Below are 137,879 nucleotides of genomic sequence, written 5' to 3'. Positions count from 1 at the left end.
GAATAGAAAATGCAGGAGAGTGGTCAGGTACTGTTTTCTCTCACTTGGCAAGCTGCGCACACAATCGCAGTGGTGTACAGCTTGTTTCATCACCTTTGCGAAGTTGCCGCTCTCTCCGGCTCCCGGAGACGAAGAAGCTGCTTCTTCGCGCAAAGACGATTCTGCCGCTCACAGTGCTCTGCGGTGTGCGCCTTCTGCCGAAAGAGGTCCGGGAGCTGTGCTTAGCTCTGCAGAGAACCGTACCTTCGTCTTTAGCCTCTCTTCTCGTCTACATCTTAGCAAAAAGCTTTTCCACTCTTTCTGGCAATGAGAAACTTTGTCAGCACAGAAAACATCACCCATCGTGTTCTAGAGGCTGCACGGAGGTCTGCCGAGTGTTTTGCAAGAAGAGAAAGAAAGTTGTCCAAAACTGCTTGCAATCGAATGTTCATGTGAATAGAAAAGGCAGCAGAGTGGTCAGGAACTGTTTTCTCTCAGTTGGCAAGCTGCGCACACAATCGCAGTGTTGTACAGCTTGTTTCATCACCTTTGCGAAGCTGCCGCTCTCTCCTGCTCCCGGAGCCGAAGAAGCTGCTTCTTCGCGCAAAGACGATTCTGCCGCTCACAGTGCTCTGCGGTGTGCGCCTTCTGCCGAAAGAGGTCCGGGAGCGGTGCTTAGCTCTGCAGAGCACCGTACCTTCGTCTTTAGCCTCTCTTCTCGTCTACATCTTAGCAAAAAGCTTTTCCACTCTGTCTGGCAAGGAGAAACTGTGCCAGCACAAAAAACATCTCCCATCGTGTTCTAGAGGCTGCACGGAGGTCTGCCGAGTGTTTTGCAAGAAGAGAAAGAAAGTTGTCCAAAACAGCTTGCAATCGAATGTTCATGTGAATAGAAAAGGCAGGAGAGTGGTCAGGTACTGTTTTCTCTCAGTTGGCAAGCTGCGCACACAATCGCAGTGTTGTACAGCTTGTTTCATCACCTTTGCCAAGTTGCCGCTCTCTCCGGCTCCCGGAGACGAAGAAGCTGCTTCTTCGCGCAAAGACGATTCTGCCGCTCGCAGTGCTCTGCGGTGTGCGCCTTCTGCCGAAAGACGCCCGGGAGCGGTGCTTAGCTCTGCAGAGAACCGTACCTTCGTCTTTAGCCTCTCTTCTCGTCTACATCTTAGCAAAAAGCTTTTCCACTCTGTCTGGAAAGGAGAAACAGTGCCAGCACAAAAAACATCTCCCATCGTGTTCTAGAGGCTGCACGGAGGTCTGCCGAGTGTTTTGCAAGAAGAGAAAGAAAGTTGTCCAAAACAGCTTGCAATCGAATGTTCATGTGAATAGAAAAGGCAGGAGAGTGGTCAGGTACTGTTTTCTCTCACTTGGCAAGCTGCGCACACAATCGCAGTGCTGTACAGCTTATTTCATCACCTTTGCGAAGCTGCCGCTCTCTCCGGCTCCCGGAGACGAAGAAGCTGCTTCTTCGCGCAAAGACGATTCTGCCGCTCACAGTGCTCTGCGGTGTGCGCCTTCTGCCGAAAGAGGTCCGGGAGCGGTGCTTAGCCCTGCAGAGCACCGTACCTTCGTCTTTAGCCTCTCTTCTCGTCTACATCTTAGCAAAAAGCTTTTCCACTCTGTCTGGCAAGGAGAAACTGTGCCAGCACAGAAAACATCCCCCATTGTGTTCTAGAGGCTGCACGGAGGTCTGCCGAGTGTTTTGCAAGAAGAGAAAGAAAGTTGTCCAAAACAGCTTGCAATCGAATGTTCATGTGTATAGAAAAGGGAGGAGAGTGGTCTGGTACTGTTTTCTCTCAGTTGGCAAGCTGCGCACACAATCGCAGTGTTGTACAGCTTGTTTCATCACCTTTGCCAAGTTGCCGCTCTCTCCGGCTCCCGGAGACGAAGAAGCTGCTTCTTCGCGCAAAGACGATTCTGCCGCTCGCAGTGCTCTGCGGTGTGCGCCTTCTGCCGAAAGACGCCCGGGAGCGGTGCTTAGCTCTGCAGAGCACCGTACCTTCGTCTTTAGCCTCTCTTCTCGTCTACATCTTAGCAAAAAGCTTTTCCACTCTGTCTGGCAAGGAGAAACTTTGCCAGCACAAAAAACATCTCCCATCGTGTTCTAGAGGCTGCACGGAGGTCTGCCGAGAGTTTTGCAAGAAGAGAAAGAAAGTTGTCCAAAACAGCTTCCAATCGAATGCACATGTGAATAGAAAAGGCAGGAGAGTGGTCAGGTACTGTTTTCTCTCAGTTGGCAAGCTGCGCACACAATCGCAGTGTTGTACAGCTTGTTTCATCACCTTTGCAAAGCTGCCGCTCTCTCCGGCTCCCGGAGACGAAGAAGCTGCTTCTTCGCGCAAAGACGATTCTGCCGCTCACAGTGCTCTGCGGTGTGCGCCTTCTGCCGAAAGAGGTCCGGGAGCGGTGCTTAGCTCTGCAGAGCACCGTACCTTCGTCTTTAGCCTCTCTTCTCGTCTACATCTTAGCAAAAAGCTTTTCCACTCTGTCTGGCAAGGAGAAACTGTGCCAGCACAAAAAACATCTCCCATCGTGTTCTAGAGGCTGCACGGAGGTCTGCAGAGTGTTTTGCAAGAAGAGAAAGAAAGTTGTCCAAAACAGCTTGCAATCGAATGTTCATGTGAATAGAAAAGGCAGGAGAGTGGTCAGGTACTGTTTTCTCTCAGTTGGCAAGCTGCGCACACAATCGCAGTGTTGTACAGCTTGTTTCATCACCTTTGCGAAGCTGCCGCTCTCTCCGGCTCCCGGAGACGAAGAAGCTGCTTCTTCGCGCAAAGACGATTCTGCCGCTCACAGTGCTCTGCGGTGTGCGCCTTCTGCCGAAAGAGGTCCGGGAGCGGTGCTTAGCTCTGCAGAGCACCGTACCTTCGTCTTTAGCCTCTCTTCTCCTCGACATCTTAGCAAAAAGCTTTTCCACTCTGTCTGGCAAGGAGAAACTGTGCCAGCACAAAAAACATCTCCCATCGTGTTCTAGAGGCTGCACGGAGGTCTGCAGAGTGTTTTGCAAGAAGAGAAAGAAAGTTGTCCAAAACAGCTTGCAATCGAATGTTCATGTGAATAGAAAAGGCAGGAGAGTGGTCAGGTACTGTTTTCTCTCAGTTGGCAAGCTGCGCACACAATCGCAGTGTTGTACAGCTTATTTCATCACCTTTGCGAAGCTGCCGCTCTCTCCGGCTCCCGGAGCCGAAGAAGCTGCTTCTTCGCGCAAAGACGATTCTGCCGCTCACAGTGCTCTGCGGTGTGCGCCTTCTGCCGAAAGAGGTCCGGGAGCGGTGCTTAGCTCTGCAGAGCACCGTACCTTCGTCTTTAGCCTCTCTTCTCGTCTACATCATAGCAAAAAGTTTTTCCACTCTGTCTGGCAAGGAGAAACTGTGCCAGCACAGAAAACATCTCCCATCGTGTTCTAGAGGCTGCACGGAGGTCTGCCGAGTGTTTTGCAAGAAGAGAAAGAAAGTTGTCCAAAACAGCTTGCAATCGAATGTTCATGTGAATAGAAAAGGCAGGAGAGTGCTCAGGTACTGTTTTCTCTCAGTTGGCAAGCTGCGCACACAATCGCAGTGTTGTACAGCTTGTTTCATCACCTTTGCCAAGCTGCCGCTCTCTCCGGCTCCCGGAGACGAAGAAGCTGCTTCTTCGCGCAAAGACGATTCTGCCGCTCACAGTGCTCTGCGGTGTGCGCCTTCTGCCGAAAGAGGTCCGGGAGCGGTGCTTAGCTCTGCAGAGCACCGTACCTTCGTCTTTAGCCTCTCTTCTCGTCTACATCTTAGCAAAAAGCTTTTCCACTCTGTCTGGCAAGGAGAAACTGTGCCAGCACAAAAAACATCTCCCATCGTGTTCTAGAGGCTGCACGGAGGTCTGCCGAGTGTTTTTCAAGAAGAGAAAGAAAGTTGTCCAAAACAGCTTGCAATCGAATGTTCATGTGAATAGAAAAGGCAGGAGAGTGGTCAGGTACTGTTTTCTCTCAGTTGACAAGCTGCGCACACAATCGCAGTGTTGTACAGCTTGTTTCATCACCTTTGCCAAGCTGCCGCTCTCTCCAGCTCCCGGAGACGAAGAAGCTGCTTCTTCGCGCAAAGACGATTCTGCCGCTCACAGTGCTCTGCGGTGTGCGCCTTCTGCCGAAAGACGCCCGGGAGCGGTGCTTAGCTCTGCAGAGCACCGTACCTTCGTCTTTAGCCTCTCTTCTCGTCTACATCTTAGCAAAAAGCTTTTCCACTCTGTCTGGCAAGGAGAAACTGTGCCAGCACAGAAAACATCTCCCATCGTGTTCTAGAGGCTGCACGGAGGTCTGCCGAGTGTTTTGCAAGAAGAGAAAGAAAGTTGTCCAAAACAGCTTGCAATCGAATGTTCATGTGAATAGAAAAGGCAGGAGAGTGGTCAGGTACTGTTTTCTCTCAGTTGGCAAGCTGCGCACACAATCGCAGTGTTGTACAGCTTGTTTCATCACCTTTGCGAAGCTGCCGCTCTCTCCGGCTCCCGGAGACGAAGAAGCTGCTTCTTCGCGCAAAGACGATTCTGCCGCTCACAGTGCTCTGCGGTGTGCGCCTTCTGCCGAAAGAGGTCAGGGAGTGGTGCTTAGCTCTGCAGAGCACCGTACCTTCGTCTTTAGCCTCTCTTCTCGTCTACATCTTAGCAAAAAGCTTTTCCACTCTGTCTGGCAAGGAGAAACTGTGCCAGCACAAAAAACATCTCACATCGTGTTCTAGAGGCTGCACGGAGGTCTGCCGAGTGTTTTGCAAGAAGAGAAAGAAAGTTGTCCAAAACAGCTTGCAATCGAATGTTCATGTGAATAGAAAAGGCAGGAGAGTGGTCAGGTAGTGTTTTCTCTCAGTTGGCAAGCTGCGCACACAATCGCAGTGTTGTACAGCTTGTTTCATCACCTTTGCCAAGTTGCCGCTCTCTCCGGCTCCCGGAGACGAAGAAGCTGCTTCTTCGCGCAAAGACGATTCTGCCGCTCGCAGTGCTCTGCGGTGTGCGCCTTCTGCCGAAAGACGCCCGGGAGCGGTGCTTAGCTCTGCAGAGCACCGTACCTTCGTCTTTAGCCTCTCTTCTCGTCTACATCATAGCAAAAAGCTTTTCCACTCTGTCTGGCAAGGAGAAACTTTGCCAGCACAAAAAACATCTCCCATCGTGTTCTAGAGGCTGCACGGAGGTCTGCCGAGTGTTTTGCAAGAAGAGAAAGAAAGTTGTCCAAAACAGCTTGCAATCGAATGTTCATGTGAATAGAAAAGGCAGGAGAGTGGTCAGGTACTGTTTTCTCTCAGTTGGCAAGCTGCGCACACAATCGCAGTGTTGTACAGCTTGTTTCATCACCTTTGCCAAGCTGCCGCTCTCTCCGGCTCCCGGAGACGAAGAAGCTGCTTCTTCGCGCAAAGACGATTCTGCCGCTCACAGTGCTCTCCGGTGTGCGCCTTCTGCAGAAAGAGGTCCGGGAGCGGTGCTTAGCTCTGCAGAGCACCGTACCTTCGTCTTTAGCCTCTCTTCTCGTCTACATCTTAGCAAAAAGCTTTTCCACTCTGTCTGGCAAGGAGAAACTGTGCCAGCACAAAAAACATCTCCCATCGTGTTCTAGAGGCTGCACGGAGGTCTGCAGAGTGTTTTGCAAGAAGAGAAAGAAAGTTGTCCAAAACAGCTTCCAATCGAATGTTCATGTGAATAGAAAAGGCAGGAGAGTGGTCAGGTACTGTTTTCTCTCAGTTGGCAAGCTGCGCACACAATCGCAGTGTTGTACAGCTTGTTTCATCACCTTTGCGAAGTTGCCGCTCTCTCCGGCTCCCGGAGCCGAAGAAGCTGCTTCTTCGCGCAAAGACGATTCTGCCGCTCACAGTGCTCTGCGGTGTGCGCCTTCTGCCGAAAGAGGCCCGGGAGCGGTGCTTAGATCTGCAGAGCACCGGACCTTAGTCTTTAGCCTCTCTTCTCGTCTACATCTTAGCAAAAAGCTTTTCCACTCTGTCTGGCAAGGAGAAACTGTGCCAGCACAGAAAACATCTCCCATCGTGTTCTAGAGGCTGCACGAAGGTCTGCCGGGTGTTTTGCAAGAAGAGAAAGAAAGTTGTCCAAAACAGCTTGCAATCGAATGTTCATGTGAATAGAAAATGCAGGAGAGTGGTCAGGTACTGTTTTCTCTCAGTTGGCAAGCTGCGCACACAATCGCAGTGGTGTACAGCTTGTTTCATCACCTTTGCGAAGTTGCCGCTCTCTCCGGCTCCCGGAGACGAAGAAGCTGCTTCTTCGCGCAAAGACGATTCTGCCGCTCACAGTGCTCTGCGGTGTGCGCCTTCTGCCGAAAGAGGTCCGGGAGCTGTGCTTAGCTCTGCAGAGAACCGTACCTTCGTCTTTAGCCTCTCTTCTCGTCTACATCTTAGCAAAAAGCTTTTCCACTCTGTCTGGCAAGGAGAAACTTTGCCAGCACAGAAAACATCTCCCATCGTGTTCTAGAGGCTGCACGGAGGTCTGCCGAGTGTTTTGCAAGAAGAGAAAGAAAGTTGTCCAAAACAGCTTCCAATCGAATGTTCATGTGAATAGAAAAGGCAGCAGAGTGGTCAGGAACTGTTTTCTCTCAGTTGGCAAGCTGCGCACACAATCGCAGTGTTGTACAGCTTGTTTCATCACCTTTGCCAAGTTGCCGCTCTCTCCGGCTCCCGGAGACGAAGAAGCTGCTTCTTCGCGCAAAGACGATTCTGCCGCTCACAGTGCTCTGCGGTGTGCGCCTTCTGCCGAAAGAGGTCCGGGAGCGGTGCTTAGCTCTGCAGAGCACCGTACCTTCGTCTTTAGCCTCTCTTCTCGTCTACATCTTAGCAAAAAGCTTTTCCACTCTGTCTGGAAAGGAGAAAATTTGCCAGCACAGAAAACATCTCCCATCGTGTTCTAGAGGCTGCACGGATGTCTGCCAAGTGTTTTGCAAGAAGAGAAATAAAGTTGTCCAAAACATCTTCCAATCGAATGTTCATGTGAATAGAAAAGGCAGGAGAGTGGTCAGGTACTGTTTTCTCTCAGTTGGCAAGCTGCGCACACAATCGCAGTGTTGTACAGCTTGTTTCATCACCTTTGCCAAGCTGCCGCTCTCTCCGGCTCCCGGAGACGAAGAAGCTGCTTCTTCGCGCAAAGACGATTCTGCCGCTCACAGTGCTCTGCGGTGTGCGCCTTCTGCCGAAAGAGGTCAGGGAGCGGTGCTTAGCTCTGCAGAGCACCGTACCTTCGTCTTTAGCCTCTCTTCTCGTCTACATCTTAGCAAAAAGCTTTTCCACTCTGTCTGGCAAGGAGAAACTGTGCCAGCACAAAAAACATCTCCCATCGTGTTCTAGAGGCTGCACGGAGGTCTGCCGAGTGTTTTGCAAGAAGAGAAAGAAAGTTGTCCAAAACAGCTTGCAATCGAATGTTCATGTGAATAGAAAAGGCAGGAGAGTGGTCAGGTAGTGTTTTCTCTCAGTTGGCAAGCTGCGCACACAATCGCAGTGTTGTACAGCTTGTTTCATCACCTTTGCGAAGTTGCCGCTCTCTCCGGCTCCCGGAGACGAAGAAGCTGCTTCTTCGCGCAAAGACGATTCTGCCGCTCGCAGTGCTCTGCGGTGTGCGCCTTCTGCCGAAAGACGCCCGGGAGCGGTGCTTAGCTCTGCAGAGCACCGTACCTTCGTCTTTAGCCTCTCTTCTCGTCTACATCTTAGCAAAAAGCTTTTCCACTCTGTCTGGCAAGGAGAAACAGTGCCAGCACAAAAAACATCTCCCATCGTGTTCTAGAGGCTGCACGGAGGTCTGCCGAGTGTTTTGCAAGAAGAGAAAGAAAGTTGTCCAAAACAGCTTGCAATCGAATGTTCATGTGAATAGAAAAGGCAGGAGAGTGGTCAGGTACTGTTTTCTCTCACTTGGCAAGCTGCGCACACAATCGCAGTGCTGTACAGCTTATTTCATCACCTTTGCGAAGCTGCCGCTCTCTCCGGCTCCCGGAGACGAAGAAGCTGCTTCTTCGCGCAAAGACGATTCTGCCGCTCACAGTGCTCTGCGGTGTGCGCCTTCTGCCGAAAGAGGTCCGGGAGCGGTGCTTAGCCCTGCAGAGCACCGTACCTTCGTCTTTAGCCTCTCTTCTCGTCTACATCTTAGCAAAAAGCTTTTCCACTCTGGCAAGGAGAAACTGTGCCAGCACAGAAATCATCCCCCATTGTGTTCTAGAGGCTGCACGGAGGTCTGCCGAGTGTTTTGCAAGAAGAGAAAGAAAGTTGTCCAAAACAGCTTGCAATCGAATGTTCATGTGTATAGAAAAGGGAGGAGAGTGGTCAGGTACTGTTTTCTCTCAGTTGGCAAGCTGCGCACACAATCGCAGTGTTGTACAGCTTGTTTCATCACCTTTGCCAAGTTGCCGCTCTCTCCGGCTCCCGGAGAAGAAGAAGTTGCTTCTTCGCGCAAAGACGATTCTGCCGCTCGCAGTGCTCTGCGGTGTGCGCCTTCTGCCGAAAGACGCCCGGGAGCGGTGCTTAGCTCTGCAGAGCACCGTACCTTCGTCTTTAGCCTCTCTTCTCGTCTACATCTTAGCAAAAAGCTTTTCCACTCTGTCTGGCAAGGAGAAACTTTGCCAGCACAAAAAACATCTCCCATCGTGTTCTAGAGGCTGCACGGAGGTCTGCCAAGAGTTTTGCAAGAAGAGAAAGAAAGTTGTCCAAAACAGCTTCCAATCGAATGCACATGTGAATAGAAAAGGCAGGAGAGTGGTCAGGTACTGTTTTCTCTCAGTTGGCAAGCTGCGCACACAATCGCAGTGTTGTACAGCTTGTTTCATCACCTTTGCAAAGCTGCCGCTCTCTCCGGCTCCCGGAGACGAAGAAGCTGCTTCTTCGCGCAAAGACGATTCTGCCGCTCACAGTGCTCTGCGGTGTGCGCCTTCTGCCGAAAGAGGTCCGGGAGCGGTGCTTAGCTCTGCAGAGCACCGTACCTTCGTCTTTAGCCTCTCTTCTCGTCTACATCTTAGCAAAAAGCTTTTCCACTCAGTCTGGCAAGGAGAAACTGTGCCAGCACAGAAAACATCTCCCATCGTGTTCTAGAGGCTGCACGGAGGTCTGCCGAGTGTTTTGCAAGAAGAGAAAGAAAGTTGTCCAAAACAGCTTGCAATCGAATGTTCATGTGAATAGAAAAGGCAGGAGAGTGGTCAGGTACTGTTTTCTCTCAGTTGACAAGCTGCGCACACAATCGCAGTGTTGTACAGCTTGTTTCATCACCTTTGCGAAGCTGCCGCTCTCTCCAGCTCCCGGAGACGAAGAAGCTGCTTCTTCGCGCAAAGACGATTCTGCCGCTCACAGTGCTCTGCGGTGTGCGCCTTCTGCCGAAAGACGTCCGGGAGCGGTGCTTAGCTCTGCAGAGCACCGTACCTTCGTCTTTAGCCTCTCTTCTCGTCTACATCTTAGCAAAAAGCTTTTCCACTCTGTCTGGCAAGGAGAAAGTGTGCCAGCACAGAAAACATCTCCCATCGTGTTCTAGAGGCTGCACGGAGGTCTGCCGAGTGTTTTGCAAGAAGAGAAAGAAAGTTGTCCAAAACAGCTTGCAATCGAATGTTCATGTGAATAGAAAAGGCAGGAGAGTGGTCAGGTACTGTTTTCTCTCAGTTGGCAAGCTGCGCACACAATCGCAGTGTTGTACAGCTTGTTTCATCACCTTTGCCAAGTTGCCGCTCTCTCCGGCTCCCGGAGACGAAGAAGCTGCTTCTTCGCACAAAGACGATTCTGCCGCTCACAGTGCTCTGCGGTGTGCGCCTTCTGCCGAAAGAGGTCAGGGAGCGGTGCTTAGCTCTGCAGAGCACCGTACCTTCGTCTTTAGCCTCTCTTCTCGTCTACATCTTAGCAAAAAGCTTTTCCACTCTGTCTGGCAAGGAGAAACTGTGCCAGCACAAAAAACATCTCCCATCGTGTTCTAGAGGCTGCACGGAGGTCTGCCGAGTGTTTTGCAAGAAGAGAAAGAAAGTTGTCCAAAACAGCTTGCAATCGAATGTTCATGTGAATAGAAAAGGCAGCAGAGTGGTCAGGTAGTGTTTTCTCTCAGTTGGCAAGCTGCGCACACAATCGCAGTGTTGTACAGCTTGTTTCATCACCTTTGCCAAGTTGCCGCTCTCTCCGGCTCCCGGAGACGAAGAAGCTGCTTCTTCGCGCAAAGACGATTCTGCCGCTCGCAGTGCTCTGCGGTGTGCGCCTTCTGCCGAAAGACGCCCGGGAGCGGTGCTTAGCTCTGCAGAGCACCGTACCTTCATCTTTAGCCTCTCTTCTCGTCTACATCTTAGCAAAATGCTTTTCCACTCTGTCTGGCAAGGAGAAACTTTGCCAGCACAAAAAACATCTCCCATCGTGTTCTAGAGGCTGCACGGAGGTCTGCCGATAGTTTTGCAAGAAGAGAAAGAAAGTTGTCCAAAACAGCTTGCAATCGAATGTTCATGTGAATAGAAAAGGCAGGAGAGTGGTCAGGTACTGTTTTCTCTCAGTTGACAAGCTGCGCACACAATCGCAGTGTTGTACAGCTTGTTTCATCACCTTTGCCAAGCTGCCGCTCTCTCCAGCTCCCGGAGACGAAGAAGCTGCTTCTTCGCGCAAAGACGATTCTGCCGCTCACAGTGCTCTGCGGTGTGCGCCTTCTGCCGACAGACGCCCGGGAGCGGTGCTTAGCTCTGCAGAGCACCGTACCTTCGTCTTTAGCCTCTCTTCTCGTCTACATCTTAGCAAAAAGCTTTTCCACTCTGTCTGGCAAGGAGAAACTGTGCCAGCACAGAAAACATCTCCCATCGTGTTCTAGAGGCTGCACGGAGGTCTGCCGAGTGTTTTGCAAGAAGAGAAAGAAAGTTGTCCAAAACAGCTTGCAATCGAATGTTCATGTGAATAGAAAAGGCAGGAGAGTGGTCAGGTACTGTTTTCTCTCAGTTGGCAAGCTGCGCACACAATCGCAGTGTTGTACAGCTTGTTTCATCACCTTTGCCAAGCTGCCGCTCTCTCCGGCTCCCGGAGACGAAGAAGCTGCTTCTTCGCGCAAAGACGATTCTGCCGCTCACAGTGCTCTGCGGTGTGCGCCTTCTGCCGAAAGAGGTCAGGGAGCGGTGCTTAGCTCTGCAGAGCACCGTACCTTCGTCTTTAGCCTCTCTTCTCGTCTACATCTTAGCAAAAAGCTTTTCCACTCTGTCTGGCAAGGAGGAGAAAATTTGCCAGCACAGAAAACATCTCCCATCGTGTTCTAGAGGCTGCACGGATGTCTGCCGAGTGTTTTGCAAGAAGAGAAAGAAAGTTGTCCAAAGCAGCTTGCAATCGAATGTTCATGTGAATAGAAAAGGCAGGAGAGTGGTCAGGTACTATTTTCTCTCACTTGGCAAGCTGCGCACACAATCGCAGTGCTGTACAGCTTGTTTCATCACCTTTGCGAAGCTGCCGCTCTCTCCGGCTCCCGGAGACGAAGAAGCTGCTTCTTCGCGCAAAGACGATTCTGCCGCTCACAGTGCTCTGCGGTGTGCGCCTTCTGCCGAAAGAGGTCCGGGAGCGGTGCTTATCCCTGCAGAGCACCGTACCTTCGTCTTTAGCCTCTCTTCTCGTCTACATCTTAGCAAAAAGCTTTTCCACTCTGTCTGGCAAGGAGAAACTGTGCCAGCACAGAAAACATCCCCCATTGTGTTCTAGAGGCTGCACGGAGGTCTGCCGAGTGTTTTGCAAGAAGAGAAAGAAAGTTGTCCAAAACAGCTTGCAATCGAATGTTCATGTGAATAGAAAAGGCAGGAGAGTGGTCAGGTACTGTTTTCTCTCAGTTGGCAAGCTGCGCACACAATCGCAGTGTTGTACAGCTTGTTTCATCACCTTTGCGAAGTTGCCGCTCTCTCCGGCTCCCGGAGACGAAGAAGCTGCTTCTTCGCGCAAAGACGATTCTGCCGCTCGCAGTGCTCTGCGGTGTGCGCCTTCTGCCGAAAGACGCCCGGGAGCGGTGCTTAGCTCTGCAGAGCACCGTACCTTCGTCTTTAGCCTCTCTTCTCGTCTACATCTTAGCAAAAAGCTTTTCCACTCTGTCTGGAAAGGAGAAAATTTGCCAGCACAGAAAACATCTCCCATCGTGTTCTAGAGGCTGCACGGATGTCTGCCGAGTGTTTTGCAAGAAGAGAAAGAAAGTTGTCCAAAACAGCTTGCAATCGAATGTTCATGTGAAGAGAAAAGGCAGGAGAGTGGTCAGGTACTGTTTTCTCTCAGTTGGCAAGCTGCGCACACAATCGCAGTGTTGTACAGCTTGTTTCATCACCTTTGCCAAGTTGCCGCTCTCTCCGGCTCCCGGAGACGAAGAAGCTGCTTCTTCGCGCAAAGAAGATTCTGCCGCTCACAGTGCAATGCGTTGTGCGCCTTCTGCCGAAAGAGGTCCGGGAGCGGTGCTTAGCTCTGCAGAGCACCGTACCTTCGTCTTTAGCCTCTCTTCTCGTCTACATCTTAGCAAAAAGCTTTTCCACTCTGTCTGGCAAGGAGAAACTGTGCCAGCACAGAAAACATCTCCCACCGTGTTCTAGAGGCTGCACGGAGGTCTGCAGAGTGTTTTGCAAGAAGAGAAAGAAAGTTGTCCAAAACAGCTTGCAATCGAATGTTCATGTGAATAGAAAAGGCAGGAGAGTGGTCAGGTACTGTTTTCTCTCAGTTGGCAAGCTGCGCACACAATCGCAGTGTTGTACAGCTTGTTTCATCACCTTTGCCAAGCTGCCGCTCTCTCCGGCTCCCGGAGACGAAGAAGCTGCTTCTTCGCGCAAAGACGATTCTGCCGCTCACAGTGCTCTCCGGTGTGCGCCTTCTGCCGAAAGACGCCCGGGAGCGGTGCTTAGCTCTGCAGAGCACCGTACCTTCGTCTTTAGCCTCTCTTCTCGTCTACATCTTAGCAAAAAGCTTTTCCACTCTGTCTGGCAAGGAGAAACTGTGCCAGCACACAAAACATCTCCCACCGTGTTCTAGAGGCTGCACGGAGGTCTGCCGAGTGTTTTGCAAGAAGAGAAAGAAAGTTGTCCAAAACAGCTTGCAATCGAATGTTCATGTGAATAGAAAAGGCAGGAGAGTGGTCAGGTACTGTTTTCTCTCAGTTGGCAAGCTGCGCACACAATCGCAGTGTTGTACAGCTTGTTTCATCACCTTTGCCAAGCTGCCGCTCTCTCCGGCTCCCGGAGACGAAGAAGCTGCTTCTTCGCGCAAAGACGATTCTGCCGCTCACAGTGCTCTCCGGTGTGCGCCTTCTGCCGAAAGACGCCCGGGAGCGGTGCTTAGCTCTGCAGAGCACCGTACCTTCGTCTTTAGCCTCTCTTCTCGTCTACATCTTAGCAAAAAGCTTTTCCACTCTGTCTGGCAAGGAGAAACTGTGCCAGCACAGAAAACATCTCCCATCGTGTTCTAGAGGCTGCACGGAGGTCTGCAGAGTGTTTTGCAAGAAGAGAAAGAAAGTTGTCCAAAACAGCTTTCAATCGAATGTTCATGTGAATAGAAAAGGCAGGAGAGTGGTCAGGTACTGTTTTCTCTCAGTTGGCAAGCTGCGCACACAATCGCAGTGTTGTACAGCTTGTTTCATCACCTTTGCCAAGTTGCCGCTCTCTCCGGCTCCCGGAGACGAAGAAGCTGCTTCTTCGCGCAAAGACGATTCTGCCGCTCACAGTGCTCTGCGGTGTGTGTCTTCTGCCGAAAGAGGCCCGGGAGCTGTGCTTAGCTCTGCAGAGCACCGTACCTTCGTCTTTAGCCTCTCTTCTCGTCTACATCTAAGCAAAATCTTTTCCACTCTGTCTGGCAAGGAGAAACTTTGCCAGCACAAAAAACATCTCCCATCGTGTTCTAGAGGCTGCACGGAGGTCTGCCGAGTGTTTTGCAAGAAGAGAAAGAAAGTTGTCCAAAACAGCTTGCAATCGAATGTTCATGTGAATAGAAAAGGCAGGAGAGTGGTCAGGTACTGTTTTCTCTCAGTTGGCTAGCTGCGCACACAATCGCAGTGTTGTACAGCTTGTTTCATCACCTTTGCCAAGTTGCCGCTCTCTCCGGCTCCCGGAGACGAAGAAGCTGCTTCTTCGCGCAAAGACGATTCTGCCGCTCACAGTGCTCTGCGGTGTGTGTCTTCTGCCGAAAGAGGTCCGGGAGCAGTGCTTAGCTCTGCAGAGCACCGTACCTTCGTCTTTAGCCTCTCTTCTCGTCTACATCTTAGCAAAAAGCTTTTCCACTCTATCTGGCAAGGAGAAACTGTGCCAGCACAGAAAACATCTCCCATCGTGTTCTAGAGGCTGCACGGAGGTCTGCCGAGTGTTTTGCAAGAAGAGAAAGAAAGTTGTCCAAAACAGCTTGCAATCGAATGTTCATGTGAATAGAAAAGGCAGGAGAGTGGTCAGGTACTGTTTTCTCTCAGTTGCCAAGCTGCGCACACAATCGCAGTGTTGTACAGCTTGTTTCATCACCTTTGCGAAGTTGCCGCTCTCTCCGGCTCCCGGAGACGAAGAAGCTGCTTCTTCTTTGCGCAAAGACGATTCTGCCGCTCACACTGCTCTGCAGTGTGTGTCTTCTGCCGAAAGAGGCCCGGGAGCAGTGCTTAGCTCTGCAGAGCACCGTACCTTCGTCTTTAGCCTCTCTTCTCGTCTACATCTTAGCAAAAAGCTTTTCCACTCTGTCTGGCAAGGAGAAACTGTGCCAGCACAAAAACATCTCCCATTGTGTTCTAGAGGCTGCACGGAGGTCTGCCGAGTGTTTTGCAAGAAGAGAAAGAAAGTTGTCCAAAACAGCTTGCAATCGAATGTTCATGTGAATAGAAAAGGCAGGAGAGTGGTCAGGTACTGTTTTCTCTCAGTTGGCAAGCTGCGCACACAATCGCAGTGTTGTACAGCTTGTTTCATCACCTTTGCGAAGTTGCCGCTCTCTCCGGCTCCCGGAGACGAAGAAGCTGCTTCTTCGCGCAAAGACGATTCTGCCGCTCACAGTGCTCTGCGGTGTGTGTCTTCTGCCGAAAGAGGCCCGGGAGCTGTGCTTAGCTCTGCAGAGCACCGTACCTTCGTCTTTAGCCTCTCTTCTCGTCTACATCTAAGCAAAAAGCTTTTCCACTCTGTCTGGCAAGGAGAAACTTTGCCAGCACAAAAAACATCTCCCATCGTGTTCTAGAGGCTGCACGGAGGTCTGCCGAGTGTTTTGCAAGAAGAGAAAGAAAGTTGTCCAAAACAGCTTGCAATCGAATGTTCATGTGAATAGAAAAGGCAGGAGAGTGGTCAGGTACTGTTTTCTCTCAGTTGGCAAGCTGCGCACACAATCGCAGTGTTGTACAGCTTGTTTCATCACCTTTGCCAAGTTGCCGCTCTCTCCGGCTCCCGGAGACGAAGAAGCTGCTTCTTCGCGCAAAGACGATTCTGCCGCTCACAGTGCTCTGCGGTGTGTGTCTTCTGCCGAAAAAGACTCGGGAGCTGTGCTTAGCTCTGCAGAGCACCGTACCTTCGTCTTTAGCCTCTCTTCTCGTCTACATCTTAGCAAAAAGCTTTTCCACTCTGTCTGGCAAGGAGAAACTGTGCCAGCACAGAAAACATCTCCCATCGTGTTCTAGAGGCTGCACGGAGGTCTGCCGAGTCTTTTGCAAGAAGAGAAAGAAAGTTGTCCAAAACAGCTTGCAATCGAATGTTCATGTGATTAGAAAAGGAAGGAGAGTGGTCAGGTACTGTTTTCTCTCAGTTGGCAAGCTGCGCACACAATCGCAGTGTTGTACAGCTTGTTTCATCACCTTTGCGAAGTTGCCGCTCTCTCCGGCTCCCGGAGACGAAGAAGCTGCTTCTTCTTTGCGCAAAGACGATTCTGCCGCTCACAGTGCTCTGCGGTGTGCGGCTTCTGCCGAAAGAGGCCCGGGAGCTGTGCTTAGCTCTGCAGAGCACCGTACCTTCGTCTTTAGCCTCTCTTCTCGTCTACATCTTAGCAAAAAGCTTTTCCACTCTGTCTGGCAAGGAGAAACTGTGCCAGCACAAAAAACATCTCCCATCGTGTTCTAGAGGCTGCACGGAGGTCTGCCGAGTGTTTTGCAAGAAGAGAAAGAAAGTTGTCCAAAACAGCTTTCAATCGAATGTTCATGTGAATAGAAAAGGCATGAGAGTGGTTAGGTATTGTTTTCTCTCAGTTGGCAAGCTGCGCACACAATCGCAGTGTTGTACAGCTTGTTTCATCACCTTTGCCAAGTTGCCGCTCTCTCCGGCTCCCGGAGACGAAGAAGCTGCTTCTTCTTTGCGCAAAGACGATTCTGCCGCTCACAGTGCTCTGCAGTGTGTGTCTTCTGCCGAAAGAGGCCCGGGAGCTGTGATTAGCTCTGCAGAGCACCGTACCTTCGTCTTTAGCCTCTCTTCTCGTCTACATCTTAGCAAAAAGCTTTTCCACTCTGTCTGGCAAGGAGAAACTGTGCCAGCACAAAAAACATCTCCCATCGTGTTCTAGAGGCTGCACGGAGGTCTGCCGAGTGTTTTGCAAGAAGAGAAAGAAAGTTGTCCAAAACAGCTTGCCATCGAATGTTCATGAGATTAGAAAAGGCAGGAGAGTGGTCAGGTACTGTTTTCTCTCAGTTGGCAAGCTGCGCACACAATCGCAGTGTTGTACAGCTTGTTTCATCACCTTTGCGAAGTTGCCGCTCTCTCCGGCTCCCGGAGACGAAGAAGCTGCTTCTTCGCGCAAAGAATATTTTGCCGCTCACACTGCTCTGCAGTGTGTGTCTTCTGCCGAAAGAGGCCCGGGAGCAGTGCTTAGCTCTGCAGAGCACCGTACCTTCGTCTTTAGCCTCTCTTTTCGTCTACATCTTAGCAAAAAGCTTTTCCACTCTGTCTGGCAAGGAGAAACTTTGCCAGCACAAAAAACATCTCCCATCGTGTTCTAGAGGCTGCACGGAGGTCTGCCGAGTGTTTTGCAAGAAGAGAAAGAAAGTTGTCCAAAACAGCTTGCAATCGAATGTTCATGTGAATAGAAAAGGCAGGAGAGTGGTCAGGTACTGTTTTCTCTCAGTTGGCAAGCTGCGCACACAATCGCAGTGTTGTACAGCTTGTTTCATCACCTTTGCGAAGTTGCCGCTCTCTCCGGCTCCCGGAGACGAAGAAGCTGCTTCTTCTTTGCGCAAAGACGATTCTGCCACTCACAGTGCTCTGCAGTGTGTGTCTTCTGCCGAAAGAGGCCCGGGAGCAGTGCTTAGCTCTGCAGAGCACCGTACCTTCGTCTTTAGCCTCTCTTCTCGTCTACATCTTAGCAAAAAGCTTTTCCACTCTGTCTGGCAAGGAGAAACTTTGCCAGCACAAAAAACATCTCCCATCGTGTTCTAGAGGCTGCACGGAGGTCTGCCGAGTGTTTTGCAAGAAGAGAAAGAAAGTTGTCCAAAACAGCTTGCAATCGAATGTTCATGTGATTAGAAAAGGCAGGAGAGTGGTCAGGTACTGTTTTCTCTCAGTTGGCAAGCTGCGCACACAATCGCAGTGTTGTACAGCTTGTTTCATCACCTTTGCCAAGTTGCCGCTCTCTCCGGCTCCCGGAGACGAAGAAGCTGCTTCTTCGCACAAAGACGATTCTGCCGCTCACAGTGCTCTGCAGTGTGTGGCTTCTGCCGAAAGAGGCCCGGGAGCTGTGCTTAGCTCTGCAGAGCACCGTACCTTCGTCTTTAGCCTCTCTTCTCGTCTACATCTTAGCAAAAAGCTTTTCCACTCTGTCTGGCAAGGAGAAACTGTGCCAGCACAGAAAACATCTCCCATCGTGTTCTAGAGGCTGCACGGAGGTCTGCCGAGTGTTTTGCAAGAAGAGAAAGAAAGTTGTCCAAAACAGCTTGCAATCGAATGTTCATGTGAATAGAAAAGGCAGGAGAGTGGTCAGGTACTGTTTTCTCTCAGTTGGCAAGCTGCGCACACAATCGCAGTGTTGTACAGCTTGTTTCATCACCTTTGCCAAGTTGCCGCTCTCTCCGGCTCCCGGAGACGAAGAAGCTGCTTCTTCTTTGCGCAAAGACGATTCTGCCGCTCACAGTGCTCTGCAGTGTGTGTCTTCTGCCGAAAGAGGCCCGGGAGCTGTGCTTAGCTCTGCAGAGCACCGTAACTTCGTCTTTAGCCTCTCTTCTCGTCTACATCTTAGCAAAAAGCTTTTCCACTCTGTCTGGCAAGGAGAAATTGTGCCAGCACAGAAAACATCTCCCATCGTGTTCCAGAGGCTGCACGGAGGTCTGCCAAGTGTTTTGCAAGAAGAGAAAGAAAGTTGTCCAAAACAGCTTGCAATCGAATGTTCATGTGATTAGAAAAGGCAGGAGAGTGGTCAGGTACTGTTTTCTCTCAGTTGGCAAGCTGCGCACACAATCGCAGTGTTGTACAGCTTGTTTCATCACCTTTGTGAAGTTGCCGCTCTCTCCGGCTCCCGGAGACGAAGAAGCTGCTTCTTCTTTGCGCAAAGACGATTCTGCCGCTCACAGTGCTCTGCAGTGTGTGTCTTCTGCCGAAAGAGCCCCGGGAGCTGTGCTTAGCTCGGCAGAGCACCGTACCTTCGTCTTCAGCCTCTCTTCTGGTCTACATCTTAGCATAAAGCTTTTCCACTCTGTCTGGCAAGGAGAAACTGTGCCAGCACAAAAAACATCTCCCATCGTGTTCTAGAGGCTGCACGGAGGTCTGCCGAGTGTTTTGCAAGAAGAGAAAGAAAGTTGTCCAAAACAGCTTGCAATCGAATGTTCATGCGAATAGAAAAGGCAGGAGAGTGGTCAGGTACTGTTTTCTCTCAGTTGGCAAGCTGCGCACACAATCGCAGTGTTGTACAGCTTGTTTCATCACCTTTGCGAAGTTGCCGCTCTCTCCGGCTCCCGGAGACGAAGAAGCTGCTTCTTCGCGCAAAGACGATTCTGCCGCTCACAGTGATCTGCAGTGTGTGTCTTCTGCCGAAAGAGCCCTGGGAGCTGTGCTTAGCTCTGCAGAGCACCGTACCTTCGTCTTTAGCCTCTCTTCTCGTCTACATCTTAGCAAAAAGCTTTTCCACTCTGTCTGGCAAGGAGAAACTGTGCCAGCACAGAAAACATCTCCCATCGTGTTCTAGAGGCTGCACGCAGGTCTGCCGAGTGTTTTGCAAGAAGAGAAAGAAAGTTGTCCAAAACAGCTTGCAATCGAATGTTCATGTGATTAGAAAAGGAAGGAGAGTGGTCAGGTACTGTTTTCTCTCAGTTGGCAAGCTGCGCACACAATCGCAGTGTTGTACAGCTTGTTTCATCACCTTTGCGAAGTTGCCGCTCTCTCCGGCTCCCGGAGACGAAGAAGCTGCTTCTTCTTTGCGCAAAGACGATTCTGCCGCTCACAGTGCTCTGCAGTGTGTATCTTCTGCTGAAAGAGGCCCGGGATCTGTGCTTAGCTCTGCAGAGCACCGTACCTTCGTCTTTAGCCTCTCTTCTCGTCTACATCTTAGCAAAAAGCTTTTCCACACTGTCTGGCAAGGAGAAACTCTGAAAGCACAAAAAACATCTCCCATCGTGTTCTAGAGGCTGCACGGAGGTCTGCCGAGTGTTTTGCAAGAAGAGAAAGAAAGTTGTCCAAAACAGCTTGCAATCGAATGTTCATGTGAATAGAAAAGGCAGGAGAGTGGTCAGGTACTGTTTTCTCTCAGTTGGCAAGCTGCGCACACAATCGCAGTGTTGTACAGCTTGTTTCATCACCTTTGCGAAGTTGCCGCTCTCTCCGGCTCCCGGAGACGAAGAAGCTGCTTCTTCTTTGCGCAAAGACGATTCTGCCACTCACAGTGCTCTGCAGTGTGTGTCTTCTGCCGAAAGAGGCCCGGGAGCAGTGCTTAGCTCTGCAGAGCACCGTACCTTCGTCTTTAGCCTCTCTTCTCGTCTACATCTTAGCAAAAAGCTTTTCCACTCTGTCTGGCAAGGAGAAACTTTGCCAGCACAAAAAACATCTCCCATCGTGTTCTAGAGGCTGCACGGAGGTCTGCCGAGTGTTTTGCAAGAAGAGAAAGAAAGTTGTCCAAAACAGCTTGCAATCGAATGTTCATGTGATTAGAAAAGGCAGGAGAGTGGTCAGGTACTGTTTTCTCTCAGTTGGCAAGCTGCGCACACAATCGCAGTGTTGTACAGCTTGTTTCATCACCTTTGCCAAGTTGCCGCTCTCTCCGGCTCCCGGAGACGAAGAAGCTGCTTCTTCGCGCAAAGACGATTCTGCCGCTCACAGTGATCTGCAGTGTGTGTCTTCTGCCGAAAGAGCCCTGGGAGCTGTGCTTAGCTCTGCAGAGCACCGTACCTTCGTCTTTAGCCTCTCTTCTCGTCTACATCTTAGCAAAAAGCTTTTCCACTCTGTCTGGCAAGGAGAAACTGTGCCAGCACAGAAAACATCTCCCATCGTGTTCTAGAGGCTGCACGCAGGTCTGCCGAGTGTTTTGCAAGAAGAGAAAGAAAGTTGTCCAAAACAGCTTGCAATCGAATGTTCATGTGATTAGAAAAGGAAGGAGAGTGGTCAGGTACTGTTTTCTCTCAGTTGGCAAGCTGCGCACACAATCGCAGTGTTGTACAGCTTGTTTCATCACCTTTGCGAAGTTGCCGCTCTCTCCGGCTCCCGGAGACGAAGAAGCTGCTTCTTCTTTGCGCAAAGACGATTCTGCCGCTCACAGTGCTCTGCAGTGTGTATCTTCTGCTGAAAGAGGCCCGGGAGCTGTGCTTAGCTCTGCAGAGCACCGTACCTTCGTCTTTAGCCTCTCTTCTCGTCTACATCTTAGCAAAAAGCTTTTCCACACTGTCTGGCAAGGAGAAACTCTGAAAGCACAAAAAACATCTCCCATCGTGTTCTAGAGGCTGCACGGAGGTCTGCCGAGTGTTTTGCAAGAAGAGAAAGAAAGTTGTCCAAAACAGCTTGCAATCGAATGTTCATGTGAATAGAAAAGGCAGGAGAGTGGTCAGGTACTGTTTTCTCTCAGTTGGCAAGCTGCGCACACAATCGCAGTGTTGTACAGCTTGTTTCATCACCTTTGCCAAGTTGCCGCTCTCTCCGGCTCCCGGAGACGAAGAAGCTGCTTCTTCGCGCAAAGACGATTCTGCCGCTCACAGTGCTCTGCGGTGTGTGTCTTCTGCCGAAAAAGACTCGGGAGCTGTGCTTAGCTCTGCAGAGCACCGTACCTTCGTCTTTAGCCTCTCTTCTCGTCTACATCTTAGCAAAAAGCTTTTCCACTCTGTCTGGCAAGGAGAAACTGTGCCAGCACAGAAAACATCTCCCATCGTGTTCTAGAGGCTGCACGGAGGTCTGCCGAGTGTTTTGCAAGAAGAGAAAGAAAGTTGTCCAAAACAGCTTGCAATCGAATGTTCATGTGATTAGAAAAGGAAGGAGAGTGGTCAGGTACTGTTTTCTCTCAGTTGGCAAGCTGCGCACACAATCGCAGTGTTGTACAGCTTGTTTCATCACCTTTGCGAAGTTGCCGCTCTCTCCGGCTCCCGGAGACGAAGAAGCTGCTTCTTCTTTGCGCAAAGACGATTCTGCCGCTCACAGTGCTCTGCAGTGTGCGGCTTCTGCCGAAAGAGGCCCGGGAGCTGTGCTTAGCTCTGCAGAGCACCGTACCTTCGTCTTTAGCCTCTCTTCTCGTCTACATCTTAGCAAAAAGCTTTTCCACTCTGTCTGGCAAGGAGAAACTGTGCCAGCACAAAAAACATCTCCCATCGTGTTCTAGAGGCTGCACGGAGGTCTGCCGAGTGTTTTGCAAGAAGAGAAAGAAAGTTGTCCAAAACAGCTTGCAATCGAATGTTCATGTGAATAGAAAAGGCAGGAGAGTGGTCAGGTACTGTTTTCTCTCAGTTGGCAAGCTGCGCACACAATCGCAGTGTTGTACAGCTTGTTTCATCACCTTTGCGAAGTTGCCGCTCTCTCCGGCTCCCGGAGACGAAGAAGCTGCTTCTTCTTTGCGCAAAGACAATTCTGCCGCTCACAGTGCTCTGCAGTGTGTGTCTTCTGCCGAAAGAGGCCCGGGAGCTGTGCTTAGCTCTGCAGAGCACCGTACCTTCGTCTTTAGCCTCTCTTCTCGTCTACATCTTAGCAAAAAGCTTTTCCACTCTGTCTGGCAAGGAGAAACTGTGCCAGCACAAAAAATATCTCCCATCGTGTTCTAGAGGCTGCACGGAGGTCTGCCGAGTGTTTTGCAAGAAGAGAAAGAAAGTTGTCCAAAACAGCTTGCCATCGAATGTTCATGAGATTAGAAAAGGCAGGAGAGTGGTCAGGTACTGTTTTCTCTCAGTTGGCAAGCTGCGCACACAATCGCAGTGTTGTACAGCTTGTTTCATCACCTTTGCGAAGTTGCCGCTCTCTCCGGCTCCCGGAGACGAAGAAGCTGCTTCTTCGCGCAAAGACGATTCTGCCGCTCACACTGCTCTGCAGTGTGTGTCTTCTGCCGAAAGAGGCCCGGGAGCAGTGCTTAGCTCTGCAGAGCACCGTACCTTCGTCTTTAGCCTCTCTTCTCGTCTACATCTTAGCAAAAAGCTTTTCCACTCTGTCTGGCAAGGAGAAACTGTGCCAGCACAAAAACATCTCCCATCGTGTTCTAGAGGCTGCACGGATGTCTGCCGAGTGTTTTGCAAGAAGAGAAAGAAAGTTGTCCAAAACAGCTTTCAATCGAATGTTCATGTGAATAGAAAAGGCAGGAGAGTGGTCAGGTACTGTTTTCTCTCAGTTGGCAAGCTGCGCACACAATCGCAGTGTTGTACAGCTTGTTTCATCACCTTTGCCAAGTTGCCGCTCTCTCCGGCTCCCGGAGACGAAGAAGCTGCTTCTTCGCGCAAAGACGATTCTGCCGCTCACAGTGCTCTGCGGTGTGTGTCTTCTGCCGAAAGAGGCCCGGGAGCTGTGCTTAGCTCTGCAGAGCACCGTACCTTCGTCTTTAGCCTCTCTTCTCGTCTACATCTAAGCAAAATCTTTTCCACTCTGTCTGGCAAGGAGAAACTTTGCCAGCACAAAAAACATCTCCCATCGTGTTCTAGAGGCTGCACGGAGGTCTGCCGAGTGTTTTGCAAGAAGAGAAAGAAAGTTGTCCATAACAGCTTGCAATCGAATGTTCATGTGAATAGAAAAGGCAGGAGAGTGGTCAGGTACTGTTTTCTCTCAGTTGGCAAGCTGCGCACACAATCGCAGTGTTGTACAGCTTGTTTCATCACCTTTGCGAAGTTGCCGCTCTCTCCGGCTCCCGGAGACGAAGAAGCTGCTTCTTCGCGCAAAGACGATTCTGCCGCTCACAGTGCTCTGCGGTGTGTGTCTTCTGCCGAAAGAGGTCCGGGAGCAGTGCTTAGCTCTGCAGAGCACCGTACCTTCGTCTTTAGCCTCTCTTCTCGTCTACATCTTAGCAAAAAGCTTTTCCACTCTATCTGGCAAGGAGAAACTGTGCCAGCACAGAAAACATCTCCCATCGTGTTCTAGAGGCTGCACGGAGGTCTGCCGAGTGTTTTGCAAGAAGAGAAAGAAAGTTGTCCAAAACAGCTTGCAATCGAATGTTCATGTGAATAGAAAAGGCAGGAGAGTGGTCAGGTACTGTTTTCTCTCAGTTGCCAAGCTGCGCACACAATCGCAGTGTTGTACAGCTTGTTTCATCACCTTTGCGAAGTTGCCGCTCTCTCCGGCTCCCGGAGACGAAGAAGCTGCTTCTTCTTTGCGCAAAGACGATTCTGCCGCTCACACTGCTCTGCAGTGTGTGTCTTCTGCCGAAAGAGGCCCGGGAGCAGTGCTTAGCTCTGCAGAGCACCGTACCTTCGTCTTTAGCCTCTCTTCTCGTCTACATCTTAGCAAAAAGCTTTTCCACTCTGTCTGGCAAGGAGAAACTGTGCCAGCACAAAAACATCTCCCATCGTGTTCTAGAGGCTGCACGGAGGTCTGCCGAGTGTTTTGCAAGAAGAGAAAGAAAGTTGTCCAAAACAGCTTGCAATCGAATATTCATGTGAATAGAAAAGGCAGGAGAGTGGTCAGGTACTGTTTTCTCTCAGTTGGCAAGCTGCGCACACAATCGCAGTGTTGTACAGCTTGTTTCATCACCTTTGCCAAGTTGCCGCTCTCTCCGGCTCCCGGAGACGAAGAAGCTGCTTCTTCGCGCAAAGACGATTCTGCCGCTCACAGTGCTCTGCGGTGTGTGTCTTCTGCCGAAAGAGGCCCGGGAGCTGTGCTTAGCTCTGCAGAGCACCGTACCTTCGTCTTTAGCCTCTCTTCTCGTCTACATCTAAGCAAAACCTTTTCCACTCTGTCTGGCAAGGAGAAACTTTGCCAGCACAAAAAACATCTCCCATCGTGTTCTAGAGGCTGCACGGAGGTCTGCCGAGTGTTTTGCAAGAAGAGAAAGAAAGTTGTCCAAAACAGCTTGCAATCGAATGTTCATGTGAATAGAAAAGGCAGGAGAGTGGTCAGGTACTGTTTTCTCTCAGTTGGCAAGCTGCGCACACAATCGCAGTGTTGTACAGCTTGTTTCATCACCTTTGCCAAGTTGCCGCTCTCTCCGGCTCCCGGAGACGAAGAAGCTGCTTCTTCTTTGCGCAAAGACGATTCTGCCGCTCACAGTGCTCTGCAGTGTGTGTCTTCTGCCGAAAGAGGCCCGGGAGCAGTGCTTAGCTCTGCAGAGCACCGTACCTTCGTCTTTAGCCTCTCTTCTCGTCTACATCTTAGCAAAAAGCTTTTCCACTCTGTCTGGCAAGGAGAAACTGTGCCAGCACAAAAAACATCTCCCATCGTGTTCTAGAGGCTGCACGGAGGTCTGCCGAGTGTTTTGCAAGAAGAGAAAGAAAGTTGTCCAAAACAGCTTGCAATTGAATGTTCATGTGATTAGAAAATGCAGGAGAGTGGTCAGGTACTGTTTTCTCTCAGTTGGCAAGCTGCGCACACAATCGCAGTGTTGTACAGCTTGTTTCATCACCTTTGCGAAGTTGCCGCTCTCTCCGGCTCCCGGAGACGAAGAAGCTGCTTCTTCTTTGCGCAAAGACGATTCTGCCGCTCACAGTGCTCTGCAGTGTGTGTCTTCTGCCGAAAGAGGCCCGGGAGCTGTGCTTAGCTCTGCAGAGCACCGTACCTTCGTCTTTAGCCTCTCTTCTCGTCTACATCTTAGCAAAAAGCTTTTCCACTCTGTCTGGCAAGGAGAAACTGTGCCAGCACAAAAAACATTTCCCATCGTGTTCTAGAGGCTGCACGGAGGTCTGCCGAGTGTTTTGCAACAAGAGAAAGAAAGTTGTCCAAAACAGCTTGCAATCGAATGTTCATGTGAATAGAAAAGGCAGGAGAGTGGTCAGGTACTGTTTTCTCTCAGTTGGCAAGCTGCGCACACAATCGCAGTGTTGTACAGCTTGTTTCATCACCTTTGCCAAGTTGCCGCTCTCTCCGGCTCCCGGAGACGAAGAAGCTGCTTCTTCGCGCAAAGACGATTCTGCCGCTCACAGTGCTCTGCGGTGTGCGGCTTCTGCCGAAAGAGGCCCGGGAGCTGTGCTTAGCTCTGCAGAGCACCGTACCTTCGTCTTTAGCCTCTCTTCTCGTCTACATCTTAGCAAAAAGCTTTTCCACTCTGTCTGGCAAGGAGAAACTTTGCCAGCACAAAAAACATCTCCCATCGTGTTCTAGAGGCTGCACGGAGGTCTGCCGAGTGTTTTGCAGAAAGAGAAAGAAAGTTGTCCAAAACAGCTTGCAATCGAATGTTCATGTGATTAGAAAAGGCAGGAGAGTGGTCAGGTACTGTTTTCTCTCAGTTGGCAAGCTGCGCACACAATCGCAGTGTTGTACAGCTTGTTTCATCACCTTTGCCAAGTTGCCGCTCTCTCCGGCTCCCGGAGACGAAGAAGCTGCTTCTTCGCGCAAAGACGATTCTGCCGCTCACAGTGCTCTGCAGTGTGTGTCTTCTGCCGAAAGAGGCCCGGGAGCTGTGCTTAGCTCTGCAGAGCACCGTACCTTCGTCTTTAGCCTCTCTTCTCGTCTACATCTTAGCAAAAAGCTTTTCCACTCTGTCTGGCAAGGAGAAACTGTGCCAGCACAGAAAACATCTCCCATCGTGTTCTAGAGGCTGCACGGAGGTCTGCCGAGTGTTTTGCAAGAAGAGAAAGAAAGTTGTCCAAAACAGCTTGCAATCGAATGTTCATGTGAATAGAAAAGGCAGGAGAGTGGTCAGGTACTGTTTTCTCTCAGTTGGCAAGCTGCGCACACAATCGCAGTGTTGTACAGCTTGTTTCATCACCTTTGCCAAGTTGCCGCTCTCTCCGGCTCCCGGAGACGAAGAAGCTGCTTCTTCTTTGCGCAAAGACGATTCTGCCGCTCACAGTGCTCTGCAGTGTGTGTCTTCTGCCGAAAGAGGCCCGGGAGCTGTGCTTAGCTCTGCAGAGCACCGTACCTTCGTCTTCAGCCTCTCTTCTGGTCTACATCTTAGCAAAAAGCTTTTCAACTCTGTCTGGCAAGGAGAAACTTTGCCAGCACAAAAAACATCTCCCATCGTGTTCTAGAGGCTGCACGGAGGTCTGCCGAGTGTTTTGCAAGAAGAGAAAGAAAGTTGTCCAAAACAGCTTGCCATCGAATGTTCATGCGAATAGAAAAGGCAGGAGAGTGGTCAGGTACTGTTTTCTCTCAGTTGGCAAGCTGCGCACACAATCGCAGTGTTGTACAGCTTGTTTCATCACCTTTGCGAAGTTGCCGCTCTCTCCGGCTCCCGGAGACGAAGAAGCTGCTTCTTCTTCGCGCAAAGACGATTCTGCCGCTCACAGTGCTCTGCAGTGTGTGTCTTCTGCCGAAAGAGGCCCGGGAGCTGTGCTTAGCTCTGCAGAGCACCGTACCTTCGTCTTTAGCCTCTCTTCTCGTCTACATCTTAGCAAAAAGCTTTTCCACTCTGTCTGGCAAGGAGAAACTGTGCCAGCACAAAAAACATTTCCCATCGTGTTCTAGAGGCTGCACGGAGGTCTGCCGAGTGTTTTGCAACAAGAGAAAGAAAGTTGTCCAAAACAGCTTGCAATCGAATGTTCATGTGAATAGAAAAGGCAGGAGAGTGGTCAGGTACTGCTTTCCCTCAGTTGGCAAGCTGCGCACACAATCGCAGTGTTGTACAGCTTGTTTCATCACCTTTGCCAAGTTGCCGCTCTCTCCGGCTCCCGGAGACGAAGAAGCTGCTTCTTCTTTGCGCAAAGACGATTCTGCCGCTCACAGTGCTCTGCAGTGTGTATCTTCTGCTGAAAGAGGCCCGGGAGCTGTGCTTAGCTCTGCAGAGCACCGTACCTTCGTCTTTAGCCTCTCTTCTTGTCTACATCTTAGCAAAAAGCTTTTCCACACTGTCTGGCAAGGAGAAACTTTGCCAGCACAAAAAACATCTCCCATCGTGTTCTAGAGGCTGCACGGAGGTCTGCCGAGTCTTTTGCAAGAAGAGAAAGAAAGTTGTCCAAAACAGCTTGCAATCGAATGTTCATGTGAATAGAAAAGGCAGGAGAGTGGTCAGGTACTGTTTTCTCTCAGTTGGCAAGCTGCGCACACAATCGCAGTGTTGTACAGCTTGTTTCATCACCTTTGCCAAGTTGCCGCTCTCTCCGGCTCCCGGAGACGAAGAAGCTGCTTCTTCGCGCAAAGACGATTCTGCCGCTCACAGTGCTCTGCGGTGTGCGGCTTCTGCCGAAAGAGGCCCGGGAGCTGTGCTTAGCTCTGCAGAGCACCGTACCTTCGTCTTTAGCCTCTCTTCTCGTCTACATCTTAGCAAAAACCTTTTCCACTCTGTCTGGCAAGGAGAAACTTTGCCAGCACAAAAAACATCTCCCATCGTGTTCTAGAGGCTGCACGGAGGTCTGCCGAGTGTTTTGCAGAAAGAGAAAGAAAGTTGTCCAAAACAGCTTGCAATCGAATGTTCATGTGATTAGAAAAGGCAGGAGAGTGGTCAGGTACTGTTTTCTCTCAGTTGGCAAGCTGCGCACACAATCGCAGTGTTGTACAGCTTGTTTCATCACCTTTGCCAAGTTGCCGCTCTCTCCGGCTCCCGGAGACGAAGAAGCTGCTTCTTCGCGCAAATACGATTCTGCCGCTCACAGTGATCTGCAGTGTGTGTCTTCTGCCGAAAGAGCCCTGGGATCTGTGCTTAGCTCTGCAGAGCACCGTACCTTCGTCTTTAGCCTCTCTTCTTGTCTACATTTTAGCAAAAAGCTTTTCCACTCTGTCTGGCAAGGAGAAACTCTGCCAGCACAGAAAACATCTCCCATCGTGTTCTAGAGGCTGCACGGAGGTCTGCCGAGTGTTTTGCAACAAGAGAAAGAAAGTTGTCCAAAACAGCTTGCAATCGAATGTTCATGTGAATAGAAAAGGCAGGAGAGTGGTCAGGTACTGTTTTCTCTCAGTTGGCAAGCTGCGCACACAATCGCAGTGTTGTACAGCTTGTTTCATCACCTTTGCCAAGCTGCCGCTCTCTCCGGCTCCCGGAGAGGAAGAAGCTGCTTCTTCTTTGCGCAAAGACGATTCTGCCGCTCACACTGCTCTGCAGTGTGTGTCTTCTGCCGAAAGAGGCCCGGGAGCTTGACTTAGCTCTGCAGAGCACCGTACCTTCGTCTTTAGCCTCTCTTCTCGTCTACACCTTAGCAAAAAGCTTTTCCACTCTGTCTGGCAAAGAGAATCTGTGCCAGCAAAGACAACATCTCCCATTGTGTTCTAGAGGCTGCACGGAGGTCTGCCGAGTGTTTTGCAAGAAGAAAAAGAAAGTTGTCCAAAACAGCTTGCAATCGAATGTTCATGTGTATAGAAAAGGCAGGAGAGTGGTCAGGTACTGTTTTCTCTCAGTTGGCAAGCTGCGCACACAATCGCAGTGTTGTACAGCTTGTTTCATCACCTTTGCGAAGTTGCCGCTCTCTCCGGCTCCCGGAGACGAAGAAGCTGCTTCTTCTTTGCGCAAAGACAATTCTGAGCTCACAGTGCTCTGCAGTGTGTGTCTTCTGCCGAAAGAGGCCCGGGAGCTGTGCTTAGCTCTGCAGAGCACCGTACCTTCGTCTTTAGCCTCTCTTCTCGTCTACATCTTAGCAAAAAGCTTTTCCACTCTGTCTGGCAAGGAGAAACTATGCCAGCACAGAACACATCTCCCATCGTGTTCTAGAGGCTGCACGGAGGTCTGCCGAGTGTTTTGCAACAAGAGAAAGAAAGTTGTCCAAAACAGCTTGCAATCGAATGTTCATGTGAATAGAAAAGGCAGGAGAGTGGTCAGGTACTGTTTTCTCTCAGTTGGCAAGCTGCGCACACAATCGCAGTGTTGTACAGCTTGTTTCATCACCTTTGCCAAGTTGCCGCTCTCTCCGGCTCCCGGAGACGAACAAGCTGCTTCTTCGCGCAAAGACGATTCTGCCGCTCACAGTGCTCTGCGGTGTGCGGCTTCTGCCGAAAGAGGCCCGGGAGCTGTGCTTAGCTCTGCAGAGCACCGTACCTTCGTCTTTAGCCTCTCTTCTCGTCTACATCTTAGCAAAAAGCTTTTCCACTCTGTCTGGCAAGGAGAAACTGTGCCAGCACAGAAAACATCTCCCATCGTGTTCTAGAGGCTGCACGGAGGTCTGCCGAGTGTTTTGCAAGAAGAGAAAGAAAGTTGTCCAAAACAGCTTGCAATCGAATGTTCATGTGAATAGAAAAGGCAGGAGAGTGCTCAGGTACTGTTTTCTCTCAGTTGGCAAGCTGCGCACACAATCGCAGTGTTGTACAGCTTGTTTCATCACCTTTGCCAAGTTGCCGCTCTCTCCGGCTCCCGGAGACGAAGAAGCTGCTTCTTCGCGCAAAGACGATTCTGCCGCTCACAGTGCTCTGCGGTGTGCGGCTTCTGCCGAAAGAGGCCCAGGAGCTGTGCTTAGCTCTGCAGAGCACCGTACCTTCGTCTTTAGCCTCTCTTCTCGTCTACATCTTAGCAAAAAGCTTTTCCACTCTGTCTGGCAAGGACAAACTGTGCCAGCACAGAAAACATCTCCCATCGTGTTCTAGAGGCTGCACGGAGGTCTGCCGAATGTTTTGCAACAAGAGAAAGAAAGTTGTCCAAAACAGCTTGCAATCGAATGTTCATGTGAATAGAAAAGGCAGGAGAGTGGTCAGGTACTGTTTTCTCTCAGTTGGCAAGCTGTGCACACAATCGCAGTGTTGTACAGCTTGTTTCATCACCTTTGCGAAGTTGCCGCTCTCTCCGGCTCCCGGAGACGAAGAAGCTGCTTCTTCGCGCAAAGACGATTCTGCCGCTCACAGTGCTCTGCGGTGTGCGCCTTCTGCCGAAAGAGGCCCGGGAGCAGTGCTTGGCTCTGCAGAGCACCGTACCTTCGTCTTTAGCCTCTCTTCTCGTCTACATCTTAGCAAAAAGCTTTTCCACTCTGTCTGGCAAGGAGAAACTGTGCCAGCACAGAAAACATCTCCCATCGTGTTCTAGAGGCTGCACGGAGGTCTGCCGAGTGCTTTGCAAGAAGAGAAAGAAAGTTGTCCAAAACAGCTTGCAATCGAATGTTCATGTGATTAGAAAAGGCAGGAGAGTGGTCAGGTACTGTTTTCTCTCAGTTGGCAAGCTGCGCACACAATCGCAGTGTTGTACAGCTTGTTTCATCACCTTTGTCAAGTTGCCGCTCTCTCCGGCTCCCGGAGACGAAGAAGCTGCTTCTTCTTTGCGCAAAGACGATTCTGCCGCTCACAGTGCTCTGCAGTGTGCGGCTTCTGCCGAAAGAGGCCCGGGAGCTTGACTTAGCTCTGCAGAGCACCGTACCTTCGTCTTTAGCCTCTCTTCTCGTCTACATCTTAGCAAAAAGCTTTTCCACTCTGTCTGGCAAAGAGAATCTGTGCCAGCATAGAAAACATCTCCCATCGTGTTCTAGAGGCTGCACGGAGGTCTGCCGAGTGTTTTGCAAGAAGAGAAAGAAAGTTGTCCAAAACAGCTTGCAATCGAATGTTCATGTGTGTAGAAAAGGCAGGAGAGTGTTCAGGTACTGTTTTCTCTCAGTTGGCAAGCTGCGCACACAATCGCAGTGTTGTACAGCTTGTTTCATCACCTTTGCGAAGTTGCCGCTCTCTCCGGCTCCCGGAGACGAAGAAGCTGCTTCTTCTTTGCGCAAAGACGATTCTGCCGCTCACAGTGCTCTGCAGTGTGTGTCTTCTGCCGAAAGAGGCCCGGGAGCTGTGCTTAGCTCTGCAGAGCACCGTACCTTCGTCTTTAGCCTCTCTTCTCGTCTACATCTTAGCAAAAAGCTTTTCCACTCTGTCTGGCAAGGAGAAACTATGCCAGCACAGAAAACATCTCCCATCGTGTTCTAGAGGCTGCACGGAGGTCTGCCGAGTGTTTTGCAACAAGAGAAAGAAAGTTGTCCAAAACAGCTTGCAATCGAATGTTCATGTGAATAGAAAAGGCAGGAGAGTGCTCAGGTACTGTTTTCTCTCAGTTGGCAAGCTGCGCACACAATCGCAGTGTTGTACAGCTTGTTTCATCACCTTTGCCAAGTTGCCGCTCTCTCCGGCTCCCGGAGACGAAGAAGCTGCTTCTTCGCGCAAAGACGATTCTGCCGCTCACAGTGCTCTGCGGTGTGCGGCTTCTGCCGAAAGAGGCCCAGGAGCTGTGCTTAGCTCTGCAGAGCACCGTACCTTCGTCTTTAGCCTCTCTTCTCGTCTACATCTTAGCAAAAAGCTTTTCCACTCTCTCTGGCAAGGAGAAACTGTGCCAGCACAGAAAACATCTCCCATCGTGTTCTAGAGGCTGCACGGAGGTCTGCCGAGTATTTTGCAACAAGAGAAAGAAAGTTGTCCAAAACAGCTTCCAATCGAATGTTCATGTGAATTGAAAAGGCAGGAGAGTGGTCAGGTACTGTTTTCTCTCAGTTGGCAAGCTGCGCACACAATCGCAGTGTTGTACAGCTTGTTTCATCACCTTTGCGAAGTTGCCGCTCTCTCCGGCTCCCGGAGACGAAGAAGCTGCTTCTTCTTTGCGCAAAGACGATTCTGCCGCTCACAGTGCTCTGCAGTGTGTGTCTTCTGCCGAAAGAGGCCCGGGAGCTGTGCTTAGCTCTGCAGAGCACCGTATCTTCGTCTTTAGCGTCTGTTCTCGTCTACATCTTAGCAAAAAGCTTTTCCACTCTGTCTGGCAAGGAGAAACTTTGCCAGGACAAAAAACATCTCCCATCGTGTTCTAGAGGCTGCACGGAGGTCTGCCGAGTGTTTTGCAGGAAGAGAAAGAAAGTTGTCAAAAACAGCTTGCAATCGAATGTTCATGTGAATAGAAAAGGCAGGAGAGTGGTCAGGTACTCTTTTCTCTCACTTGGCTAGCTGCGCACATAATTGCAGTGTTGTACAGCTTATTTCATCACCTTTGCCAAGTTGCAGCTCTCTCCGGCTCCCGGAGACGAAGAAGCTGCTTCTTCTTTGCGCAAAGACGATTCTGCCGCTCTCAGTGCTCTGCAGTGTGCGTCTTCTGCCGAAAGAGGCCCGGGAGCGGTGCTTAGCTGTGCAGAGCACCGTACCTTCATCTTTAGCCTCTCTTCTCGTCTACATCTTAGCAAAAAGCTTTTCCACTCTGTCTGGCAAGGAGAATCTGTGCCAGCACAGAAAACATCTCCCATCGTGTTCTAGAGGCTGCACGGAGGTCTGCCGAGTGTTTTGCAAGAAGAGAAAGAAAGTTGTCCAAAACAGCTTGCAATCGAATGTTCATGTGAATAGAAAAGGCAGGAGAGTGGTCAGGTACTGTTTTCTCTCAGTTGGCAAGCTGCGCACACAATCGCAGTGTTGTACAGCTTGTTTCATCACCTTTGCCAAGTTGCCGCTCTCTCCGGCTCCCAGAGACGAAGAAGCTGCTTCTTCTTTACGCAAAGACGATTCTGCCGCTCACAGTGCTCTGCAGTGTGTGTCTTCTGCCGAAAGAGGCCCGGGAGCTGTGCTTAGCTCTGCAGAGCACCGTACCTTCGTCTTTAGCCTCTCTTCTCGTCTACATCTTAGCAAAAAGCTTTTCCACTCTGTCTGGCAAGGACAAACTGTGCCAGCACAGAAAACATCTCCCATCGTGTTCTAGAGGCTGCACGGAGGTCTGCCGAATGTTTTGCAACAAGAGAAAGAAAGTTGTCCAAAACAGCTTGCAATCGAATGTTCATGTGAATAGAAAAGGCAGGAGAGTGCTCAGGTACTGTTTTCTCTCAGTTGGCAAGCTGCGCACACAATCGCAGTGTTGTACAGCTTGTTTCATCACCTTTGCCAAGTTGCCGCTCTCTCCGGCTCCCGGAGACGAAGAAGCTGCTTCTTCGCGCAAAGACGATTCTGCCGCTCACAGTGCTCTGCGGTGTGCGGCTTCTGCCGAAAGAGCCCCGGGAGCTGTGCTTAGCTCTGCAGAGCACCGTACCTTCGTCTTTAGCCTCTCTTCTCGTCTACATCTTAGCAAAAAGCTTTTCCACTCTGTCTGGCAAGGAGAAACTGTGCCAGCACAGAAAACATCTCCCATCGTGTTCTAGAGGCTGCACGGAGGTCTGCCGAGTGTTTTGCAAGAAGAGAAAGAAAGTTGTCCAAAACAGCTTGCAATCGAATGTTCATGTGAATAGAAAAGGCAGGAGAGTGGTCAGGTACTGTTTTCTCTCAGTTGGCAAGCTGCGCACACAATCGCAGTGTTGTACAGCTTGTTTCATCACCTTTGCCAAGTTGCCGCTCTCTCCGGCTCCCGGAGACGAAGAAGCTGCTTCTTCACGCAAAGACGATTCTGCCGCTCACAGTGCTCTGCAGTGTGTGTCTTCTGCCGAAAGAGGCCCGGGAGCACTGCTTAGCTCTGCAGAGCACCGTACCATCGTCTTTCGCCTCTCTTCTCGTCTACATCTTTGCAAAAAGCTTTTCCACTCTGTCTGGCAAGGAGAAACTGTGCCAGCACAAAAAACATCTCCCATCGTGTTCTAGAGGCTGCACGGAGGTCTGCCGAGTGTTTTGCAGGAAGAGAAATAAAGTTGTCAAAAACAGCTTGCAATCGAATGTTCATGTGATTAGAAAAGGCAGGAGAGTGGTCAGGTACTGTTTTCTCTCACTTGGCTAGCTGCGCACATAATTGCAGTGTTGTACAGCTTATTTCATCACCTTTGCCAAGTTGCCGCTCTCTCCGGCTCCCGGAGACGATGAAGCTGCTTCTTCTTTGCGCAAAGACGATTCTGCCGCTCACAGTGCTCTGCAGTGTGCGTCTTCTGCCGAAAGAGGCCCGGGAGCTGTGCTTAGCTCTGCAGAGCACCGTACCTTCGTCTTTAGCCTCTCTTCTCGTCTACATCTTAGCAAAAAGCTTTTCCACTCTGTCTGGCAAGGAGAATCTGTGCCAGCACAGAAAACATCTCCCATCGTGTTCTAGAGGCTGCACGGAGGTCTGCCGAGTGTTTTGCAAGAAGAAAAAGAAAGTTGTCCAAAACAGCTTGCAATCGAATGTTCATGTGAATAGAAAAGGCAAGAGAGTGGTCAGGTACTGTTTTCTCTCAGTTGGCAAGCTGCGCACACAATCGCAGTGTTGTACAGCTTGTTTCATCACCTTTGCCAAGTTGCCGCTCTCTCTGGCTCCCAGAGACGAAGAAGCTGCTTCTTCTTTATGCAAAGACGATTCTGCCGCTCACAGTGCTCTGCAGTGTGTGTCTTCTGCCGAAAGAGGCCCGGGAGCTGTGCTTAGCTCTGCAGAGCACCGTACCTTCGTCTTTAGCCTCTCTTCTCGTCTACATCTTAGCAAAAAGCTTTTCCACTCTGTCTGGCAAGGAGAAACTGTGCCAGCACAGAAAACATCTCCCATCGTGTTCTAGAGGCTGCACGGAGGTCTGCCGAATGTTTTGCAACAAGAGAAATAAAGTTGTCCAAAACAGCTTGCAATCGAATGTTCATGTGAATAGAAAAGGCAGGAGAGTGGTCAGGTACTGTTTTCTCTCAGTTGGCAAGCTGCGCACACAATCGCAGTGTTGTACAGCTTGTTTCATCACCTTTGCCAAGTTGCCGCTCTCTCCGGCTCCCGGAGACGAAGAAGCAGCTTCTTCTTTGCGCAAAGACGATTCTGCCGCTCACAGTGCTCTGCAGTGTGTGTCTTCTGCCGAAAGAGGCCCGGGAGCTGTGCTTAGCTCTGCAGAGCACCGTACCTTCGTCTTTAGCCTCTCTTCTCGTCTACATCTTAGCAAAAAGCTTTTCCACTCTGTCTGGCAAGGAGAAACTGTGCCAGCCCAGAAAACATCTCCCATCGTGTTCTAGAGGATGCACGGAGGTCTGCAGAGTGTTTTGCAAGAAGAGAAAGAAAGTTGTCCAAAACAGCTTGCAATCGAATGTTCATGTGAATAGAAAAGGCAGGAGAGTGGTCAGGTACTGTTTTCTCTCAGTTGGCAAGCTGCGCACACAATCGCAGTGTTGTACAGCTTGTTTCATCACCTTTGCGAAGTTGCCGATCTCTCCGGCTCCCGGAGACGAAGAAGCTGCTTCTTCTTTGCGCAAAGACGATTCTGCCGCTCACAGTGCTCTGCAGTGTTTGTCTTCTGCCGAAAGAGCCCCGGGAGCTGTGCTTAGCTCTGCAGAGCACCGTACCTTCGTCTTTAGCCTCTCTTCTCGTCTACATCTTAGCAAAAAGCTTTTCCACTCTGTCTGGCTAGGAGAAACTTTGCCAGGACAAAAAACATCTCCCATCGTGTTCTAGAGGCTGCACGGAGGTCTGCCGAGTGTTTTGCAGGAAGAGAAATAAAGTTGTCAAAAACAGCTTGCAATCGAATGTTCATGTGAATAGAAAAGGCAGGAGAGTGGTCAGGTACTGTTTTCTCTCACTTGGCTAGCTGCGCACATAATTGCAGTGTTGTACAGCTTATTTCATCACCTTTGCCAAATTGCCGCTCTCTCCGGCTCCCGGAGACGAAGAAGCTGCTTCTTCTTTGCGCAAAGACGATTCTGCCGCTCACAGTGCTCTGCAGTGTGTGTCTTCTGCCGAAAGAGGCCCGGGAGCTGTGCTTAGCTCTGCAGAGCACCGTACCTTCGTCTTTAGCCTCTCTTCTCTTCTACAACTTATCAAAAAGCTTTTCCACTCTGTCTGGCAAGGAGAAACTTTGCCAGCCCAAAAAACATCTCCCATCGTGTTCTAGAGTCTGCACGGAGGTCTGCCGAGTGTTTTGCAAGAAGAGAAAGAAAGTTGTCCAAAACAGCTTGCAATCGAATGTTCATGTGTATAGAAAGGCAGGAGAGTGGTCAGGTACTGTTTTCTCTCAGTTGGCAAGCTGCGCACACAATCGCAGTGTTGTACAGCTTGTTTCATCACCTTTGCGAAGTTGCCGCTCTCTCCGGCTCCCGGAGACGAAGAAGCTGCTTCTTCGCGCAAAGACGATTCTGCCGCTCACAGTGCTCTGCAGGGTGTGTCTTCTGCCGAAAGAGGCCCGGGAGCTGTGCTTAGCTCTGCAGAGCACCGTACCTTCGTCTTTAGCCTCTCTTCTCGTCTACATCTTAGCAAAAAGCTTTTCCACTCTGTCTGGCAAGGAGAAACTGTGCCAGCACAGAAAACATCTCCCATCGTGTTCTAGAGGCTGCACGGAGGTCTGCCGAGTGTTTTGCAGGAAGAGAAAGAAAGTTGTCAAAAACAGCTTGCAATCGAATGTTCATGTGAATAGAAAAGGCAGGAGAGTGGTCAGGTACTCTTTTCTCTCACTTGGCTAGCTGCGCACATAATTGCAGTGTTGTACAGCTTATTTCATCACCTTTGCCAAGTTGCAGCTCTCTCCGGCTCCCGGAGACGAAGAAGCTGCTTCTTCTTTGCGCAAAGACGATTCTGCCGCTCTCAGTGCTCTGCAGTGTGCGTCTTCTGCCGAAAGAGGCCCGGGAGCGGTGCTTAGCTGTGCAGAGCACCGTACCTTCATCTTTAGCCTCTCTTCTCGTCTACATCTTAGCAAAAAGCTTTTCCACTCTGTCTGGCAAGGAGAATCTGTGCCAGCACAGAAAACATCTCCCATCGTGTTCTAGAGGCTGCACGGAGGTCTGCCGAGTGTTTTGCAAGAAGAGAAAGAAAGTTGTCCAAAACAGCTTGCAATCGAATGTTCATGTGAATAGAAAAGGCAGGAGAGTGGTCAGGTACTGTTTTCTCTCAGTTGGCAAGCTGCGCACACAATCGCAGTGTTGTACAGCTTGTTTCATCACCTTTGCCAAGTTGCCGCTCTCTCCGGCTCCCAGAGACGAAGAAGCTGCTTCTTCTTTACGCAAAGACGATTCTGCCGCTCACAGTGCTCTGCAGTGTGTGTCTTCTGCCGAAAGAGGCCCGGGAGCTGTGCTTAGCTCTGCAGAGCACCGTACCTTCGTCTTTAGCCTCTCTTCTCGTCTACATCTTAGCAAAAAGCTTTTCCACTCTGTCTGGCAAGGACAAACTGTGCCAGCACAGAAAACATCTCCCATCGTGTTCTAGAGGCTGCACGGAGGTCTGCCGAATGTTTTGCAACAAGAGAAAGAAAGTTGTCCAAAACAGCTTGCAATCGAATGTTCATGTGAATAGAAAAGGCAGGAGAGTGGTCAGGTACTGTTTTCTCTCAGTTGGCAAGCTGTGCACACAATCGCAGTGTTGTACAGCTTGTTTCATCACCTTTGCGAAGTTGCCGCTCTCTCCGGCTCCCGGAGACGAAGAAGCTGCTTCTTCGCGCAAAGACGATTCTGCCGCTCACAGTGCTCTGCGGTGTGCGCCTTCTGCCGAAAGAGGCCCGGGAGCAGTGCTTGGCTCTGCAGAGCACCGTACCTTCGTCTTTAGCCTCTCTTCTCGTCTACATCTTAGCAAAAAGCTTTTCCACTCTGTCTGGCAAGGAGAAACTGTGCCAGCACAGAAAATTTCTCCCATCGTGTTCTAGAGGCTGCACGGAGGTCTGCCGAGTGCTTTGCAAGAAGAGAAAGAAAGTTGTCCAAAACAGCTTGCAATCGAATGTTCATGTGATTAGAAAAGGCAGGAGAGTGGTCAGGTACTGTTTTCTCTCAGTTGGCAAGCTGCGCACACAATCGCAGTGTTGTACAGCTTGTTTCATCACCTTTGCCAAGCTGCCGCTCTCTCCGGCTCCCGGAGACGAAGAAGCTGCTTCTTCTTTGCGCAAAGACGATTCTGCCGCTCACAGTGCTCTGCAGTGTGCGGCTTCTGCCGAAAGAGGCCCGGGAGCTTGACTTAGCTCTGCAGAGCACCGTACCTTCGTCTTTAGCCTCTCTTCTCGTCTACATCTTAGCAAAATGCTTTTCCACTCTGTCTGGCAAAGAGAATCTGTGCCAGCATAGAAAACATCTCCCATCGTGTTCTAGAGGCTGCACGGAGGTCTGCCGAGTGTTTTGCAAGAAGAGAAAGAAAGTTGTCCAAAACAGCTTGCAATCGAATGTTCATGTGTGTAGAAAAGGCAGGAGAGTGTTCAGGTACTGTTTTCTCTCAGTTGGCAAGCTGCGCACACAATCGCAGTGTTGTACAGCTTGTTTCATCACCTTTGCGAAGTTGCCGCTCTCTCCGGCTCCCGGAGACGAAGAAGCTGCTTCTTCTTTGCGCAAAGACGATTCTGCCGCTCACAGTGCTCTGCAGTGTGTGTCTTCTGCCGAAAGAGGCCCGGGAGCTGTGCTTAGCTCTGCAGAGCACCGTACCTTCGTCTTTAGCCTCTCTTCTCGTCTACATCTTAGCAAAAAGCTTTTCCACTCTGTCTGGCAAGGAGAAACTATGCCAGCACAGAAAACATCTCCCATCGTGTTCTAGAGGCTGCACGGAGGTCTGCCGAGTGTTTTGCAACAAGAGAAAGAAAGTTGTCCAAAACAGCTTGCAATCGAATGTTCATGTGAATAGAAAAGGCAGGAGAGTGCTCAGGTACTGTTTTCTCTCAGTTGGCAAGCTGCGCACACAATCGCAGTGTTGTACAGCTTGTTTCATCACCTTTGCCAAGTTGCCGCTCTCTCCGGCTCCCGGAGACGAAGAAGCTGCTTCTTCGCGCAAAGACGATTCTGCCGCTCACAGTGCTCTGCGGTGTGCGGCTTCTGCCGAAAGAGCCCCGGGAGCTGTGCTTAGCTCTGCAGAGCACCGTACCTTCGTCTTTAGCCTCTCTTCTCGTCTACATCTTAGCAAAAAGCTTTTCCACTCTGTCTGGCAAGGAGAAACTGTGCCAGCACAGAAAACATCTCCCATCGTGTTCTAGAGGCTGCACGGAGGTCTGCCGAGTGTTTTGCAAGAAGAGAAAGAAAGTTGTCCAAAACAGCTTGCAATCGAATGTTCATGTGAATAGAAAAGGCAGGAGAGTGGTCAGGTACTGTTTTCTCTCAGTTGGCAAGCTGCGCACACAATCGCAGTGTTGTACAGCTTGTTTCATCACCTTTGCCAAGTTGCCGCTCTCTCCGGCTCCCGGAGACGAAGAAGCTGCTTCTTCACGCAAAGACGATTCTGCCGCTCACAGTGCTCTGCAGTGTGTGTCTTCTGCCGAAAGAGGCCCGGGAGCACTGCTTAGCTCTGCAGAGCACCGTACCATCGTCTTTCGCCTCTCTTCTCGTCTACATCTTTGCAAAAAGCTTTTCCACTCTGTCTGGCAAGGAGAAACTGTGCCAGCACAAAAAACATCTCCCATCGTGTTCTAGAGGCTGCACGGAGGTCTGCCGAGTGTTTTGCAGGAAGAGAAATAAAGTTGTCAAAAACAGCTTGCAATCGAATGTTCATGTGATTAGAAAAGGCAGGAGAGTGGTCAGGTACTGTTTTCTCTCACTTGGCTAGCTGCGCACATAATTGCAGTGTTGTACAGCTTATTTCATCACCTTTGCCAAGTTGCCGCTCTCTCCGGCTCCCGGAGACGATGAAGCTGCTTCTTCTTTGCGCAAAGACGATTCTGCCGCTCACAGTGCTCTGCAGTGTGCGTCTTCTGCCGAAAGAGGCCCGGGAGCTGTGCTTAGCTCTGCAGAGCACCGTACCTTCGTCTTTAGCCTCTCTTCTCGTCTACATCTTAGCAAAAAGCTTTTCCACTCTGTCTGGCAAGGAGAATCTGTGCCAGCACAGAAAACATCTCCCATCGTGTTCTAGAGGCTGCACGGAGGTCTGCCGAGTGTTTTGCAAGAAGAAAAAGAAAGTTGTCCAAAACAGCTTGCAATCGAATGTTCATGTGAATAGAAAAGGCAAGAGAGTGGTCAGGTACTGTTTTCTCTCAGTTGGCAAGCTGCGCACACAATCGCAGTGTTGTACAGCTTGTTTCATCACCTTTGCCAAGTTGCCGCTCTCTCTGGCTCCCAGAGACGAAGAAGCTGCTTCTTCTTTATGCAAAGACGATTCTGCCGCTCACAGTGCTCTGCAGTGTGTGTCTTCTGCCGAAAGAGGCCCGGGAGCTGTGCTTAGCTCTGCAGAGCACCGTACCTTCGTCTTTAGCCTCTCTTCTCGTCTACATCTTAGCAAAAAGCTTTTCCACTCTGTCTGGCAAGGAGAAACTGTGCCAGCACAGAAAACATCTCCCATCGTGTTCTAGAGGCTGCACGGAGGTCTGCCGAATGTTTTGCAACAAGAGAAATAAAGTTGTCCAAAACAGCTTGCAATCGAATGTTCATGTGAATAGAAAAGGCAGGAGAGTGGTCAGGTACTGTTTTCTCTCAGTTGGCAAGCTGCGCACACAATCGCAGTGTTGTACAGCTTGTTTCATCACCTTTGCCAAGTTGCCGCTCTCTCCGGCTCCCGGAGACGAAGAAGCAGCTTCTTCTTTGCGCAAAGACGATTCTGCCGCTCACAGTGCTCTGCAGTGTGTGTCTTCTGCCGAAAGAGGCCCGGGAGCTGTGCTTAGCTCTGCAGAGCACCGTACCTTCGTCTTTAGCCTCTCTTCTCGTCTACATCTTAGCAAAAAGCTTTTCCACTCTGTCTGGCAAGGAGAAACTGTGCCAGCCCAGAAAACATCTCCCATCGTGTTCTAGAGGATGCACGGAGGTCTGCAGAGTGTTTTGCAAGAAGAGAAAGAAAGTTGTCCAAAACAGCTTGCAATCGAATGTTCATGTGAATAGAAAAGGCAGGAGAGTGGTCAGGTACTGTTTTCTCTCAGTTGGCAAGCTGCGCACACAATCGCAGTGTTGTACAGCTTGTTTCATCACCTTTGCGAAGTTGCCGATCTCTCCGGCTCCCGGAGACGAAGAAGCTGCTTCTTCTTTGCGCAAAGACGATTCTGCCGCTCACAGTGCTCTGCAGTGTTTGTCTTCTGCCGAAAGAGCCCCGGGAGCTGTGCTTAGCTCTGCAGAGCACCGTACCTTCGTCTTTAGCCTCTCTTCTCGTCTACATCTTAGCAAAAAGCTTTTCCACTCTGTCTGGCTAGGAGAAACTTTGCCAGGACAAAAAACATCTCCCATCGTGTTCTAGAGGCTGCACGGAGGTCTGCCGAGTGTTTTGCAGGAAGAGAAATAAAGTTGTCAAAAACAGCTTGCAATCGAATGTTCATGTGAATAGAAAAGGCAGGAGAGTGGTCAGGTACTGTTTTCTCTCACTTGGCTAGCTGCGCACATAATTGCAGTGTTGTACAGCTTATTTCATCACCTTTGCCAAATTGCCGCTCTCTCCGGCTCCCGGAGACGAAGAAGCTGCTTCTTCTTTGCGCAAAGACGATTCTGCCGCTCACAGTGCTCTGCAGTGTGTGTCTTCTGCCGAAAGAGGCCCGGGAGCTGTGCTTAGCTCTGCAGAGCACCGTACCTTCGTCTTTAGCCTCTCTTCTCTTCTACAACTTATCAAAAAGCTTTTCCACTCTGTCTGGCAAGGAGAAACTTTGCCAGCCCAAAAAACATCTCCCATCGTGTTCTAGAGTCTGCACGGAGGTCTGCCGAGTGTTTTGCAAGAAGAGAAAGAAAGTTGTCCAAAACAGCTTGCAATCGAATGTTCATGTGTATAGAAAGGCAGGAGAGTGGTCAGGTACTGTTTTCTCTCAGTTGGCAAGCTGCGCACACAATCGCAGTGTTGTACAGCTTGTTTCATCACCTTTGCGAAGTTGCCGCTCTCTCCGGCTCCCGGAGACGAAGAAGCTGCTTCTTCGCGCAAAGACGATTCTGCCGCTCACAGTGCTCTGCAGGGTGTGTCTTCTGCCGAAAGAGGCCCGGGAGCTGTGCTTAGCTCTGCAGAGCACCGTACCTTCGTCTTTAGCCTCTCTTCTCGTCTACATCTTAGCAAAAAGCTTTTCCACTCTGTCTGGCAAGGAGAAACTGTGCCAGCACAGAAAACATCTCCCATCGTGTTCTAGAGGCTGCACGGAGGTCTGCCGAATGTTTTGCAACAAGAGAAATAAAGTTGTCCAAAACAGCTTGCAATCGAATGTTCATGTGAATAGAAAAGGCAGGAGAGTGGTCAGGTACTGTTTTCTCTCAGTTGGCAAGCTGCGCACACAATCGCAGTGTTGTACAGCTTGTTTCATCACCTTTGCCAAGTTGCCGCTCTCTCCGGCTCCCGGAGACGAAGAAGCAGCTTCTTCTTTGCGCAAAGACGATTCTGCCGCTCACAGTGCTCTGCAGTGTGTGTCTTCTGCCGAAAGAGGCCCGGGAGCTGTGCTTAGCTCTGCAGAGCACCGTACCTTCGTCTTTAGCCTCTCTTCTCGTCTACATCTTAGCAAAAAGCTTTTCCACTCTGTCTGGCAAGGAGAAACTGTGCCAGCCCAGAAAACATCTCCCATCGTGTTCTAGAGGATGCACGGAGGTCTGCAGAGTGTTTTGCAAGAAGAGAAAGAAAGTTGTCCAAAACAGCTTGCAATCGAATGTTCATGTGAATAGAAAAGGCAGGAGAGTGGTCAGGTACTGTTTTCTCTCAGTTGGCAAGCTGCGCACACAATCGCAGTGTTGTACAGCTTGTTTCATCACCTTTGCGAAGTTGCCGATCTCTCCGGCTCCCGGAGACGAAGAAGCTGCTTCTTCTTTGCGCAAAGACGATTCTGCCGCTCACAGTGCTCTGCAGTGTTTGTCTTCTGCCGAAAGAGCCCCGGGAGCTGTGCTTAGCTCTGCAGAGCACCGTACCTTCGTCTTTAGCCTCTCTTCTCGTCTACATCTTAGCAAAAAGCTTTTCCACTCTGTCTGGCTAGGAGAAACTTTGCCAGGACAAAAAACATCTCCCATCGTGTTCTAGAGGCTGCACGGAGGTCTGCCGAGTGTTTTGCAGGAAGAGAAATAAAGTTGTCAAAAACAGCTTGCAATCGAATGTTCATGTGAATAGAAAAGGCAGGAGAGTGGTCAGGTACTGTTTTCTCTCACTTGGCTAGCTGCGCACATAATTGCAGTGTTGTACAGCTTATTTCATCACCTTTGCCAAGTTGCCGCTCTCTCCGGCTCCCGGAGACGAAGAAGCTGCTTCTTCTTTGCGCAAAGACGATTCTGCCGCTCACAGTGCTCTGCAGTGTGTGTCTTCTGCCGAAAGAGGCCCGGGAGCTGTGCTTAGCTCTGCAGAGCACCGTACCTTCGTCTTTAGCCTCTCTTCTCTTCTACATCTTATCAAAAAGCTTTTCCACTCTGTCTGGCAAGGAGAAACTTTGCCAGCCCAAAAAACATCTCCCATCGTGTTCTAGAGTCTGCACGGAGGTCTGCCGAGTGTTTTGCAAGAAGAGAAAGAAAGTTGTCCAAAACAGCTTGCAATCGAATGTTCATGTGTATAGAAAGGCAGGAGAGTGGTCAGGTACTGTTTTCTCTCAGTTGGCAAGCTGCGCACACAATCGCAGTGTTGTACAGCTTGTTTCATCACCTTTGCGAAGTTGCCGCTCTCTCCGGCTCCCGGAGACGAAGAAGCTGCTTCTTCGCGCAAAGACGATTCTGCCGCTCACAGTGCTCTGCAGGGTGTGTCTTCTGCCGAAAGACGCCCGGGAGCAGTGCTTAGCTCTGCAGAGCACCGTATCTTCGTCTTTAGCCTCTCTTCTCGTCTACATCTTTGCAAAAAGCTTTTCCACTCTGTCTGGCAAGGAGAAACTGTGCCAGCACAAAAAACATCTCCCATCGTGTTCTAGAGGCTGCACGGAGGTCTGCCGAGTGTTTTGCAAGAAGAGAAAGAAAGTTGTCCAAAACAGCTTGCAATCGAATGTTCATGTGAATAGAAAAGGCAGGAGAGTGGTCAGGTACTGTTTTCTCTCAGTTGGCAAGCTGCGCACACAATCGCAGTGTTGTACAGCTTGTTTCATCACCTTTGCCAAGTTGCCGCTCTCTCCGGCTCCCGGAGACGAAGAAGCTGCTTCTTCTTTGCGCAAAGACGATTCTGCCGCTCACAGTGCTCTGCAGTGTGTGTCTTCTGCCGAAAGAGGCCCGGGAGCTGTGCTTAGGTCTGCAGAGCACCGTAACTTCGTCTTTAGCCTCTCTTCTCGTCTACATCTTAGCAAAAAGCTTTTCCACTCTGTCTGGCAAGGAGAAACTGTGCCAGCACAGAAAACATCTCCCATCGTGTTCTAGAGGCTGCACGGAGGTCTGCCGAGTGTTTTGCAAGAAGAGAAAGAAAGTTGTCCAAAACAGCTTGCAATCGAATGTTCATGTGAATAGAAAAGGCAGGAGAGTGCTCAGGTACTGTTTTCTCTCAGTTGGCAAGCTGCGCACACAATCGCAGTGTTGTACAGCTTGTTTCATCACCTTTGCCAAGTTGCCGCTCTCTCCGGCTCCTGGAGACGAAGAAGCTGCTTCTTCTTCGCGCAAAGACGATTCTGCCGCTCACAGTGCTCTGCAGTGTGTGTCTTCTGCCGAAAGAGGCCCGGGAGCTGTGCTTAGCTCTGCAGAGCACCGTACCTTCGTCTTTAGCCTCTCTTCTGGTCTACATCTTAGCAAAAAGCTTTTCCACTCTGTCTGGCAAGGAGAAACTGTGCCAGCACAGAAAACATCTCCCATCGTGTTCTAGAGGCTGCACGGAGGTCTGCCGAGTGTTTTGCAAGAAGAGAAAGAAAGTTGTCCAAAACAGCTTGCAATCGAATGTTCATGTGAATAGAAAAGGCAGGAGAGTGGTCAGGTACTGTTTTCTCTCAGTTGGCAAGCTGCGCACACAATCGCAGTGTTGTACAACTTGTTTCATCACCTTTGCGAAGTTGCCGCTCTCTCCAGCTCCCGGAGACGAAGAAGCTGCTTCTTCTTTGCGCAAAGACGATTCTGCCGCTCACAGTGCTCTGCAGTGTGTGTCTTCTGCCGAAAGAGGCCCGGGAGCTGTGCTTAGCTCTGCAGAGCACCGTACCTTCGTCTTTAGCCTCTCTTCTCGTCTACATCTTAGCAAAAAGCTTTTCCACTCTGTCTGGCAAGGAGAAACTGTGCCAGCACAAAACACATCTCCCATCGTGTTCTAGAGGCTGCACGGAGGTCTGCCGAGTGTTTTGCAAGAAGAGAAAGAAAGTTGTCCAAAACAGCTTGCAATCGAATGTTCATGTGAATAGAAAAGGCAGGAGAGTGGTCAGGTACTGTTTTCTCTCCGTTGGCAAGCTGCGCACACAATCGCAGTGTTGTACAGCTTGTTTCATCACCTTTGCCAAGTTGCCGCTCTCTCCGGCTCCCGGAGACGAAGAAGCTGCTTCTTCTTTGCGCAAAGACGATTCTGCCGCTCACAGTGCTCTGCAGTGTGTGTCTTCTGCCGAAAGAGCCCCGGGAGCAGTGCTTAGCTCTGCAGAGCACCGTACCTTCGTCTTTAGCCTCTCTTCTCGTCTACATCTTAGCAAAAAACTTTTCCACTCTGTCTGGCAAGGAGAAACTGTGCCAGCACAAAAAACATCTCCCATCGTGTTCTAGAGGCTGCACGGAGGTCTGCCGAGTGTTTTGCAAGAAGAGAAAGAAAGTTGTCCAAAACAGCTTGCAATCGAATGTTCATGTGAATTGAAAAGGCAGGAGAGTGGTCAGGTACTGTTTTCTCTCAGTTGGCAAGCTGCGCACACAATCGCAGTGTTGTACAGCTTGTTTCATCACCTTTGCGAAGTTGCCGCTCTCTCCGGCTCCCGGAGACGAAGAAGCTGCTTCTTCGCGCAAAGACGATTTCACCGCTCACAGTGCTCTGCAGTGTGTGTCTTCTGCCGAAAAAGGCTCGGGAGCTGTGCTTAGCTCTGCAGAGCACCGTACCTTCGTCTTTAGCCTCTCTTCTCGTCTACATCTTAGCAAAAAGCTTTTCCACTCTGTCTGGCAAGGAGAAACTGTGCCAGCACAGAAAACATCTCCCATCGTGTTCTAGAGGCTGCACGGAGGTCTGCCGAGTGTTTTGCAAGAAGAGAAAGAAAGTTGTCCAAAACAGCTTGCAATCGAATGTTCATGTGATTAGAAAAGGCAGGAGAGTGGTCAGGTACTGTTTTCTCTCAGTTGGCAAGCTGCGCACACAATCGCAGTGTTGTACAGCTTGTTTCATCACCTTTGCGAAGTTGCCACTCTCTCCGGCTCCCGGAGACGAAGAAGCTGCTTCTTCGCGCAAAGACGATTCTGCCGCTCACAGTGCTCTGCAGTGTGTGTCTTCTGCCGAAAGAGGCCCGGGAGCTGTGCTTAGCTCTGCAGAGCACCGTACCTTCGTCTTTAGGCTCTCTTCTCGTCTACATCTTAGCAAAAAGCTTTTCCACTCTGTCTGGCAAGGAGAAACTGTGCCAGCACAAAAAACATCTCCCATCGTGTTCTAGAGGCTGCACGGAGGTCTGCCGAGTGTTTTGCAAGAAGAGAAAGAAAGTTGTCCAAAACAGCTTGCAATCGAATGTTCATGTGAATAGAAAAGGCAGGAGAGTGGTCAGGTACTGTTTTCTCTCAGTTGGCAAGCTGCGCACACAATCGCAGTGTTGTACAGCTTGTTTCATCACCTTTGCCAAGTTGCCGCTCTCTCCGGCTCCCGGAGACGAAGAAGCTGCTTCTTCACGCAAAGACGATTCTGCCGCTCACAGTGCTCTGCAGTGTGTGTCTTCTGCCGAAAGAGGCCCGGGAGCAGTGCTTAGCTCTGCAGAGCACCGTACCATCGTCTTTCGCCTCTCTTCTCGTCTACATCTTTGCAAAAAGCTTTTCCACTCTGTCTGGCAAGGAGAAACTGTGCCAGCACAAAAAACATCTCCCATCGTGTTCTAGAGGCTGCACGGAGGTCTGCCGAGTGTTTTGCAAGAAGAGAAAGAAAGTTGTCCAAAACAGCTTGCAATCGAATGTTCATGTGAATAGAAAAGGCAGGAGAGTGGTCAGGTACTGTTTTCTCTCAGTTGGCAAGCTGCGCACACAATCGCAGTGTTGTACAGCTTGTTTCATCACCTTTGCGAAGTTGCCGCTCTCTCCGGCTCCCGGAGACGAAGAAGCTGCTTCTTCTTTGCGCAAAGACGATTCTGCCGCTCACAGTGCTCTGCAGTGTTTGTCTTCTGCCGAAAGAGGCCCGGGAGCTGTGCTTAGCTCTGCAGAGCACCGTACCTTCGTCTTTAGCCTCTCTTCTCGTCTACATCTTAGCAAAAAGCTTTTCCACTCTGTCTGGCAAGGAGAAACTTTGCCAGGACAAAAAACATCTCCCATCGTGTTCTAGAGGCTGCACGGAGGTCTGCCGAGTGTTTTGCAGGAAGAGAAAGAAAGTTGTCAAATACAGCTTGCAATCGAATGTTCATGTGAATAGAAAAGGCAGGAGAGTGGTCAGGTACTGTTTTCTCTCACTTGGCTAGCTGCGCACATAATTGCAGTGTTGTACAGCTTATTTCATCACCTTTGCCAAGTTGCCGCTCTCTCCGGCTCCCGGAGACGAAGAAGCTGCTTCTTCTTTGCGCAAAGACGATTCTGCCGCTCACAGTGCTCTGCAGTGTGTGTCTTCTGCCGAAAGAGGCCCGGGAGCTGGGCTTAGCTCTGCAGAGCACCGTACCTTCGTCTTTAGCCTCTCTTCTCGTCTACATCTTAGCAAAAAGCTTTTCCACTCTGTCTGGCAAGGAGAAACTGTGCCAGCACAAAAAACATCTCCCATCGTGTTCTAGAGGCTGCACGGAGGTCTGCCGAGTGTTTTGCAAGAAGAGAAAGAAAGTTGTCCAAAACAGCTTGCAATCGAATGTTCATGTGAATAGAAAAGGCAGGAGAGTGGTCAGGTACTGTTTTCTCTCAGTTGGCAAGCTGCGCACACAATCGCAGTGTTGTACAGCTTGTTTCATCACCTTTGCGAAGTTGCCGCTCTCTCCGGCTCCCAGCGACGAAGAAGCTGCTTCTTCGCGCAAAGACGATTCTGCCGCTCACAGTGCTCTGCAGTGTGTGTCTTCTGCCGAAAGAGGCCCGGGAGCTGTGCTTAGCTCTGCAGAGCACCGTACCTTCGTCTTTAGCCTCTCTTCTCGTCTACATCTTAGCAAAAAGCTTTTCCACTCTGTCTGGCAAGGAGAAACTTTGCCAGCACAAAAAACATCTCCCATCGTGTTCTAGAGGCTGCACGGAGGTCTGCCGAGTGTTTTGCAAGAAGAGAAAGAAAGTTGTCCAAAACAGCTTGCAATCGAATGTTCATGTGTATAGAAAAGGCAGGAGAGTGGTCAGGTACTGTTTTCTCTCAGTTGGCAAGCTGCGCACACAATCGCAGTGTTGTACAGCTTGTTTCATCACCTTTGCCAAGTTGCCGCTCTCTCCGGCTCCCGGAGACGAAGAAGCAGCTTCTTCTTTGCGCAAAGACGATTCTGCCGCTCACAGTGCTCTGCAGTGTGTGTCTTCTGCCGAAAGAGGCCCGGGAGCTGTGCTTAGCTCTGCAGAGCACCGTACCTTCGTCTTTAGCCTCTCTTCTCGTCTACATCTTAGCAAAAAGCTTTTCCACTCTGTCTGGCAAGGAGAAACTGTGCCAGCACAGAAAACATCTCCCATCGTGTTCTAGAGGCTGCACGGAGGTCTGCCGAGTGTTTTGCAAGAAGAGAAAGAAAGTTGTCCAAAACAGCTTGCAATCGAATGTTCATGTGAATAGAAAAGGCAGGAGAGTGGTCAGGTACTGTTTTCTCTCAGTTGGCAAGCTGCGCACACAATCGCAGTGTTGTACAGCTTGTTTCATCACCTTTGCCAAGTTGCCGCTCTCTCCGGCTCCCGGAGACGAAGAAGCTGCTTCTTCGCGCAAAGACGATTCTGCCGCTCACAGTGCTCTGCAGTGTGTGTCTTCTGCCGAAAGAGCCCCGGGAGCTGTGCTTAGCTCTGCAGAGCACCGTACCTTCGTCTTTAGCCTCTCTTCTCGTCTACATCTTAGCAAAAAGCTTTTCCACTCTGTCTGGCAAGGAGAAACTGTGCCAGCACAGAAAACATCTCCCATCGTGTTCTAGAGGCTGCACGGAGGTCTGCCGAGTGTTTTGCAAGAAGAGAAAGAAAGTTGTCCAAAACAGCTTGCAATCGAATGTTCATATGAATAGAAAAGGCAGGAGAGTGCTCAGGTACTGTTTTCTCTCAGTTGGCAAGCTGCGCACACAATCGCAGTGTTGTACAGCTTGTTTCATCACCTTTGCCAAGTTGCCGCTCTCTCCGGCTCCTGGAGACGAAGAAGCTGCTTCTTCTTCGCGCAAAGACGATTCTGCCGCTCACAGTGCTCTGCAGTGTGTGTCTTCTGCCGAAAGAGGCCCGGGAGCTGTGCTTAGCTCTGCAGAGCACCGTACCTTCGTCTTTAGCCTCTCTTCTCGTCTACATCTTAGCAAAAAGCTTTTCCACTCTGTCTGGCAAGGAGAAACTGTGCCAGCACAGAAAACATCTCCCATCGTGTTCTAGAGGCTGCACGGAGGTCTGCCGAGTGTTTTGCAAGAAGAGAAAGAAAGTTGTCCAAAACAGCTTGCAATCGAATGTTCATGTGAATAGAAAAGGCAGGAGAGTGGTCAGGTACTGTTTTCTCTCAGTTGGCAAGCTGCGCACACAATCGCAGTGTTGTACAGCTTGTTTCATCACCTTTGCGAAGTTGCCGCTCTCTACGGCTCCCGGAGACGAAGAAGCTGCTTCTTCTTTGCGCAAAGACGATTCTGCCGCTCACAGTGCTCTGCAGTGTGTGTCTTCTGCCGAAAGAGGCCCGGGAGCTGTGCTTAGCTCTGCAGAGCACCGTACCTTCGTCTTTAGCCTCTCTTCTCGTCTACATCTTAGCAAAAAGCTTTTCCACTCTGTCTGGCAAGGAGAAACTGTGCCAGCACAAAACACATCTCCCATCGTGTTCTAGAGGCTGCACGGAGGTCTGCCGAGTGTTTTGCAAGAAGAGAAAGAAAGTTGTCCAAAACAGCTTGCAATCGAATGTTCATGTGAATAGAAAAGGCAGGAGAGTGGTCAGGTACTGTTTTCTCTCCGTTGGCAAGCTGCGCACACAATCGCAGTGTTGTACAGCTTGTTTCATCACCTTTGCCAAGTTGCCGCTCTCTCCGGCTCCCGGAGACGAAGAAGCTGCTTCTTCTTTGCGCAAAGACGATTCTACCGCTCACAGTGCTCTGCAGTGTGTGTCTTCTGCCGAAAGAGGCCCGGGAGCAGTGCTTAGCTCTGCAGAGCACCGTACCTTCGTCTTTAGCCTCTCTTCTCGTCTACATCTTAGCAAAAAGCTTTTCCACTCTGTCTGGCAAGGAGAAACTGTGCCAGCACAAAAAACATCTCCCATCGTGTTCTAGAGGCTGCACGGAGGTCTGCCGAGTGTTTTGCAAGAAGAGAAAGAAAGTTGTCCAAAACAGCTTGCAATCGAATGTTCATGTGAATTGAAAAGGCAGGAGAGTGGTCAGGTACTGTTTTCTCTCAGTTGGCAAGCTGCGCACACAATCGCAGTGTTGTACAGCTTGTTTCATCACCTTTGCCAAGTTGCCGCTCTCTCCGGCTCCCGGAGACGAAGAAGCTGCTTCTTCGCGCAAAGACGATTTCACCGCTCACAGTGCTCTGCAGTGTGTGTCTTCTGCCGAAAAAGGCTCGGGAGCTGTGCTTAGCTCTGCAGAGCACCGTACCTTCGTCTTTAGCCTCTCTTCTCGTCTACATCTTAGCAAAAAGCTTTTCCACTCTGTCTGGCAAGGAGAAACTGTGCCAGCACAGAAAACATCTCCCATCGTGTTCTAGAGGCTGCACGGAGGTCTGCCGAGTGTTTTGCAAGAAGAGAAAGAAAGTTGTCCAAAACAGCTTGCAATCGAATGTTCATGTGATTAGAAAAGGCAGGAGAGTGGTCAGGTACTGTTTTCTCTCAGTTGGCAAGCTGCGCACACAATCGCAGTGTTGTACAGCTTGTTTCATCACCTTTGCGAAGTTGCCACTCTCTCCGGCTCCCGGAGACGAAGAAGCTGCTTCTTCGCGCAAAGACGATTCTGCCGCTCACAGTGCTCTGCAGTGTGTGTCTTCTGCCGAAAGAGGCCCGGGAGCTGTGCTTAGCTCTGCAGAGCACCGTACCTTCGTCTTTAGGCTCTCTTCTCGTCTACATCTTAGCAAAAAGCTTTTCCACTCTGTCTGGCAAGGAGAAACTGTGCCAGCACAAAAAACATCGCCCATCGTGTTCTAGAGGCTGCACGGAGGTCTGCCGAGTGTTTTGCAAGAAGAGAAAGAAAGTTGTCCAAAACAGCTTGCAATCGAAAGTTCATGTGATTAGAAAAGGCAGGAGAGTGGTCAGGTACTGTTTTCTCTCAGTTGGCAAGCTGCGCACACAATCGCCATGTTGTACAGCTTGTTTCATCACCTTTGCCAAGTTGCCGCTCTCTCCGGCTCCCGGAGACGAAGAAGCTGCTTCTTCTTCTCGGAAAGACAATTCTGCCGCTCACAGTGCTCTGCAGTGTGTGTCTTCTGCCGAAAGAGCCCCGGGAGCTGTGCTTAGCTCTGCAGAGCACCGTACCTTCGTCTTTAGCCTCTCTTCTCGTCTACATCTTAGCAAAAAGCTTTTCCACTCTGTCTGGCAAGGAGAAACTGTGCCAGCACAGAAAACATCTCCCATCGTGTTCTAGAGGCTGCACGGAGGTCTGCCGAGTGTTTTGCAACAAGAGAAAGAAAGTTGTCCAAAACAGCTTGCAATCGAATGTTCATGTGAATAGAAAAGGCAGGAGAGTGCTCAGGTACTGTTTTCTCTCAGTTGGCAAGCTGCGCACACAATCGCAGTGTTGTACAGCTTGTTTCATCACCTTTGCCAAGTTGCCGCTCTCTCCGGCTCCTGGAGACGAAGAAGCTGCTTCTTCTTCGCGCAAAGACGATTCTGCCGCTCACAGTGCTCTGCAGTGTGTGTCTTCTGCCGAAAGAGCCCCGGGAGCTGTGCTTAGCTCTGCAGAGCACCGTACCTTCGTCTTTAGCCTCTCTTCTCGTCTACATCTTAGCAAAAAGCTTTTCCACTCTGTCTGGCAAGGAGAAACTGTGCCAGCACAAAAAACATCTCCCATCGTGTTCTAGAGGCTGCACGGAAGTCTGCCGAGTGTTTTGCAAGAAGAGAAAGAAAGTTGTCCAAAACAGCTTGCAATCGAATGTTCATGTGATTAGAAAAGGCAGGAGAGTGGTCAGGTACTGTTTTCTCTCAGTTGGCAAGCTGCGCACACAATCGCAGTGTTGTACAGCTTGTTTCATCACCTTTGCCAAGTTGCCGCTCTCTCCGGCTCCCGGAGACGAAGAAGCTGCTTCTTCTTCTCGGAAAGACAATTCTGCCGCTCACAGTGCTCTGCAGTGTGTGTCTTCTGCCGAAAGAGGCCCGGGAGCTGTGCTTAGCTCTGCAGAGCACCGTACCTTCGTCTTTAGGCTCTCTTCTCGTCTACATCTTAGCAAAAAGCTTTTCCACTCTGTCTGGCAAGGAGAAACTGTGCCAGCACAGAAAACATCTCCCATCGTGTTCTAGAGGCTGCACGGAGGTCTGCCGAGTGTTTTGCAAGAAGAGAAAGAAAGTTGTCCAAAACAGCTTGCAATCGAATGTTCATGTGAATAGAAAACGCAGGAGAGTGCTCAGGTACTGTTTTCTCTCAGTTGGCAAGCTGCGCACACAATCGCAGTGTTGTACAGCTTGTTTCATCACCTTTGCGAAGTTGCCGCTCTCTCCGGCTCCCGGAGACGAAGAAGCTGCTTCTTCTTTGCGCAATGACGATTTCACCGCTCGCAGTGCTCTGCAGTGTGTGTCTTCTGCCGAAAGAGGCCCGGGAGCAGTGCTTAGCTCTGCAGAGCACCGTACCTTCGTCTTTAGCCTCTCTTCTCGTCTACATCTTAGCAAAAAGCTTTTCCACTCTGTCTGGCAAGGAGAAACTGTGCCAGCACAAAAAACATCTCCCATCATGTTCTAGAGGCTGCACGGAGGTCTGCCGAGTGTTTTGCAAGAAGAGAAAGAAAGTTGTCCAAAACAGCTTGCAATCGAATGTTCATGTGAATAGAAAAGGCAGGAGAGTGGTCAGGTACTGTTTTCTCTCAGTTGGCAAGCTGCGCACACAATCGCAGTGTTGTACAGCTTGTTTCATCACCTTTGCCAAGTTGCCGCTCTCTCCGGCTCCCGGAGACGAAGAAGCTGCTTCTTCTTTGCGCAAAGACGATTCTGCCGCTCACAGTGCTCTGCAGTGTGTGTCTTCTGCCGAAAGAGGCCCGGGAGCGGTGCTTAGCTCTGCAGAGCACCGTACCTTCGTCTTTAGCCTCTCTTCTCGTCTACATCTTAGCAAAAAGCTTTTCCACTCTGTCTGGCAAGGAGAAACTGTGCCAGCACAGAAAACATCTCCCATCGTGTTCTAGAGGCTGCACGGAGGTCTGCCGAGTGTTTTGCAACAAGAGAAAGAAAGTTGTCCAAAACAGCTTGCAATCGAATTTTCATGTGAATAGAAAAGGCAGGAGAGTGGTCAGGTACTGTTTTCTCTCAGTTGGCAAGCTGCGCACACAATCGCAGTGTTGTACAGCTTGTTTCATCACCTTTGCCAAGTTGCCGCTCTCTCCGGCTCCCGGAGACGAAGAAGCTGCTTCTTCGCGCAAAGACGTTTTCACCGCTCACAGTGCTCTGCAGTGTGTGTCTTCTGCCGAAAAAGGCTCGGGAGCTGTGCTTAGCTCTGCAGAGCACCGTACCTTCGTCTTTAGCCTCTCTTCTCGTCTACATCTTAGCAAAAAGCTTTTCCACTCTGTCTGGCAAGGAGAAACTGTGCCAGCACAGAAAACATCTCCCATCGTGTTCTAGAGGCTGCACGGAGGTCTGCCGAGTGTTTTGCAAGAAGAGAAAGAAAGTTGTCCAAAACAGCTTGCAATCGAATGTTCATGTGAATAGAAAACGCAGGAGAGTGCTCAGGTACTGTTTTCTCTCAGTTGGCAAGCTGCGCACACAATCGCAGTGTTGTACAGCTTGTTTCATCACCTTTGCGAAGTTGCCGCTCTCTCCGGCTCCCGGAGACGAAGAAGCTGCTTCTTCGCGCAAAGACGATTCTGCCGCTCACAGTGCCCTGCGGTGTGCGGCTTCTGCCGAAAGAGGCCCGGGAGCAGTGCTTAGCTCTGCAGAGCACCGTACCTTCGTCTTTAGCCTCTCTTCTCGTCTACATTTTAGCAAAAAGCTTTTCCACTCTGTCTGGCAAGGAGAAACTGTGCCAGCACAAAAAACATCTCCCATCGTGTTCTAGAGGATGCACGGAGGTCTGCCGAGTGTTTTGCAAGAAGAGAAAGAAAGTTGTCCAAAACAGCTTGCAATCGAAAGTTCATGTGAATGGAAAAGGCAGGAGAGTGGTCAGGTATTGTTTTCTCTCAGTTGGCAAGCTGCGCACACAATCGCAGTGTTGTACAGCTTGTTTCATCACCTTTGCGAAGTTGCCGCTCTCTCCGGCTCCCGGAGACGAAGAAGCTGCTTCTTCGCGCATACACGATTCTGCCGCTCACAGTGCTCTGCAGTGTGTGTCTTCTGCCGAAAGAGGCCCGGGAGCTGTGCTTAGCTCTGCAGAGCACCGTACCTTCGTCTTTAGCCTCTCTTCTCGTCTACATCTTAGCAAAAAGCTTTTCCACTCTGTCTGGCAAGGAGAAACTGTGCCAGCACAAAAAACATCTCCCATCGTGTTCTAGAGGCTGCACGGAGGTCTGCCGAGTGTTTTGCAAGAAGAGAAAGAAAGTTGTCCAAAACAGCTTGCAATCGAATGTTCATGTGAAGAGAAAAGGCAGGAGAGTGGTCAGGTACTGTTTTCTCTCAGTTGGCAAGCTGCGCACACAATCGCAGTGTTGTACAGCTTGTTTCATCACCTTTGCGAAGTTGCCGCTCTCTCCGGCTCCCGGAGACGAAGAAGCTGCTTCTTCGCGCAAAGACGATTCTGCCGCTCACAGTGCTCTGCAGTGTGTGTCTTCTGCCGAAAGAGCCCCGGGAGCTGTGCTTAGCTCTGCAGAGCACCGTACCTTCATCTTTAGCCTCTCTTCTTGTCTACATCTTAGCAAAAAGCTTTTCCACTCTGTCTGGCAAAGAGAAACTGTGCCAGCACAGAAAACATCTCCCATCGTGTTCTAGAGGCTGCACGGAGGTCTGCCGAGTGTTTTGCAAGAAGAGAAAGAAAGTTGTCCAAAACAGCTTGCAATCGAATGTTCATGTGATTAGAAAAGGCAGGAGAGTGGTCAGGTACTGTTTTCTCTCAGTTGGCAAGCTGCGCACACAATCGCAGTGTTGTACAGCTTGTTTCATCACCTTTGCCAAGTTGCCGCTCTCTCCGGCTCCCGGAGACGAAGAAGCTGCTTCTTCTTCTCGGAAAGACAATTCTGCCGCTCACAGTGCTCTGCAGTGTGTGTCTTCTGCCGAAAGAGGCCCGGGAGCTGTGCTTAGCTCTGCAGAGCACCGTACCTTCGTCTTTAGCCTCTCTTCTCTTCTACGTCTTAGCAAAAAGCTTTACCACTCTGTCTGGCAAGGAGAAACTGTGCCAGCACAGAAAACATCTCCCATCGTGTTCTAGAGGCTGCACGGAAGTCTGCCGAGTGTTTTGCAAGAAGAGAAAGAAAGTTGTCCAAAACAGCTTGCAATCGAATGTTCATGTGAATAGAAAAGGCAGGAGAGTGGTCAGGTACTGTTTTCTCTCAGTTGGCAAGCTGCGCACACAATCGCAGTGTTGTACAGCTTGTTTCATCACCTTTGCCAAGTTGCCGCTCTCTCCGGCTCCCGGAGACGAAGAAGCTGCTTCTTCTTTGCGCAAAGACGATTCTGCCGCTCACAGTGCTCTGCAGTGTGTGTCTTCTGCCGAAAGAGCCCCGGGAGCTGTGCTTAGCTCTGCAGAGCACAGTACCTTCGTCTTTAGCCTCTCTTCTGGTCTACATCTTAGCAAAAAGCTTTTCCACTCTGTCTGGCAAGGAGAAACTGTGCCAGCACAAAAAACATCTCCCATCGTGTTCTAGAGGCTGCACGGAGGTCTGCCGAGTGTTTTGCAAGAAGAGAAAGAAAGTTGTCCAACACAGCTTGCAATCGAATGTTCATGTGAAGAGAAAAGGCAGGAGAGTGGTCAGGTACTGTTTTCTCTCAGTTGGCAAGCTGCGCACACAATCGCAGTGTTGTACAGCTTGTTTCATCACCTTTGCGAAGTTGCCGCTCTCTCCGGCTCCCGGAGACGAAGAAGCTGCTTCTTCGCGCAAAGACGATTCTGCCGCTCACAGTGCTCTGCAGTGTGTGTCTTCTGCCGAAAGAGCCCCGGGAGCTGTGCTTAGCTCTGCAGAGCACCGTAACTTCATCTTTAGCCTCTCTTCTCGTCTACATCTTAGCAAAAAGCTTTTCCACTCTGTCTGGCAAGGAGAAACTGTGCCAGCACAAAAAACATCTCCCATCGTGTTCTAGAGGCTGCACGGGGGTCTGCCGAGTGTTTTGCAAGAAGAGAAAGAAAGTTGTCCAAAACAGCTTGCAATCGAATGTTCATGTGAATTGAAAAGGCAGGAGAGTGGTCAGGTACTGTTTTCTCTCAGTTGGCAAGCTGCGCACACAATCGCAGTGTTGTACAGCTTGTTTCATCACCTTTGCGAAGTTGCCGCTCTCTCCGGCTCCCGGAGACGAAGAAGCTGCTTCTTCTTTGCGCAAAGACGATTCTGCCGCTCACAGTGCTCTGCAGTGTGTGTCTTCTGCCGAAAGAGGCCCGGGAGCAGTGCTTAGCTCTGCAGAGCACCGTACCTTCGTCTTTAGCCTCTCTTCTCGTCTACATCTTAGCAAAAAGCTTTTCCACTCTGTCTGGCAAGGAGAAACTGTGCCAGCACAAAAAACATCTCCCATCGTGTTCTAGAGGCTGCACGGAGGTCTGCCGAGTGTTTTGCAACAAGAGAAAGAAAGTTGTCCAAAACAGCTTGCAATCGAATGTTCATGTGATTAGAAAAGGCAGGAGAGTGGTCAGGTACTGTTTTCTCTCAGTTGGCAAGCTGCGCACACAATCGCAGTGTTGTACAGCTTGTTTCATCACATTTGCGAAGTTGCCGCTCTCTCCGGCTCCCGGAGACGAAGAAGCTGCTTCTTCTTCGCGGAAAGATGATTCTGCCGCTCACAGTGCTCTGCAGTGTGTATCTTCTGCCGAAAGAGCCCCGGGAGCTGTGCTTAGCTCTGCAGAGCACCGTACCTTCGTCTTTAGCCTCTCTTCTCGTCTACATCTTAGCAAAAAGCTTTTCCACTCTGTCTGGCAAGGAGAAACTGTGCCAGCACAGAAAACATCTCCCATCATGTTCTAGAGGCTGCACGGAGGTCTGCCGAGTGTTTTGCAAGAAGAGAAAGAAAGTTGTCCAAAACAGCTTGCAATCGAATGTTCATGTGAATAGAAAAGGCAGGAGAGTGGTCAGGTACTGTTTTCTCAAAGTTGGCAAGTTGCGCACACAATCGCAGTGTTGTACAGCTTGTTTCATCACCTTTGCGAAGTTGCCGCTCTCTCCGGCTCCTGGAGACGAAGAAGCTGCACCTTTGCGCAAAGACGATTCTGCCGCTCACAGTGCTCTGCAGTGTGTGTCTTCTGCCGAAAGAGGCCCGGGAGCTGTGCTTAGCTCTGCAGAGCACCGTACCTTCGTCTTTAGCCTCTCTTCTCGTCTACATCTTAGCAAAAAGCTTTTCCACTCTGTCTGGCAAGGAGAAACTGTGCCAGCACAAGAAACATCTCCCATCGTGTTCTAGAGGCTGCACGGAGGTCTGCCGAGTGTTTTGCAAGAAGAGAAAGAAAGTTGTCCAAAACAGCTTGCAATCGAATGTTCACGTGAATAGAAAAGGCAGGAGAGTGGTCAGGTACTGTTTTCTCTCAGTTGGCAAGCTGCGCACACAATCGCAGTGTTGTACAGCTTGTTTCATCACCTTTGCCAAGTTGCCGCTCTCCCCGGCTCCCGGAGACGAAGAAGCTGCTTCTTCGCGCAAAGACGATTCTGCCGCTCACAGTTCTCTGCGGTGTGTGTCTTCTGCCGAAAGAGGCCCGGGAGCTGTGCTTAGCTCTGCAGAGCACCGTACCTTCGTCTTTAGCCTCTCTTCTCGTCTACATCTTAGCAAAAAGCTTTTCCACTCTGTCTGGCAAGGAGAAACTTTGCCAGCACAAAAAACATCTCCCATCGTGTTCTAGAGGCTGCACGGAGGTCTGCCGAGTGTTTTGCAAGAAGAGAAAGAAAGTTGTCCAAAACAGCTTGGAATCGAATGTTCATGTGAATAGAAAAGGCAGGAGAGTGGTCAGGTACTGTTTTCTCTCAGTTGGCAAGCTGCGCACACAATCGCAGTGTTGTACAGCTTGTTTCATCACCTTTGCCAAGTTGCCGCTCTCTCCGGCTCCCGGAGACAAAGAAGCTGCTTCTTTGCGCAAAGACGATTCTGCCGCTCACAGTGCTCTGCAGTGTGTGTCTTCTGCCGAAAGAGCCCCGGCAGCTGTGCTTAGCTCTGCAGAGCACAGTACCTTCGTCTTTAGCCTCTCTTCTCGTCTACATCTTAGCAAAAAGCTTTTCCACTCTGTCTTGCAAGGAGAAACTGAGCCAGCACAAAAAACATCTCCCATCGTGTTCTAGAGGCTGCACGGAGGTCTGCCGATTGTTTTGCAAGAAGAGAAAGAAAGTTGTCCAAAACAGCTTGCAATCGAATGTTCACGTGAATAGAAAAGGCAAGAGAGTGGTCAGGTACTGTTTTCTCTCAGTTGGCAAGCTGTGCACACAATCGCAGTGTTGTACAGCTTGTTTCATCACCTTTGCGAAGTTGCCGCTCTCTCCGGCTCCCGGAGACGAAGAAGCTGCTTCTTCTTTGCGCAAAGACGATTCTGCCACTCACAGTGCTCTGCAGTGTGTGTCTTCTGCCGAAAGAGGCCCGGGAGCAGTGCTTAGCTCTGCAGAGCACCGTACCTTCGTCTTTAGCCTCTCTTCTCGTCTACATCTTAGCAAAAAGCTTTTCCACTCTGTCTGGCAAGGAGAAACTGTGCCAGCACAAAAAACATCTCCCATCGTGTTCTAGAGGCTGCACTGAGGTCTGCCGAGTGTTTTGCAAGAAGAGAAAGAAAGTTGTCCAAAACAGCTTGCCATCGAATGTTCATGTGAATAGAAAAGGCAGGAGAGTGGTCAGGTACTGTTTTCTCTCAGTTGGCAAGCTGCGCACACAATCGCAGTGTTGTACAGCTTGTTTCATCACCTTTGCGAAGTTGCCGCTCTCTCCGGCTCCCGGGGACGAAGAAGCTGCTTCTTCGCGCAAAGACGATTCTGCCGCTCACAGTGCTCTGCAGTGTGTGTCTTCTGCCGAAAGAGGCCCGGGAGCAGTGCTTAGCTCTGCAGAGCACCGTACCTTCGTCTTTAGCCTCTCTTCTCGTCTACATCTTAGCAAAAAGCTTTTCCACTCTGTCTGGCAAGGAGAAACTGTGCCAGCACAAAAAACATCTCCCATCGTGTTCTAGAGGCTGCACGGAGGTCTGCCGAGTGTTTTGCAAGAAGAGAAAGAAAGTTGTCCAAAACAGCTTGCAATCGAATGTTCATGTGATTAGAAAAGGCAGGAGAGTGGTCAGGTACTGTTTTCTCTCAGTTGGCAAGCTGCGCACACAATCGCAGTGTTGTACAGCTTGTTTCATCACCTTTGCGAAGTTGCCGCTCTCTCCGGCTCCCGGAGACGAAGAAGCTGCTTCTTCTTCGCGGAAAGATGATTCTGCCGCTCACAGTGCTCTGCAGTGTGTGTCTTCTGCCGAAAGAGGCCCGGGAGCTGTGCTTAGCTCTGCAGAGCACCGTACCTTCGTCTTTAGCCTCTCTTCTCGTCTACATCTTAGCAAAAAGCTTTTCCACTCTGTCTGGCAAGGAGAAACTGTGCCAGCACAGAAAACATCTCCCATCATGTTCTAGAGGCTGCACGGAGGTCTGCCGAGTGTTTTGCAAGAAGAGAAAGAAAGTTGTCCAAAACAGCTTGCAATCGAATGTTCATGTGAATAGAAAAGGCAGGAGAGTGGTCAGGTACTGTTTTCTCTCAGTTGGCAAGTTGCGCACACAATCGCAGTGTTGTACAGCTTGTTTCATCACCTTTGCCAAGTTGCCGCTCTCTCCGGCTCCCGGAGACGAAGAAGCTGCTTCTTCGCGCAAAGACGATTCTGCCGCTCACAGTGCTCTGCAGTGTGTGTCTTCTGCCGAAAGAGGCCCGGGAGCTGTGCTTAGCTCTGCAGAGCACCGTACCTTCGTCTTTAGCCTCTCTTCTCGTCTACATCTTAGCAAAAAGCTTTTCCACTCTGTCTGGCAAGGAGAAACGGTGCCAGCACAAAAAACATCTCCCATCGTGTTCTAGAGGCTGCACGGAGGTCTGCCGAGTGTTTTGCAAGAAGAGAAAGAAAGTTGTCCAAAACAGCTTGCAATCGAATGTTCACGTGAATAGAAAAGGCAGGAGAGTGGTCAGGTACTGTTTTCTCTCAGTTGGCAAGCTGCGCACACAATCGCAGAGTTGTAGAGCTTGTTTCATCACCTTTGCCAAGTTGCCGCACTCCCCGGCTCCCGGAGACGAAGAAGCTGCTTCTTCTTTGCGCAAAGACGATTCTGCCGCTCACAGTGCTCGGCAGTGTGTGTCTTCTGCCGAAAGAGGCCCGGGAGCTGTGCTTAGCTCTGCAGAGCACCGTACCTTCGTCTTTAGCCTCTCTTCTCGTCTACATCTTAGCAAAAAGCTTTTCCACTCTGTCTGGCAAGGAGAAACTTTGCCAGCACAAAAAACATCTCCCATCGTGTTCTAGAGGCTGCACGGAGGTCTGCCGAGTGTTTTGCAAGAAGTGGAAGAAAGTTGTCCAAAACAGCTTGCAATCGAATGTTCATGTGAATAGAAAAGGCAGGAGAGTGGTCAGGTACTGTTTTCTCTCAGTTGGCAAGCTGCGCACACAAACGCAGTGTTGTACAGCTTGTTTCATCACCTTTGCCAAGTTGCCGCTCTCTCCGGCTCCCGGAGACGAAGAAGCTGCTTCTTCGCGCAAAGACGATTCTGCCGCTCACAGTGCTCTGCGGTGTGTGTCTTCTGCCGAAAGAGGCCCGGGAGCAGTGCTTAGCTCTGCAGAGCACCGTACCTTCGTCTTTAGCCTCTCTTCTCGTCTACATCTTAGCAAAAAGCTTTTCCACTCTGTCTGGCAAGGAGAAACTGTGCCAGCACAGAAAACATCTCCCATCGTGTTCTAGAGGCTGCACGGAGGTCTGCCAAGTGTTTTGCAAGAAGAGAAAGAAAGTTGTCCAAAACAGCTTGCAATCGAATGTTCATGTGATTAGAAAAGGCAGGAGAGTGGTCAGGTACTGTTTTCTCTCAGTTGGCAAGCTGCGCACACAATCGCAGTGTTGTACAGCTTGTTTCATCACCTTTGCGAAGTTGCCGCTCTCTCCGGCTCCCGGAGACGAAGAAGCTGCTTCTTCTTCGCGGAAAGATGATTCTGCCGCTCACAGTGCTCTGCAGTGTGTGTCTTCTGCCGAAAGAGGCCCGGGAGCTGTGCTTAGCTCTGCAGAGCACCGTACCTTCGTCTTTAGCCTCTCTTCTCGTCTACATCTTAGCAAAAAGCTTTTCCACTCTGTCTGGCAAGGAGAAACTGTGCCAGCACAGAAAACATCTCCCATCATGTTCTAGAGGCTGCACGGAGGTCTGCCGAGTGTTTTGCAAGAAGAGAAAGAAAGTTGTCCAAAACAGCTTGCAATCGAATGTTCATGTGAATAGAAAAGGCAGGAGAGTGGTCAGGTACTGCTTTCTCTCAGTTGGCAAGTTGCGCACACAATCGCAGTGTTGTACAGCTTGTTTCATCACCTTTGCGAAGTTGCCGCTCTCTCCGGCTCCCGGAGACGAAGAAGCTGCTTCTTCGCGCAAAGACGATTCTGCCGCTCACAGTGCTCTGCAGTGTGTGTCTTCTGCCGAAAGAGGCCCGGGAGCTGTGCTTAGCTCTGCAGAGCTCCGTACCTTCGTCTTTAGCCTCTCTTCTCGTCTACATCTTAGCAAAAATCTTTTCCACTCTGTCTGGCAAGGAGAAACTGTGCCAGCACAAAAAACATCTCCCATCGTGTTCTAGAGGCTGCACGGAGGTCTGCCGAGTGTTTTGCAAGAAGAGAAAGAAAGTTGTCCAAAACAGCTTGCAATCGAATGTTCACGTGAATAGAAAAGGCAGGAGAGTTGTCAGGTACTGTTTTCTCTCAGTTGGCAAGCTGCGCACACAATCGCAGTGGTGTACAGCTTGTTTCATCACCTTTGCGAAGTTGCCGCTCTCTCCGGCTCCCGGAGACGAAGAAGCTGCTTCTTCTTCGCGCAAAGATGATTCTGCCGCTCACAGTGCTCTGCAGTGTGTGTCTTCTGCCGAAAGAGGCCCGGGAGCTGTGCTTATCTCTGCAGAGCACCGTACCTTCGTCTTTAGCCTCTCTTCTCGTCTACATCTTAGCAAAAACCTTTTCCACTCTGTCTGGCAAGGAGAAACTGTGCCAGCACAAAAAACATCTCCCATCGTGTTCTAGAGGCTGCACGGAGGTCTGCCGAGTGTTTTGCAAGAAGTGAAAGAAAGTTGTCCAAAACAGCTTGCAATCGAATGTTCATGTGAATAGAAAATGCAGGAGAGTGGTCAGGTACTGTTTTCTCTCAGTTGGCAAGCTGCGCACACAAACGCAGTGTTGTACAGCTTGTTTCATCACCTTTGCCAAGTTGCCGCTCTCTCCGGCTCCCGGAGACGAAGAAGCTGCTTCTTCGCGCAAAGACGATTCTGCCGCTCACAGTGCTCTGCGGTGTGTGTCTTCTGCCGAAAGAGGCCCGGGAGCAGTGCTTAGCTCTGCAGAGCACCGTACCTTCGTCTTTAGCCTCTCTTCTCGTCTACATCTTAGCAAAAAGCTTTTCCACTCTGTCTGGCAAGGAGAAACTGTGCCAGTACAAAAAACATCTCCCATCGTGTTCTAGAGGCTGCACGGAGGTCTGCCAAGTGTTTTGCAAGAAGAGAAAGAAAGTTGTCCAAAACAGCTTGCAATCGAATGTTCATGTGATTAGAAAAGGCAGGAGAGTGGTCAGGTACTGTTTTCTCTCAGTTGGCAAGCTGCGCACACAATCGCAGTGTTGTACAGCTTCTTTCATCACCTTTGCGAAGTTGCCGCTCTCTCCGGCTCCCGGAGACGAAGAAGCTGCTTCTTCTTCGCGGAAAGATGATTCTGCCGCTCACAGTGCTCTGCAGTGTGTGTCTTCTGCCGAAAGAGGCCCGGGAGCTGTGCTTAGCTCTGCAGAGCACCGTACCTTCGTCTTTAGCCTCTCTTCTCGTCTACATCTTAGCAAAAAGCTTTTCCACTCCTTCTGGCAAGGAGAAACTGTGCCAGCACAGAAAACATCTCCCATCATGTTCTAGAGGCTGCACGGAGGTCTGCCGAGTGTTTTGCAAGAAGAGAAAGAAAGTTGTCCAAAACAGCTTGCAATCGAATGTTCATGTGAATAGAAAAGGCAGGAGAGTGGTCAGGTACTGCTTTCTCTCAGTTGGCAAGTTGCGCACACAATCGCAGTGTTGTACAGCTTGTTTCATCACCTTTGCGAAGTTGCCGCTCTCTCCGGCTCCCGGAGACGAAGAAGCTGCTTCTTCGCGCAAAGACGATTCTGCCGCTCACAGTGCTCTGCAGTGTGTGTCTTCTGCCGAAAGAGGCCCGGGAGCTGTGCTTAGCTCTGCAGAGCACCGTACCTTCGTCTTTAGCCTCTCTTCTCGTCTACATCTTAGCAAAAAGCTTTTCCACTCTGTCTGGCAAGGAGAAACTGTGCCAGCACAAAAAACATCTCCCATCGTGTTCTAGAGGCTGCACGGAGGTCTGCCGAGTGTTTTGCAAGAAGAGAAAGAAAGTTGTCCAAAACAGCTTGCAATCGAATGTTCACGTGAATAGAAAAGGCAGGAGAGTGGTCAGGTACTGTTTTCTCTCAGTTGGCAAGCTGCGCACACAATCGCAGTGTTGTACAGCTTGTTTCATCACCTTTGCGAAGTTGCCGCTCTCTCCGGCTCCCGGAGACGAAGAAGATGCTTCTTCTTTGCGCAAAGACGATTCTGCCGCTCACAGTGCTCTGCAGTGTGTGTCTTCTGCCGAAAGAGGCCCGGGAGCTGTGCTTAGCTCTGCAGAGCACCGTACCTTCGTCTTTAGCCTCTCTTCTTGTCTACATCTTAGCAAAAAGCTTTTCCACTCTGTCTGGCAAGGAGAAACTGTGCCAGCACAAAAAACATCTCCCATCGTGTTCTAGAGGCTGCACGGAGGTCTGCCGAGTGTTTTGCAAGAAGAGAAAGAAAGTTGTCCAAAACAGCTTGCAATCGAATGTTCATGTGAATAGAAAAGGCAGGAGAGTGGTCAGGTACTGTTTTCTCTCAGTTGGCAAGCTGCGCACACAATCGCAGTGGTGTACAGCTTGTTTCATCACCTTTGCGAAGTTGCCGCTCTCTCCGGCTCCCGGAGACGAAGAAGCTGCTTCTTCTTTGCGCAAAGACGATTCTGCCGCTCACAGTGCTCTGCAGTGTGTGTCTTCTGCCGAAAGAGGCCCGGGAGCTGTGCTTATCTCTGCAGAGCACCGTACATTCGTCTTTAGCCTCTCTTCTCGTCTACATCTTAGCAAAAAGCTTTTCCACTCTGTCTGGCAAGCAGAAACTGTGCCAGCACAAAAAACATCTCCCATCGTGTTCTAGAGGCTGCACGGAGGTCTGCCGAGTGTTTTGCAAGAAGAGAAAGAAAGTTGTCCAAAACAGCTTGCAATCGAATGTTCATGTGAATAGAAAAGGCAGGAGAGTGGTCAGGTACTGTTTTCTCTCAGTTGGCAAGCTGCGCACACAATCGCAGTGTTGTACAGCTTGTTTCATCACCTTTGCCAAGTTGCCGCTCTCTCCGGCTCCCGGAGACGAAGAAGCTGCTTCTTCGCGCAAAGACGATTCTGCCGCTCACAGTGCTCTGCAGTGTGTGTCTTCTGCCGAAAGAGGCCCGGGAGCTGTGCTTAGCTCTGCAGAGCACCGTACCTTCGTCTTTAGCCTCTCTTCTCGTCTACATCTTAGCAAAAAGCTTTTCCACTCTGTCTGGCAAGGAGAAACTGTGCCAGCACAGAAAACATCTCCCATCGTGTTCTAGAGGCTGCACGGAGGTCTGCCGAGTGTTTTGCAAGAAGAGAAAGAAAGTTGTCCAAAACAGCTTGCAATCGAATGTTCATGTGAATAGAAAAGGCAGGAGAGTGCTCAGGTACTGTTTTCTCTCAGTTGGCAAGCTGCGCACACAATCGCAGTGTTGTACAGCTTGTTTCATCACCTTTGCGAAGTTGCCGCTCTCTCCGGCTCCCGGAGACGAAGAAGCTGCTTCTTCTTCGCGCAAAGACGATTCTGCCGCTCACAGAGCTCTGCAGTGTGTGTCTTCTGCCGAAAGAGGCCCGGGAGCTGTGCTTAGCTCTGCAGAGCACCGTACCTTCGTCTTTAGCCTCTCTTCTCGTCTACATCTTAGCAAAAAGCTTTTCCACTCTGTCTGGCAAGGAGAAACTGTGCCAGCACAAAAAACATCTCCCATCGTGTTCTAGAGGCTGCACGGAGGTCTGCCGAGTGTTTTGCAAGAAGAGAAAGAAAGTTGTCCAAAACAGCTTGCAATCGAATGTTCATGTGAATAGAAAAGGCAGGAGAGTGGTCAGGTACTGTTTTCTCTCAGTTGGCAAGCTGCGCACACAATCGCAGTGTTGTACAGCTTGTTTCATCACCTTTGCGAAGTTGCCGCTCTCTCCGGCTCCCGGAGACGAAGAAGCTGCTTCTTCTTTGCGCAAAGACGATTCTGCCGCTCACAGTGCTCTGCAGTGTGTGTCTTCTGCCGAAAGAGGCCCGGGAGCTGTGCTTAGCTCTGCAGAGCACCGTACCTTCGTCTTTAGCCTCTCTTCTCGTCTACATCTTAGCAAAAAGCTTTTCCACTCTGTCTGGCAAGGAGAAACTGTGCCAGCACAGAAAACATCTCCCATCGTGTTCCTGAGGCTGCACGGAGGTCTGCCGAGTGTTTTGCAAGAAGAGAAAGAAAGTTGTCCAAAACAGCTTGCAATCGAATGTTCATGTGATTAGAAAAGGCAGGAGAGTGGTCAGGTACTGTTTTCTCTCAGTTGGCAAGCTGCGCACACAATCGCAGTGTTGTACAGCTTGTTTAATCACCTTTGCGAAGTTGCCGCTCTCTCCGGCTCCCAGCGACGAAGAAGCTGCTCCTTCGCGCAAAGACGATTCTGCCGCTCACAGTGCTCTGCAGTGTGTGTCTTCTGCCGAAAGAGCCCCGGGAGCTGTGCTTAGCTCTGCAGAGCACCGTACCTTCGTCTTTAGCCTCTCTTCTGGTCTACATCTTAGCAAAAAGCTTTTCCACTCTGTCTGGCAAGGAGAAACTGTGCCAGCACAAAAAACATCTCCCATCGTGTTCTAGAGGCTGCACGGAGGTCTGCCGAGTGTTTTGCAACAAGAGAAAGAAAGTTGTCCAAAACAGCTTGCAATCGAATGTTCATGTGAATAGAAAAGGCAGGAGAGTGGTCAGGTACTGTTTTCTCTCAGTTGGCAAGCTGCGCACACAATCGCAGTGTTGTACAGCTTGTTTCATCACCTTTGCCAAGTTGCCACTCTCTCCGGCTCCCGGAGACGAAGAAGCTGCTTCTTCTTTGCGCAAAGACGATTCTGCCGCTCACAGTGCTCTGCAGTGTGTGTCTTCTGCCGAAAGAGCCCCGGGAGCTGTGCTTAGCTCTGCAGAGCACCGTACCTTCGTCTTTAGCCTCTCTTCTCGTCTACATCTTAGCAAAAAGCTTTTCCACTCTGTCTGGCAAGGAGAAACTGTGCCAGCACAGAAAACATCTCCCATCGTGTTCTAGAGGCTGCACGGAGGTCTGCCGAGTGTTTTGCAAGAAGAGAAAGAAAGTTGTCCAAAACAGCTTGCAATCGAATGTTCATGTGATTAGAAAAGGCAGGAGAGTGGTCAGGTACTGTTTTCTCTCAGTTGGCAAGCTGCGCACACAATCGCAGTGTTGTACAGCTTGTTTCATCACCTTTGCCAAGTTGCCGCTCTCTCCGGCTCCCGGAGACGAAGAAGCTGCTTCTTCTTTGCGCAAAGACGATTCTGCCGCTCACAGTGCTCTGCAGTGTGTGTCTTCTGCCGAAAGAGGCCCGGGAGCTGTGCTTAGCTCTGCAGAGCACCGTACCTTCGTCTTTAGCCTCTCTTCTTGTCTACATCTTAGCAAAAAGCTTTTCCGCTCTGTCTGGCAAGGAGAAACTGTGCCAGCACAGAAAACATCTCCCATCGTGTTCTAGAGGCTGCACGGAGGTCTGCCGAGTGTTTTGCAAGAAGAGAAAGAAAGTTGTCCAAAACAGCTTGCAATCGAATGTTCATGTGAATAGAAAAGGCAGGAGAGTGGTCAGGTACTGTTTTCTCTCAGTTGGCAAGCTGCGCACACAATCGCAGTGTTGTACAGCTTGTTTCATCACCTTTGCGAAGTTGCCGCTCTCTCCGGCTCCCGGAGACGAAGAAGCTGCTTCTTCTTTGCGCAAAGACGATTCTGCCGCTCACAGTGCTCTGCAGTGTGTGTCTTCTGCCGTAAGAGGCCCGGGAGCTGTGCTTATCTCTGCAGAGCACCGTACCTTCGTCTTTAGCCTCTCTTCTCGTCTACATCTTAGCAAAAAGCTTTTCCACTCTGTCTGGCAAGGAGAAACTGTGCCAGCACAAAAAACATCTCCCATCGTGTTCTAGAGGCTGCACGGAGGTCTGCCGAGTGTTTTGCAAGAAGAGAAAGAAAGTTGTCCAAAACAGCTTGCAATCGAATATTCATGTGAATAGAAAAGGCAGGAGAGTGCTCAGGTACTGTTTTCTCTCAGTTGGCAAGCTGCGCACACAATCGCAGTGTTGTACAGCTTGTTTCATCACCTTTGCGAAGTTGCCGCTCTCTCCGTCTCCCGGAGACGAAGAAGCTGCTTCTTCGCGCAAAGACGATTCTGCCCCTCACAGTGCTCTGCAGTGTGTGTCTTCTGCCGAAAGAGGCCCGGGAGCTGTGCTTAGCTCTGCAGAGCACCGTACCTTCGTCTTTAGCCTCTCTTCTCGTCTACATCTTAGCAAAAAGCTTTTCCACTCTGTCTGGCAAGGAGAAACTGTGCCAGCACAAAAAACATCTCCCATCGTGTTCTAGAGGCTGCACGGAGGTCTGCCGAGTGTTTTGCAAGAAGAGAAAGAAAGTTGTCCAAAACAGCTTGCCATCGAATGTTCATGTGAATAGAAAAGGCAGGAGAGTGGTCAGGTACTGTTTTCTCTCAGTTGGCAAGCTGCGCACACAATCGCAGTGTTGTACAGCTTGTTTCATCACCTTTGCCAAGTTGCCGCTCTCTCCGGCTCCCGGAGACGAAGAAGCTGCTTCTTCTTTGCGCAAAGACGATTCTGCTGCTCACAGTGCTCTGCGGTGTGCGGATTCTGCCGAAAGAGGCCTGGGAGCTGTGCTTAGCTCTGCAGAGCACCGTACCTTCGTCTTTAGCCTCTCTTCTCGTCTACATCTTAGCAAAAAGCTTTTCCACTCTGTCTGGCAAGGAGAAACTGTGCCAGCACAAAAAACATCTCCCGTCATGTTATAGAGGCTGCACGGAGGTCTGCCGAGTGTTTTGCAATAAGAGAATAAAGTTGTCCAAAACAGCTTTCAATCGAATGTTCATGTGAATAGAAAAGGCAGGAGAGTGGTCAGGTAGTGTTTTCTCTCAGTTGGCAAGCTGCGCACACAATCGCAGTGTTGTACAGCTTGTTTCATCACCTTTGTGAAGTTGCCGCTCTCTCCGGCTCCCGGAGACGAAGAAGCTGCTTCTTCGCGCAAAGACGATTCTGCCGCTCACAGTGCTCTGCAGTGTGTGTCTTCTGCCGAAAGAGGTCCGGGAGCTGTGCTTAGCTCTGCAGAGCACCGTACCTTCGTCTTTAGCCTCTCTTCTCGTCTACATCTTAGCAAAAAGCTTTTCCACTCTGTCTGGCAAGGAGAAACTGTGCCAGCACAGAAAACATCTCCCATCGTGTTCTAGAGGCTGTACGGAGGTCTGCCGAGTGTTTTGAAAGAAGAGAAAGAAAGTTGTCCAAAACAGCTTGCAATCGAATGTTCATGTGAATAGAAAAGGCAGGAGAGTGGTCAGGTACTGTTTTCTCTCAGTTGGCAAGCTGCGCACACAATCGCAGTGTTGTACAGCTTGTTTCATCACCTTTGCGAAGTTGCCGCTCTCTCCGGCTCCCGGAGACGAAGAAGCTGCTTCTTCGCGCAAAGACGATTTCACCGCTCACAGTGCTCTGCAGTGTGTGTCTTCTGCCGAAAAAGGCTCGGGAGCTGTGCTTAGCTCTGCAGAGCACCGTACCTTCGTCTTTAGCCTCTCTTCTCGTCTACATCTTAGCAAAAAGCTTTTCCACTCTGTCTGGCAAGGAGAAACTGTGCCAGCACAGAAAACATCTCCCATCGTGTTCTAGAGGCTGCACGGAGGTCTGCCGAGTGTTTTGCAAGAAGAGAAAGAAAGTTGTCCAAAACAGCTTGCAATCGAATGTTCATGTGATTAGAAAAGGCAGGAGAGTGGTCAGGTACTGTTTTCTCTCAGTTGGCAAGCTGCGCACACAATCGCAGTGTTGTACAGCTTGTTTCATCACCTTTGCCAAGTTGCCGCTCTCTCCGGCTCTCGGAGACGAAGAAGATGCTTCTTCGCGCAAAGACGATTCTGCCGCTCACAGTGCTCTGCAGTGTGTGTCTTCTGCCGAAAGAGGCCCGGGAGCTGTGCTTAGCTCTGCAGAGCACCGTACCTTCGTCTTTAGCCTCTCTTCTCGTCTACATCTTAGCAAAAAGCTTTTCCACTCTGTCTGGCAAGGAGAAACTGTGCCAGCACAAAAAACATCTCCCATCGTGTTCTAGAGGCTGCACGGAGGTCTGCCGAGTGTTTTGCAAGAAGAGAAAGAAAGTTGTCCAAAACAGCTTGCAATCGAATGTTCATGTGAATAGAAAAGGCAGGAGAGTGGTCAGGTACTGTTTTCTCTCAGTTGGCAAGCTGCGCACACAATCGCAGTGTTGTACAGCTTGTTTCATCACCTTTGCGAAGTTGCCGCTCTCTCCGGCTCCCGGAGACGAAGAAGCTGCTTCTTCGCGCAAAGACGATTCTGCCGCTCACAGTGCTCTGCAGTGTGTGTCTTCTGCCGAAATAGGCCCGGGAGCAGTGCTTAGCTCTGCAGAGCACCGTACCTTCGTCTTTAGCCTCTCTTCTCGTCTACATCTTAGCAAAAAGCTTTTCCACTCTGTCTGGCAAGGAGAAACTGTGCCAGCACAAAAAACATCTCCCATCGTGTTCTAGAGGCTGCACGGAGGTCTGCCGAGTGTTTTGCAAGAAGAGAAAGAAAGTTGTCCAAAACAGCTTGCCATCGAATGTTCATGTGAATAGAAAAGGCAGGAGAGTGGTCAGGTACTGTTTTCTCTCAGTTGGCAAGCTGCGCACACAATCGCAGTGTTGTACAGCTTGTTTCATCACCTTTGCCAAGTTGCCGCTCTCTCCGGCTCCCAGAGACGAAGAAGCTGCTTCTTCGCGCAAAGACGATTCTGCCGCTCACAGTGCTCTGCGGTGTGCGTCTTCTGCCGAAAGAGGCCCGGGAGCTGTGCTTAGCTCTGCAGAGCACCGTACCTTCGTCTTTAGCCTCTCTTCTCGTCTACATCTTAGCAAAAACTTTTCCACTCTGTCTGGCAAGGAGAAAGTTTGCCAGCACAAAAAACATCTCCCGTCATGTTCTAGAGGCTGCACGGAGGTCTGCCGAGTGTTTTGCAAGAAGAGAAAGAAAGTTGTCCAAAACAGCTTTCAATTGAATGTTCATGTGATTAGAAAAGGCAGGAGAGTGGTCAGGTACTGTTTTCTCTCAGTTGGCAAGCTGCGCACACAATCGCATTGTTGTACAGCTTGTTTCATCACCTTTGCGAAGTTGCCGCTCTCTCCGGCTCCCGGAGACGAAGAAGCTGCTTCTTCTTTGCGCAAAGACGATTCTGCCGCTCACAGTGCTCTGCAGTGTGTGTCTTCTGCCGAAAGAGGTCCGGGAGCTGTGCTTAGCTCTGCAGAGCACCGTACCTTCGTCTTTAGCCTCTCTTCTCGTCTACATCTTAGCAAAAAGCTTTTCCACTCTGTCTGGCAAGGAGAAACTGTGCCAGCACAGAAAACATCTCCCATCGTGTTCTAGAGGCTGCACGGAGGTCTGCCGAGTGTTTTGCAAGAAGAGAAAGAAAGTTGTCCAAAACAGCTTGCAATCGAATGTTCATGTGAATAGAAAAGGCAGGAGAGTGGTCAGGTACTGTTTTCTCTCAGTTGGCAAGCTGCGCACACAATCGCAGTGTTGTACAGCTTGTTTCATCACCTTTGCCAAGTTGCCGCTCTCTCCGGCTCCCGGAGACGAAGAAGCTGCTTCTTCGCGCAAAGACGATTCTGCCGCTCACAGTGCTCTGCAGTGTGTGTCTTCTGCCGAAAGACGCCCGGGAGCTGTGCTTAGCTCTGCAGAGCACCGTACCTTCGTCTTTAGCCTCTCTTCTCGTCTACATCTTAGCAAAAAGCTTTTCCACTCTGTCTGGCAAAGAGAAGGTGTGCCAGCATAGAAAACATCTCCCATCGTGTTCTAGAGGCTGCACGGAGGTCTGCCGAGTGTTTTGCAAGAAGAAAAAGAAAGTTGTCCAAAACAGCTTGCCATCGAATGTTCATGTGAATAGAAAAGGCAGGAGAGTGGTCAGGTACTGTTTTCTCTCAGTTGGCAAGCTGCGCACACAATCGCAGTGTTGTACAGCTTGTTTCATCACCTTTGCGAAGTTGCCGCTCTCTCCGGCTCCCGGAGACGAAGAAGCTGCTTCTTCGCGCAAAGACGATTTCACCGCTCACAGTGCTCTGCAGTGTGTGTCTTCTGCCGAAAGAGCCCCGGGAGCTGTGCTTAGCTCTGCAGAGCACCGTACCTTCGTCTTTAGCCTCTCTTCTGGTCTACATCTTAGCAAAAAGCTTTTCCACTCTGTCTGGCAAGGAGAAACTGTGCCAGCACAAAAAACATCTCCCATCGTGTTCTAGAGGCTGCACGGAGGTCTGCCGAGTGTTTTGCAACAAGAGAAAGAAAGTTGTCCAAAACAGCTTGCAATCGAATGTTCATGTGAATAGAAAAGGCAGGAGAGTGGTCAGGTACTGTTTTCTCTCAGTTGGCAAGCTGCGCACACAATCGCAGTGTTGTACAGCTTGTTTCATCACCTTTGCGAAGTTGCCACTCTCTCCGGCTCCCGGAGACGAAGAAGCTGCTTCTTCTTTGCGCAAAGACGATTCTGCCGCTCACAGTGCTCTGCAGTGTGTGTCTTCTGCCGAAAGAGCCCCGGGAGCTGTGCTTAGCTCTGCAGAGCACCGTACCTTCGTCTTTAGCCTCTCTTCTCGTCTACATCTTAGCAAAAAGCTTTTCCACTCTGTCTGGCAAGGAGAAACTGTGCCAGCACAGAAAACATCTCCCATCGTGTTCTAGAGGCTGCACGGAGGTCTGCCGAGTGTTTTGCAAGAAGAGAAAGAAAGTTGTCCAAAACAGCTTGCAATCGAATGTTCATGTGATTAGAAAAGGCAGGAGAGTGGTCAGGTACTGTTTTCTCTCAGTTGGCAAGCTGCGCACACAATCGCAGTGTTGTACAGCTTGTTTCATCACCTTTGCCAAGTTGCCGCTCTCTCCGGCTCCCGGAGACGAAGAAGCTGCTTCTTCTTTGCGCAAAGACGATTCTGCCGCTCACAGTGCTCTGCAGTGTGTGTCTTCTGCCGAAAGAGGCCCGGGAGCTGTGCTTAGCTCTGCAGAGCACCGTACCTTCGTCTTTAGCCTCTCTTCTTGTCTACATCTTAGCAAAAAGCTTTTCCGCTCTGTCTGGCAAGGAGAAACTGTGCCAGCACAGAAAACATCTCCCATCGTGTTCTAGAGGCTGCACGGAGGTCTGCCGAGTGTTTTGCAAGAAGAGAAAGAAAGTTGTCCAAAACAGCTTGCAATCGAATGTTCATGTGAATAGAAAAGGCAGGAGAGTGGTCAGGTACTGTTTTCTCTCAGTTGGCAAGCTGCGCACACAATCGCAGTGTTGTACAGCTTGTTTCATCACCTTTGCGAAGTTGCCGCTCTCTCCGGCTCCCGGAGACGAAGAAGCTGCTTCTTCTTTGCGCAAAGACGATTCTGCCGCTCACAGTGCTCTGCAGTGTGTGTCTTCTGCCGTAAGAGGCCCGGGAGCTGTGCTTATCTCTGCAGAGCACCGTACCTTCGTCTTTAGCCTCTCTTCTCGTCTACATCTTAGCAAAAAGCTTTTCCACTCTGTCTGGCAAGGAGAAACTGTGCCAGCACAAAAAACATCTCCCATCGTGTTCTAGAGGCTGCACGGAGGTCTGCCGAGTGTTTTGCAAGAAGAGAAAGAAAGTTGTCCAAAACAGCTTGCAATCGAATATTCATGTGAATAGAAAAGGCAGGAGAGTGCTCAGGTACTGTTTTCTCTCAGTTGGCAAGCTGCGCACCACAATCGCAGTGTTGTACAGCTTGTTTCATCACCTTTGCGAAGTTGCCGCTCTCTCCGTCTCCCGGAGACGAAGAAGCTGCTTCTTCGCGCAAAGACGATTCTGCCCCTCACAGTGCTCTGCAGTGTGTGTCTTCTGCCGAAAGAGGCCCGGGAGCTGTGCTTAGCTCTGCAGAGCACCGTACCTTCGTCTTTAGCCTCTCTTCTCGTCTACATCTTAGCAAAAAGCTTTTCCACTCTGTCTGGCAAGGAGAAACTGTGCCAGCACAAAAAACATCTCCCATCGTGTTCTAGAGGCTGCACGGAGGTCTGCCGAGTGTTTTGCAAGAAGAGAAAGAAAGTTGTCCAAAACAGCTTGCCATCGAATGTTCATGTGAATAGAAAAGGCAGGAGAGTGGTCAGGTACTGTTTTCTCTCAGTTGGCAAGCTGCGCACACAATCGCAGTGTTGTACAGCTTGTTTCATCACCTTTGCCAAGTTGCCGCTCTCTCCGGCTCCCGGAGACGAAGAAGCTGCTTCTTCTTTGCGCAAAGACGATTCTGCTGCTCACAGTGCTCTGCGGTGTGCGGCTTCTGCCGAAAGAGGCCTGGGAGCTGTGCTTAGCTCTGCAGAGCACCGTACCTTCGTCTTTAGCCTCTCTTCTCGTCTACATCTTAGCAAAAAGCTTTTCCACTCTGTCTGGCAAGGAGAAACTGTGCCAGCACAAAAAACATCTCCCGTCATGTTATAGAGGCTGCACGGAGGTCTGCCGAGTGTTTTGCAATAAGAGAATAAAGTTGTCCAAAACAGCTTTCAATCGAATGTTCATGTGAATAGAAAAGGCAGGAGAGTGGTCAGGTACTGTTTTCTCTCAGTTGGCAAGCTGCGCACACAATCGCAGTGTTGTACAGCTTGTTTCATCACCTTTGTGAAGTTGCCGCTCTCTCCGGCTCCCGGAGACGAAGAAGCTGCTTCTTCGCGCAAAGACGATTCTGCCGCTCACAGTGCTCTGCAGTGTGTGTCTTCTGCCGAAAGAGGTCCGGGAGCTGTGCTTAGCTCTGCAGAGCACCGTACCTTCGTCTTTAGCCTCTCTTCTCGTCTACATCTTAGCAAAAAGCTTTTCCACTCTGTCTGGCAAGGAGAAACTGTGCCAGCACAGAAAACATCTCCCATCGTGTTCTAGAGGCTGTACGGAAGTCTGCCGAGTGTTTTGAAAGAAGAGAAAGAAAGTTGTCCAAAACAGCTTGCAATCGAATGTTCATGTGAATAGAAAAGGCAGGAGAGTGGTCAGGTACTGTTTTCTCTCAGTTGGCAAGCTGCGCACACAATCGCAGTGTTGTACAGCTTGTTTCATCACCTTTGCGAAGTTGCCGCTCTCTCCGGCTCCCGGAGACGAAGAAGCTGCTTCTTCGCGCAAAGACGATTTCACCGCTCACAGTGCTCTGCAGTGTGTGTCTTCTGCCGAAAAAGGCTCGGGAGCTGTGCTTAGCTCTGCAGAGCACCGTACCTTCGTCTTTAGCCTCTCTTCTCGTCTACATCTTAGCAAAAAGCTTTTCCACTCTGTCTGGCAAGGAGAAACTGTGCCAGCACAGAAAACATCTCCCATCGTGTTCTAGAGGCTGCACGGAGGTCTGCCGAGTGTTTTGCAAGAAGAGAAAGAAAGTTGTCCAAAACAGCTTGCAATCGAATGTTCATGTGATTAGAAAAGGCAGGAGAGTGGTCAGGTACTGTTTTCTCTCAGTTGGCAAGCTGCGCACACAATCGCAGTGTTGTACAGCTTGTTTCATCACCTTTGCCAAGTTGCCGCTCTCTCCGGCTCTCGGAGACGAAGAAGATGCTTCTTCGCGCAAAGACGATTCTGCCGCTCACAGTGCTCTGCAGTGTGTGTCTTCTGCCGAAAGAGGCCCGGGAGCTGTGCTTAGCTCTGCAGAGCACCGTACCTTCGTCTTTAGCCTCTCTTCTCGTCTACATCTTAGCAAAAAGCTTTTCCACTCTGTCTGGCAAGGAGAAACTGTGCCAGCACAAAAAACATCTCCCATCGTGTTCTAGAGGCTGCACGGAGGTCTGCCGAGTGTTTTGCAAGAAGAGAAAGAAAGTTGTCCAAAACAGCTTGCAATCGAATGTTCATGTGAATAGAAAAGGCAGGAGAGTGGTCAGGTACTGTTTTCTCTCAGTTGGCAAGCTGCGCACACAATCGCAGTGTTGTACAGCTTGTTTCATCACCTTTGCGAAGTTGCCGCTCTCTCCGGCTCCCGGAGACGAAGAAGCTGCTTCTTCGCGCAAAGACGATTCTGCCGCTCACAGTGCTCTGCAGTGTGTGTCTTCTGCCGAAATAGGCCCGGGAGCAGTGCTTAGCTCTGCAGAGCACCGTACCTTCGTCTTTAGCCTCTCTTCTCGTCTACATCTTAGCAAAAAGCTTTTCCACTCTGTCTGGCAAGGAGAAACTGTGCCAGCACAAAAAACATCTCCCATCGTGTTCTAGAGGCTGCACGGAGGTCTGCCGAGTGTTTTGCAAGAAGAGAAAGAAAGTTGTCCAAAACAGCTTGCCATCGAATGTTCATGTGAATAGAAAAGGCAGGAGAGTGGTCAGGTACTGTTTTCTCTCAGTTGGCAAGCTGCGCACACAATCGCAGTGTTGTACAGCTTGTTTCATCACCTTTGCCAAGTTGCCGCTCTCTCCGGCTCCCAGAGACGAAGAAGCTGCTTCTTCGCGCAAAGACGATTCTGCCGCTCACAGTGCTCTGCGGTGTGCGTCTTCTGCCGAAAGAGGCCCGGGAGCTGTGCTTAGCTCTGCAGAGCACCGTACCTTCGTCTTTAGCCTCTCTTCTCGTCTACATCTTAGCAAAAACTTTTCCACTCTGTCTGGCAAGGAGAAAGTTTGCCAGCACAAAAAACATCTCCCGTCATGTTCTAGAGGCTGCACGGAGGTCTGCCGAGTGTTTTGCAAGAAGAGAAAGAAAGTTGTCCAAAACAGCTTTCAATTGAATGTTCATGTGATTAGAAAAGGCAGGAGAGTGGTCAGGTACTCTTTTCTCTCAGTTGGCAAGCTGCGCACACAATCGCATTGTTGTACAGCTTGTTTCATCACCTTTGCGAAGTTGCCGCTCTCTCCGGCTCCCGGAGACGAAGAAGCTGCTTCTTCTTTGCGCAAAGACGATTCTGCCGCTCACAGTGCTCTGCAGTGTGTGTCTTCTGCCGAAAGAGGTCCGGGAGCTGTGCTTAGCTCTGCAGAGCACCGTACCTTCGTCTTTAGCCTCTCTTCTCGTCTACATCTTAGCAAAAAGCTTTTCCACTCTGTCTGGCAAGGAGAAACTGTGCCAGCACAGAAAACATCTCCCATCGTGTTCTAGAGGCTGCACGGAGGTCTGCCGAGTGTTTTGCAAGAAGAGAAAGAAAGTTGTCCAAAACAGCTTGCAATCGAATGTTCATGTGAATAGAAAAGGCAGGAGAGTGGTCAGGTACTGTTTTCTCTCAGTTGGCAAGCTGCGCACACAATCGCAGTGTTGTACAGCTTGTTTCATCACCTTTGCCAAGTTGCCGCTCTCTCCGGCTCCCGGAGACGAAGAAGCTGCTTCTTCGCGCAAAGACGATTCTGCCGCTCACAGTGCTCTGCAGTGTGTGTCTTCTGCCGAAAGACGCCCGGGAGCTGTGCTTAGCTCTGCAGAGCACCGTACCTTCGTCTTTAGCCTCTCTTCTCGTCTACATCTTAGCAAAAAGCTTTTCCACTCTGTCTGGCAAAGAGAAGGTGTGCCAGCATAGAAAACATCTCCCATCGTGTTCTAGAGGCTGCACGGAGGTCTGCCGAGTGTTTTGCAAGAAGAAAAAGAAAGTTGTCCAAAACAGCTTGCCATCGAATGTTCATGTGAATAGAAAAGGCAGGAGAGTGGTCAGGTACTGTTTTCTCTCAGTTGGCAAGCTGCGCACACAATCGCAGTGTTGTACAGCTTGTTTCATCACCTTTGCGAAGTTGCCGCTCTCTCCGGCTCCCGGAGACGAAGAAGCTGCTTCTTCGCGCAAAGACGATTTCACCGCTCACAGTGCTCTGCAGTGTGTGTCTTCTGCCGAAAAAGGCTCGGGAGCTGTGCTTAGCTCTGCAGAGCACCGTACCTTCGTCTTTAGCCTCTCTTCTCGTCTACATCTGAGCAAAAAGCTTTTCCACTCTGTCTGGCAAGGAGAAACTGTGCCAGCACAGAAAACATCTCCCATCGTGTTCTAGAGGCTGCACGGAGGTCTGCAGAGTGTTTTGCAAGAAGAGAAAGAAAGTTGTCCAAAACAGCTTGCAATCGAATGTTCATGTGATTAGAAAAGGCAGGAGAGTGGTCAGGTACTGTTTTCTCTCAGTTGGCAAGCTGCGCACACAATCGCAGTGTTGTACAGCTTGTTTCATCACCTTTGCGAAGTTGCCGCTCTCTCCGGCTCCCGGAGACGAAGAAGCTGCTTCTTCGCGCAAAGACGATTCTGCCGCTCACACTGCTCTGCGGTGTGCGGGTTCTGCCGAAAGAGGCCCGGGAGCTGTGCTTAGCTCTGCAGAGCACCGTACCTTCGTCTTTAGCCTCTCTTCTCGTCTACATCTTAGCAAAAAGCTTTTCCACTCTGTCTGGCAAGGAGAAATTTTGCCAGCACAGAAAACATCTCCCATCGTGTTCTAGAGGCTGCACAGAGGTCTGCTGAGTGTTTTGCAAGAAGAGAAAGAAAGTTGTCCAAAACAGCTTGCAATCGAATGTTCATGTGATTAGAAAAGGCAGGAGAGTGGTCAGGTACTGTTTTCTCTCAGTTGGCAAGCTGCGCACACAATCGCAGTGTTGTATAGCTTGTTTCATCACCTTTGCGAAGTTGCCGCTCTCTCCGGCTCCCGGAGACGAAGAAGCTGCTTCTTCTTTGCGCAAAGACGATTCTGCCGCTCACAGTGCTCTGCAGTGTGTGTCTTCTGCCGAAAGAGGCCCGGGAGCTGTGCTTAGCTCTGCAGAGCACCGTACCTTCGTCTTTAGCCTCTCTTCTCGTCTACATCTTAGCAAAAAGCTTTTCCACTCTGTCTGGCAAGGAGAAACTGTGCCAGCACAAAAAACATCTCCCATCGTGTTCTAGAGGCTGCACGCAGGTCTGCCGAGTGTTTTGCAAGAAGAGAAAGAAAGTTGTCCAAAACAGCTTTCAATCGAATGTTCATGTGAATAGAAAAGGCAGGAGAGTGGTCAGGTACTGTTTTCTCTCAGTTGGCAAGCTGCGCACACAATCGCAGTGTTGTACAGCTTGTTTCATCACCTTTGCCAAGTTGCCGCTCTCTCCGGCTCCCGGAGACGAAGAAGCTGCTTCTTCGCGCAAAGACGATTTCACCGCTCACAGTGCTCTGCAGTGTGTGTCTTCTGCCGAAAAAGGCTCGGGAGCTGTGCTTAGCTCTGCAGAGCACCGTACCTTCGTCTTTAGCCTCTCTTCTCGTCTACATCTTAGCAAAAAGCTTTTCCACTCTGTCTGGCAAGGAGAAACTGTGCCAGCACAAAAAACATCTCCCATCGTGTTCTAGAGGCTGCACGGAGGTCTGCCGAGTGTTTTGCAAGAAGAGAAAGAAAGTTGTCCAAAACAGATTCCAATCGAATGTTCATGTGAATAGAAAAGGCAGGAGAGTGGTCAGGTACTGTTTTCTCTCAGTTGGCAAGCTGCGCACACAATCGCAGTGTTGTACAGCTTGTTTCATCACCTTTGCGAAGTTGCCGCTCTCTCCGGCTCCCGGAGACGAAGAAGCTGCTTCTTCGCGCAAAGACGATTCTGCCGCTCACAGTGCTCTGCAGTGTGTGTCTTCTGCCGAAAGAGCCCCGGGAGCTGTGCTTAGCTCTGCAGAGCACCGTACCTTCGTCTTTTGCCTCTCTTCTCGTCTACATCTTAGCAAAAAGCTTTTCAACTCTGTCTGGCAAAGAGAAGCTGTGCCAGCATAGAAAACATCTCCCATCGTGTTCCAGAGGCTGCACGGAGGTCTGCCGAGTGTTTTGCAAGAAGAAAAAGAAAGTTGTCCAAAACAGCTTGCCATCGAATGTTCATGTGAATAGAAAAGGCAGGAGAGTGGTCAGGTACTGTTTTCTCTCAGTTGGCAAGCTGCGCACACAATCGCAGTGTTGTACAGCTTGTTTCATCACCTTTGCGAAGTTGCCGCTCTCTCCGGCTCCCGGAGACGAAGAAGCTGCTTCTTCTTTGCGCAAAGACGATTTCACAGCTCACAGTGCTCTGCAGTGTGTGTCTTCTGCCGAAAAAGGCTCGGGAGCTGTGCTTAGCTCTGCAGAGCACCGTACCTTCGTCTTTAGCCTCTCTTCTCGTCTACATCTTAGCAAAAAGCTTTTCCACTCTGTCTGGCAAGGAGAAACTTTGCCAGCACAAAAAACATCTCCCATCGTGTTCTAGAGGCTGCACGGAGGTCTGCCGAGTGTTTTGCAAGAAGAGAAAGAAAGTTGTCCAAAACAGCTTGCAATCGAATGTTCATGTGAATAGAAAAGGCAGGAGAGTGGTCAGGTACTGTTTTCTCTCAGTTGGCAAGCTGCGCACACAATCGCAGTGTTGTACAGCTTGTTTCATCACCTTTGCGAAGTTGCCGCTCTCTCCGGCTCCCGGAGACGAAGAAGCTGCTTCTTCTTTGCGCAAAGACGATTCTGCCGCTCACAGTGCTCTGCAGTGTGTGTCTTCTGCCGAAAGAGGCCCGGGAGCTGTGCTTAGCTCTGCAGAGCACCGTACCTTCGTCTTTAGCCTCTCTTCTCGTCTACATCTTAGCAAAAAGCTTTTCCACTCTGTCTGGCAAGGAGAAACTGTGCCAGCACAAAAAACATCTCCCATCGTGTTCTAGAGGCTGCACGCAGGTCTGCCGAGTGTTTTGCAAGAAGAGAAAGAAAGTTGTCCAAAACAGCTTTCAATCGAATGTTCATGTGAATAGAAAAGGCAGGAGAGTGGTCAGGTACTGTTTTCTCTCAGTTGGCAAGCTGCGCACACAATCGCAGTGTTGTACAGCTTGTTTCATCACCTTTGCCAAGTTGCCGCTCTCTCCGGCTCCCGGAGACGAAGAAGCTGCTTCTTCGCGCAAAGACGATTTCACCGCTCACAGTGCTCTGCAGTGTGTGTCTTCTGCCGAAAAAGGCTCGGGAGCTGTGCTTAGCTCTGCAGAGCACCGTACCTTCGTCTTTAGCCTCTCTTCTCGTCTACATCTTAGCAAAAAGCTTTTCCACTCTGTCTGGCAAGGAGAAACTGTGCCAGCACAAAAAACATCTCCCATCGTGTTCTAGAGGCTGCACGGAGGTCTGCCGAGTGTTTTGCAAGAAGAGAAAGAAAGTTGTCCAAAACAGATTCCAATCGAATGTTCATGTGAATAGAAAAGGCAGGAGAGTGGTCAGGTACTGTTTTCTCTCAGTTGGCAAGCTGCGCACACAATCGCAGTGTTGTACAGCTTGTTTCATCACCTTTGCGAAGTTGCCGCTCTCTCCGGCTCCCGGAGACGAAGAAGCTGCTTCTTCGCGCAAAGACGATTCTGCCGCTCACAGTGCTCTGCAGTGTGTGTCTTCTGCCGAAAGAGGCCCGGGAGCTGTGCTTAGCTCTGCAGAGCACCGTACCTTCGTCTTTTGCCTCTCTTCTCGTCTACATCTTAGCAAAAAGCTTTTCAACTCTGTCTGGCAAAGAGAAGCTGTGCCAGCATAGAAAACATCTCCCATCGTGTTCCAGAGGCTGCACGGAGGTCTGCCGAGTGTTTTGCAAGAAGAAAAAGAAAGTTGTCCAAAACAGCTTGCCATCGAATGTTCATGTGAATAGAAAAGGCAGGAGAGTGGTCAGGTACTGTTTTCTCTCAGTTGGCAAGCTGCGCACACAATCGCAGTGTTGTACAGCTTGTTTCATCACCTTTGCCAAGTTGCCGCTCTCTCCGGCTCCCGGAGACGAAGAAGCTGCTTCTTCTTTGCGCAAAGACGATTTCACAGCTCACAGTGCTCTGCAGTGTGTGTCTTCTGCCGAAAAAGGCTCGGGAGCTGTGCTTAGCTCTGCAGAGCACCGTACCTTCGTCTTTAGCCTCTCTTCTCGTCTACATCTTAGCAAAAAGCTTTTCCACTCTGTCTGGCAAGGAGAAACTGTGCCAGCACAAAAAACATCTCCCATCGTGTTCTAGAGGCTGCACGGAGGTCTGCCGAGTGTTTTGCAAGAAGAGAAAGAAAGTTGTCCAAAACAGCTTGCAATCGAATGTTCATGTGAATAGAAAAGGCAGGAGAGTGTTCAGGTATTGTTTTCTCTCAGTTGGCAAGCTGCGCACACAATCGCAGTGTTGTACAGCTTGTTTCATCACCTTTGCCAAGTTGCCGCTCTCTCCGGCTCCCGGAGACGAAGAAGCTGCTTCTTCTTTGCGCAAAGACGATTCTGCCGCTCACAGTGCTCTGCAGTGTGTGTCTTCTGCCGAAAGAGGCCCGGGGGCTGTGCTTAGCTCTGCAGAGCACGGTACCTTCGTCTTTAGCCTCTCTTCTCGTCTACATCTTAGCAAAAAGCTTTTCCACTCTGTCTGGCAAGAAGAAACTGTGCCAGCACAAAAAACATCTCCCATCGTGTTCTAGAGGCTGCACGGACGTCTGCCGAGTGTTTTGCAAGAAGAGAAAGAAAGTTGTCCAAAACAGCTTGCAATCGAATGTTCATGTGAATAGAAAAGGCAGGAGAGTGGTCAGGTACTGTTTTCTCTCAGTTGGCAAGCTGCGCACACAATCGCAGTGTTGTACAGCTTGTTTCATCACCTTTGCCAAGTTGCCGCTCTCTCCGGCTCCCGGAGACGAAGAAGCTGCTTCTTCTTTGCGCAAAGACGATTCTGCCGCTCACAGTGCTCTGCAGTGTGTGTCTTCTGCCGAAAGAGGCCCGGGAGCTGTGCTTAGCTCTGCAGAGCACCGTACCTTCGTCTTTAGCCTCTCTTCTGGTCTACATCTTAGCAAAAAGCTTTTCCACTCTGTCTGGCAAGGAGAAACTGTGCCAGCACAAAAAACATCTCCCATCGTGTTCTAGAGGCTGCACGGAGGTCTGCACAGTGTTTTGCAAGAAGAGAAAGAAAGTTGTCCAAAACAGCTTGCAATCGAATGTTCATGTGAATAGAAAAGGCAGGAGAGTGGTCAGGTACTGTTTTCTCTCAGTTGGCAAGCTGCGCACACAATCGCAGTGTGGTACAGCGTGTTTCATCACCTTTGCGAAGTTGCCGCTCTCTCCGGCTCCCGGAGACGAAGAAGCTGCTTCTTCGCGCAAAGACGATTTCACAGCTCACAGTGCTCTGCAGTGTGTGTCTTCTGCCGAAAAAGGCTCGGGAGCTGTGCTTAGCTCTGCAGAGCACCGTACCTTCGTCTTTAGCCTCTCTTCTCGTCTACATCTTAGCAAAAAGCTTTTCCACTCTGTCTGGCAAGGAGAAACTGTGCCAGCACAAAAAACATCTCCCATCGTGTTCTAGAGGCTGCACGGAGGTCTGCCGAGTGTTTTGCAAGAAGAGAAAGAACGTTGTCCAAAACAGCTTGCAATCGAATGTTCATATGAATAGAAAAGGCAGGAGAGTGGTCAGGTATTGTTTTCTCTCAGTTGGCAAGCTGCGCACACAATCGCAGTGTTGTACAGCTTGTTTCATCACCTTTGCGAAGTTGCCGCTCTCTCCGGCTCCCGGAGACGAAGAAGCTGCTTCTTCTTTGCGCAAAGACGATTCTGCCGCTCACAGTGCTCTGCAGTGTGTGTCTTCTGCCGAAAGAGGCCCGGGAGCTGTGCTTAGCTCTGCAGAGCACCGTACCTTCGTCTTTAGCCTCTCTTCTCGTCTACATCTTAGCAAAAAGCTTTTCCACTCTGTCTGGCAAGAAGAAACTGTGCCAGCACAAAAAACATCTCCCATCGTGTTCTAGAGGCTGCACGGAGGTCTGCCGAGTGTTTTGCAAGAAGAGAAAGAAAGTTGTCCAAAACAGCTTGCAATCGAATGTTCATGTGAATAGAAAAGGCAGGAGAGTGGTCAGGTACTGTTTTCTCTCAGTTGGCAAGCTGCGCACACAATCGCAGTGTTGTACAGCTTGTTTCATCACCTTTGCGAAGTTGCCGCTCTCTCCGGCTCCCGGAGACGAAGAAGCTGCTTCTTCTTTGCGCAAAGACGATTCTGCCGCTCACAGTGCTCTGCAGTGTGTGTCTTCTGCCGAAAGAGGCCCGGGAGCTGTGCTTAGCTCTGCAGAGCACCGTACCTTCGTCTTTAGCCTCTCTTCTCGTCTACATCTTAGCAAAAAGCTTTTCCATTCTGTCTGGCAAGGAGAAACTGTGCCAGCACAAAAAACATCTCCCATCGTGTTCTAGAGGCTGCACGGAGGTCTGCCGAGTGTTTTGCAAGAAGAGAAAGAAAGTTGTCCAAAACAGCTTGCAATCGAATGTTCATGTGAATAGAAAAGGCAGGAGAGTGGTCAGGTACTGTTTTCTCTCAGTTGGCAAGCTGCGCACACAATCGCAGTGTTGTACAGCTTGTTTCATCACCTTTGCGAAGTTGCCGCTCTCTCCGGCTCCCGGAGACGAAGAAGCTGCTTCTTCGCGCAAAGACGATTCTGCCGCTCACAGTGCTCTGCGGTGTGCGGCTTCTGCTGAAAGAGGCCCGGGAGCTGTGCTTAGCTCTGCAGAGCACCGTACCTTCGTCTTTAGCCTCTCTTCTCGTCTACATCTTAGCAAAAAGCTTTTCCACTCTGTCTGGCAAAGAGAAGCTGTGGCAGCATAGAAAACATCTCCCATCGTGTTCTAGAGGCTGCACGGAGGTCTGCCGAGTGTTTTGCAAGAAGAAAAAAAAGTTGTCCAAAACAGCTTGCCATCGAATGTTCATGTGAATAGAAAAGGCAGGAGAGTGGTCAGGTACTGTTTTCTCTCAGTTGGCAAGCTGCGCACACAATCGCAGTGTTGTACAGCTTGTTTCATCACCTTTGCGAAGTTGCCGCTCTCTCCGGCTCCCGGAGACGAAGAAGCTGCTTCTTCGCGCAAAGACGATTTCACCGCTCACAGTGCTCTGCAGTGTGTGTCTTCTGCCGAAAAAGGCTCGGGAGCTGTGCTTAGCTCTGCAGAGCACAGTACCTTCGTCTTTAGCCTCTCTTCTCGTCTACATCTTAGCAAAAAGCTTTTCCACTCTGTCTGGCAAGGAGAAACTGTGCCAGCACAGAAAACATCTCCCATCGTGTTCTAGAGGCTGCACGGAGGTCTGCCGAGTGTTTTGCAAGAAGAGAAAGAAAGTTGTCCAAAACAGCTTGCAATCGAATGTTCATGTGATTAGAAAAGGCAGGAGAGTGGTCAGGTACTGTTTTCTCTCAGTTGGCAAGCTGCGCACACAATCGCAGTGTTGTACAGCTTGTTTCATCACCTTTGCGAAGTTGCCGCTCTCTCCGGCTCCCGGAGACGAAGAAGCTGCTTCTTCTTTGCGCAAAGACGATTCTGCCGCTCACAGTGCTCTGCAGTGTGTGTCTTCTGCCGAAAGAGGCCCGGGAGCTGTGCTTAGCTCTGCAGAGCACCGTACCTTCGTCTTTAGCCTCTCTTCTGGTCTACATCTTAGCAAAAAGCTTTTCCACTCTGTCTGGCAAGGAGAAACTGTGCCAGCACAAAAAACATCTCCCATCGTGTTCTAGAGGCTGCACGGAGGTCTGCCGAGTGTTTTGCAAGAAGAGAAAGAAAGTTGTCCAAAACAGCTTGCAATCGAATGTTCATGTGAATAGAAAAGGCAGGAGAGTGGTCAGGTACTGTTTTCTCTCAGTTGGCAAGCTGCGCACACAATCGCAGTGTTGTACAGCTTGTTTCATCACCTTTGCCAAGTTGCCGCTCTCTCCGGCTCCCGGAGACGAAGAAGCTGCTTCTTCGCGCAAAGACGATTCTGCCGCTCACAGTGCTCTGCAGTGTGTGTCTTCTGCCGAAAGAGCCCCGGGAGCTGTGCTTAGCTCTGCAGAGCACCGTACCTTCGTCTTTCGCCTCTCTTCTCGTCTACATCTTAGCAAAAAGCTTTTCCACTCTGTCTGGCAAAGAGAAGCTGTGCCAGCATAGAAAACATCTCCCATCGTGTTCCAGAGGCTGCACGGAGGTCTGCCGAGTGTTTTGCAAGAAGAAAAAGAAAGTTGTCCAAAACAGCTTGCCATCGAATGTTCATGTGAATAGAAAAGGCAGGAGAGTGGTCAGGTACTGTTTTCTCTCAGTTGGCAAGCTGCGCACACAATCGCAGTGTTGTACAGCTTGTTTCATCACCTTTGCGAAGTTGCCGCTCTCTCCGGCTCCCGGAGACGAAGAAGCTGCTTCTTCGCGCAAAGACGATTTCACAGCTCACAGTGCTCTGCAGTGTGTGTCTTCTGCCGAAAAAGGCTCGGGAGCTGTGCTTAGCTCTGCAGAGCACCGTACCTTCGTCTTTAGCCTCTCTTCTCGTCTACATCTTAGCAAAAAGCTTTTCCACTCTGTCTGGCAAGGAGAAACTGTGCCAGCACAGAAAACATCTCCCATCGTGTTCTAGAGGCTGCACGGATGTCTGCCGAGTGTTTTGCAAGAAGAGAAAGAAAGTTGTCCAAAACAGCTTGCAATCGAATGTTCATGTGAATAGAAAAGGCAGGAGAGTGGTCAGGTATTGTTTTCTCTCAGTTGGCAAGCTGCGCACACAATCGCAGTGTTGTACAGCTTGTTTCATCACCTTTGCGAAGTTGCCGCTCTCTCCGGCTCCCGGAGACGAAGAAGCTGCTTCTTCTTTGCGCAAAGACGATTCTGCCGCTCACAGTGCTCTGCAGTGTGTGTCTTCTGCCGAAAGAGGCCCGGGAGCTGTGCTTAGCTCTGCAGAGCACCGTACCTTCGTCTTTAGCCTCTCTTCTCGTCTACATCTTAGCAAAAAGCTTTTCCACTCTGTCTGGCAAGAAGAAACTGTGCCAGCACAAAAAACATCTCCCATCGTGTTCTAGAGGCTGCACGGATGTCTGCCGAGTGTTTTGCAAGAAGAGAAAGAAAGTTGTCCAAAACAGCTTGCAATCGAATGTTCATGTGAATAGAAAAGGCAGGAGAGTGGTCAGGTACTGTTTTCTCTCAGTTGGCAAGCTGCGCACACAATCGCAGTGTTGTACAGCTTGTTTCATCACCTTTGCGAAGTTGCCGCTCTCTCCGGCTCCCGGAGACGAAGAAGCTGCTTCTTCTTTGCGCAAAGACGATTCTGCCGCTCACAGTGCTCTGCAGTGTGTGTCTTCTGCCGAAAGAGGCCCGGGAGCTGTGCTTAGCTCTGCAGAGCACCGTACCTTCGTCTTTAGCCTCTCTTCTCGTCTACATCTTAGCAAAAAGCTTTTCCACTCTGTCTGGCAAGGAGAAACTGTGCCAGCACAAAAAACATCTCCCATCGTGTTCTAGAGGCTGCACGGAGGTCTGCCGAGTGTTTTGCAAGAAGAGAAAGAAAGTTGTCCAAAACAGCTTGCAATCGAATGTTCATGTGAATAGAAAAGGCAGGAGAGTGGTCAGGTACTGTTTTCTCTCAGTTGGCAAGCTGCGCACACAATCGCAGTGTTGTACAGCGTGTTTCATCACTTTTGCGAAGTTGCCGCTCTCTCTGGCTCCCGGAGACGAAGAAGCTGCTTCTTCGCGCAAAGACGATTCTGCCGCTCACACTGCTCTGCAGTGTGTGTCTTCTGCCGAAAGAGGCCCGGGAGCTGTGCTTAGCTCTGCAGAGCACCGTACCTTCGTCTTTAGCCTCTCTTCTCGTCTACACCTTAGCAAAAAGCTTTTCCACTCTCTCTGGCAAAGAGAAGCTGTGCCAGCATAGAAAACATCTCCCATCGTGTTCTAGAGGCTGCACGGAGGTCTGCCGAGTGTTTTGCAAGATGAAAAAAAAGTTGTCCAAAACAGCTTGCCATCGAATGTTCATGTGAATAGAAAAGGCAGGAGAGTGGTCAGGTACTGTTTTCTCTCAGTTGGCAAGCTGCGCACACAATCGCAGTGTTGTACAGCTTGTTTCATCACCTTTGCGAAGTTGCCGCTCTCTCCGGCTCCCGGAGACGAAGAAGCTGCTTCTTCGCGCAAAGACAATTTCACCACTCACAGTGCTCTGCAGTGTGTGTCTTCTGCCGAAAAAGGCTCGGGAGCTGTGCTTAGCTCTGCAGAGCACCGTACCTTCGTCTTTAGCCTCTCTTCTCGTCTACATCTTAGCAAAAAGCTTTTCCACTCTCTCTGGCAAGGAGAAACTGTGCCAGCACAGAAAACATCTCCCATCGTGTTCTAGAGGCTGCACGGAGGTCTGCCGAGTGTTTTGCAAGAAGAGAAAGAAAGTTGTCCAAAACAGCTTGCAATCGAATGTTCATGTGATTAGAAAAGGCAGGAGAATGGTCAGGTACTGTTTTCTCTCAGTTGGCAAGCTGCGCACACAATCGCAGTGTTGTACAGCTTGTTTCATCACCTTTGCGAAGTTGCCGCTCTCTCCGGCTCCCGGAGACGAAGAAGCTGCTTCTTCGCGCAAAGACGATTCTGCCGCTCACAGTTCTCTGCGGTGTGCGGCTTCTGCTGAAAGAGGCCCGGGAGCTGTGCTTAGCTCTGCAGAGCACCGTACCTTCGTCTTTAGCCTCTCTTCTCGTCTACATCTTAGCAAAAATCTTTTCCACTCTGTCTGGCAAAGAGAAGCTGTGCCAGCATAGAAAACATCTCCCATCGTGTTCCAGAGGCTGCACGGAGGTCTGCCGAGTGTTTTGCAAGAAGAAAAGAAAGTTGTCCAAAACAGCTTGCCATCGAATGTTCATGTGAATAGAAAAGGCAGGAGAGTGGTCAGGTACTGTTTTCTGTCAGTTGGCAAGCTGCGCACACAATCGCAGTGTTGTACAGCTTGTTTCATCACCTTTGCGAAGTTGCCGCTCTCTCCGGCTCCCGGAGATGAAGAAGCTGCTTCTTCGCGCAAAGACGATTTCACAGCTCACAGTGCTCTGCAGTGTGTGTCTTCTGCCGAAAAAGGCTCGGGAGCTGTGCTTAGCTCTGCAGAGCACCGTACCTTCGTCTTTAGCCTCTCTTCTCGTCTACATCTTAGCAAAAAGCTTTTCCACTCTGTCTGGCAAGGAGAAACTGTGCCAGCACAGAAAACATCTCCCATCGTGTTCTAGAGGCTGCACGGAGGTCTGCCGAGTGTTTTGCAAGAAGAGACAGAAAGTTGTCCAAAACAGCTTGCAATCGAATGTTCATGTGAATAGAAAAGGCAGGAGAGTGGTCAGGTATTGTTTTCTCTCAGTTGGCAAGCTGCGCACACAATCGCAGTGTTGTACAGCTTGTTTCATCACCTTTGCGAAGTTGCCGCTCTCTCCGGCTCCCGGAGACGAAGAAGCTGCTTCTTCTTTGCGCAAAGACGATTCTGCCGCTCACAGTGCTCTGCAGTGTGTGTCTTCTGCCGAAAGAGGCCCGGGAGCTGTGCTTAGCTCTGCAGAGCACCGTACCTTCGTCTTTAGCCTCTCTTCTCGTCTACATCTTAGCAAAAAGCTTTTCCACTCTGTCTGGCAAGAAGAAACTGTGCCAGCACAAAAAACATCTCCCATCGTGTTCTAGAGGCTGCACGGAGGTCTGCCGAGTGTTTTGCAAGAAGAGAAAGAAAGTTGTCCAAAACAGATTGCCATCGAATGCTCATGTGAATAGAAAAGGCAGGAGAGTGGTCAGGTACTGTTTTCTCTCAGTTGGCAAGCTGCGCACACAATCGCAGTGTTGTACAGCTTGTTTCATCACCTTTGCCAAGTTGCCGCTCTCTCCGGCTCCCGGAGACGAAGAAGCTGCTTCTTCGCGCAAAGACAATTTCACCACTCACAGTGCTCTGCAGTGTGTGTCTTCTGCCGAAAAAGGCTCGGGAGCTGTGCTTAGCTCTGCAGAGCACCGTACCTTCGTCTTTAGCCTCTCTTCTCGTCTACATCTTAGCAAAAAGCTTTTCCACTCTCTCTGGCAAGGAGAAACTGTGCCAGCACAGAAAACATCTCCCATCGTGTTCTAGAGGCTGCACGGAGGTCTGCCGAGTGTTTTGCAAGAAGAGAAAGAAAGTTGTCCAAAACAGCTTGCAATTGAATGTTCATGTGATTAGAAAAGGCAGGAGAATGGTCAGGTACTGTTTTCTCTCAGTTGGCAAGCTGCGCACACAATCGCAGTGTTGTACAGCTTGTTTCATCACCTTTGCGAAGTTGCCGCTCTCTCCGGCTCCCGGAGACGAAGAAGCTGCTTCTTCGCGCAAAGACGATTCTGCCGCTCACAGTGCTCTGCGGTGTGCGGCTTCTGCTGAAAGAGGCCCGGGAGCTGTGCTTAGCTCTGCAGAGCACCGTACCTTCGTCTTTAGCCTCTCTTCTCGTCTACATCTTAGCAAAAAGCTTTTCCACTCTGTCTGGCAAAGAGAAGCTGTGGCAGCATAGAAAACATCTCCCATCGTGTTCTAGAGGCTGCACGGAGGTCTGCCGAGTGTTTTGCAAGAAGAAAAAAAAGTTGTCCAAAACAGCTTGCCATCGAAGGTTCATGTGAATAGAAAAGGCAGGAGAGTGGTCAGGTACTGTTTTCTCTCAGTTGGCAAGCTGCGCACACAATCGCAGTGTTGTACAGCTTGTTTCATCACCTTTGCCAAGTTGCCGCTCTCTCCGGCTCCCGGAGACGAAGAAGCTGCTTCTTCGCGCAAAGACGATTCTGCCGCTCACAGTGCTCTGCAGTGTGTGTCTTCTGCCGAAAGAGCCCCGGGAGCTGTGCTTAGCTCTGCAGAGCACCGTACCTTCGTCTTTCGCCTCTCTTCTCGTCTACATCTTAGCAAAAAGCTTTTCCACTCTGTCTGGCAAAGAGAAGCTGTGCCAGCATAGAAAACATCTCCCATCGTGTTCCAGAGGCTGCACGGAGGTCTGCCGAGTGTTTTGCAAGAAGAAAAAGAAAGTTGTCCAAAACAGCTTGCCATCGAATGTTCATGTGAATAGAAAAGGCAGGAGAGTGGTCAGGTACTGTTTTCTCTCAGTTGGCAAGCTGCGCACACAATCGCAGTGTTGTACAGCTTGTTTCATCACCTTTGCCAAGTTGCCGCTCTCTCCGGCTCCCGGAGACGAAGAAGCTGCTTCTTCTTTGCGCAAAGACGATTCTGCCGCTCACAGTGCTCTGCAGTGTGTGTCTTCTGCCGAAAGAGGCCCGGGAGCTGTGCTTAGCTCTGCAGAGCACCGTACCTTCGTCTTTAGCCTCTCTTCTCGTCTACATCTTAGCAAAAAGCTTTTCCACTCTGTCTGGCAAGAAGAAACTGTGCCAGCACAAAAAACATCTCCCATCGTGTTCTAGAGGCTGCACGGAGGTCTGCCGAGTGTTTTGCAAGAAGAGAAAGAAAGTTGTCCAAAACAGCTTGCCATCGAATGCTCATGTGAATAGAAAAGGCAGGAGAGTGGTCAGGTACTGCTTTCTCTCAGTTGGCAAGCTGCGCACACAATCGCAGTGTTGTAAAGCTTGTTTCATCACCTTTGCCAAGTTGCCGCTCTCTCCGGCTCCCGGAGACGAAGAAGCTGCTTCTTCTTTGCGCAAAGACGATTCTGCCGCTCACAGTGCTCTGCGGTGTGCGGCTTCTGCCGAAAGAGGCCAGGGAGCTTTGCTTAGCTCTGCAGAGCACCGTGCCTTCGTCTTTAGCCTCTCTTCTCGTCTACATCTTAGCAAAAAGCTTTTCCACTCTGTCTGGCAAGGAGAAACTGTGCCAGCACAGAAAACATCAACCATCGTGTTCTAGAGGCTGCACGGAGGTCTGCCGAGTGTTTTGCAAGAAGAGAAAGAAAGTTGTCCAAAACAGCTTGCAATCGAATGTTCATGTGAATAGAAAAGGCAGGAGAGTGGTCAGGTACTGTTTTCTCTCAGTTGGCAAGCTGCGCACACAATCGCAGTGTTGTACAGCTTGTTTCATCACCTTTGCCAAGTTGCCGCTCTCTCCGGCTCCCGGAGACGAAGAAGCTGCTTCTTCTTTGCGCAAAGACGATTCTGCCGCTCACAGTGCTCTGCAGTGTGTGTCTTCTGCCGAAAGAGCCCCGGGAGCTGTGCTTAGCTCTGCAGAGCACCGTACCTTCGTCTTTAGCCTCTCTTCTCGTCTACATCTTAGCAAAAAGCTTTTCCACTCTGTCTGGCAAGGAGAAACTGTGCCAGCACAAAAAACATCTCCCATCGTGTTCTAGAGGCTGCACGGAGGTCTGCCGAGTGTTTTGCAAGAAGAGAAAGAAAGTTGTCCAAAACAGCTTGCAATCGAATGTTCATGTGAATTGAAAAGGCAGCAGAGTGGTCAGGTACTGCTTTCTCTCAGTTGGCAAGCTGCGCACACAATCGCAGTGTTGTACAGCTTGTTTCATCACCTTTGCGAAGTTGCCGCTCTCTCCGGCTCCCGGAGACGAAGAAGCTGCTTCTTCTTTGCGCAAAGACGATTCTGCCGCTCACAGTGCTCTGCAGTGTGTGTCTTCTGCCGAAAGAGGCCCGGGAGCAGTGCTTAGCTCTGCAGAGCACCGTACCTTCGTCTTTAGCCTCTCTTCTCGTCTACATCTTAGCAAAAAGCTTTTCCACTCTGTCTGGCAAGGAGAAACTGTGCCAGCACAGAAAACATCTCCCATCGTGTTCTAGAGGCTGCACGGAGGTCTGCCGAGTGTTTTGCAAGAAGAGAAAGAAAGTTGTCCAAAACAGCTTGCAATCGAATGTTCATGTGAATAGAAAAGGCAGGAGAGTGGTCAGGTACTGTTTTCTCTCAGTTGGCAAGCTGCGCACACAATCGCAGTGTTGTACAGCTTGTTTCATCTCCTTTGCGAAGTTGCCGCTCTCTCCGGCTCCCGGAGACGAAGAAGCTGCTTCTTCTTTGCGCAAAGACGATTCTGCCGCTCACAGTGCTCTGCAGTGTGTGTCTTCTGCCGAAAGAGGCCCGGGAGCTGTGCTTAGCTCTGCAGAGCACCGTACCTTCGTCTTTAGCCTCTCTTCTCGTCTACATCTTAGCAAAAAGCTTTTCCACTCTGTCTGGCAAGGAGAAACTTTGCCAGCATAAAAAACATCTCCCATCGTGTTCTAGAGGCTGCACGGAGGTCTGCCAAGTGTTTTGCAAGAAGAGAAAGAAAGTTGTCCAAAACAGCTTGCCATCGAATGTTCATGTGAATAGAAAAGGCAGGAGAGTGGTCAGGTACTGTTTTCTCTCAGTTGGCAAGCTGCGCACACAATCGCAGTGTTGTACAGCTTGTTTCATCACCTTTGCGAAGTTGCCGCTCTCTCCGGCTCCCGGAGACGAAGAAGCTGCTTCTTCTTTGCGCAAAGACGATTCTGCCGCTCACAGTGCTCTGCAGTGTGTGTCTTCTGCCGAAAGAGGCCCGGGAGCTGTGCTTAGCTCTGCAGAGCACCGTACCTTCGTCTTTAGCCTCTCTTCTCGTCTACATCTTAGCAAAAAGCTTTTCCACTCTGTCTGGCAAGGAGAAACTGTGCCAGCACAAAAAACATCTCCCATCGTGTTCTAGAGGCTGCACGGAGGTCTGCCGAGTGTTTTGCAAGAAGAGAAAGAAAGTTGTCCAAAACAGCTTCCAATCGAATGTTCATGTGAATAGAAAAGGCAGGAGAGTGGTCAGGTACTGTTTTCTCTCAGTTGGCAAGCTGCGCACACAATCGCAGTGTTGTACAGCTTGTTTCATCACCTTTGCGAAGTTGCCGCTCTCTCCGGCTCCCGGAGACGAAGAAGCTGCTTCTTCGCGCAAAGACAATTTCACCGCTCACAGTGCTCTGCAGTGTGTGTCTTCTGCCGAAAAATGCTCGGGAGCTGTGCTTAGCTCTGCAGAGCACCGTACCTTCGTCTTTAGCCTCTCTTCTCGTCTACATCTTAGCAAAAAGCTTTTCCACTCTCTCTGGCAAGGAGAAACTGTGCCAGCACAGAAAACATCTCCCATCGTGTTCTAGAGGCTGCACGGAGGTCTGCCGAGTGTTTTGCAAGAAGAGAAAGAAAGTTGTCCAAAACAGCTTGCAATTGAATGTTCATGTGATTAGAAAAGGCAGGAGAATGGTCAGGTACTGTTTTCTCTCAGTTGGCAAGCTGCGCACACAATCGCAGTGTTGTACAGCTTGTTTCATCACCTTTGCGAAGTTGCCGCTCTCTCCGGCTCCCGGAGACGAAGAAGCTGCTTCTTCGCGCAAAGACGATTCTGCCGCTCACAGTGCTCTGCGGTGTGCGGCTTCTGCTGAAAGAGGCCCGGGAGCTGTGCTTAGCTCTGCAGAGCACCGTACCTTCGTCTTTAGCCTCTCTTCTCGTCTACATCTTAGCAAAAAGCTTTTCCACTCTGTCTGGCAAAGAGAAGCTGTGGCAGCATAGAAAACATCTCCCATCGTGTTCTAGAGGCTGCACGGAGGTCTGCCGAGTGTTTTGCAAGAAGAAAAAAAAGTTGTCCAAAACAGCTTGCCATCGAAGTTTCATGTGAATAGAAAAGGCAGGAGAGTGGTCAGGTACTGTTTTCTCTCAGTTGGCAAGCTGCGCACACAATCGCAGTGTTGTACAGCTTGTTTCATCACCTTTGCCAAGTTGCCGCTCTCTCCGGCTCCCGGAGACGAAGAAGCTGCTTCTTCGCGCAAAGACGATTTCACCGCTCACAGTGCTCTGCAGTGTGTGTCTTCTGCCGAAAAAGGCTCGGGAGCTGTGCTTAGCTCTGCAGAGCACCGTACCTTCGTCTTTAGCCTCTCTTCTCGTCTACATCTTAGCAAAAAGCTTTTCCACTCTGTCTGGCAAGGAGAAACTGTGCCAGCACAGAAAACATCTCCCATCGTGTTCTAGAGGCTGCACGGAGGTCTGCCGAGTGTTTTGCAAGAAGAGAAAGAAAGTTGTCCAAAACAGCTTGCAATCGAATGTTCATGTGATTAGAAAAGGCAGGAGAGTGGTCAGGTACTGTTTTCTCTCAGTTGGCAAGCTGCGCACACAATCGCAGTGTTGTACAGCTTGTTTCATCACCTTTGCCAAGTTGCCGCTCTCTCCGGCTCCCGGAGACGAAGAAGCTGCTTCTTCGCGCAAAGACGATTCTGCCGCTCACAGTGCTCTGCAGTGTGTGTCTTCTGCCGAAAGAGCCCCGGGAGCTGTGCTTAGCTCTGCAGAGCACCGTACCTTCGTCTTTCGCCTCTCTTCTCGTCTACATCTTAGCAAAAAGCTTTTCCACTCTGTCTGGCAAAGAGAAGCTGTGCCAGCATAGAAAACATCTCCCATCTTGTTCCAGAGGCTGCACGGAGGTCTGCCGAGTGTTTTGCAAGAAGAAAAAGAAAGTTGTCCAAAACAGCTTGCCATCGAATGTTCATGTGAATAGAAAAGGCAGGAGAGTGGTCAGGTACTGTTTTCTCTCAGTTGGCAAGCTGCGCACACAATCGCAGTGTTGTACAGCTTGTTTCATCACCTTTGCCAAGTTGCCGCTCTCTCCGGCTCCCGGAGACGAAGAAGCTGCTTCTTCGCGCAAAGACGATTTCACAGCTCACAGTGCTCTGCAGTGTGTGTCTTCTGCCGAAAAAGGCTCGGGAGCTGTGCTTAGCTCTGCAGAGCACCGTACCTTCGTCTTTAGCCTCTCTTCTCGTCTACATCTTAGCAAAAAGCTTTTCCACTCTGTCTGGCAAGGAGAAACTGTGCCAGCACAGAAAACATCTCCCATCGTGTTCTAGAGGCTGCACGGAGGTCTGCCGAGTGTTTTGCAAGAAGAGACAGAAAGTTGTCCAAAACAGCTTGCAATCGAATGTTCATGTGAATAGAAAAGGCAGGAGAGTGGTCAGGTATTGTTTTCTCTCAGTTGGCAAGCTGCGCACACAATCGCAGTGTTGTACAGCTTGTTTCATCACCTTTGCGAAGTTGCCGCTCTCTCCGGCTCCCGGAGACGAAGAAGCTGCTTCTTCTTTGCGCAAAGACGATTCTGCCGCTCACAGTGCTCTGCAGTGTGTGTCTTCTGCCGAAAGAGGCCCGGGAGCTGTGCTTAGCTCTGCAGAGCACCGTACCTTCGTCTTTAGCCTCTCTTCTCGTCTACATCTTAGCAAAAAGCTTTTCCACTCTGTCTGGCAAGAAGAAACTGTGCCAGCACAAAAAACATCTCCCATCGTGTTCTAGAGGCTGCACGGAGGTCTGCCGAGTGTTTTGCAAGAAGAGAAAGAAAGTTGTCCAAAACAGCTTGCCATCGAATGCTCATGTGAATAGAAAAGGCAGGAGAGTGGTCAGGTACTGCTTTCTCTCAGTTGGCAAGCTGCGCACACAATCGCAGTGTTGTACAGCTTGTTTCATCACCTTTGCCAAGTTGCCGCTCTCTCCGGCTCCCGGAGACGAAGAAGCTGCTTCTTCTTTGCGCAAAGACGATTCTGCCGCTCACAGTGCTCTGCGGTGTGCGGCTTCTGCCGAAAGAGGCCAGGGAGCTTTGCTTAGCTCTGCAGAGCACCGTACCTTCGTCTTTAGCCTCTCTTCTCGTCTACATCTTAGCAAAAAGCTTTTCCACTCTGTCTGGCAAGGAGAAACTGTGCCAGCACAGAAAACATCAACCATCGTGTTCTAGAGGCTGCACGGAGGTCTGCCGAGTGTTTTGCAAGAAGAGAAAGAAAGTTGTCCAAAACAGCTTGCAATCGAATGTTCATGTGAATAGAAAAGGCAGGAGAGTGGTCAGGTACTGTTTTCTCTCAGTTGGCAAGCTGCGCACACAATCGCAGTGTTGTACAGCTTGTTTCATCACCTTTGCCAAGTTGCCGCTCTCTCCGGCTCCCGGAGACGAAGAAGCTGCTTCTTCTTTGCGCAAAGACGATTCTGCCGCTCACAGTGCTCTGCAGTGTGTGTCTTCTGCCGAAAGAGCCCCGGGAGCTGTGCTTAGCTCTGCAGAGCACCGTACCTTCGTCTTTAGCCTCTCTTCTCGTCTACATCTTAGCAAAAAGCTTTTCCACTCTGTCTGGCAAGGAGAAACTGTGCCAGCACAAAAAACATCTCCCATCGTGTTCTAGAGGCTGCACGGAGGTCTGCCGAGTGTTTTGCAAGAAGAGAAAGAAAGTTGTCCAAAACAGCTTGCAATCGAATGTTCATGTGAATTGAAAAGGCAGCAGAGTGGTCAGGTACTGCTTTCTCTCAGTTGGCAAGCTGCGCACACAATCGCAGTGTTGTACAGCTTGTTTCATCACCTTTGCGAAGTTGCCGCTCTCTCCGGCTCCCGGAGACGAAGAAGCTGCTTCTTCTTTGCGCAAAGACGATTCTGCCGCTCACAGTGCTCTGCAGTGTGTGTCTTCTGCCGAAAGAGGCCCGGGAGCAGTGCTTAGCTCTGCAGAGCACCGTACCTTCGTCTTTAGCCTCTCTTCTCGTCTACATCTTAGCAAAAAGCTTTTCCACTCTGTCTGGCAAGGAGAAACTGTGCCAGCACAGAAAACATCTCCCATCGTGTTCTAGAGGCTGCACGGAGGTCTGCCGAGTGTTTTGCAAGAAGAGAAAGAAAGTTGTCCAAAACAGCTTGCAATCGAATGTTCATGTGAATAGAAAAGGCAGGAGAGTGGTCAGGTACTGTTTTCTCTCAGTTGGCAAGCTGCGCACACAATCGCAGTGTTGTACAGCTTGTTTCATCACCTTTGCGAAGTTGCCGCTCTCTCCGGCTCCCGGAGACGAAGAAGCTGCTTCTTCTTTGCGCAAAGACGATTCTGCCGCTCACAGTGCTCTGCAGTGTGTGTCTTCTGCCGAAAGAGGCCCGGGAGCTGTGCTTAGCTCTGCAGAGCACCGTACCTTCGTCTTTAGCCTCTCTTCTCGTCTACATCTTAGCAAAAAGCTTTTCCACTCTGTCTGGCAAGGAGAAACTTTGCCAGCATAAAAAACATCTCCCATCGTGTTCTAGAGGCTGCACGGAGGTCTGCCAAGTGTTTTGCAAGAAGAGAAAGAAAGTTGTCCAAAACAGCTTGCCATCGAATGTTCATGTGAATAGAAAAGGCAGGAGAGTGGTCAGGTACTGTTTTCTCTCAGTTGGCAAGCTGCGCACACAATCGCAGTGTTGTACAGCTTGTTTCATCACCTTTGCGAAGTTGCCGCTCTCTCCGGCTCCCGGAGACGAAGAAGCTGCTTCTTCTTTGCGCAAAGACGATTCTGCCGCTCACAGTGCTCTGCAGTGTGTGTCTTCTGCCGAAAGAGGCCCGGGAGCTGTGCTTAGCTCTGCAGAGCACCGTACCTTCGTCTTTAGCCTCTCTTCTCGTCTACATCTTAGCAAAAAGCTTTTCCACTCTGTCTGGCAAGGAGAAACTGTGCCAGCACAAAAAACATCTCCCATCGTGTTCTAGAGGCTGCACGGAGGTCTGCCGAGTGTTTTGCAAGAAGAGAAAGAAAGTTGTCCAAAACAGCTTCCAATCGAATGTTCATGTGAATAGAAAAGGCAGGAGAGTGGTCAGGTACTGTTTTCTCTCAGTTGGCAAGCTGCGCACACAATCGCAGTGTTGTACAGCTTGTTTCATCACCTTTGCGAAGTTGCCGCTCTCTCCGGCTCCCGGAGACGAAGAAGCTGCTTCTTCGCGCAAAGACAATTTCACCGCTCACAGTGCTCTGCAGTGTGTGTCTTCTGCCGAAAAATGCTCGGGAGCTGTGCTTAGCTCTGCAGAGCACCGTACCTTCGTCTTTAGCCTCTCTTCTCGTCTACATCTTAGCAAAAAGCTTTTCCACTCTCTCTGGCAAGGAGAAACTGTGCCAGCACAGAAAACATCTCCCATCGTGTTCTAGAGGCTGCACGGAGGTCTGCCGAGTGTTTTGCAAGAAGAGAAAGAAAGTTGTCCAAAACAGCTTGCAATTGAATGTTCATGTGATTAGAAAAGGCAGGAGAATGGTCAGGTACTGTTTTCTCTCAGTTGGCAAGCTGCGCACACAATCGCAGTGTTGTACAGCTTGTTTCATCACCTTTGCGAAGTTGCCGCTCTCTCCGGCTCCCGGAGACGAAGAAGCTGCTTCTTCGCGCAAAGACGATTCTGCCGCTCACAGTGCTCTGCGGTGTGCGGCTTCTGCTGAAAGAGGCCCGGGAGCTGTGCTTAGCTCTGCAGAGCACCGTACCTTCGTCTTTAGCCTCTCTTCTCGTCTACATCTTAGCAAAAAGCTTTTCCACTCTGTCTGGCAAAGAGAAGCTGTGGCAGCATAGAAAACATCTCCCATCGTGTTCTAGAGGCTGCACGGAGGTCTGCCGAGTGTTTTGCAAGAAGAAAAAAAAGTTGTCCAAAACAGCTTGCCATCGATGTTTCATGTGAATAGAAAAGGCAGGAGAGTGGTCAGGTACTGTTTTCTCTCAGTTGGCAAGCTGCGCACACAATCGCAGTGTTGTACAGCTTGTTTCATCACCTTTGCCAAGTTGCCGCTCTCTCCGGCTCCCGGAGACGAAGAAGCTGCTTCTTCGCGCAAAGACGATTTCACCGCTCACAGTGCTCTGCAGTGTGTGTCTTCTGCCGAAAAAGGCTCGGGAGCTGTGCTTAGCTCTGCAGAGCACCGTACCTTCGTCTTTAGCCTCTCTTCTCGTCTACATCTGAGCAAAAAGCTTTTCCACTCTGTCTGGCAAGGAGAAACTGTGCCAGCACAGAAAACATCTCCCATCGTGTTCTAGAGGCTGCACGGAGGTCTGCCGAGTGTTTTGCAAGAAGAGAAAGAAAGTTGTCCAAAACAGCTTGCAATCGAATGTTCATGTGATTAGAAAAGGCAGGAGAGTGGTCAGGTACTGTTTTCTCTCAGTTGGCAAGCTGCGCACACAATCGCAGTGTTGTACAGCTTGTTTCATCACCTTTGCGAAGTTGCCGCTCTCTCCGGCTCCCGGAGACGAAGAAGCTGCTTCTTCGCGCAAAGACGATTCTGCCGCTCACAGTGCTCTGCAGTGTGTGTCTTCTGCCGAAAGAGCCCCGGGAGCTGTGCTTAGCTCTGCAGAGCACCGTACCTTCGTCTTTCGCCTCTCTTCTCGTCTACATCTTAGCAAAAAGCTTTTCCACTCTGTCTGGCAAAGAGAAGCTGTGCCAGCATAGAAAACATCTCCCATCTTGTTCCAGAGGCTGCACGGAGGTCTGCCGAGTGTTTTGCAAGAAGAAAAAGAAAGTTGTCCAAAACAGCTTGCCATCGAATGTTCATGTGAATAGAAAAGGCAGGAGAGTGGTCAGGTACTGTTTTCTCTCAGTTGGCAAGCTGCGCACACAATCGCAGTGTTGTACAGCTTGTTTCATCACCTTTGCCAAGTTGCCGCTCTCTCCGGCTCCCGGAGACGAAGAAGCTGCTTCTTCGCGCAAAGACGATTTCACAGCTCACAGTGCTCTGCAGTGTGTGTCTTCTGCCGAAAAAGGCTCGGGAGCTGTGCTTAGCTCTGCAGAGCACCGTACCTTCGTCTTTAGCCTCTCTTCTCGTCTACATCTTAGCAAAAAGCTTTTCCACTCTGTCTGGCAAGGAGAAACTGTGCCAGCACAGAAAACATCTCCCATCGTGTTCTAGAGGCTGCACGGAGGTCTGCCGAGTGTTTTGCAAGAAGAGACAGAAAGTTGTCCAAAACAGCTTGCAATCGAATGTTCATGTGAATAGAAAAGGCAGGAGAGTGGTCAGGTATTGTTTTCTCTCAGTTGGCAAGCTGCGCACACAATCGCAGTGTTGTACAGCTTGTTTCATCACCTTTGCGAAGTTGCCGCTCTCTCCGGCTCCCGGAGACGAAGAAGCTGCTTCTTCTTTGCGCAAAGACGATTCTGCCGCTCACAGTGCTCTGCAGTGTGTGTCTTCTGCCGAAAGAGGCCCGGGAGCTGTGCTTAGCTCTGCAGAGCACCGTACCTTCGTCTTTAGCCTCTCTTCTCGTCTACATCTTAGCAAAAAGCTTTTCCACTCTGTCTGGCAAGAAGAAACTGTGCCAGCACAAAAAACATCTCCCATCGTGTTCTAGAGGCTGCACGGAGGTCTGCCGAGTGTTTTGCAAGAAGAGAAAGAAAGTTGTCCAAAACAGCTTGCCATCGAATGCTCATGTGAATAGAAAAGGCAGGAGAGTGGTCAGGTACTGCTTTCTCTCAGTTGGCAAGCTGCGCACACAATCGCAGTGTTGTACAGCTTGTTTCATCACCTTTGCCAAGTTGCCGCTCTCTCCGGCTCCCGGAGACGAAGAAGCTGCTTCTTCTTTGCGCAAAGACGATTCTGCCGCTCACAGTGCTCTGCGGTGTGCGGCTTCTGCCGAAAGAGGCCAGGGAGCTTTGCTTAGCTCTGCAGAGCACCGTACCTTCGTCTTTAGCCTCTCTTCTCGTCTACATCTTAGCAAAAAGCTTTTCCACTCTGTCTGGCAAGGAGAAACTGTGCCAGCACAGAAAACATCAACCATCGTGTTCTAGAGGCTGCACGGAGGTCTGCCGAGTGTTTTGCAAGAAGAGAAAGAAAGTTGTCCAAAACAGCTTGCAATCGAATGTTCATGTGAATAGAAAAGGCAGGAGAGTGGTCAGGTACTGTTTTCTCTCAGTTGGCAAGCTGCGCACACAATCGCAGTGTTGTACAGCTTGTTTCATCACCTTTGCCAAGTTGCCGCTCTCTCCGGCTCCCGGAGACGAAGAAGCTGCTTCTTCTTTGCGCAAAGACGATTCTGCCGCTCACAGTGCTCTGCAGTGTGTGTCTTCTGCCGAAAGATCCCCGGGAGCTGTGCTTAGCTCTGCAGAGCACCGTACCTTCGTCTTTAGCCTCTCTTCTCGTCTACATCTTAGCAAAAAGCTTTTCCACTCTGTCTGGCAAGGAGAAACTGTGCCAGCACAAAAAACATCTCCCATCGTGTTCTAGAGGCTGGACGGAGGTCTGCCGAGTGTTTTGCAAGAAGAGAAAGAAAGTTGTCCAAAACAGCTTGCAATCGAATGTTCATGTGAATTGAAAAGGCAGGAGAGTGGTCAGGTACTGTTTTCTCTCAGTTGGCAAGCTGCGCACACCATCGCAGTGTTGTACAGCTTGTTTCATCACCTTTGCGAAGTTGCCGCTCTCTCCGGCTCCCGGAGACGAAGAAGCTGCTTCTTCTTTGCGCAAAGACGATTCTGCCGCTCACAGTGCTCTGCAGTGTGTGTCTTCTGCCGAAAGAGGCCCGGGAGCAGTGCTTAGCTCTGCAGAGCACCGTACCTTCGTCTTTAGCCTCTCTTCTCGTCTACATCTTAGCAAAAAGCTTTTCCACTCTGTCTGGCAAGGAGAAACTGTGCCAGCACAAAAAACATCTCCCATCGTGTTCTAGAGGCTGCACGGAGGTCTGCCGAGTGTTTTGCAAGAAGAGAAAGAAAGTTGTCCAAAACAGCTTGCAATCGAATGTTCATGTGAATAGAAAAGGCAGGAGAGTGGTCAGGTACTGTTTTCTCTCAGTTGGAAAGCTGCGCACACAATCGCAGTGTTGTACAGCTTGTTTCATCACCTTTGCGAAGTTGCCGCTCTCTCCGGCTCCCGGAGACGAAGAAGCTGCTTCTTCTTTGCGCAAAGACGATTCTGCCGCTCACAGTGCTCTGCAGTGTGTGTCTTCTGCCGAAAGAGGCCCGGGAGCTGTGCTTAGCTCTGCAGAGCACCGTACCTTCGTCTTTAGCCTCTCTTCTCGTCTACATCTTAGCAAAAAGCTTTTCCACTCTGTCTGGCAAGGACAAACTGTGCCAGCACAGAAAACATCTCCCATCGTGTTCTAGAGGCTGCACGGAGGTCTGCCGAGTGTTTTGCAAGAAGAGAAAGAAAGTTGTCCAAAACAGCTTGCCATCGAATGTTCATGTGAATAGAAAAGGCAGGAGAGTGGTCAGGTACTGTTTTCTCTCAGTTGGCAAGCTGCGCACACAATCGCAGTGTTGTACAGCTTGTTTCATCACCTTTGCCAAGTTGCCGCTCTCTCCGGCTCCCGGAGACGAAGAAGCTGCTTCTTCGCGCAAAGACGATTCTGCCGCTCACAGTGCTCTGCAGTGTGTGTCTTCTGCCGAAAGAGGCCCGGGAGCTGTGCTTAGCTCTGCAGAGCACCGTACCTTCGTCTTTAGCCTCTCTTCTCGTCTACATCTTAGCAAAAAGCTTTTCCACTCTGTCTGGCAAGGAGAAACTGTGCCAGCACAAAAAACATCTCCCATCGTGTGCTAGAGGCTGCACGGAGGTCTGCCGAGTGTTTTGCAAGAAGAGAAAGAAAGTTGTCCAAAACAGCTTGCAATCGAATGTTCATGTGAATAGAAAAGGCAGGAGAGTGGTCAGGTACTGTTTTCTCTCAGTTGGCAAGCTGCGCACACAATCGCAGTGTTGTACAGCTTGTTTCATCACCTTTGCCAAGTTGCCGCTCTCTCCGGCTCCCGGAGACGAAGAAGCTGCTTCTTCGCGCAAAGACGATTCTGCCGCTCACAGTGCTCTGCGGTGTGCGGCTTCTGCCGAAAGAGGCCCGGGAGCTGTGCTTAGCTCTGCAGAGCACCGTACCTTCGTCTTTAGCCTCTCTTCTCGTCTACATCTTAGCAAAAAGCTTTTCCACTCTGTCTGGCAAGGAGAAACTGTGCCAGCACAAAAAACATCTCCCATCGTGTTCTAGAGGCTGCACGGAGGTCTGCCGAGTGTTTTGCAAGAAGAGAAAGAAAGTTGTCCAAAACAGCTTGCAATCGAATGTTCATGTGAATAGAAAAGGCAGGAGAGTGGTCAGGTACTGTTTTCTCTCAGTTGGCAAGCTGCGCACACAATCGCAGTGTTGTACAGCTTGTTTCATCACCTTTGCCAAGTTGCCGCTCTCTCCGGCTCCCGGAGACGAAGAAGCTGCTTCTTCTTGCGCAAAGACGATTCTGCCGCTCACAGTGCTCTGCAGTGTGTGTCTTCTGCCGAAAGAGGCCCGGGAGCTGTGCTTAGCTCTGCAGAGCACCGTACCTTCGTCTTTAGCCTCTCTTCTCGTCTACATCTTAGCAAAAAGCTTTTCCACTCTGTCTGGCAAGAAGAAACTGTGCCAGCACAAAAAACATCTCCCATCGTGTTCTAGAGCCTGCACGGAGGTCTGCCGAGTGTTTTGCAAGAAGAGAAAGAAAGTTGTCCAAAACAGCTTGCCATCGAATGTTCATGTGAATAGAAAAGGCAGGAGAGTGGTCAGGTACTGTTTTCTCTCAGTTGGCAAGCTGCGCACACAATCGCAGTGTTGTACAGCTTGTTTCTTCACCTTTGCCAAGTTGCCGCTCTCTCCGGCTCCCGGAGACGAAGAAGCTGCTTCTTCTTTGCGCAAAGACGATTCTGCCGCTCACAGTGCTCTGCGGTGTGCGGCTTCTGCCGAAAGAGGCCAGGGAGCTTTGCTTAGCTCTGCAGAGCACCGTGCCTTCGTCTTTAGCCTCTCTTCTCGTCTACATCTTAGCAAAAAGCTTTTCCACTCTGTCTGGCAAGGAGAAACTGTGCCAGCACAGAAAACATCAACCATCGTGTTGTAGAGGCTGCACGGAGGTCTGCCGAGTGTTTTGCAAGAAGAGAAAGAAAGTTGTCCAAAACAGCTTGCAATCGAATGTTCATGTGAATAGAAAAGGCAGGAGAGTGGTCAGGTACTGTTTTCTCTCAGTTGGCAAGCTGCGCACACAATCGCAGTGTTGTACAGATTGTTTCATCACCTTTGCCAAGTTGCCGCTCTCTCCGGCTCCCGGAGACGAAGAAGCTGCTTCTTCTTTGCGCAAAGACGATTCTGCCGCTCACAGTGCTCTGCAGTGTGTGTCTTCTGCCGAAAGAGCCCCGGGAGCTGTGCTTAGCTCTGCAGAGCACCGTACCTTCGTCTTTAGCCTCTCTTCTCGTCTACATCTTAGCAAAAAGCTTTTCCACTCTGTCTGGCAAGGAGAAACTTTGCCAGCACAAAAAACATCTCCCATCGTGTTCTAGAGGCTGCACGGAGGTCTGCCGAGTGTTTTGCAAGAAGAGAAAGAAAGTTGTCCAAAACAGCTTGCAATCGAATGTTCATGTGAATTGAAAAGGCAGGAGAGTGGTCAGGTACTGTTTTCTCTCAGTTGGCAAGCTGCGCACACAATCGCAGTGTTGTACAGCTTGTTTCATCACCTTTGCGAAGTTGCCGCTCTCTCCGGCTCCCGGAGACGAAGAAGCTGCTTCTTCTTTGCGCAAAGACGATTCTGCCGCTCACAGTGCTCTGCAGTGTGTGTCTTCTGCCGAAAGAGGCCCGGGAGCAGTGCTTAGCTCTGCAGAGCACCGTACCTTCGTCTTTAGCCTCTCTTCTCGTCTACATCTTAGCAAAAAGCTTTTCCACTCTGTCTGGAGAGGAGAAACTGTGCCAGCACAAAAAACATCTCCCATCGTGTTCTAGAGGCTGCACGGAGGTCTGCCGAGTGTTTTGCAAGAAGAGAAAGAAAGTTGTCCAAAACAGCTTGCAATCGAATGTTCATGTGAATAGAAAAGGCAGGAGAGTGGTCAGGTACTGTTTTCTCTCAGTTGGCAAGCTGCGCACACAATCGCAGTGTTGTACAGCTTGTTTCATCACCTTTGCGAAGTTGCCGCTCTCTCCGGCTCCCGGAGACGAAGAAGCTGCTTCTTCTTTGCGCAAAGACGATTCTGCCGCTCACAGTGCTCTGCAGTGTGTGTCTTCTGCCGAAAGAGGCCCGGGAGCTGTGCTTAGCTCTGCAGAGCACCGTACCTTCGTCTTTAGCCTCTCTTCTCGTCTACATCTTAGCAAAAAGCGTTTCCACTCTCTCTGGCAAAGAGAAACTGTGCCAGCATAGAAAACATCTCCCATCGTGTTCTAGAGGCTGCACGGAGGTCTGCCGAGTGTTTTGCAAGAAGAAAAAGAAAGTTGTCCAAAACAGCTTGCCATCGAATGTTCATGTGAATAGAAAAGGCAGGAGAGTGGTCAGGTACTGTTTTCTCTCAGTTGGCAAGCTGCGCACACAATCGCAGTGTTGTACAGCTTGTTTCATCACCTTTGCGAAGTTGCCGCTCTCTCCGGCTCCCGGAGACGAAGAAGCTGCTTCTTCGCGCAAAGACGATTTCACCGCTCACAGTGCTCTGCAGTGTGTGTCTTCTGCCGAAAGAGGCCCGGGAGCTGTGCTTAGCTCTGCAGAGCACCGTACCTTCGTCTTTAGCCTCTCTTCTCGTCTACATCTTAGCAAAAAGCTTTTCCACTCTGTCTGGCAAGGAGAAACTGTGCCAGCACAGAAAACATCGCCCATCGTGTTCTAGAGGCTGCACGGAGGTCTGCCGAGTGTTTTGCAAGAAGAGAAAGAAAGTTGTCCAAAACAGCTTGCAATCGAATGTTCATGTGAATAGAAAAGGCAGGAGAGTGGTCAGGTACTGTTTTCTCTCAGTTGGCAAGCTGCGCACACAATCGCAGTGTTGTACAGCTTGTTTCATCACCTTTGCGAAGTTGCCGCTCTCTCCGGCTCCCGGAGACGAAGAAGCTGCTTCTTCGCGCAAAGACGATTCTGCCGCTCACAGTGCTCTGCGGTGTGCGGCTTCTGCCGAAAGAGGCCCGGGAGCAGTGCTTAGCTCTGCAGAGCACCGTACCTTCGTCTTTAGCCTCTCTTCTCGTCTACATCTTAGCAAAAAGATTTTCCACTCTGTCTGGCAAGGAGAAACTGTGCCAGCACAGAAAAAATCTCCCATCGTGTTCTAGAGGCTGCACGGAGGTCTGCCGAGTGTTTTGCAAGAAGAGAAAGAAAGTTGTCCAAAACAGCTTGCAATCGAATGTTCATGTGAATAGAAAAGGCAGGAGAGTGGTCAGGTATTGTTTTCTCTCAGTTGGCAAGCTGCGCACACAATCGCAGTGTTGTACAGCTTGTTTCATCACCTTTGCGAAGTTGCCGCTCTCTCCGGCTCCCGGAGACGAAGAAGCTGCTTCTTCTTTCCGCAAAGACGATTCTGCCGCTCACAGTGCTCTGCAGTGTGTGTCTTCTGCCGAAAGAGGCCCGGGAGCTGTGCTTAGCTCTGCAGAGCACCGTACCTTCGTCTTTAGCCTCTCTTCTCGTCTACATTTAGGAAAAAGCTTTTCCACTCTCTCTGGCAAGAAGAAATTGTGCCAGCACACAAAACATCTCCCATCGTGTTCTAGAGGCTGCACGGAGGTCTGCCGAGTGTTTTGCAAGAAGAGAAAGAAAGTTGTCCAAAACAGCTTTCAATCGAATGTTCATGTGAATAGAAAAGGCAGGAGAGTGGTCAGGTACTGTTTTCTCTCACTTGGAAATCTGCGCACACAATCGCAGTGTTGTACAGCTTGTTTCATCACCTTTGCCAAGTTGCCGCTCTCTCCGGCTCCCGGAGACGAAGAAGCTGCTTCTTCTTTGCGCAAAGACGATTCTGCCGCTCACAGTGCTCTGCAGTGTGTGTCTTCTGCCGAAAGAGGCCCGGGAGCTGTGCTTAGCTCTGCAGAGCACCGTACCTTCGTCTTTAGCCTCTCTTCTCGTCTACATCTTAGCAAAAAGCTTTTCCACTCTGTCTGGCAATGAGAAACTGTGCCAGCACAGAAAACATCTCCCATCGTGTTCTAGAGGCTGCACGGAGGTCTGCCGAGTGTTTTGCAAGAAGAGAAAGAAAGTTGTCCAAAACAGCTTGCAATCGAATGTTCATGTGAATAGAAAAGGCAGGAGAGTGGTCAGGTACTGTTTTCTCTCAGTTGGCAAGCTGCGCACACAATCGCAGTGTTGTACAGCTTGTTTCATCACCTTTGCCAAGTTGCCGCTCTCTCCGGCTCCCGGAGACGAAGAAGCTGCTTCTTCTTTGCGCAAAGACGATTCTGCCGCTCACAGTGCTCTGCAGTGTGTGTCTTCTGCCGAAAGAGGCCCGGGAGCTGTGCTTAGCTCTGCAGAGCACCGTACCTTCGTCTTTAGCCTCTCTTCTCGTCTACATCTTAGCAAAAAGCTTTTCCACTCTGTCTGGCAAGGAGAAACTGTGCCAGCACAAAAAACATCTCCCATCGTGTTCTAGAGGCTGCACGGAGGTCTGCCGAGTGTTTTGCAAGAAGAGAAAGAAAGTTGTCCAAAACAGCTTGCAATCGAATGTTCATGTGATTAGAAAAGGCAGGATAGTGGTCAGGTACTGCTTTCTCTCAGTTGGCAAGCTGCGCACACAATCGCAGTGTTGTACAGCTTGTTTCATCACCTTTGCGAAGTTGCCGCTCTCTCCGGCTCCCGGAGACGAAGAAGCTGCTTCTTCGCGCAAAGACGATTCTGCCGCTCACAGTGCTCTGCAGTGTGTGTCTTCTGCCGAAAGAGGCCCGGGAGCTGTGCTTAGCTCTGCAGAGCACCGTACCTTCGTCTTTAGCCTCTCTTCTCGTCTACATCTTAGCAAAAAGCTTTTCCACTCTGTCTGGCAAGGAGAAACTGTGCCAGCACAGAAAACATCTCCCATCGTGTTCTAGAGGCTGCACGGAGGTCTGCCGAGTGTTTTGCAAGAAGAGAAAGAAAGTTGTCCAAAACAGCTTGCAATCGAATGTTCATGTGATTAGAAAAGGCAGGAGAGTGGTCAGGTACTGTTTTCTCTCAGTTGGCAAGCTGCGCACACAATCGCAGTGTTGTACAGGTTGTTTCATCACCTTTGCCAAGTTGCCGCTCTCTCCGGCTCCCGGAGACGAAGAAGCTGCTTCTTCGCGCAAAGACGATTCTGCCGCTCACAGTGCTCTGCAGTGTGTGTCTTCTGCCGAAAGAGGCCCGGGAGCTGTGCTTAGCTCTGCAGAGCACCGTACCTTCGTCTTTAGCCTCTCTTCTCGTCTACATCTTAGCAAAAAGCTTTTCCACTCTGTCTGGCAAGGAGAAACTGTGCCAGCACAAAAAACATCTCCCATTGTGTTCTAGAGGCTGCACGGAGGTCTGCCGAGTGTTTTGCAAGAAGAGAAAGAAAGTTGTCCAAAACAGCTTGCAATCGAATATTCATGTGATTAGAAAAGCAGGAGAGTGCTCAGGTACTGTTTTCTCTCAGTTGGCAAGCTGCGCACACAATCGCAGTGTTGTACAGCTTGTTTCATCACCTTTGCCAAGTTGCCGCTCTCTCCGGCTCCCGGAGACGAAGAAGCTGCTTCTTCGCGCAAAGACGATTCTGCCGCTCACAGTGCTCTGCAGTGTGTGTCTTCTGCCGAAAGAGGCCCGGGAGCTGTGCTTAGCTCTGCAGAGCACCGTACCTTCGTCTTTAGCCTCTCTTCTCGTCTACATCTTAGGAAAAAGCTTTTCCACTCTGTCTGGCAAGGAGAAACTGTGCCAGCACAAAAAACATCTCCCATCGTGTTCTAGAGGCTGCACGGAGGTCTGCCGAGTGTTTTGCAAGAAGAGAAAGAAAGTTTTCCAAAACGGCTTGCAATCGAATGTTCATGTGAATTGAAAAGGCAGGAGAGTGGTCAGGTACTGTTTTCTCTCAGTTGGCAAGCTGCGCACACAATCGCAGTGTTGTACAGCTTGTTTCATCACCTTTGCCAAGTTGCCGCTCTCTCCGGCTCCCGGAGACGAAGAAGCTGCTTCTTCTTTGCGCAAAGACGATTCTGCCGCTCACAGTGCTCTGCAGTGTGTGTCTTCTGCCGAAAGAGGCCCGGGAGCTGTCCTTAGCTCTGCAGAGCACCGTACCTTCGTCTTTAGCCTCTCTTCTCGTCTACATCTTAGCAAAAAGCTTTTCCACTCTGTCTGGCAAGGAGAAACTGTGCCAGCACAAAAAACATCTCCCATCGTGTTCTAGAGGCTGCACGGAGGTCTGCCGAGTCTTTTGCAAGAAGAGAAAGAAAGTTGTCCAAAACAGCTTGCAATCGAATGTTCATGTGATTAGAAAAGGCAGGAGAGTGGTCAGGTACTGTTTTCTCTCAGTTGGCAAGCTGCGCACACAATCGCAGTGTTGTACAGCTTGTTTCATCACCTTTGCCAAGTTGCCGCTCTCTCCGGCTCCCGGAGACGAAGAAGCTGATTCTTCTTTGCGCAAAGACGATTCTGCCGCTCACAGTGCTCTGCAGTGTGTGTCTTCTGCCGAAAGAGGCCCGGGAGCTATGCTTAGCTCTGCAGAGCACCGTACCTTCGTCTTTAGCCTCTCTTCTCGTCTACATCTTAGCAAAAAGCTTTTCCACTCTGTCTGGCAAGGAGAAACTTTGCCAGCACAAAAAACATCTCCCATCGTGTTCTAGAGGCTGCACGGAGGTCTGCCGAGTGTTTTGCAAGAAGAGAAAGAAAGTTGTCCAAAACAGCTTGCAATCGAATGTTCATGTGAATAGAAAAGGCAGGAGAGTGGTCAGGTACTGTTTTCTCTCAGTTGGCAAGCTGCGCACACAATCGCAGTGTTGTACAGCTTGTTTCATCACCTTTACGAGGTTGCCGCTGTCTCCGGCTCCCGGAGACGAAGAAGCTGCTTCTTCGCGCAAAGACGATTCTGCCGCTCACAGTGCTCTGCAGTGTGTGTCTTCTGCCGAAAGAGGCCCGGGAGCTGTGCTTAGCTCTGCAGAGCACCGTACCTTCGTCTTTAGCCTCTCTTCTCGTCTACATCTTAGCAAAAAGATTTTCCACTCTGTCTGGCAAGGAGAAACTGTGCCAGCACAAAAAACATCTCCCATCGTGTTCTAGAGGCTGCACGCAGGTCTGCCGAGTGTTTTGCAAGAAGAGAAAGAAAGTTGTCCAAAACAGCTTGCAATCGAATGTTCATGTGAATAGAAAAGGCAGGAGAGTGGTCAGGTACTGTTTTCTCTCAGTTGCCAAGCTGCGCACACAATCGCAGTGTTGTACAGCTTGTTTCATCACCTTTGCGAAGTTGCCGCTCTCTCCGGCTCCCGGAGACGAAGAAGCTGCTTCTTCGCGCAAAGACGATTCTGCCGCTCACAGTGCTCTGCAGTGTGTGTCTTCTGCCGAAAGAGGCCCGGGAGCCGTGCTTAGCTCTGCAGAGCACCGTACCTTCGTCTTTAGCCTCTCTTCTGGTCTACATCTTAGCAAAAAGCTTTTCCACTCTGTCTGGCAAGGAGAAACTGTGCCAGCACAAAAAACATTTCCCATCGTGTTCTAGAGGCTGCACGGAGGTCTGCCGAGTGTTTTGCAAGAAGAGAAAGAAAGTTGTCCAAAACAGCTTGCAATCGAATGTTCATGTGATTAGAAAAGGCAGGAGAGTGGTCAGGTACTGTTTTCTCTCAGTTGGCAAGCTGCGCACACAATCGCAGTGTTGTACAGCTTGTTTCATCACCTTTGCCAAGTTGCCGCTCTCTCCGGCTCCCGGAGACGAAGAAGCTGCTTCTTCGCGCAAAGACGATTCTGCCGCTCACAGTGCTCTGCAGTGTGTGTCTTCTGCCGAAAGAGGCCCGGGAGCAGTGCTTAGCTCTGCAGAGCACCGTACCTTCGTCTTTAGCCTCTCTTCTCGTCTACATCTTAGCAAAAAGCTTTTCCAATCTGTCTGGCAAGGAAAAACTGTGCCAGCACAGAAAACATCTCCCATCGTGTTCTAGAGGCTGCATGGAGGTCTGCCGAGTGTTTTGCAAGAAGAGAAAGAAAGTTGTCCAAAACAGCTTGCAATCGAATGTTCATGTGATTAGAAAAGGCAGGAGAGTGCTCAGGTACTGTTTTCTCTCAGTTGGCAAGCTGCGCACACAATCGCAGTGTTGTACAGCTTGTTTCATCACCTTTGCCAAGTTGCCGCTCTCTCCGGCTCCCGGAGACGAAGAAGCTGCTTCTTCGCGCAAAGACGATTCTGCCGCTCACAGTGCTCTGCAGTGTGTGTCTTCTGCCGAAAGAGGCCCGGGAGCTGTGCTTAGCTCTGCAGAGCACCGTACCTTCGTCTTTAGCCTCTCTTCTCGTCTACATCTTAGCAAAAAGCTTTTCCACTCTGTCTGGCAAGGAGAAACTGTGCCAGCACAAAAAACATCTCCCATCGTGTTCTAGAGGCTGCACGGAAGTCTGCCGAGTGTTTTGCAAGAACAGAAAAAAAGTTGTCCAAAACGGCTTGCAATCGAATGTTCATGTGAATAGAAAAGGCAGGAGAGTGCTCAGGTACTGTTTTCTCTCAGTTGGCAAGCTGCGCACACAATCGCAGTGTTGTACAGCTTGTTTCATCACCTTTGCGAAGTTGCCGCTCTCTCCGGCTCCCGGAGACGAAGAAGCTGCTTCTTCTTTGCGCAAAGACGATTCTGCCGCTCACAGTGCTCTGCAGTGTGTGTCTTCTGCCGAAAGAGGCCCGGGAGCTGTGCTTAGCTCTGCAGAGCACCGTACCTTCGTCTTTAGCCTCTCTTCTCGTCTACATCTTAGCAAAAAGCTTTTCCACTCTGTCTGGCAAGGAGAAACTGTGCCAGCACAAAAAACATCTCCCATCGTGTTCTAGAGGCTGCACGGAGGTCTGCCGAGTGTTTTGCAAGAAGAGAAAGAAAGTTGTCCAAAACAGCTTGCAATCGAATGTTCATGTGATTAGAAAAGGCAGGAGAGTGGTCAGGTACTGTTTTCTCTCAGTTGGCAAGCTGCGCACACAATCGCAGTGTTGTACAGCTTGTTTCATCACCTTTGCCAAGTTGCCACTCTCTCCGGCTCCCGGAGACGAAGAAGCTGCTTCTTCTTTGCGCAAAGACGATTCTGCCGCTCACAGTGCTCTGCAGTGTGTGTCTTCTGCCGAAAGAGGCCCGGGAGCTGTGCTTAGCTCTGCAGAGCACCGTACCTTCGTCTTTAGCCTCTCTTCTCGTCTACATCTTAGCAAAAAGCTTTTCCACTCTGTCTGGCAAGGAGAAACTGTGCCAGCACAAAAAACATCTCCCATCGTGTTCTAGAGGCTGCACGGAAGTCTGCCGAGTGTTTTGCAAGAACAGAAAGAAAGTTGTCCAAACGGCTTGCAATCGAATGTTCATGTGAATAGAAAAGGCAGGAGAGTGCTCAGGTACTGTTTTCTCTCAGTTGGCAAGCTGCGCACACAATCGCAGTGTTGTACAGCTTGTTTCATCACCTTTGCCAAGTTGCCGCTCTCTCCGGCTCCCGGAGACGAAGAAGCTGCTTCTTCTTTGCGCAAAGACGATTCTGCCGCTCACAGTGCTCTGCAGTGTGTGTCTTCTGCCGAAAGAGGCCCGGGAGCTGTGCTTAGCTCTGCAGAGCACCGTACCTTCGTCTTTAGCCTCTCTTCTCGTCTACATCTTAGCAAAAAGCTTTTCCACTCTGTCTGGCAAGGAGAAACTGTGCCAGCACAAAAAACATCTCCCATCGTGTTCTAGAGGCTGCACGGAGGTCTGCCGAGTGTTTTGCAAGAAGAGAAAGAAAGTTGTCCAAAACAGCTTGCAATCGAATGTTCATGTGATTAGAAAAGGCAGGAGAGTGGTCAGGTACTGTTTTCTCTCAGTTGGCAAGCTGCACACACAATCGCAGTGGTGTACAGCTTGTTTCATCACCTTTGCCAAGTTGCCGCTCTCTCCGGCTCCCGGAGACGAAGAAGCTGCTTCTTCGCGCAAAGACGATTCTGCCGCTCACAGTGCTCTGCGGTGTGTGTCTTCTGCCGAAAGAGGCCCGGGAGCTGTGCTTAGCTCTGCAGAGCACCGTACCTTCGTCTTTAGCCTCTCTTCTCGTCTACATCTTAGCAAAAAGCTTTTCCACTCTGTCTGGCAAGGAGAAACTGTGCCAGCACAGAAATCATCTCCCATCGTGTTCTAGAGGCTGCACGGAGGTCTGCCGAGTGTTTTGCAAGAAGAGAAAGAAAGTTGTCCAAAACAGCTTGCAATCGAATGTTCATGTGATTAGAAAAGGGAGGAGAGTGGTCAGGTACTGTTTTCTCTCAGTTGGCAAGCTGCGCACACAATCGCAGTGTTGTACAGCTTGTTTCATCACCTTTGCCAAGTTGCCGCTCTCTCCGGCTCCCGGAGACGAAGAAGCTGCTTCTTCTTTGCGCAAAGACGATTCTGCCGCTCACAGTGCTCTGCATTGTGTGTCTTCTGCCGAAAGAGGCCCGGGAGCTGTGCTTAGCTCTGCAGAGCACCGTACCTTCGTCTTTAGCCTCTCTTCTCGTCTACATCTTAGCAAAAAGCTTTTCCACTCTGTCTGGCAAGGAGAAACTGTGCCAGCACAAAAAACATCTCCCATCGTGTTCTAGAGGCTGCACGGAGGTCTGCCGAGTGTTTTGCAAGAAGAGAAAGAAAGTTGTCCAAAACAGCTTGCAATCGAATGTTCATGTGATTAGAAAAGGCAGGAGAGTGGTCAGGTACTGTTTTCTCTCTGTTGGCAAGCTGCGCACACAATCGCAGTGTTGTACAGCTTGTTTCATCACCTTTGCCAAGTTGCCGCTCTCTCCGGCTGCCGGAGACGAAGAAGCTGCTTCTTCGCGCAAAGACGATTCTGCCACTCACAGTGCTCTGCAGTGTGTGTCTTCTGCCGAAAGAGGCCCGGGAGCAGTGCTTAGCTCTGCAGAGCACCGTACCTTCGTCTTTAGCCTCTCTTCTCGTCTACATCTTAGCAAAAAGCTTTTCCACTCTGTCTGGCAAGGAGAAACTGTGCCAGCACAAAAAACATCTCCCATCGTGTTCTAGAGGCTGCACGGAGGTCTGCCGAGTGTTTTGCAAGAAGAGAAAGAAAGTTGTCCAAAACAGCTTGCAATCGAATGTTCATGTGAATAGAAAAGGCAGCAGAGTGGTCAGGTACTGTTTTCTCTCAGTTGGCAAGCTGCGCACACAATCGCAGTGTTGTACAGCTTGTTTCATCACCTTTGCGAAGTTGCCGCTCTCTCCGGCTCCCGGAGACGAAGAAGCTGCTTCTTCGCGCAAAGACGATTCTGCCGCTCACAGTGCTCTGCGGTGTGCGGCTTCTGCCGAAAGAGGCCCGGGAGCTGTGCTTAGCTCTGCAGAGCACCGTACCTTCGTCTTTAGCCTCTCTTCTCGTCTACATCTTAGCAAAAAGCTTTTCCACTCTGTCTGGCAAGGAGAAACTGTGCCAGCACAAAAAACATCTCCCATCGTGTTCTAGAGGCTGCACGGAGGTCTGCCGAGTGTTTTGCAAGAAGGGAAAAAAGTTGTCCAAAACAGATTGCAATCGAATGTTCATGTGAATAGAAAAGGCAGGAGAGTGTTCAGGTACTGCTTTCTCTCAGTTGGCAAGCTGCGCACACAATCGCAGTGTTGTACAGCTTGTTTCATCACCTTTGCCAAGTTGCCGCTCTCTCCGGCTCCCGGAGACGAAGAAGCTGCTTCTTCGCGCAAAGACGATTCTGCCGCTCACAGTGCTCTGCAGTGTGTGTCTTCTGCCGAAATAGGCCCGGGAGCTGTGCTTAGCTCTGCAGAGCACCGTACCTTCGTCTTTAGCCTCTCTTCTCGTCTACATCTTAGCAAAAAGCTTTTCCACTCTGTCTGGCAAGGAGAAACTGTGCCAGCACAAAAAACATCTCCCATCGTGTTCTAGAGGCTGCACGGAGGTCTGCCGAGTGTTTTGCAAGAAGAGAAAGAAAGTTGTCCAAAACAGCTTGCAATCGAATGTTCATGTGATTAGAAAAGGCAGGAGAGTGGTCAGGTACTGTTTTCTCTCAGTTGGCAAGCTGCGCACACAATCGCAGTGTTGTACAGCTTGTTTCATCACGTTGCCAAGTTGCCGCTCTCTCCGGCTCCCGGAGACGAAGAAGCTGCTTCTTCTTTGCGCAAAGACGATTCTGCCGCTCACAGTGCTCTGCAGTGTGTGTCTTCTGCCGAAAGAGGCCCGGGAGCTGTGCTTAGCTCTGCAGAGCACCGTACCTTCGTCTTTAGCCTCTCTTCTCGTCTACATCTTAGCAAAAAGCTTTTCCACTCTTTCTGGCAAGGAGAAACTGTGCCAGCACAAAAAACATCTCCCATCGTGTTCTAGAGGCTGCACGGAGGTCTGCCGAGTGTTTTGCAAGAAGAGAAAGAAAGTTGTCCAAAACAGCTTGCAATCGAATGTTCATGTGATTAGAAAAGGCAGGAGAGTGGTCAGGTACTGCTTTCTCTCAGTTGGCAAGCTGCGCACACAATCGCAGTGTTGTACAGCTTGTTTCATCACCTTTGCGAAGCTGCCGCTCTCTCCGGCTCCCGGAGACGAAGAAGCTGCTTCTTCGCGCAAAGACGATTCTGCCGCTCACAGTGCTCTGCAGTGTGTGTCTTCTGCCGAAAGAGGCCCGGGAGCTGTGCTTAGCTCTGCAGAGCACCGTACCTTCGTCTTTAGCCTCTCTTCTCGTCTACATCTTAGCAAAAAGCTTTTCCACTCTGTCTGGCAAGGAGAAACTGTGCCAGCACAGAAATCATCTCCCATCGTGTTCTAGAGGCTGCACGGAGGTCTGCCGAGTGTTTTGCAAGAAGAGAAAGAAAGTTGTCCAAAACAGCTTGCAATCGAATGTTCATGTGATTAGAAAAGGGAGGAGAGTGGTCAGGTACTGTTTTCTCTCAGTTGGCAAGCTGCGCACACAATCGCAGTGTTGTACAGCTTGTTTCATCACCTTTGCCAAGTTGCCGCTCTCTCCGGCTCCCGGAGACGAAGAAGCTGCTTGTTTGCGCAAAGACGATTCTGCCGCTCACAGTGCTCTGCATTGTGTGTCTTCTGCCGAAAGAGGCCCGGGAGCTGTGCTTAGCTCTGCAGAGCACCGTACCTTCGTCTTTAGCCTCTCTTCTCGTCTACATCTTAGCAAAAAGCTTTTCCACTCTGTCTGGCAAGGAGAAACTGTGCCAGCACAAAAAACATCTCCCATCGTGTTCTAGAGGCTGCACGGAGGTCTGCCGAGTGTTTTGCAAGAAGAGAAAGAAAGTTGTCCAAAACAGCTTGCAATCGAATGTTCATGTGATTAGAAAAGGCAGGAGAGTGGTCAGGTACTGTTTTCTCTCTGTTGGCAAGCTGCGCACACAATCGCAGTGTTGTACAGCTTGTTTCATCACCTTTGCCAAGTTGCCGCTCTCTCCGGCTGCCGGAGACGAAGAAGCTGCTTCTTCGCGCAAAGACGATTCTGCCACTCACAGTGCTCTGCAGTGTGTGTCTTCTGCCGAAAGAGGCCCGGGAGCAGTGCTTAGCTCTGCAGAGCACCGTACCTTCGTCTTTAGCCTCTCTTCTCGTCTACATCTTAGCAAAAAGCTTTTCCACTCTGTCTGGCAAGGAGAAACTGTGCCAGCACAAAAAACATCTCCCATCGTGTTCTAGAGGCTGCACGGAGGTCTGCCGAGTGTTTTGCAAGAAGAGAAAGAAAGTTGTCCAAAACAGCTTGCAATCGAATGTTCATGTGAATAGAAAAGGCAGGAGAGTGGTCAGGTACTGTTTTCTCTCAGTTGGCAAGCTGCGCACACAATCGCAGTGTTGTACAGCTTGTTTCATCACCTTTGCGAAGTTGCCGCTCTCTCCGGCTCCCGGAGACGAAGAAGCTGCTTCTTCGCGCAAAGACGATTCTGCCGCTCACAGTGCTCTGCGGTGTGCGGCTTCTGCCGAAAGAGGCCCGGGAGCTGTGCTTAGCTCTGCAGAGCACCGTACCTTCGTCTTTAGCCTCTCTTCTCGTCTACATCTTAGCAAAAAGCTTTTCCACTCTGTCTGGCAAGGAGAAACTGTGCCAGCACAAAAAACATCTCCCATCGTGTTCTAGAGGCTGCACGGAGGTCTGCCGAGTGTTTTGCAAGAAGGGAAAAAAGTTGTCCAAAACAGATTGCAATCGAATGTTCATGTGAATAGAAAAGGCAGGAGAGTGTTCTGGTACTGCTTTCTCTCAGTTGGCAAGCTGCGCACACAATCGCAGTGTTGTACAGCTTGTTTCATCACCTTTGCCAAGTTGCCGCTCTCTCCGGCTCCCGGAGACGAAGAAGCTGCTTCTTCGCGCAAAGACGATTCTGCCGCTCACAGTGCTCTGCAGTGTGTGTCTTCTGCCGAAAGAGGCCCGGGAGCTGTGCTTAGCTCTGCAGAGCACCGTACCTTCGTCTTTAGCCTCTCTTCTCGTCTACATCTTAGCAAAAAGCTTTTCCACTCTGTCTGGCAAGGAGAAACTGTGCCAGCACAAAAAACATCTCCCATCGTGTTCTAGAGGCTGCACGGAGGTCTGCCGAGTGTTTTGCAAGAAGAGAAAGAAAGTTGTCCAAAACAGCTTGCAATCGAATGTTCATGTGATTAGAAAAGGCAGGAGAGTGCTCAGGAACTGTTTTCTCTCAGTTGGCAAGCTGCGCACACAATCGCAGTGTTGTACAGCTTGTTTCATCACCTTTGCCAAGTTGCCGCTCTCTCCGGCTCCCGGAGACGAAGAAGCTGCTTCTTCTTTGCGCAAAGACGATTCTGCCGCTCACAGTGCTCTGCAGTGTGTGTCTTCTGCCGAAAGAGGCCCGGGAGCTGTGCTTAGCTCTGCAGAGCACCGTACCTTCGTCTTTAGCCTCTCTTCTCGTCTACATCTTAGCAAAAATCTTTTCCACTCTGTCTGGCAAGGAGAAACTGTGCCAGCACAGAAAACATCTCCCATCGTGTTCTAGAGGCTGCACGGAGGTCTGCCGAGTGCTTTGCAAGAAGAGAAAGAAAGTTGTCCAAAACAGCTTGCAATCGAATGTTCATGTGAATTGAAAAGGCAGGAGAGTGGTCAGGTACTGCTTTCTCTCAGTTGGCAAGCTGCGCACACAATCGCAGTGTTGTACAGCTTGTTTCATCACCTGTACGAAGTGTCCGCTCTCTCCGGCTCCCGGAGACGAAGAAGCTGCTTCTTCTTTGCGCAAAGACAATTCTGCCGCTCACAGTGCTCTGCAGTGTGTGTCTTCTGCCGAAAGAGGCCCGGGAGCAGTGCTTAGCTCTGCAGAGCACCGTACCTTCGTCTTTAGCCTCTCTTCTCGTCTACATCTTAGCAAAAAGCTTTTCCATTCTGTCTGGCAAGGAGAAACTGTGCCAGCACAAAAAACATCTCCCATCGTGTTCTAGAGGCTGCACGGAGGTCTGCCGAGTGTTTTGCAAGAAGAGAAAGAAAGTTGTCCAAAACAGCTTGCCATCGAATGTTCATGTGAATAGAAAAGGCAGGAGAGTGGTCAGGTACTGCTTTCTCTCAGTTGGCAAGCTGCGCACACAATCGCAGTGTTGTACAGCTTGTTTCATCACCTTTGCCAAGTTGCCGCTCTCTCCGGCTCCCGGAGACGAAGAAGCTGCTTCTTCGCGCAAAGACGATTCTGCCGCTCACAGTGCTCTGCAGTGTGTGTCTTCTGCCGAAAGAGGTCCGGGAGCTGTGCTTAGCTCTGCAGAGCACCGTACCTTCGTCTTTAGCCTCTCTTCTCGTCTACATCTTAGCAAAAAGCTTTTCCACTCTGTCTGGCAAGGAGAAACTGTGCCAGCACAAAAAACATCTCCCATCGTGTTCTAGAGGCTGCACGGAGGTCTGCCGAGTGTTTTGCAAGAAGAGAAAGAAAGTTGTCCAAAACAGCTTGCAATCGAATGTTCATGTGAATAGAAAAGGCAGGAGAGTGGTCAGGTACTGTTTTCTCTCAGTTGGCAAGCTGCGCACACAATCGCAGTGTTGTACAGCTTGTTTCATCACCTTTGCCAAGTTGCCGCTCTCTCCGGCTCCCGGAGACGAAGAAGATGCTTCTTCTCGCAAAGACGATTCTGCCGCTCACAGTGCTCTGCGGTGTGCGGCTTCTGCCGAAAGAGGCCCGGGAGCTGTGCTTAGCTCTGCAGAGCACCGTACATTCGTCTTTAGCCTCTCTTCTCGTCTACATCTTAGCAAAAAGCTTTTCCACTCTGTCTGGCAAGGAGAAACTGTGCCAGCACAAAAAACATCTCCCATCGTGTTCTAGAGGCTGCACGGAGGTCTGCCAAGTGTTTTGCAAGAAGAGAAAAAAGTTGTCCAAAACAGATTGCCATCGAATGTTCATGTGAATAGAAAAGGCAGGAGAGTGTTCAGGTACTGCTTTCTCTCAGTTGGCAAGCTGCGCACACAATCGCAGTGTTGTACAGCTTGTTTCATCACCTTTACGAAGTTGCCGCTCTCTCCGGCTTCCGGAGACGAAGAAGCTCCTTCTTCGCGCAAAGACGATTTCACCGCTCACAGTGCTCTGCAGTGTGTGTCTTCTGCCGAAAGAGGCCCGGGAGCTGTGCTTAGCTCTGCAGAGCACCGTACCTTCGTCTTTAGCCTCTCTTCTCGTCTACATCTTAGCAAAAAGCTTTTCCACTCTCTCTGGCAAGGAGAAACTGTGCCAGCACAAAAAACATCTCCCATCGTGTTCTAGAGGCTGCACGGAGGTCTGCCGAGTGTTTTGCAAGAAGAGAAAGAAAGTTGTCCAAAACAGCTTGCAATCGAATGTTCATGTGATTAGAAAAGGCAGGAGAGTGCTCAGGTACTGTTTTCTCTCAGTTGGCAAGCTGCGCACACAATCGCAGTGTTGTACAGCTTGTTTCATCACCTTTGCCAAGTTGCCGCTCTCTCCGGCTCCCGGAGACGAAGAAGCTGCTTCTTCTTTGCGCAAAGACGATTCTGCCGCTCACAGTGCTCTGCAGTGTGTGTCTTCTGCCGAAAGAGGCCCGGGAGCTGTGCTTAGCTCTGCAGAGCACCGTACCTTCGTCTTTAGCCTCTCTTCTGGTCTACATCTTAGCAAAAAGCTTTTCCACTCTGTCTGGCAAGGAGAAACTGTGCCAGCACAAAAAACATCTCCCATCGTGTTCTAGAGGCTGCACGGAGGTCTGCCGAGTGTTTTGCAAGAAGAGAAAGAAAGTTGTCCAAAACAGCTTGCAATCGAATGTTCATGTGATTTGAAAAGGCAGGAGAGTGGTCAGGTACTGCTTTCTCTCAGTTGGCAAGCTGCGCACACAATCGCAGTGTTGTACAGCTTGTTTCATCACCTTTGCCAAGTTGCCGCTCTCTCCGGCTCCCGGAGACGAAGAAGCTGCTTCTTCGCGCAAAGACGATTCTGCCGCTCACAGTGCTCTGCAGTGTGTGTCTTCTGCCGAAAGAGGCCCGGGAGCAGTGCTTAGCTCTGCAGAGCACCGTACCTTCGTCTTTAGCCTCTCTTCTCGTCTACATCTTAGCAAAAAGCTTTTCCACTCTGTCTGGCAAGGAGAAACTGTGCCAGCACAAAAAACATCTCCCATCGTGTTCTAGAGGCTGCACGGAGGTCTGCCGAGTGTTTTGCAAGAAGAGAAAGAAAGTTGTCCAAAACAGCTTGCAATCGAATGTTCATGTGAATAGAAAAGGCAGGAGAGTGGTCAGGTAATGCTTTCTCTCAGTTGGCAAGCTGCGCACACAATCGCAGTGTTGTACAGCTTGTTTCATCACCTTTGCGAAGTTGCCGCTCTCTCCGGCTCCCGGAGACGAAGAAGCTGCTTCTTCTTTGCGCAAAGACGATTCTGCCGCTCACAGTGCTCTGCAGTGTGTGTCTTCTGCCGAAAGAGGCCCGGGAGCTGTGCTTAGCTCTGCAGAGCACCGTACCTTCGTCTTTAGCCTCTCTTCTCGTCTACATCTTAGCAAAAAGCTTTTCCACTCTGTCTGGCAATGAGAAACTGTGCCAGCACAAAAAATATCTCCCATCGTGTTCTAGAGGCTGCACGCAGGTCTGCCGAGTGTTTTGCAAGAAGAGAAAGAAAGTTGTCCAAAACAGCTTGCAATCGAATGTTCATGTGATTAGAAAAGGGAGGAGAGTGGTCAGGTACTGTTTTCTCTCAGTTGGCAAGCTGCGCACACAATCGCAGTGTTGTACAGCTTGTTTCATCACCTTTGCGAAGTTGCCGCTCTCTCCGGCTCCCGGAGACGAAGATGCTGCTTCTTCGCGCAAAGACTATTCTGCCGCTCACAGTGCTCTGCAGTGTGTGTCTTCTGCCGAAAGAGGCCCGGGAGCTGTGCTCAGCTCTGCAGAGCACCGTACCTTCGTCTTTAGCCTCTCTTCTCGTCTACATCTTAGCAAAAAGCTTTTCCACTCTGTCTGGCAAGGAGAAACTGTGCCAGCACAGAAAACATCTCCCATCGTGTTCTAGAGGCTGCACGGAGGTCTGCCGAGTGTTTTGCAAGAAGAGAAAGAAAGTTGTCCAAAACGGCTTGCAATCGAATGTTCATGTGATTAGAAAATGGAGGAGAGTGGTCAGGTACTGTTTTCTCTCAGTTGGCAAGCTGGGCACACAATCGCAGTGTTGTACAGCTTGTTTCATCACCTTTGCGAAGTTGCCGCTCTCTCCGGCTCCCGGAGACGAAGAAGCTGCTTCTTCGCGCAAAGACGATTCTTCCGCTCACAGTGCTCTGCAGTGTGTGTCTTCTGCCGAAAGAGGCCCGGGAGCAGTGCTTAGCTCTGCAGAGCACCGTACCTTCGTCTTTAGCCTCTCTTCTCGTCTACATCTTAGCAAAAAGCTTTTCCATTCTGTCTGGCAAGGAGAAACTGTGCCAGCACAAAAAACATCTCCCATCGTGTTCTAGAGGCTGCACGGAGGTCTGCCGAGTGTTTTGCAAGAAGAGAAAGAAAGTTGTCCAAAACAGCTTGCCATCGAATGTTCATGTGAATAGAAAAGGCAGGAGAGTGGTCAGGTACTGCTTTCTCTCAGTTGGCAAGCTGCGCACACAATCGCAGTGTTGTACAGCTTGTTTCATCACCTTTGCCAAGTTGCCGCTCTCTCCGGCTCCCGGAGACGAAGAAGCTGCTTCTTCGCGCAAAGACGATTCTGCCGCTCACAGTGCTCTGCAGTGTGTGTCTTCTGCCGAAAGAGGCCCGGGAGCTGTGCTTAGCTCTGCAGAGCACCGTACCTTCGTCTTTAGCCTCTCTTCTCGTCTACATCTTAGCAAAAAGCTTTTCCACTCTGTCTGGCAAGGAGAAACTGTGCCAGCACAAAAAACATCTCCCATCGTGTTCTAGAGGCTGCACGGAGGTCTGCCGAGTGTTTTGCAAGAACAGAAAGAAAGTTGTCCAAAACAGCTTGCAATCGAATGTTCATGTGAATAGAAAAGGCAGGAGAGTGCTCAGGTACTGTTTTCTCTCAGTTGGCAAGCTGCGCACACAATCGCAGTGTTGTACAGCTTGTTTCATCACCTTTGCCAAGTTGCCGCTCTCTCCGGCTCCCGGAGACGAAGAAGATGCTTCTTCTCGCAAAGACGATTCTGCCGCTCACAGTGCTCTGCGGTGTGCGGCTTCTGCCGAAAGAGGCCCGGGAGCTGTGCTTAGCTCTGCAGAGCACCGTATATTCGTCTTTAGCCTCTCTTCTCGTCTACATCTTAGCAAAAAGCTTTTCCACTCTGTCTGGCAAGGAGAAACTGTGCCAGCACAAAAAACATCTCCCATCGTGTTCTAGAGGCTGCACGGAGGTCTGCCAAGTGTTTTGCAAGAAGAGAAAAAAGTTGTCCAAAACAGATTGCCATCGAATGTTCATGTGAATAGAAAAGGCAGGAGAGTGTTCAGGTACTGCTTTCTCTCAGTTGGCAAGCTGCGCACACAATCGCAGTGTTGTACAGCTTGTTTCATCACCTTTACGAAGTTGCCGCTCTCTCCGGCTTCCGGAGACGAAGAAGCTCCTTCTTCGCGCAAAGACGATTTCACCGCTCACAGTGCTCTGCAGTGTGTGTCTTCTGCCGAAAGAGGCCCGGGAGCTGTGCTTAGCTCTGCAGAGCACCGTACCTTCGTCTTTAGCCTCTCTTCTCGTCTACATCTTAGCAAAAAGCTTTTCCACTCTCTCTGGCAAGGAGAAACTGTGCCAGCACAAAAAACATCTCCCATCGTGTTCTAGAGGCTGCACGGAGGTCTGCCGAGTGTTTTGCAAGAAGAGAAAGAAAGTTGTCCAAAACAGCTTGCAATCGAATGTTCATGTGATTAGAAAAGGCAGGAGAGTGCTCAGGTACTGTTTTCTCTCAGTTGGCAAGCTGCGCACACAATCGCAGTGTTGTACAGCTTGTTTCATCACCTTTGCCAAGTTGCCGCTCTCTCCGGCTCCCGGAGACGAAGAAGCTGCTTCTTCTTTGCGCAAAGACGATTCTGCCGCTCACAGTGCTCTGCAGTGTGTGTCTTCTGCCGAAAGAGGCCCGGGAGCTGTGCTTAGCTCTGCAGAGCACCGTACCTTCGTCTTTAGCCTCTCTTCTGGTCTACATCTTAGCAAAAAGCTTTTCCACTCTGTCTGGCAAGGAGAAACTGTGCCAGCACAAAAAACATCTCCCATCGTGTTCTAGAGGCTGCACGGAGGTCTGCCGAGTGTTTTGCAAGAAGAGAAAGAAAGTTGTCCAAAACAGCTTGCAATCGAATGTTCATGTGATTTGAAAAGGCAGGAGAGTGGTCAGGTACTGCTTTCTCTCAGTTGGCAAGCAGCGCACACAATCGCAGTGTTGTACAGCTTGTTTCATCACCTTTGCCAAGTTGCCGCTCTCTCCGGCTCCCGGAGACGAAGAAGCTGCTTCTTCGCGCAAAGACGATTCTGCCGCTCACAGTGCTCTGCAGTGTGTGTCTTCTGCCGAAAGAGGCCCGGGAGCAGTGCTTAGCTCTGCAGAGCACCGTACCTTCGTCTTTAGCCTCTCTTCTCGTCTACATCTTAGCAAAAAGCTTTTCCACTCTGTCTGGCAAGGAGAAACTGTGCCAGCACAAAAAACATCTCCCATCGTGTTCTAGAGGCTGCACGGAGGTCTGCCGAGTGTTTTGCAAGAAGAGAAAGAAAGTTGTCCAAAACAGCTTGCAATCGAATGTTCATGTGAATAGAAAAGGCAGGAGAGTGGTCAGGTAATGCTTTCTCTCAGTTGGCAAGCTGCGCACACAATCGCAGTGTTGTACAGCTTGTTTCATCACCTTTGCGAAGTTGCCGCTCTCTCCGGCTCCCGGAGACGAAGAAGCTGCTTCTTCTTTGCGCAAAGACGATTCTGCCGCTCACAGTGCTCTGCAGTGTGTGTCTTCTGCCGAAAGAGGCCCGGGAGCTGTGCTTAGCTCTGCAGAGCACCGTACCTTCGTCTTTAGCCTCTCTTCTCGTCTACATCTTAGCAAAAAGCTTTTCCACTCTGTCTGGCAAGGAGAAACTGTGCCAGCACAAAAAATATCTCCCATCGTGTTCTAGAGGCTGCACGCAGGTCTGCCGAGTGTTTTGCAAGAAGAGAAAGAAAGTTGTCCAAAACAGCTTGCAATCGAATGTTCATGTGATTAGAAAAGGGAGGAGAGTGGTCAGGTACTGTTTTCTCTCAGTTGGCAAGCTGCGCACACAATCGCAGTGTTGTACAGCTTGTTTCATCACCTTTGCGAAGTTGCCGCTCTCTCCGGCTCCCGGAGACGAAGAAGCTGCTTCTTCGCGCAAAGACGATTCTGCCGCTCACAGTGCTCTGCAGTGTGTGTCTTCTGCCGAAAGAGGCCCGGGAGCTGTGCTCAGCTCTGCAGAGCACCGTACCTTCGTCTTTAGCCTCTCTTCTCGTCTACATCTTAGCAAAAAGCTTTTCCACTCTGTCTGGCAAGGAGAAACTGTGCCAGCACAGAAAACATCTCCCATCGTGTTCTAGAGGCTGCACGGAGGTCTGCCGAGTGTTTTGCAAGAAGAGAAAGAAAGTTGTCCAAAACGGCTTGCAATCGAATGTTCATGTGATTAGAAAATGGAGGAGAGTGGTCAGGTACTGTTTTCTCTCAGTTGGCAAGCTGGGCACACAATCGCAGTGTTGTACAGCTTGTTTCATCACCTTTGCGAAGTTGCCGCTCTCTCCGGCTCCCGGAGACGAAGAAGCTGCTTCTTCGCGCAAAGACGATTCTTCCGCTCACAGTGCACTGCAGTGTGTGTCTTCTGCCGAAAGAGGCCCGGGAGCTGTGCTTAGCTCTGCAGAGCACCGTACCTTCGTCTTTAGCCTCTCTTCTCGTCTACATCTTAGCAAAAAGCTTTTCCACTCTGTCTGGCAAGGAGAAACTGTGCCAGCACAGAAAACATCTCCCATCGTGTTCTAGAGGCTGCACGGAGGTCTGCCGAGTGTTTTGCAACAAGAGAAAGAAAGTTGTCCAAAACGGCTTGCAATCGAATGTTCATGTGAATAGAAAAGGCAGGAGAGTGGTCAGGTACTGCTTTCTCTCAGTTGGCAAGCTGCGCACACAATCGCAGTGTTGTACATCTTGTTTCATCACCTTTACGAAGTGTCCGCTCTCTCCGGCTCCCGGAGACGAAGAAGCTGCTTCTTCTTTGCGCAAAGACGATTCTGCCGCTCACAGTGCTCTGCAGTGTGTGTCTTCTGCCGAAAGAGGCCCGGGAGCTGTGCTTAGCTCTGCAGAGCACCGTACCTTCGTCTTTAGCCTCTCTTCTCGTCTACATCTTAGCAAAAAGCTTTTCCATTCTGTCTGGCAAGGAGAAACTGTGCCAGCACAAAAAACATCTCCCATCGTGTTCTAGAGGCTGCACGGAGGTCTGCCGAGTGTTTTGCAAGAAGAGAAAGAAAGTTGTCCAAAACAGCTTGCCATCGAATGTTCATGTGAATAGAAAAGGCAGGAGAGTGGTCAGGTACTGCTTTCTCTCAGTTGGCAAGCTGCGCACACAATCGCAGTGTTGTACAGCTTGTTTCATCACCTTTGCGAAGTTGCCACTCTCTCCGGCTCCCGGAGACGAAGAAGCTGCTTCTTCGCGCAAAGACGATTGTGCCGCTCACAGTGCTCTGCAGTGTGTGTCTTCTGCCGAAAGAGGCCCGGGAGCTGTGCTTAGCTCTGCAGAGCACCGTACCTTCGTCTTTAGCCTCTCTTCTGGTCTACATCTTAGCAAAAAGCTTTTCCACTCTGTCTGGCAAGGAGAAACTGTGCCAGCACAAAAAACATCTCCCATCGTGTTCTAGAGGCTGCACGGAGGTCTGCCGAGTGTTTTGCAAGAAGAGAAAGAAAGTTGTCCAAAACAGCTCTCAATCGAATGTTCATGTGATTAGAAAAGGCAGGAGAGTGTTCAGGTACTGTTTTCTCTCAGTTGGCAAGCTGCGCACACAATCGCAGTGTTGTACAGCTTGTTTCATCACCTTTGCGAAGTTGCCGCTCTCTCCGGCTCCCGGAGACGAAGAAGCTGCTTCTTCTTTGCGCAAAGACGATTCTGCCGCTCACAGTGCTCTGCAGTGTGTGTCTTCTGCCGAAAGAGGCCCGGGAGCTGTGCTTAGCTCTGCAGAGCACCGTACCTTCGTCTTTAGCCTCTCTTCTCGTCTACATCTTAGCAAAAAGCTTTTCCACTCTGTCTGGCAAGGAGAAACTGTGCCAGCACAAAAAACATCTCCCATCGTGTTCTAGAGGCTGCACGGAGGTCTGCCGAGTGTTTTGCAAGAAGAGAAAGAAAGTTGTCCAAAACAGCTTGCAATCGAATGTTCATGTGATTAGAAAAGGCAGGAGAGTGGTCAGGTACTGTTTTCTCTCAGTTGGCAAGCTGCGCACACAATCGCAGTGTTGTACAGCTTGTTTCATCACCTTTGCGAAGTTGCCGCTCTCTCCGGCTCCCGGAGACGAAGAAGCTGCTTCTTCTTTGCGCAAAGACGATTCTGCCGCTCACAGTGCTCTGCAGTGTGTGTCTTCTGCCGAAAGAAGCCCGGGAGCTGTGCTTAGCTCTGCAGAGCACCGTACCTTCGTCTTTAGCCTCTCTTCTCGTCTACATCTTAGCAAAAAGCTTTTCCACTCTGTCTGGCAAGGAGAAACTGTGCCAGCACAGAAAACATCTCCCATCGTGTTCTAGAGGCTGCACGGAGGTCTGCCGAGTGTTTTGCAAGAAGAGAAAGAAAGTTGTCCAAAACAGCTTGCAATCGAATGTTCATGTGAATAGAAAAGCCAGGAGAGTGTTCAGGTACTGTTTTCTCTCAGTTGGCAAGCTGCGCACACAATCGCAGTGTTGTACAGCTTGTTTCATCACCTTTGCGAAGTTGCCGCTCTCTCCGGCTCCCGGAGACGAAGAAGCTGCTTCTTCGCGCAAAGACGATTCTGCCGCTCACAGTGCTCTGCAGTGTGTCTCTTCTGCCGAAAGAGGCCCGGGAGCTGTGCTCAGCTCTGCAGAGCACCGTACCTTCGTCTTTAGCCTCTCTTCTCGTCTACATCTTAGCAAAAAGCTTTTCCACTCTGTCTGGCAAGGAGAAACTGTGCCAGCACAAAAAACATCTCCCATCGTGTTCTAGAGGCTGCACGGAGGTCTGCACAGTGTTTTGCAAGAAGAGAAAGAAAGTTGTCCAAAACAGCTTGCAATCGAATGTTCATGTGAATAGAAAAGGCAGGAGAGTGGTCAGGTACTGTTTTCTCTCAGTTGGCAAGCTGCGCACACAATCGCAGTGTTGTACAGCTTGTTTCATCACCTTTGCGAAGTTGCCGCTCTCTCCGGCTCCCGGAGACGAAGAAGCTGCTTCTTCTTTGCGCAAAGACGATTCTGCCGCTCACAGTGCTCTGCAGTGTGTGTCTTCTGCCGAAAGAGGCCCGGGAGCTGTGCTTAGCTCTGCAGAGCACCGTACCTTCGTCTTTAGCCTCTCTTCTCGTCTACATCTTAGCAAAAAGCTTTTCCACTCTGTCTGGCAAGGAGAAACTGTGCCAGCACAAAAAACATCTCCCATCGTGTTCTAGAGGCTGCACGCAGGTCTGCCGAGTGTTTTGCAAGAAGAGAAACAAAGTTGTCCAAAACAGCTTGCAATCGAATGTTCATGTGATTAGAAAAGGCAGGAGAGTGGTCAGGTACTGTTTTCTCTCAGTTGGCAAGCTGCGCACACAATCGCAGTGTTGTACAGCTTGTTTCATCACCTTTGCCAAGTTGCCGCTCTCTCCGGCTCCCGGAGACGAAGAAGCTGCTTCTTCGCGCAAAGACGATTCTGCCGCTCACACTGCTCTGCAGTGCGTGTCTTCTGCCGAAAGAGGCCCGGGAGCTGTGCTCAGCTCTGCAGAGCACCGTACCTTCGTCTTTAGCCTCTCTTCTCGTCTACATCTTAGCAAAAAGCTTTTCCACTCTGTCTGGCAAGGAGAAACTGTGCCAGCACAGAAAACATCTCCCATCGTGTTCTAGAGGCTGCACGGAGGTCTGCCGAGTGTTTTGCAAGAAGAGAAAGAAAGTTGTCCAAAACAGCTTGTAATCGAATGTTCATGTGAATAGAAAAGGCAGGAGAGTGGTCAGGTACTGTTTTCTCTCAGTTGGCAAGCTGCGCACACAATCGCAGTGTTGTACAGCTTGTTTCATCACCTTTGCGAAGTTGCCGCTCTCTCCGGCTCCCGGAGACGAAGAAGCTGCTTCTTCGCGCAAAGACGATTCTGCCGCTCACAGTGCTCTGCGGTGTGCGCCTTGTGCCGAAAGAGGCCCGGGAGCTGTGCTTAGCTCTGCAGAGCACCGTACCTTCGTCTTTAGCCTCTCTTCTGGTCTACATCTTAGCAAAAAGCTTTTCAACTCTGTCTGGCAAGGAGAAACTGTGCCAGCACAAAAAACATCTCCCATCGTGTTCTAGAGGCTGCACGCAGGTCTGCCGAGTGTTTTGCAAGAAGAGAAAGAAAGTTGTCCAAAACAGCTTGCAATCGAATGTTCATGTGAATAGAAAAGGCAGGAGAGTGCTCAGGTACTGTTTTCTCTCAGTTGGCAAGCTGCGCACACAATCGCAGTGTTGTACAGCTTTTTTCATCACCTTTGCGAAGTTGCCGCTCTCTCCGGCTCCCGGAGACGAAGAAGCTGCTTCTTCGCGCAAAGACGATTCTGCCGCTCACAGTGCTCTGCGGTGTGCGCCTTCTGCCGAAAGAGGCCCGGGAGCTATGCTTAGCTCTGCAGAGCACCGTACCTTCGTCTTTAGCCTCTCTTCTCGTCTACATCTTAGCAAAAAGCTTTTCCACTCTGTCTGGCAAGGAGAAACTGTGCCAGCACAGAAAACATCTCCCATCGTGTTCTAGAGGCTGCACGCTGGTCTGCCGAGTGTTTTGCAAGAAGAGAAAGAAAGTTGTCCAAAACAGCTTGCAATCGAATGTTCATGTGAATAGAAAAGGCAGGAGAGTGGTCAGGTACTGTTTTCTCTCAGTTGGCAAGCTGCGCACACAATCGCAGTGTTGTACAGCTTGTTTCATCACCTTTGCGAAGTTGCCGCTCTCTCCGGCTCCCGGAGACGAAGAAGCTGCTTCTTCGCGCAAAGACGATTCTGCCGCTCACAGTGCTCTGCAGTGTGTGTCTTCTGCCGAAAGAGGCCCGGGAGCTGTGCTTAGCTCTGCAGAGCACCGTACCTTCGTCTTTAGCCTCTCTTCTCGTCTACATCTTAGCAAAAAGCTTTTCCACTCTGTCTGGCAAGGAGAAACTGTGCCAGCACAAAAAACATCTCCCATCGTGTTCTAGAGGCTGCACGCAGGTCTGCCGAGTGTTTTGCAAGAAGAGAAAGAAAGTTGTCCAAAACGGCTTGCAATCGAATGTTCATGTGATTAGAAAAGGCAGGAGAGTGGTCAGGTACTGTTTTCTCTCAGTTGGCAAGCTGCGCACACAATCGCAGTGTTGTACAGCTTGTTTCATCACCTTTGCGAAGTTGCCGCTCTCTCCGGCTCCCGGAGACGAAGAAGCTGCTTCTTCGCGCAAAGACGATTCTTCCGCTCACAGTGCTCTGCATAGTGTGTCTTCTGCCGAAAGAGGCCCGGGAGCTGTGCTTAGCTCTGCAGAGCACCGTACCTTCGTCTTTAGCCTCTCTTCTCGTCTACATCTTAGCAAAAAGCTTTTCCACTCTGTCTGGCAAGGAGAAACTGTGCCAGCACAGAAAACATCTCCCATCATGTTCTAGAGGCTGCACGGAGGTCTGCCGAGTGTTTTGCAACAAGAGAAAGAAAGTTGTCCAAAACGGCTTGCAATCGAATGTTCATGTGAATAGAAAAGGCAGGAGAGTGGTCAGGTACTGCTTTCTCTCAGTTGGCAAGCTGCGCACACAATCGCAGTGTTGTACATCTTGTTTCATCACCTTTACGAAGTGTCCGCTCTCTCCGGCTCCCGGAGACGAAGAAGCTGCTTCTTCTTTGCGCAAAGACGATTCTGCCGCTCACAGTGCTCTGCAGTGTGTGTCTTCTGCCGAAAGAGGCCCGGGAGCTGTGCTTAGCTCTGCAGAGCACCGTACCTTCGTCTTTAGCCTCTCTTCTCGTCTACATCTTAGCAAAAAGCTTTTCCATTCTGTCTGGCAAGGAGAAACTGTGCCAGCACAGAAAACATCTCCCATCGTGTTCTAGAGGCTGCACGGAGGTCTGCCGAGTGTTTTGCAAGAAGAGAAAGAAAGTTGTCCAAAACAGCTTGCCATCGAATGTTCATGTGAATAGAAAAGGCAGGAGAGTGCTCAGGTACTGCTTTCTCTCAGTTGGAAAGCTGCGAACACAATCGCAGTGTTGTACAGCTTGTTTCATCACCTTTGCCAAGTTGCCGCTCTCTCCGGCTCCCGGAGACGAAGAAGCTGCTTCTTCGCGCAAAGACGATTCTGCCGCTCACAGTGCTCTGCAGTGTGTGTCTTCTGCCGAAAGAGGCCCGGGAGCTGTGCTTAGCTCTGCAGAGCACCGTACCTTCGTCTTTAGCCTCTCTTCTCGTCTACATCTTAGCAAAAAGCTTTTCCACTCTGTCTGGCAAGAAGAAACTGTGCCAGCACAAAAAACATCTCCCATCGTGTTCTAGAGGCTGCACGGAGGTCTGCCGAGTGTTTTGCAAGAAGAGAAAGAAAGTTGTCCAAAACAGCTTGCAATCGAATGTTCATGTGATTAGAAAAGGCAGGAGAGTGGTCAGGTACTGTTTTCTCTCAGTTGGCAAGCTGCGCACACAATCGCAGTGTTGTACAGCTTGTTTCATCACCTTTGCCAAGTTGCCGCTCTCTCCGGCTCCCGGAGACGAAGAAGCTGCTTCTTCTTTGCGCAAAGACGATTCTGCCGCTCACAGTGCTCTGCAGTGTGTGTCTTCTGCCGAAAGAGGCCCGGGAGCTGTGCTTAGCTCTGCAGAGCACCGTACCTTCGTCTTTAGCCTCTCTTCTCGTCTACATCTTAGCAAAAAGCTTTTCCACTCTGTCTGGCAAGGAGAAACTGTGCCAGCACAAAAAACATCTCCCATCGTGTTCTAGAGGCTGCACGGAGGTCTGCCGAGTGTTTTGCAAGAAGAGAAAGAAAGTTGTCCAAAACAGCTTGCAATCGAATGTTCATGTGATTAGAAAAGGCAGGAGAGTGGTCAGGTACTGTTTTCTCTCAGTTGGCAAGCTGCGCACACAATCGCAGTGTTGTACAGCTTGTTTCATCACCTTTGCGAAGTTGCCGCTCTCTCCGGCTCCCGGAGACGAAGAAGCTGCTTCTTGTTTGCGCAAAGACGATTCTGCCGCTCACAGTGCTCTGCAGTGTGTGTCTTCTGCCGAAAGAGCCCCGGGAGCTGTGCTTAGCTCTGCAGAGCACCGTACCTTCGTCTTTAGCCTCTCTTCTCGTCTACATCTTAGCAAAAAGCTTTTCCACTCTGTCTGGCAAGGAGAAACTGTGCCAGCACAGAAAACATCTCCCATCGTGTTCTAGAGGCTGCACGGAGGTCTGCCGAGTGTTTTGCAAGAAGAGAAAGAAAGTTGTCCAAAACAGCTTGCAATCGAATGTTCATGTGATTAGAAAAGGCAGGAGAGTGGTCAGGTACTGCTTTCTCTCAGTTGGCAAGCTGCGCACACAATCGCAGTGTTGTACAGCTTGTTTCATCACCTTTGCGAAGTTGCCGCTCTCTCCGGCTCCCGGAGACGAAGAAGCTGCTTCTTCGCGCAAAGACGATTCTGCCGCTCACAGTGCTCTGCAGTGTGTGTCTTCTGCCGAAAGAGGCCCGGGAGCAGTGCTTAGCTCTGCAGAGCACCGTACCTTCGTCTTTAGCCTCTCTTCTCGTCTACATCTTAGCAAAAAGCTTTTCCACTCTGTCTGGCAAGGAGAAACTGTGCCAGCACAGAAAACATCTCCCATCATGTTCTAGAGGCTGCACGGAGGTCTGCCGAGTGTTTTGCAAGAAGAGAAAGAAAGTTGTCCAAAACAGCTTGCAATCGAATGTTCATGTGATTAGAAAAGGCAGGAGATTGGTCAGGTACTGTTTTCTCTCAGTTGGCAAGCTGCGCACACAATCGCAGTGTTGTACAGCTTGTTTCATCACCTTTGCCAAGTTGCCGCTCTCTCCGGCTCCCAGAGACGAAGAAGCTGCTTCTTCTTTGCGCAAAGACGATTCTGCCGCTCACAGTGCTCTGCAGTGTGTGTCTTCTGCCGAAAGAGGCCCGGGAGCTGTGCTTAGCTCTGCAGAGCACCGTACCTTCGTCTTTAGCCTCTCTTCTCGTCTACATCTTAGCAAAAAGCTTTTCCACTCTGTCTGGCAAGGAGAAACTGTGCCAGCACAGAAAACATCTCCCATCGTGTTCCAGAGGCTGCACGGAGGTCTGCCGAGTGTTTTGCAAGAAGAGAAAGAAAGTTGTCCAAAACAGCTTGCAATCGAATGTTCATGTGAATAGAAAAGGCAGGAGAGTGGTCAGGTACTGCTTTCTCTCAGTTGGCAAGCTGCGCACACAATCGCAGTGTTGTACAGCTTGTTTCATCACCTTTGCGAAGTTGCCGCTCTCTCCGGCTCCCGGAGACGAAGAAGCTGCTTCTTCGCGCAAAGACGATTCTGCCGCTCACAGTGCTCTGCGGTGTGCGCCTTGTGCCGAAAGAGGCCCGGGAGCTGTGCTTAGCTCTGCAGAGCACCGTACCTTCGTCTTTAGCCTCTCTTCTCGTCTACATCTTAGCAAAAAGCTTTTCAACTCTGTCTGGCAAGGAGAAACTGTGCCAGCACAAAAAACATCTCCCATCGTGTTCTAGAGGCAGCACGCAGGTCTGCCGAGTGTTTTGCAAGAAGAGAAAGAAAGTTGTCCAAAACAGCTTGCAATCGAATGTTCATGTGAATAGAAAAGGCAGGAGAGTGGTCAGGTACTGTTTTCTCTCAGTTGGCAAGCTGCGCACACAATCGCAGTGTTGTACAGCTTGTTTCATCACCTTTGCGAAGTTGCCACTCTCTCCGGCTCCCGGAGACGAAGAAGCTGCTTCTTCTTTGCGCAAAGACGATTCTGCCGCTCACAGTGCTCTGCGGTGTGCGCCTTCTGCCGAAAGAGGCCCGGGAGCTATGCTTAGCTCTGCAGAGCACCGTACCTTCGTCTTTAGCCTCTCTTCTCGTCTACATCTTAGCAAAAAGCTTTTCCACTCTGTCTGGCAAGGAGAAACTGTGCCAGCACAGAAAACATCTCCCATCGTGTTGTAGAGGCTGCACGCTGGTCTGCCGAGTGTTTTGCAAGAAGAGAAAGAAAGTTGTCCAAAAGAGCTTGCAATCGAATGTTCATGTGAATAGAAAAGGCAGGAGAGTGGTCAGGTACTGTTTTCTCTCAGTTGGCAAGCTGCGCACACAATCGCAGTGTTGTACAGCTTGTTTCATCACCTTTGCCAAGTTGCCGCTCTCTCCGGCTCCCGGAGACGAAGAAGCTGCTTCTTCGCGCAAAGACGATTCTGCCGCTCACAGTGCTCTGCAGTGTGTGTCTTCTGCCGAAAGAGGCCCGGGAGCTGTGCTTAGCTCTGCAGAGCACCGTACCTTCGTCTTTAGCCTCTCTTCTCGTCTACATCTTAGCAAAAAGCTTTTCCACTCTGTCTGGCAAGGAGAAACTGTGCCAGCACAAAAAACATCTCCCATCGTGTTCTAGAGGCTGCACGCAGGTCTGCCGAGTGTTTTGCAAGAAGAGAAAGAAAGTTGTCCAAAACGGCTTGCAATCGAATGTTCATGTGATTAGAAAAGGCAGGAGAGTGGTCAGGTACTGTTTTCTCTCAGTTGGCAAGCTGGGCACACAATCGCAGTGTTGTACAGCTTGTTTCATCTCCTTTGCGAAGTTGCCGCTCTCTCCGGCTCCCGGAGACGAAGAAGCTGCTTCTTCGCGCAAAGACGATTCTTCCGCTCACAGTGCTCTGCAGAGTGTGTCTTCTGCCGAAAGAGGCCCGGGAGCTGTGCTTAGCTCTGCAGAGCACCGTACCTTCGTCTTTAGCCTCTCTTCTCGTCTACATCTTAGCAAAAAGCTTTTCCACTCTGTCTGGCAAGGAGAAACTGTGCCAGCACAGAAAACATCTCCCATCGTGTTCTAGAGGCTGCACGGAGGTCTGCCGAGTGTTTTGCAACAAGAGAAAGAAAGTTGTCCAAAACGGCTTGCAATCGAATGTTCATGTGAATAGAAAAGGCAGGAGAGTGGTCAGGTACTGCTTTCTCTCAGTTGGCAAGCTGCGCACACAATCGCAGTGTTGTACATCTTGTTTCATCACCTTTACGAAGTGTCCGCTCTCTCCGGCTCCCGGAGACGAAGAAGCTGCTTCTTCTTTGCGCAAAGACGATTCTGCCGCTCACAGTGCTCTGCAGTGTGTGTCTTCTGCCGAAAGAGGCCCGGGAGCTGTGCTTAGCTCTGCAGAGCACCGTACCTTCGTCTTTAGCCTCTCTTCTCGTCTACATCTTAGCAAAAAGCTTTTCCATTCTGTCTGGCAAGGAGAAACTGTGCCAGCACAAAAAACATCTCCCATCGTGTTCTAGAGGCAGCACGGAGGTCTGCCGAGTGTTTTGCAAGAAGAGAAAGAAAGTTGTCCAAAACAGCTTGCCATCGAATGTTCATGTGTATAGAAAAGGCAGGAGAGTGGTCAGGTACTGCTTTCTCTCAGTTGGCAAGCTGCGCACACAATCGCAGTGTTGTACAGCTTGTTTCATCACCTTTGCCAAGTTGCCGCTCTCTCCGGCTCCCGGAGACGAAGAAGCTGCTTCTTCGCGCAAAGACGATTCTGCCGCTCACAGTGCTCTGCAGTGTGTGTCTTCTGCCGAAAGAGGCCCGGGAGCTGTGCTTAGCTCTGCAGAGCACCGTACCTTCGTCTTTAGCCTCTCTTCTCGTCTACATCTTAGCAAAAAGCTTTTCCACTCTGTCTGGCAAGGAGAAACTGTGCCAGCACAAAAAACATCTCCCATCGTGTTCTAGAGGCTGCACGGAGGTCTGCCGAGTGTTTTGCAAGAAGAGAAAGAAAGTTGTCCAAAACAGCTTGCAATCGAATGTTCATGTGATTAGAAAAGGCAGGAGAGTGGTCAGGTACTGTTTTCTCTCAGTTGGCAAGCTGCGCACACAATCGCAGTGTTGTACAGCTTGTTTCATCACCTTTGCCAAGTTGCCGCTCTCTCCGGCTCCCGGAGACGAAGAAGCTGCTTCGTCTTTGCGCAAAGACGATTCTGCCGCTCACAGTGCTCTGCAGTGTGTGTCTTCTGCCGAAAGAGGCCCGGGAGCTGTGCTTAGCTCTGCAGAGCACCGTACCTTCGTCTTTAGCCTCTCTTCTCGTCTACATCTTAGCAAAAAGCTTTTCCACTCTGTCTGGCAAGGAGAAACTGTGCCAGCACAAAAAACATCTCCCATCGTGTTCTGGGGCTGCACGGAGGTCTGCCGAGTGTTTTGCAAGAAGAGAAAGAAAGTTGTCCAAAACAGCTTGCAATCGAATGTTCATGTGATTAGAAAAGGCAGGAGAGTGGTCAGGTACTGTTTTCTCTCAGTTGGCAAGCTGCGCACACAATCGCAGTGTTGTACAGCTTGTTTCATCACCTTTGCGAAGTTGCCGCTCTCTCCGGCTCCCGGAGACGAAAAAGCTGCTTCTTCTTTGCGCAAAGACGATTCTGCCGCTCACAGTGCTCTGCAGTGTGTGTCTTCTGCCGAAAGAGGCCCGGGAGCTGTGCTTAGCTCTGCAGAGCACCGTACCTTCGTCTTTAGCCTCTCTTCTGGTCTACATCTTAGCAAAAAGCTTTTCCACTCTGTCTGGAAAGGAGAAACTGTGCCAGCACAGAAAACATCTCCCATCGTGTTCTAGAGGCTGCACGGAGGTCTGCCGAGTGTTTTGCAAGAAGAGAAAGAAAGTTGTCCAAAACAGCTTGCAATCGAATGTTCATGCGATTAGAAAAGGCAGGAGAGTGGTCAGGTACTGCTTTCTCTCAGTTGGCAAGCTGCGCACACAATCGCAGTGTTGTACAGCTTGTTTCATCACCTTTGCGAAGTTGCCGCTCTCTCCGGCTCCCGGAGACGAAGAAGCTGCTTCTTCGCGCAAAGACGATTCTGCCGCTCACAGTGCTCTGCAGTGTGTGTCTTCTGCCGAAAGAGGCCCGGGAGCAGTGCTTAGCTCTGCAGAGCACCGTACCTTCGTCTTTAGCCTCTCTTCTCGTCTACATCTTAGCAAAAAGCTTTTCCACTCTGTCTGGCAAGGAGAAACTGTGCCAGCACAGAAAACATCTCCCATCGTGTTCTAGAGGCTGCACGGAGGTCTGCCGAGTGTTTTGCAAGAAGAGAAAGAAAGTTGTCCAAAACAGCTTGCAATCGAATGTTCATGTGATTAGAAAAGGCAGGAGATTGGTCAGGTACTGTTTTCTCTCAGTTGGCAAGCTGCGCACACAATCGCAGTGTTGTACAGCTTGTTTCATCACCTTTGCGAAGTTGCCGCTCTCTCCGGCTCCCGGAGACGAAGAAGCTGCTTCTTCTTTGCGCAAAGACGATTCTGCCGCTCACAGTGCTCTGCAGTGTGTGTCTTCTGCCGAAAGAGGCCCGGGAGCTGTGCTTAGCTCTGCAGAGCACCGTACCTTCGTCTTTAGCCTCTCTTCTCGTCTACATCTTAGCAAAAAGCTTTTCCACTCTGTCTGGCAAGGAGAAACTGTGCCAGCACAAAAAACATCTCCCATCGTGTTCTAGAGGCTGCACGGAGGTCTGCCGAGTGTTTTGCAAGAAGAGAAAGAAAGTTGTCCAAAACAGCTTGCAATCGAATGTTCATGTGATTAGAAAAGGCAGGAGAGTGGTCAGGTACTGTTTTCTCTCAGTTGGCAAGCTGCGCACACAATCGCAGTGTTGTACAGCTTGTTTCATCACCTTTGCGAAGTTGCCGCTCTCTCCGGCTCCCGGAGACGAAGAAGCTGCTTCTTCGCGCAAAGACGATTCTGCCGCTCACAGTGCTCTGCAGTGTGTGTCTTCTGCCGAAAGAGGCCCGGGAGCTGTGCTCAGCTCTGCAGAGCACCGTACCTTCGTCTTTAGCCTCTCTTCTCGTCTACATCTTAGCAAAAAGCTTTTCCACTCTGTCTGGCAAGGAGAAACTGTGCCAGCACAGAAAACATCTCCCATCGTGTTCTAGAGGCTGCACGGAGGTCTGCCGAGTGTTTTGCAAGAAGTGAAAGAAAGTTTTCCAAAACAGCTTGCAATCGAATGTTCATGTGATTAGAAAAGGCAGGAGAGTGGTCAGGTACTGTTTTCTCTCAGTTGGCAAGCTGCGCACACAATCGCAGTGTTGTACAGCTTGTTTCATCACCTTTACGAAGTTGCCGCTCTCTCCGTCTCCCGGAGACGAAGAAGCTGCTTCTTCGCGCAAAGACGATTCTGCCGCTCACAGTGCTCTGCAGTGTGTGTCTTCTGCCGAAAGAGGCCCGGGAGCTGTGCTTAGCTCTGCAGAGCACCGTACCTTCGTCTTTAGCCTCTCTTCTCGTCTACATCTTAGCAAAAACCTTTTCCACTCTCTCTGGCAAGGAGAAACTGTGCCAGCACAGAAAACATCTCCCATCGTGTTCTAGAGGCTGCACGGAAGTCTGCCGAGTGTTTTGCAAGAAGAGAAAGAAAGTTGTCCAAAACAGCTTGCAATCGAATGTTCATGTGAATAGAAAAGGCAGGAGAGTGGTCAGGTACTGTTTTCTCTCAGTTGGCAAGCTGCGCACACAATCGCAGTGTTGTACAGCTTGTTTCATCACCTTTGCGAAGTTGCCGCTCTCTCCGGCTCCCGGAGACGAAGAAGCTGCTTCTTCGCGCAAAGACGTTTCTGCCGCTCACAGTGCTCTGCGGTGTGCGCCTTCTGCCGAAAGAGGCCCGGGAGCTGT

Source organism: Melozone crissalis, unplaced genomic scaffold (genome assembly GCF_028551555.1).
Source record: "Melozone crissalis strain CALT ecotype California unplaced genomic scaffold, PUWL_Pcris_2 ptg000008l_1, whole genome shotgun sequence".
In the NCBI taxonomy this organism is placed as follows: domain Eukaryota; kingdom Metazoa; phylum Chordata; class Aves; order Passeriformes; family Passerellidae; genus Melozone; species Melozone crissalis.
Note: the sequence above shows the minus strand (reverse complement) of the source record.